Consider the following 144179-nt stretch of genomic DNA (forward strand, 5'->3'; position numbering starts at 1 on the left):
ATACGATTTACATTTCGAGCATATGCAACGCGCGTTACACGTCCATGAATAAGTTACTAACTCATTATCTTGTTAGGGAAGTGATACATTTACACTGTACATGAGAGTGTGTGTGTAAGGATCAGAGAGCGCCCAGGTCTTAGTGGAGACAAAAGACTGTTGCCAGATGTTAGAAGAATCTAGGATAGTCGGTTGGCGACAAGCGTGCGTGCAAGACGTTCTTCAGAGTGTAATATAGATGTATAGCTGTTGTGTGTGAAATATAGTCAATTATTTGTATTTCCAAATCCTCGAATTTCCTTATCATATCTACGTCAGCATATTGTGTTTAAACGAAGAGAATGTTGCGTGTGTTATGAGAAGTTTGACACGTCGGCATTGTTGAAACGACACATGATTTTGCACTGTTTGAAGACCATAAGATCAAAAAAGGACGCTTCACCGGTTGATGTTGAAATAAATTGCAATGCATTCAAGAAACAACACAAATGCAAAGGTTGTCGCAAACGATTTTGGCTATACTCATGTTTGAAACAACACGAGAATGTATGTCGTCGAATGAAAGTCTTACAAAATAAACAACGTGTACCTTATGTAAACCACTTGTCTCGGTCCTTGAAAGAACCAAGTGACATGGAACTCGGCATAGCACAGTCGCCTGATTTGGAACAAATGTCGGACGTTTCGGGAGGGACGACAAGATCTTTGGAAAATTATTTGATTACGAGTACACTTATTACGGATGATACTTTCTCTTCGTCATTCGATACAGGTGCAAAGCGCAGAATGTTACTTAATAGGATTGCATGTGTAAAGGGTCACCGAGCGGACAAGATGAACAGAACAAAGTTTCCTTGCATTGCTTGTGAAACACAATTCTGAACATTTAAAAATTTGTGCATACACGAGCGCGCCTATCGCCAAACGGCCACAGAAAAGTGTAACGTTTGTAACACGATGTTTTCCACTAAAAGATTCTTACAGTTTCACATGCTTGCTACTCATGCGCCTTCGTGTTCGGTGAACTACAAATTCTTTTGTAAGTTCTGCGATCAAGGATTTGTCAAGAAACAGAGTCTTCAAATTCACAAACGACACTTACATATTGAGCAAGATTCTAGGCTGGTGCTGAATTCCGATTGCGCTGTGGAAGATAAACCAATCTGTAATATGTCATTTGTTATTCGAATCCTACGAACGTTTAGTCGAGCATGACACGTATTATTACAAGGGCAATGATTTTTTATGCGTAATATGTGGTAAATCGTTTCAAGGAATGTACAAGTTGGAGCATTATCCGGACGAACCATGGAAATTGTACCCTTACAAATGCGATACTTGTAACGAAAGCTTCAGCTACACGAGCTTCATTCGCACGATTCGCCCGCTGACGAGGCGCGCGACCGCGATATATCGGGTCGGACTTTTCGCATGTGTTCATGATTCTTTGGATAAATTAAGATAATCATAAAATAAAGCATAGAGAATATTTAATTCTTTGATTTATAGGTCGTTTCAAAATCAATTTTCACGCTACTATAATGAAGAATCGACCTAGATTGAGACGTACAATAAACACGCCAAGTACACACACACACATACGAAGCAAATGATTTCAAAGTGTTCTATAAGTCACGTATTCGCATTTTTCATGACACGCATGAAACGTATCGATATTTGTTGAAATATACTTTACAAGACAAATCAACGCTTCTGACCTAGTACGAACTGCGCTCGACTCAAACATCGAGCATAGAGTGAAGTTTGGTTGTCAGCCTTAGGCGCTTCCTCTTCGTTGTTTGCGATGGTCTCAGTTTGTTGAAGCAGAATATGTCAAGCATTCTTGGCTAGACGACTAGCCAGAAAACGAGTAAACTAGATATTCCATACTGTCTCTAACTTTATTTAATATACATCGTCTTGTTCACATAAGAGATAAAGAGATCTAATCGCGTTATCGTATCGTTTACTAAGTGCCGCTTGAAACAGCTTAATGAAAATTATGATAGATCGACTAATAAATTTGTCTACTTTTCTTTGAACGCGTTATATTTATGTGCTTTCATATACGTATATGTTTCTGTGTGTGTGTGTGCGCGCGTGCATGCGTGCGTGCGTGTGTACTTTATCAAGTACGTTGATCACTATCTTATTTCATTATTGTACAATTTTTTGTTAAAGGGAGTTTTTCGTTCGACGTGCGCGTTTGCGGACCTTCATATTTTATAAATTGTTTTTGGTCAGCGTAAATGTTTGAAGAAGTTAGAAAATAAATGAAGTGAGGGTAAGTAAATGTTGCAATTTATTTTCTTAATTGATCTGATATTGGTCATTTTTCTTCTATTGCAATGTTTATTCGCTATGATTATTCGTTTAAACGTCCGCTCGATATAATAATTACAACATCCGTTAAAAAATGGATAAACCTATTATTGAATTTGATATTGAGATTTAAAAAAAATTCATTTCGTTTATCACGCGTGGAATGATTATATAATAAGTTTCATATTTGACAGATGGCTAATTTAAATATGAATCGTAATTACAATTTTCATTATGAGATGATGTATTTACTTACCCAGCTATCGATTAATGACGTCGAATGATAATTGTACGGGAACGATAATGCTTTGTAATGTGCAATTAAACTATTACGTTAAATATTCAGTTAATAAATGTTACAATTTCCATTACAGTGCCGGTCGTACAATACGATAATCGAGAGGAACATGAGACGAAGAACGATATGTATCGCTATGAAAGCGCGAATGAAAATTGTCGTATTAGAATTTCTATAAAGAAATAAGAATTGACTTTTATATCACAGAATAGTTGCAGCGCGTAATCGAACAAATTGGTTGTTTCACACCGGGAAAATGAACTATTTTTACGAGCTTTTACCGGTTCTGCAGTACAACGAAATGAACAGTTGTCCAGTTATAAGAGCTAACGTTTCTATTTTCTAAAAATTAGAAAGCTGGTAAACTTCATAGATTGCTCGGGAAATTTGTAGATTTTAGTAGTACGATATGTACTGTTTTTAAAAGTGTAGGTATTCTTTAATAAATTATATATATATATATATATATATATATATATATATATATATATATATATATTCCTGGCGTTTCAATTATTTCACCCTTTTGTAGTTATTCTTATTTCCTGTTTTATTTAGAATTGTTTGTATTATGTATTTTATTTATTGGTTGAATCTGTTAATCGCCCTCGTTTGTTAATCCTTCCTTTCGTTTCGTGATGCCGCGTGTTCGTTTGTGCATTCAAATCCATACTCGCGTGTTTTGTATAGAATGGTTTCCTGTTCTTGTTACGGCGCGTGCGGAGCGCGGGTCGTGACACAGTTTAAGCGTTGAAACAAGCAAAATAGCTCGCAAATCGAGAAGATTTCGTCGATTTTGATGAAATCTAGTCGTCATTTCCTTCCCGTTGGAGATATTTCGAAGTTTAAGCGCTCGTTGAACTCCATTTCACAGTGCAAATGCAATGCACTACCGTTTAAGTGTCGAAACCAGCAAAACAGCTCGCAAATCGCGAAGATTTCGTCGATTTCGATAAAATCTAACTGTTAAGACCGTTCGCGGAGAGACGCGGTCGCTAGGAGAACGCGTCAGCGAGAGTTGTAAGTTCCCGCTACGATTATGTTAATCGACGCCGCGAAATAGTCGTTCCCCTGTTTCGGTTAGGATAACAGAGGTGGTTTAATGAATGTAACACTGTATTAACAGGTTAACATAGAACAATATATTTTACAATAATATGATGAAGATGTTGCAGAAATTTGACTCGACTTTGATCTCTAGATAAATTCGTTTGCTCGTCAGATTTGTCGAAGTGTCACGTTTGACTCGTCAGAAGGAACTGCACGCCCTTCGATTATTTTCGTCTTTTCTGGAAGGCGACCCCCACTACGTTCGGATCACGCCACATTCTTTTACGCGAGGTAAAACAACGGCCACGAGTCGACGTTTCTGGAGGTCGTCCCGCTTAATGAACCATGCGCTGGCCACTACAATGTTCGTTTGCCGGGCAGCCGCGACGATCCGTCTGCGACGTTGTAGGACCGCGAGCGACGGTTAGAAAACACAGCCTGTGGCAAGCCTCGTGGCGTAACACTAGCCGTCATTTCCTTCCCGTTGGAGATATTTCGACGTTTAAACGCTCTTTGAACTCCATTTTACACTGCAAATGTAATGTGTCACGTCCCGCGCTCCGGACGCGCCGTAACAAGAACAAGAAAACCATTCTATACAAAACACGCGAATAAGGATTTGAATGCACAAACGAACACACGGCACTACGAAACGAAGGGAAGGATTAACAAAACGAGGGCGATTAACGGACCCAACCAATAAACAAAATACATATACACACAATTCTAAATAAACCAGGAAATAAGAATAACTACAAAGGGGAAAATAATTGAAACGCCAGGAATACATATGTCGGATCACGATTCGAATTTTGGGCGCGCGACGACTCTTCATGTGGACTAGCCATCGTTTCACAAAGCCGAGATTTTATTTACACGTATATACAGGTCTATCACTAAGCTTAACAAATAATAAGTACAGCTAATAATAAGTCTAACAAACACTAAGCCTAATGAATAATACGATCTACGAATAATTAAATTAAATAACACTATTAGCAATGTTTGAGTTCAAACGAATCCACGGTCACCGGGATAACTCCTTACTAAGCGAAACTAACTTAGACGCAAATGCGATCGTCGAAAATGCTCGATGTATCACTCTCCAAGGCAATCGCAAGAATGCCAGCCTCGTGGAGATTTTTCTCCCTGTACGATTGCATTTTGTTTTCTATACCCGTTTGGAAGCATCGAGAAGGTTCCAAACGCCGTTGCTAGGCACACTCGTTGGAAGCATCGAGAAAGTTCCAAACGCCGTTGCTAGGCAGTTTCTGCCTGGAGTTTTGATTACTAATACAATGTATGTCCCATTGCATCGGCACCTCCGAGGCAACATCACACGTGGCTCGGCCCGCTCTCGAGGCCGCATGCCGCCACAACCACATTTCTCGGAAAACACATACAACCACTCCAGACATCCGTTAGATAAAACATCCATCCCGTGACCGTGGCTACGTTCAGCGACCGATTGTCACCTCGAACCCAATCTCGCTTATTACAAATCTTAAGCAATTACAACTATAATAAAATCTAGGCTAAGGTACTAGGGGATGTTCCCAAAATTTCCAAGGAAAGGCTTCGGCTTTCCTTTAATCTCCGACATATATATATATATATATATATATATATATATATATATATATATATATATATATATATATATATTTCAATCAATCAATTTGGAGAGTTACATATAAGTATAAACATATATGCCGAACATGTAATAACCTAATAAATATTAGAGACAGTGCTTCCAATACTATGCAATAAATACAATATTATCAATTTATGAAATATAAGTATACATGAAGTCAAAAAACTAATAGTTTAACGAATACATAAAACATACAATATTGAAGGTTACATTGTCAGAAATATATATATGTGTGCGAATTCTATCAAACCGATAATCTAAGATACATACTTAAAACTAGCCTACATTCCGGTAAAGGATTATAAAATAAGAAATACATTACGAAACATGCATGTCTCTATATAAACATATAAATAATCTATTTTCTAAACTAAAACTACTACCAATAATCTACAGAAAGAAATAGAACACACAACGCAACACTTGGGACTAAGCGACAACCTGTCGATATGCCAAACGCTCAAAATAATTAACACCGCAACAACTTGAGAAATTGCGTACAGAAATTCTACCATCAAACACAAATATGTAAAAACACATTAAACACACAATAATCTAGAAACAAAACCTTCAATACTATGTTGTCACAATACAAGATATATATGTATATATGAAATCAAATGATTGACACATAACCTCAAATGCACAACATTATGTCACGACCGGCATACTTCAAATCCGACGGACTGACGATAGAGATAAAGATATGGCGGCACTCGGCGACAATGTATATCGCTGAAGTGTCTAATGAACCATCAACATCCCAACGGTCCTTCCACCGAAGGTTCTAGAAGAAAGAGCACGTGGCAACCATCGCGGACGCCTAGCAAATGCATGGACGGTGGGGATGTTGAGGGATGACAAAAGAAAGTAATCGGATCCGATCGAAAGTAAAATCATAAGAGTCAGTCTTAGAAAGTCACGCCTAGAGTTCGGAAGTAGATTGTAAAGTGTATTGATGTTAGAAAAAAAATAAATTTTTCTTTTTTTATTTTTTACCTCAAATTCCTTTTTTTATTTTGTTATTTTACGTGACAATTACATCGCTAAAGAATCTAAATGAAAATCACATTACCAGAAATATATACATATATACGTGTGCGTGTGCGTGTTCTATCTCATTAAATGAAGTTAATATAAAATAAATAATTGACATTTCATTTCGTATGAATACTACACTGCCAGGAGAAATATGCATATGAATACGTATATATATATATACGCCGAACGTGGCCGCGGTCACGGGATGAACGCTTTGCCTAGCAAAGGTATGGAGTAATTCTATAGCTCTCCTTAAAGGAAATATTCGTGGCGACACGCGACAGTAAACATTCCAACGGTTTCTGTCCCGTGGCTCGCCACACGCAGACCCTATTCTTCGAGTAAGATGATTGCCAGATGTCGATGCGTCTCCGCAGTACATGTTCGGCTAGCCCGAGGGCCCGTTATAAATCTTAAGGTTTAGTTAACTAAAGTCCTTCAAACAGACAAACAGTCTTTGTCCCAACTAAGGGAAGATAGAGGAGACATATTTTTCAACGAGCGGCGTCTCCCACTAGCAACTTTCCCTCGAGGGCGGCTAGCATCTTTTTCTAACCACCGATATGGAGATTGACCAATTAGCAGCAACGTCAATTTCCCTTACTTTCTGAACGAAGGCTTTTCTTGTTGAGAAATGTTAAGTTGGTATGATCGCTGCTTGCTACAAGCTAAGTTGGTACGACTTCTAATGACGCTCTTTTGTCTTAGAAGTCGACCACGTTGTTCTATTGACTTGGAGATTCCTGTGTGGTAAGACGTGTTATAAGACTGAAATATATTGGAGAAAACGAATCTAAGTGAATCGTTATTTTATAAACCCAAAACCTTATTAAATAACAGGTTATGGGCCCAGGGCAGTAAACTGCGGGGAAAAGCGGTATTATTTTTTTGAGTTTTGGTGTTTTCTAAGATAATCCGAGAAGAGACCACGCCATGGCCGATCACGACAAAGTAAGTGATGTGGACAGCGATATGAAGCCGGTCCTAAGAAAGGGGAATTACGAGTATTGGAAGACAATGACGGAAGCCTCGCTAATTTTCCTGGGTTGCTGGGAGGCAATAGAACCAGGATTTACGGAAGCGCAAAGGCTGGACCCAGAATGCATGAGGAAGGATAACATGGCACGTGCATATCTTTTCCGACATATTCGCCCCGAATACATCGGAGAAATTAAATCCTTGAAGACAGCGAGGGATTGTTGGAAGGCGCTAGAGGACGTCCATGGAAGGTCCACGTCGATGGACACTGTCCTATGCATACGGGAACTGGGTACCATAGAAAAAACCCCCGATATGGACGTCGTAAAATACTGCGGAAAGATATACGATCTGTGCGAAAAAATTTCCAACGCAGGTTTAAGAATCGAAGACCACATGATGGCGTGTTTCATCTTAGCCGGCCTCATGGCGGACCCAAACTACACGACATATCTTAGGACGGTAAGACTCGATAAGAATCTAACCTCGAGGGTCGTGAAATCCGATCTCCTACTTGAGGAAAGGAGAATGGAAGCGGCTATGGGTCCCTCCGAGAAGAACAGTGCAATGGCGGCTTGCAAACAATCGAAGACCAAGCCCCAACATAATCAAGATGGCGCTAAGAAAAAACACAAGGACCCAAAGGATAAAAAATGCTATAAATGTGGAAAACGAGGCCACATATCGTACAACTGCCATGAGGGAAAAGAAGACAAGGAAGAGAAAGACCCAGAAAACAAAGTGGAGAAAGGATCGGAAGATAAACCGAGATCCAAGGGACTTATCTCCACACTGGCTTTATCGACTATCAACCACGTGGAAAGGGACAGGATCAGCTATCTTGACTCGGGAGCCTCAAACCATATGACCCCGGATAGGTATCGGTTCGTGGACTTCGTGCCTGCGACTGGACAGATCCGGATTGATAAGGGGTACCTGGAAGTCAAGGGAAAAGGCACGATCGTCGTGAAGATGACCAAAGCCTGTGGCGGGTGGAGTCTATCCTTGTCGAACGCCCTGTGGGTGCCTGAATTAGATGTAAATCTAATCTCGATCAGGCAATTGGCAGTGAAAGGCGTCACCACAGTGTGTGCGAAGGATGAGGCCGTCGGCACACATGATGATGGGGATGTGGTATTTAACTCAAAGGTAGGAGACAACGTGTACTACCTAGAGACAATACCACCTGAGAGGCATGTAGCAAACATTTCCATGGAGAACGATCAAGAAGAACCTGGAAATCCGCAATAATGAACAATAATGAGCGCTGCTCTATGTTGCTTCGCTTATTTATAATGCCATCCCCACGGGGTGGTGGTCCGCTGGGGGTACGCTTATGATTGTTTTTGCGATTTTGATGCTTTTCCCTTTTTTTTGTTGTTGTTGTTTCCCTAGGTTTCGGTGATCGACGTTCGAACAATGTTTGCGGAGGCATTTCCATCAGAGGTTCCTTATTATTATTATTTTTTTTAAATGTCTTTTGTTTTTATGTACGATATATATGTCGGTCCTATGTCCTATCACGATTCGAATTTTGGGCGCGCGACGACTCTTCATGTGGACTAGCCATCGTTTCACAAAGCCGAGATTTTATTTACACGTATATACAGGTCTATCACTAAGCTTAACAAATAATAAGTACAACTAATAATAAGTCTAACAAACACTAAGCCTAATGAATTAAATAATACTATTAGCAATGTTTGAGTTCAAACGAATCCACGGTCACCGGGATAACTCCTTACTAAGCGAAACTAACTTAGACGCAAATGCGATCGTCGAAAATGCTCGATGTATCACTCTCCAAGGCAATCGCAAGAATGCCAGCCTCGTAGAGATTTTTCTCCCTGTACGATTGCATTTTGTTTTCTATACCCGTTTGGAAGCATCGAGAAGGTTCCAAACGCCGTTGCTAGGCACACTCGTTGGAAGCATCGAGAAAGTTCCAAACGCCGTTGCTAGGCAGTTTCTGCCTGGAGTTTTGATTACTAATACAATGTATGTCCCATTGCATCGGCACCTCCGAGGCAACATCACACGTGGCTAGGCCCGCTCTCGAGGCCGCATGCCGCCACAACCACATTTCTCGGAAAACACATACAACCACTCCAGACCTCCGTTAGATAAAACATCCATCCCGTGACCGTGGCTACGTTCAGCGACCGATTGTCACCTCGAACCCAATCTCGCTTATTACAAATCTTAAGCAATTACAACTATAATAAAATCTAGGCTAAGGTACTAGGGGATGTTCCCAAAATTTCCAAGGAAAGGCTTCGGCTTTCCTTTCATCTCCGACACGGCCATCCTGACTATCACACGTCCTCGGGTGTACCTTCGTCAACAAAACAAAAGGAAACAGGATTAGTATCATTGTGATTAGCATTCAAAGTGCCAGTTGCATTCTGCGTGCTTTCAGTCGGGTCGTAATGACATGACGGACCATTTTCGATTTCACACCCAAATGGGTCTCATCCTTCGAATCGCACATACTCTCAAAGTTCGTTACATAACCAGCTTCGTAACACGATCGCTGTCAACACTAGACCGCCTCCAGCCTCGTGACATTGTCACTGTCGGTACTAGACCAGCTCCAGCTTCGTGACATCGTCGCTGTCGGTACTAGACCAGCTCCAAATCCGTGACATTGTCGCTGTCGGTACTAGACCAGCTCCAGCTTCGTGACATCGTCGCTGTCGGTACTAGACCAGCTCCAAATCCGTGACATTGTCGCTGTCGGTACTAGACCAGCTCCAACCTCGTGACATTGTCGCTGTCGGTACTAAACCGGCTCCCAGCTTCGTGACATCGTCACTTCCAGTGCCTGACCGCACTGAACTCCATCCCATGGCCGCACCTGGGCTCATATAATTCTACGATCCTCTGGGATCGGGGTACTCACATCGCCATGGTCACTGTTCTCGTCATCACAACAGACATCCAACTCCGCAGGAATGCAACTATCCGGCATTTTCCTTAACCTGTCATGACTGCACTTGTATGACCTTTTCCCATCCAGTGTTTTCAAGGTATATCGGTCTCCTTCCAGGACCTCCGATATTACAAACGGACCCCTGAATTTTGGATCCAATTTTGTCTGGTTCCTTTCTTCATTTTGGCGTAGTACCAAATCACCGGGATTAAACCTAACTACTTTAGCTTTGGTTTTATCGAATCTCTCTTTGTCATACCTAGCACTAGTTTCCATCTCTTTTATTGCCTGTTGTCTTACACTGGAGATATCTATTTCTTTTTCCTCGATGTTATCAGGTAGTAATAAGTCATACGGTCTTGCTGCTCTACCAATCAATAACTCTAAAGGACTCGATTTGGTTACGCGGTTGATGGTGCAATTCAAAGCCAATTGCATCTCCCCGATCGCGTCTTGCCATGAACGCCCGGTCGTTTCTACCGTTGTGAACATATTTTTTAACGTGCTCATAACACGTTCTACTTGCCCATTGGCCCTACTTGCACCGGTCGCGATCAAATGAACTTTGATTTGTTTGCTTGCACAGAATTCTCGAAATTCCCGGCCCGTGAAACATCTACCCTGATCTGCTATTACCCGACAGGGACTACCGAACAAAAACACGGCGGACTTAAGTGCCTTGATAACGCTAAGCGAATCCAATTTGCGTGTGTGATGTAAGTGCACGAATTTCGTAAAGGCATCGATCAAGACGACGACATACTCTTTCGAGTCATTCTTGCCACTCAGCTTGCCCGTTATGTCCATGTGCACCGAATGCCACGGTATGCCGGTCTTAGGTATAGGATGCAGTTCAGCCTGTAGTTTACCTGAACTAGCCTTCGAAACTCTACAAGCATGGCAGTTCTCGACAAATTTGCGAACATACTTCGCCATTCCCTCGAACCAATAATACTCATAGAGCTTCTCGAGCGTTTTATCCCATCCTAAGTGCATAATTGACTGATGCACATGGTTGATGACGGACCATCTAAAACCTCTCGGAAAAATGGGTAAGCAAAGGGTTCTGCCCTTTCGTTGTATTTTACGGTAAAGTGTACCGGATCGCAGTTCGTAGGTATTCGCGATATCTTCCGCGAGCTCTTCGTTCTGCAATTTATTAACGATTTCGGAGATTTGCGGATCGCGACGTTGTTCCGCTAATAGCCAATCTTCGGAGATCTCGGCCAGATTAATCTCTTTCTCTGCGACCTTGTCTATCATACGGCGATTCAAGTCTACGGGGTTTCGCGAAAAGAAATCTACGTGGGCCATTCGTTTACCCTCTCGATACATGATGTCAAAATCGAATGTTTGCAAATAAGCCCACCACCTATAAACCCGGTCGTTTAAGTTTACTTTGTTGCTGGAGGCTTTCAAAGAATTACAGTCGGTAACTACTAAGAATTTCCGTCCATGTAAGTAGTGTCGGAAATGCTTGACGGCGCTTACTACTGCTAGTGTCTCCAGTTCGTACGAATGATACCTAGATTCCGCGGGACTGGTCCTTTTACTATAATATTCGATAACTCTGTTTTCCTTTTCGACTTTGTGCATTAAAATAGCTCCATACCCCTCCGAACTAGCGTCGGTATGTAGCTCTATGGGGCGATTGGGATCAAATATCATTAACACCGGCGCGTCGGTCAGAACGGAAATTATCTGTTGTCTTATCTTTTCGTGCCTGTCCGTCCAAGTTATGTGCTTGTTACTAGAAGTGAGTGCGTACAAGGGTTTCATCACTTGTGAAAATTTAGGAATAAATTTTCGGAAGTAAGAGGCCAAACCTATGAACTGCCTAAGCTGTGTGACGGTCGACGGTGCAGGTAAAGAATTCAAAGCTCGTATTTTTCCCGGGTTTGGACGAACTTCTCCGTTACGAATTACATATCCCAAATAAAGTACCGACGTTTTCAGAAAAGAACATTTAGCGAAATTGAAAGAAAATCCGGCGTTTACGAGAGTGTTTAGTACAGTGTGCAACCTTTCTAGAGCTTGATCTATCGAGTCGGCGATTATTAGAACGTCGTCCAAATAAACAACGACATACGAATATGCGAGGTCGCCTAAGGCCTTGAAAATGGCTCTCTGGAAATCGGCTGATGCATTTTTCAACCCAAACGGCATCGTCACGTATTCGTATTGACCGTCGGGGGTAACGAACGCAGTATATTCCGTCGAGTTAGGATGAATGGGAATCTGGTGAAATCCGCTAGCCATGTCCAGGCTAATGAAGTATCTCGCACTCTGCAATCTCGCGATTTGGTCAGCAATAAGGGGTAAGGGATACCGATCCGCGACCGTATTTTTATTCAGCGCTCGAAAGTCTACACGCAATCTGTCTGAGCCGTCCTTCTTCTTCACGAGTATCATAGGGCTCGCGAACGGCGAATTACTAGGTTTTACAATTTGTGCTTTCATTAATTCGTCTATTCTCTCGCGTACTATTCTTCGCTCTTCCTCGCTAAGCCTGTAAGGGCTTCTCTGCACGGTGACGTTGGGATCAATTAGCCGTATTTCCAACTGGCCCGTACTGACGCGAGTACGCGGGAAACCCGTAATGAATGATTCTTTAAATTTTTCGAGAACAGAGATTAATCGATCTATATCGTTACCGATCACATCAGTGTCAACCTCGTTAATGTTGACCGCATCTTCCGCGACTTTACCACAAGCGTTAACGACCTTTGTTTTACAAATAACGAGGCTATTTTGCGACGAGTGATATTTACGTCGAATCCCTGGCTCAAAATCTCGCGACCAATCATGATGTCGTATTTTAGGTAATCGTCAGCAAGGACATGAAAAACTATCTCCAATGTAAGACCGTTAATACAAACAGTGGACAAAATCTGAAATGTACTCTTAATACAATCCCGATCCCCCACATCACTACCACATCGGTTATTCTTTTACCCGAAAATTTCGAGGCTAGGGACTCTTTGATTAACGAACACTCGGCCCCAGAATCAAAGTAAAATGGATACGACTCACCCAGATGGCTTAATCTACCAGCCGGAGCTTCCACTACACATAAGTCGATCCGGCGTTCGTCAATGGAATCGTAGTTTCTTTTCCGCGATGATGGGCAATTAGGCGCGATATGTTCCTCCTCGTGGCATTTGAAGCAGGTCACCTTCGACGATGCGGCTGGTCGTTTTTCCTTCGGGTTTCGTATATCCTGCTCCTTCCCCGTTTGTGTTTGCAGGCGACACTCCGTTCTCCTATGTCCGAGAGCACCACAGCGGTAGCACTTAATCCGAGGAACTGATAGCCTGCTTCGTTTAGCTTCAGGTTCCGTTAGTGAATTTCTTGGCGAAAATGTCGGCTGATCGTTGTAAGGGAGAATCCTCATTTCATCATGAAATTGGTCCTCCGTCCTGATATTATTCGCGAGCGTTAGTCGCCGAAAGCGTCGATCTTGTGAACTCAGTATATAAAGGGCGAGGACATTGATCACTTCGGGCATCGTTAGATCTTGCAACTTCATCTGCAGCATGGAGCGGAGGCGACTACCGTACGCTCCCGGGGATTCAGTCTCCGACGGTCGTTCTCTGGATATCCTTATTAACGCCGAAGCGGCTGTCTCTCTGCCACCAAAACGCGAAAGAAATTGTTCCTTAAACGTTGCCCAGGTAAGCTTTCCACCGCGCACCATTTGTGAAAGCCAATGCGCAGCAGGACCCCTTAGGGCGCGATTTAGAGCGGAAAGTAACGCACTATCTTGCATCGGGTGGTCTTTCAAAATCAGATCAGCATGAGAGCACCACGCGGATGGATCGGCGCCCGTGTCGTGTAAAATTAAGGTAAAAATAAGGAACTTGTTAATTTCCGAAAAGGAGATTAAGTTCTTTTTATTTTTTTACTCAATTTATACAATTTTTTCGGTTCGCGATGATACACTTTCGATACTTGGATTAGTTAAGAATTTTTTTATTAGACTGACTGGATGATTTTGAAGGGAGCATTTATATTCTTCCATTCGTTGGAGTGGGAGAAGGTTTTGTTTATACTTAGTGTAAAATTCGGAGAACGGCTGGAGTGATCGAATGCCACTCAGGCGGCTGAGAACGGGTGCTGACCGGACGGTCACACGCGATAAGGCGTTCGGAATTTCGGTTTGTTATATACAGTTGCTCGAATTTCGTCTGTGACACCCGCGCCTTCGGGGTCACAACGTGGTAACGTTGCATCCTTAGATTCCGTACTCGGTCTTTGCTCCCCCGGTTTGTGCGCTAGCGTCTGAATTAACTCGCGCATAAGGACCATTTGCTCTTGTAGCACTTTAAACGGTTCTAATCCCACTTCTGATGTCGGGTCACGATTCGAATTTTGGGCGCGCGACGACTCTTCATGTGGACTAGCCATCGTTTCACAAAGCCGAGATTTTATTTACACGTATATACAGGTCTATCACTAAGCTTAACAAATAATAAGTACAGCTAATAATAAGTCTAACAAACACTAAGCCTAATGAATAATACGATCTACGAATAATTAAATTAAATAATACTATTAGCAATGTTTGAGTTCAAACGAATCCACGGTCACCGGGATAACTCCTTACTAAGCGAAACTAACTTAGACGCAAATGCGATCGTCGAAAATGCTCGATGTATCACTCTCCAAGGCAATCGCAAGAATGCCAGCCTCGTGGAGATTTTTCTCCCTGTACGATTGCATTTTGTTTTCTATACCCGTTTGGAAGCATCGAGAAGGTTCCAAACGGCGTTGCTAGGCACACTCGTTGGAAGCATCGAGAAAGTTCCAAACGCCGTTGCTAGGCAGTTTCTGCCTGGAGTTTTGATTACTAATACAATGTATGTCCCATTGCATCGGCACCTCCGAGGCAACATCACACGTGGCTCGGCCCGCTCTCGAGGCCGCATGCCGCCACAACCACATTTCTCGGAAAACACATACAACCACTCCAGACCTCCGTTAGATAAAACATCCATCCCGTGACCGTGGCTACGTTCAGCGACCGATTGTCACCTCGAACCCAATCTCGCTTATTACAAATCTTAAGCAATTACAACTATAATAAAATCTAGGCTAAGGTACTAGAGGATGTTCCCAAAATTTTCAAGGAAAGGCTTCGGCTTTCCTTTCATCTCCGACATATATATATATATATATATTTTAAATGTGTTATCTATTTTATGTTTGTTAAATATATGTATTTTTAATTTTATATTTCCCCCTTTTTTTAATTAATTATATATATATATGTCGGGTTTACATTAGAATTAGGGTTAGGGGCGTAAAGCGAATCTTCGTTTGGATTACACGTCGTCGCTATGCAATAGAGAAGACATTGGCTAGTGCAAATACGATTACCATAGAACCGGACAAGTAACCGTGGTTATTAGATACTCGAGAGACTAATGATAATGATCCTAGGTTCAATAACGAATCCGCGGACAACGGGACGGTAGTCGTACGCACTCGCAAAAAATCTAAGTCGGATTCTGTGTTAATATTCGCTGACCGTAAGGAGTTAATCCTTTTTTGTCGATGAGACCGCAAGAGAGAATGACTTTCCGTCCCGGTGATACCCCAGAGGAAAACTATAACGGGATGTGTCTAAGGACACGAGATCATCGGATTCGTCCGGGACATCCTACGTTCGGAAAGTAAGGGAAATTGACGTTGCTGCTAATTGGCCAATCTCCATATCGGTAGTTAGAAAAGGATGCTAGCTGCCCTTGAGGGAGGGTTGCTAGTGGGAGACGTCCTTCGTGGAAAATAGGTCTCTCCTGTCTTCCCGTAACTGGGACAAAGACTGTGTATCTGTTGAAGGATTTTAGGTAACTAGATATTAGTGTTTATGACGGTCCTCGGGCTAGCCGATCACGTGCTGTGGAGACGCGTCGGCATCTGGTAAACATCCTGCCCGTAGAATAGGATCTGCGTGTGGCGAGCTACGGGACAGAAACCGTTGGAATGTTTCCTGTCACGTGTCGCTACAAATCTTTCTTTTAAGGAGAGCTATAGGGTTACTCAATGCCTTTGTTAGATGGAGAGTTCGTCCCGTTGACCGCGGCCACGTTCGGCGACTAATTGTCGCTTTGAGCCCAAGCTCATTGTCACAAGTCTCAAACGAATACAATTGGGTAGAGTGACGGTAAATCGTTTAATTACAACTGTGGATTTTAATTACAATGTTTCTATGGATTTACCCGAGGTTTCAGAGGGAAGGCATCGGTGTCCTCTTATCTCCGACACGGCCATCCTGACTATCACACGTCCTCGGGTGTAGCTAAAATATTGGGTTTTCCCTATTATTAGATTTGGTACAATCAACATTATTTACAACTTAATCAAATGTCAAATAAACCAAGGGTCCAGTTCGACAGCAGGATTTTGCTAGAGGTTTCGGTAACAAAAATAAAAGGACAGAATTATTAACATTATGATTCGTGTTCGAAATATTAGTTGCATCCTGTGGTTTATCAGTTGGGTCGTAGTGGCGTGACAGACTATTTGCGATTTCGTACCCAGAAGAATCTTGATTTTGTAGATCGCACGACCGCACGGAGTTTCACTGGCGGTGCGTGGGAACATACGACCGATTGAGGTTCGTAACATTGCAGCTGGGTGTGCGTGCGAGTACACGACCGCTTCAGCTTCATGGCGTTGCCGCTAGCAGTGCATGTGAATACACGACCGCTTCGGCCTCCTGGCGTTGCCGCTAGCAGTGCATGTGAATACACGACCGCTTCGGCCTCCTGGCGTTGCCGCTAGCGGTGCATGTGAATACACGACCGCTTCGGCTTCCTGGCGTTGCGTTAATGACCCTCGGGGGTCGGGGTACTCATATCGCTAGGGTCACTGTCCTCGCCACCACTAACAACGTCCAAATCCGCAGGAATGCAACTATCTGGCATCCTTCTCAACCTGTCATGACTATACTTGTAAGAGCGTTTGCCGTCTAACGTTTTTAGAATATATCGGTCCCCCTCCAAAATCTCCGCTATCCTAAATGGACCCTTAAATTTCGGATCTAGTTTACATTGGTTTCTCTCTTCAATTTTCCGTAGCACAAAATCGCCGAGGTTGAACCTAACCACTTTCGCCTTAGTTTTATCAAATCTGTCTTTGTCGTACTTGGCACTAGCCTCTATATTTTTTATGGCTTGGCGCCTTACATCGGAGATATCTATTGTCTTTTCCTCTATATTGTCGGGTAGCGTCAAGCCGTATGGCCTTGCTGCTTTCCCGATCAGCAGTTCCAACGGGCTTGATTTAGTTACACGGTTGGTGGTGCAATTTAATGCCAATTGTATTTCCCCGATCGCGTCTTGCCAAGACCGCCCGGTGGTTTCTACCGTCGTGAACATATTTTTTAGCGTACTCATGGTACGCTCTACCTGTCCATTGGCTCTGCTAGCACCGGTTGCTATTAAGTGGAGTTTGATGTTCCTATCTTGGCAAAAATCTCGGAACTCTTTGCCCGTAAAGCATCTTCCTTGATCCGCTATTATCCGGCAGGGACAGCCGAATAAAAATATGGCGGACTTTAATGCTTTAATGGTATTTAAGGAATCTATCTTACGGGTATGGTACAAGTATACGAATTTGGTGAAGGCGTCGACTAACACAACGACATACTCCTTAGAGTCGTTTTTGCCGCTTAGTTTGCCCGTTATATCCACATGAATCGTATGCCAAGGTATGCTGGTCTTAGGTATAGGATGTAATTCCGCTTGTATTTTTCCTGAGCTTGCCTTTGAAACTCGACAAGCATGACAGTTCTCCACGAATTTGCGAACGTACTTCGCCATTCCTTCGAACCAGTAATACTCGTAGAGCTTCTCCAGCGTTTTATCCCACCCTAAGTGCATAATGGACTGGTGCACGTGGCTTATAACGGACCACCTAAGGCCTCGCGGGACAATGGGCAAGCAGAGAGTTCTGCCCTTTCTTTGTATTCTACGATGAAGGGTACCGGACCGTATTTCGTACGTGTTCGCGACGTCTTCCGCGAGCTCTTCGTTCCGTAATTTATTGGCGATCTCAGAAATCTGTGGGTCGCGACGTTGTTCCGCTAGTAGCTAGTCGCCGGAGATTTCGGCCAGGTTAATTTCCTTCTCGACAATTTTGCTGGTCACACGGTAATCTAAGTTTACGGGGTTCCGCGAGAAGAAATCTACGTGGGCCAGTCGTTTACCTTCCCGATACATAATGTCAAAGGTAAAATTTTGCAGGTAAGCCCACCACCTGCAGACCCTGTCATTTAAATGTACCTTATTACAGGATGCTTTCAAGGAATTGCAATCGGTGATAACAAGGAATTCTCGTCCGTGTAGATAGTGACGGAAATGCTTGACGGCGTTTACAACTGCTAAAGTTTCTAATTCGTACGAATGGTACCTAGATTCCGCGGGGCTCGTGCTTTTGCTGTAATACTCCACCACTCTATTTTTACCTTCGACCCTGTGCATTAAGATAGCCCCGTATCCCTCCGAACTGGCATCCGTATGTAATTCGATGGGGTAATTGGAGTCAAATATCATTAGCACCGGCGCGTCAGTCAGGACGGAGATTACCTTTTGTCTTATTTGTTCGTGCCTATCTGTCCAAGTTATATTCTTGCTACTAGACGTAAGTGCGTACAGGGGTTTCATTACTTGTGAAAATCTAGGAATGAATTTTCGGAAGTACGAGGCCAAACCTATGAACTGCCTAAGCTGTGTGACGGTCGACGGTGCAGATAAAGAACTCAGGGCTTGTATTTTACCCGGGTTTGGGCGGACTTTTCCATTATGAATTACATATCCCAAATAGAGTGTCGATGTCTTTAGGAAGGAACATTTCGAAAAGTTAAAGGAGAATCCGGCTTTTACGAGAGTATCTAACACGGTGTGCAATCTCTCTAGTGCTTGATCTATCGAGTCGGCAATAATTAAGACGTCGTCCAGGTAAACAACAACGTACGAATAAGCAAGGTCGCCTAAGGCCTTGAGAATGGCCCTCTGGAAAACGGAGGGTGCGTTTTTCAATCCAAACGGCATCGTTACGTATTCGTATTGACCGTCGGGGGTGACGAACGCGGTATACTCTGTCGAGTTCGGGTGGATGGGAATTTGATGAAACCCGCTGGCCATGTCCAGGCTAATGAAGTATCTCGCGTTTTGTAATCTCGCGATCTGATCTGCTATGAGGGGTAAGGGATATCGATCCGCGACGGTGTTTTTTATTTAGTGCTCGGAAATCTACGCATAATCTATCCGTGCCGTCCTTCTTTTTCACGAGTATCATGGGGCTCGCGAACGGCGAATTGCTAGGCCTTACGATCTTTGCTCTAATTAATTCGCCTATCCTCTCACGTACTATCCTGCGCTCTTCCTCGCTAAACCTGTAAGGGCTTCTTTGCACGGTGACGTTAGGATCAATTAGCCGTATTTCCAACTGGCCCGTACTTACGCGAGTACGCGGGAAGCCCGTAATGAATGATTCTTTGAAACCTTCGAGAACGGAAATCAATCGATCTTTATTGTTGCCAATCACGTCGGTGTCGACCTCGTTAATGTCGACCGCAACCTCCGCGACTTTACTACAAACGTTAACCGCCTTGCTCTTGCAAATATCAACGCTGTTTCGTGTAATGTTTACGTCGAAACCCTGGCTTAAAATTTCACGACCAATCATGATATCGTATCTTAGGTTGCTGTCCGCAAGGACGTGAAAAGTTATCTCCAATGTAAAACCGTTAATACCTACGGTGGACAGAATCTGAGACGTGCTTTTAATACAAGTGTTTCCTATTCCTCGCAGTGTTACTACGTGCGTCGTTCTTTTGCCGGACAATTTCGAGGCTGCGGACTCTTTAATTAGCGAACACTCGGCTCCAGAATCGAAATAGAATGGGAACGACTCACCCTGCTGACTTAATCTACCGGTAGGGGCTTCCACCACGCAGGTGTCACAGACGAAATTCGAGCAACTGTATATAACAAACCGAAATTCCGAACGCCTTATCGCGTGTGACCGTCCGGTCAGCACCCGTTCTCAGCCGCCTGAGTGGCATTCGATCACTCCAGCCGTTCTCCGAATTTTACACTAAGTATAAACAAAACCTTCTCCCACTCCAACGAATGGAAGAATATAAATGCTCCCTTCAAAATCATCCAGTCAGTCTAATAAAAAAATTCTTAACTAATCCAAGTATCGAAAGTGTATCATCGCGAACCGAAAAAATTGTATAAATTGAGTAAAAAAATAAAAAGAACTTAATCTCCTTTTCGGAAATTAACAAGTTCCTTATTTTTACCTTAATTTTACACGACACGGGCGCCGATCCATCCGCGTGGTGCTCTCATGCTGATCTGATTTTGAAAGACCACCCGATGCAAGATAGTGCGTTACTTTCCGCTCTAAATCGCGCCCTAAGGGGTCCTGCTGCGCATTGGCTTTCACAAATGGTGCGCGGTGGAAAGCTTACCTGGGCAACGTTTAAGGAACAATTTCTTTCGCGTTTTGGTGGCAGAGAGACAGCCGCTTCGGCGTTAATAAGGATATCCAGAGAACGACCGTCGGAGACTGAATCCCCGGGAGCGTACGGTAGTCGCCTCCGCTCCATGCTGCAGATGAAGTTGCAAGATCTAACGATGCCCGAAGTGATCAATGTCCTCGCCCTTTATATACTGAGTTCACAAGATCGACGCTTTCGGCGACTAACGCTCGCGAATAATATCAGGACGGAGGACCAATTTCATGATGAAATGAGGATTCTCCCTTACAACGATCAGCCGACATTTTCGCCAAGAAATTCACTAACGGAACCTGAAGCTAAACGAAGCAGGCTATCAGTTCCTCGGATTAAGTGCTACCGCTGTGGTGCTCTCGGACATAGGAGAACGGAGTGTCGCCTGCAAACACAAACGGGGAAGGAGCAGGATATACGAAACCCGAAGGAAAAACGACCAGCCGCATCGTCGAAGGTGACCTGCTTCAAATGCCACGAGGAGGAACATATCGCGCCTAATTGCCCATCATCGCGGAAAAGAAACTACGATTCCATTGACGAACGCCGGATCGACTTATGTGTAGTGGAAGCTCCGGCTGGTAGATTAAGCCATCTGGGTGAGTCGTATCCATTTTACTTTGATTCTGGGGCCGAGTGTTCGTTAATCAAAGAGTCCCTAGCCTCGAAATTTTCGGGTAAAAGAATAACCGATGTGGTAGTGATGTGGGGGATCGGGATTGTATTAAGAGTACATTTCAGATTTTGTCCACTGTTTGTATTAACGGTCTTACATTGGAGATAGTTTTTCATGTCCTTGCTGACGATTACCTAAAATACGACATCATGATTGGTCGCGAGATTTTGAGCCAGGGATTCGACGTAAATATCACTCGTCGCAAAATAGCCTCGTTATTTGTAAAACAAAGGTCGTTAACGCTTGTGGTAAAGTCGCGGAAGATGCGGTCAACATTAACGAGGTTGACACTGATGTGATCGGTAACGATATAGATCGATTAATCTCTGTTCTCGAAAAATTTAAAGAATCATTCATTACGGGTTTCCCGCGTACTCGCGTCAGTACGGGCCAGTTGGAAATACGGCTAATTGATCCCAACGTCACCGTGCAGAGAAGCCCTTACAGGCTTAGCGAGGAAGAGCGAAGAATAGTACGCGAGAGAATAGACGAATTAATGAAAGCACAAATTGTAAAACCTAGTAATTCGCCGTTCGCGAGCCCTATGATACTCGTGAAGAAGAAGGACGGCTCAGACAGATTGCGTGTAGACTTTCGAGCGCTGAATAAAAATACGGTCGCGGATCGGTATCCCTTACCCCTTATTGCTGACCAAATCGCGAGATTGCAGAGTGCGAGATACTTCATTAGCCTGGACATGGCTAGCGGATTTCACCAGATTCCCATTCATCCTAACTCGACGGAATATACTGCGTTCGTTACCCCCGACGGTCAATACGAATACGTGACGATGCCGTTTGGGTTGAAAAATGCATCAGCCGATTTCCAGAGAGCCATTTTCAAGGCCTTAGGCGACCTCGCATATAAATGCTCCCTTCAAAATCATCCAGTCAGTCTAATAAAAAAATTCTTAACTAATCCAAGTATCGAAAGTGTATCATCGCGAACCGAAAAAATTGTATAAATTGAGTAAAAAAATAAAAAGAACTTAATCTCCTTTTCGGAAATTAACAAGTTCCTTATTTTTTACCTTAATTTTACACGACATTTTTAGCGATCCTGCCAGGATCTATTCACTTCAGTGCAAACGAAATTACGATTTCGGCGTACGCGCATCATTGAAGATCGAAGGATCAACGGACCCAGTGCGAATCTTTGCTACTACGAAGCCCTGCAGCAACTTTCAACGTTCCACTACGGTGAAACTAGACGAGAGGACTACGGACAGCGCAGAGCAAGCCTACGAATAAGATTCGGAATCTAGAACCAGCCAGAGAGGAAACATCCCTGAGACTCCTCAACGGTCATAGCTACTACGGTAAGCTGAAAAATCTGGATTCATTTTCACGATACCGTGTGAGAAAACCCAGTTTCTCAAGCGCTTCGAGTCCAAATAGCAACAGTAGTTCAGACTCAATAAGCTCAATTAGAATCATGCCCACATCACGAAAAGACAAAGTCGAAACTATTGAAACCGTTTCTACAAACGGAGGTACGGACAATTCGATTCGTGCCATACTCGACGTGATACAAAAACAAATTGAAATTCTTGCGCAACGTGTAGAAGAGACACAACGGACGGCCGACAGTGAAAATAAGAAGCGTGCAGCGGAAATAGAACTATTAGGCAAAAATATCTCTAAAATAAAAATAGGACGCGACGCTACTACAGAACTAGGCTCCCTTATTACTATGGACGAATCTGTTGCCGCGAGAGATAGAACTTCCCCACCATGCGTTCCAATTCGAACAGAAGAAGGCAACCATCCCTCCTACGAAGACCGTCCACCGCAATTCGCCCCTCCGAGCTTACGGGCCAAAGACGCGATAGTATGTATTCCGCAATTAAACGGCGAAGACAATATCGGAGTAGAAGAATTCATACGCGAAGTACGCGAATTACGAGCCATGTGTAGCGAACCCACGCTACTATTAAAAATGATCAAAATCGGGAAAATCGCGGGTAAAGCCGCAATGGCCATCTGCAATATACCGATATACGAATACGGACACCTGTACGATGCCCTAAGACGAAACGTAGCCACCCAAGACTCTGTTAGAGAACATCAAGACCAGCTACGCGAAACGAGACAGCGTCACGACGAAAGTGTGCAAAATTATATCATCAGGTTCCGCAGAGCGCTCAATAAGTTACAATACAGTATAACGAACGAATACCGTGACGAAATTACTAGACGAGCTATGAACGACAGGATTTTAAAAGACTCCGTGATCGATTTTATCCGAGGCCTGAAAGGCGAAATAGGACAATTACTACTCGCCAATCCACCATACAATATCCTTGAAGCCGAAAAGAAAGCCACCGACATCGAGCGATTCTTCAGGGAAGATCGAAATCGACGACCAAAACCAATAGAACGATTACGACTTCCTGAGCAGCAACGACTAACAACCAATAATCCTAATCCGATCACTAAAAAACCAACTCCAACACCCAATCCAATGCCAAGAAGCTTCCGACAAACCGAACAAATACCACTTGCCCAAAGGACACAATTAAAATGCTTCAAATGCAACCAAATCGGACATGTCTCCAGTCAATGTAAAAATTTTCGAACACCCAGCCAATTTCCGAGACCACCAGCAGTCCACAATCTCGAGACACACAAGGAAGAAATAGAGGAACCAATAGACCAGACCTACGAATTAACGCCACAACAGGAAGACTACCCACAGTACTTTTACGATCCGACGGACAGCGACATAAATTCCTCATTGACAGCGGAGCAGGAATTAATATACTCAAGCGAAGATGCGTATTACGACCAAGAATAACAAAAGAACGGAAATTCTCGATGGGACACTCTAAATTTAAAACCAACAAACACGCTTTGATAAAACTATTTGGCAAAACTCTAGAATTTTTTGTGGTAGAAGACAACTTTCCAATTATAGAAGACGGCATACTCGGTTTGCCAGCCCTATCTAAATTCAAATTTGAACTCTCGAATCAACAATTAAAACTTGACAATAATATACTTTTATTGCAACAGGAAAACGACGTACCTCCAAAACAAGCAGTGTCAAAAACAGTCTACCTGGAAGGAAAACCGACAACGATATGCTTTATCAATGGTGGTGAGTGCCCAGCCAAAATGACTAATTTTATCGAAAATTCAAATACGTATGATCAAGTCTCCACGTTTAAAGGTTTAGTTAGACTTTCGCATATAGAGAAAACCCTCCGTGAACCAATCGAAAAGATATTGCTGTTCTACCTCGACGTATTCAATCTAGAGACCGACTTATTACCATGCACTAATCTTGCTAAACACACAATAACGTTAAAAGAAAATAAAATCATTAACACAAAATCTTACCGACCGCCTGAATGCCATAAAGAAGAAATCAAACGACAAATGGACGAAATGCTACAAAAGAACATTATAGAACCATCTGATTCTCCTTACAATTCACCAGTCTGGGTAGTACCAAAAAAGGCAGACGCCTCAGGGAAACAGAAATGGCGAATTGTAATAGACTTCAGAAAAATAAACGAACTAACTGACCAGGACGCATATCCATTACCTGACATAGACGACATACTATCCCAACTAGGCAACGCAAAATTCTTCTCAGCCCTCGATTTATCCTCCGGATTCCACCAAATCCCAATGGACATAGACTCTAAAAAGTACACAGCATTCTCCACACCACAAGGACACTATCATTACAATAGGATGCCATTCGGTTTAAAGAATGCACCTGCAACATTTCAACGCATGATGGATACCGCGCTAAGAGGACTCATAAATAAACATTGCTTCGTATATTTAGACGACATTATAATATTCGGACAGTCGATTGAAGAGCACAATAGCAACCTCGCGATAGTATTGCAACGCCTACGCGAACTCGGACTCAAAATACAGCCGGACAAATGCGAATTTCTCAAACCAGAATTAGAATATCTTGGACATATAGTAACCGCCGAAGGTGTAAAGCCAAATCCCAAAAAATTAGAAGCCGTTAGCAATTTCAAACAGCCACGTAATCCCACAGACATCAAATCGTTCTTAGGACTAGCAGGTTATTACCGTAAGTTCATCAGAAACTTTTCTAAGATCGCGAAACCATTGACCGAACTTACAAAAAAGGAGACACCATTTCATTGGACAGATAAAACCCAGGAAGCATTCCAGACATTAAAAAACAAACTCTGTTCATCACCCGTACTAAAATTCCCAGACTTTGCGAAACCATTCACATTAACGACTGACGCCAGTAACGAAGGTATAGGTGCAATCTTATCACAGGACGGACATCCATGTTGTTATATCTCGCGAACTCTAAACCCACCGGAACGAAACTATTCCACTACAGAAAAAGAACTTTTAGCAATAGTATGGGCCGTGAAACGCCTCCGACAATATCTGTTAGGACGGAAATTCCTCATCCGAACCGATCACCAAGCACTAAAATGGTTACAGAATTGCAAAGACCCCTCATCACGCTTGATGAGATGGCGATTAAAACTAGAAGAATACGAATACGACATAGAATACACGAAAGGAAAAGATAATACTGCAGCCGACGCACTATCTAGAATACATGTTCTGACCAGACGACGCGAAAATTTGAACATAGAACTCGATAAAAAAATATCACGATTGGGAAAAATCTACCGACGCGTTACCCAAAATTCTCAAAATGACTCCGAACCGTAAATCTTTCTATCAATTATCCAAAACAGAGCTAAGAAATTACGACAGAATCGAATGGTTAACTAAATTAAACGAAATTATTCATATAAACGAAAAGATAGGTATAGGCGACGACAGTTTCACAGAGACCGAAAAGAACGCGATTTTACTATTCCTGAACGACACCGTAAAAGAATTAAATTTTGCATGGGAACCAATTCAAACATATAGCGACGAAGAAATAGACGAATTATTGAAAGAAAATCACGATTTAGTAGGACACCCCGGTATACAAAAGACATACGACCGCATTCGTGAACGGCACAGAGTACCAGATTTGATGAAACGTATACAACAACATATAGAATCATGCGACACCTGCCAAACATCTAAAACTACACGTATCAGACCGCGCGAAGAACCTTGTATCACCGACACACCCCTCGAACCAAACGATAAAATTGCTATGGACTTATTAGGCCCACTGAAAAAGACGAAAAAAGGCAATCAGTACATTCTATCCATACATGACGAATTGACAAAATACTTAATACTCGTACCACTAAAAACTCAGCAAACGGAAACAATTTGGAACGCACTCTTGAATCATTACATTTACATCTTTTCCGCTCCAAAAAAGATATTAACTGACCGCGGACAGAATTTTATATCTAGTTTAATGCAACAGTACGAAGACGCGTTCAAAATCAAACATATCAAAACGACATCCTTCCACCCACAAAGTAACGGATCGTTAGAACGGACACACGCAGTAATAACAGACATGTTAAAATCGATACAGCGAAATTCGGATGAAGAATGGGACGATCAACTTAACTTTGTATGCCTTGCATATAACACAATGATACACGACTCTACTGGTTACACGCCATTCGAACTCACATTCGGACACCAAGCCAATCTTCCCTCCACAATATCCAAGAATCCCCAACGCACGTACGCAGACGAAGTCACGTTCCGCAAAAAGGAATGGGACTCTAGACTCCGACACGCTCGCGAAACATTGATCAAAAGTAAACAGCGATATCAGCGCGATCAAAAACGTAAAATTATAAAACCTCAATCAGTTTTCAAAGAAGGAGACTCTGTTTTAATACATAACGATCATAAAAGGCATAAACTTGATGTGGAATGGTTAGGACCGTACACGATTGATAAAGTATGTACTCCATACTATCTGATTCAAGACAAAAAGATACACGGTAATCGTTTAAAACCTTACTTTCCAGGTCGACGCTCCTCTTTGCCGGAATAGTATCCGCGCAAATAAATATTACACCATTAGAAGGAAACTCTGTATTCGTAGAAAACATAGGAAAAGGATATTTATACAGCGACACTGCCAATGTAATAGTAGGATTAGACACTAGCGACATATACGAACAGATAAGCGCAATAGAATCATATAAATTAACAATAGACTCACGTGCAATCAGCAAACAATACGTCGAAGAGTTAGGCGGATTACAAAATCGCATCAATAACCTAAAACAACTCGCAAAACACTTGAAAGCGTTAACACATACCCGGAGCACACGAGGTTTGCTTAACATCATAGGTTCCGTATCGAAAAGTCTGTTCGGGACTCTCGACGATGATGATCTTACGCTCATAAACAAAAATATGGACAAACTATTCGATGATAATAATAAAATCAAGACCATAATAGCTAATCAAACATCACTTATTAGAAAAATTGTAAACTCAGAAAACCTAAACCACTTAGAGAGATCATATAGTGATATATTAAAATTACAACAGCAGGCAAATATCAATAGATCTATGCTTAAGATGATCATGAAAGTCGACACCGCGATGCAAACTTTACACTTCCAATTAGATGAAATACTTAACGTCATGATATTAGGCAAACAAGGAATAATTAGTCCACAAATACTTGACCCCAATGAATTCATAGAAAATTACGCCAAGACAATAGGTAGCCAGATGTACAACACCGCGATTTCTGCCAAAACCGAACATTTTCAATTCATACTCGACATCAGTGATCTTAAAATCTTCACAATAGATGACAAAATATTTTTCAAGATCATAGTACCTTTAGTCTCTAACACAGAATGGAACATATTACAAGTATATCCTATCCCGAGTAAAAGAAATGGAGTATTTTTGGCTCCAGTAGTCGAACATCAGATATATTTAACTTCAGGTCTTTCATTTATAAACGCTGATATCGAGTATTTCAACAAACTTTGTAAGAATCGAGCCGGAACCACTATATGCAAACAAACACTACCAATCCATGACAGAAATTCAAGAACCGATTGTCGCAGCGAAATAATAAATTTCAAACCACACATTGAACATTGTCAAATAACTGTACTTAAGATTGAAGACATTAGCTTTATACCGCTCAAAACTAGCAACTGTTACATTGCGATACCAGCAAATCCGATAGAAATAGACACAATTTGCCAAACGAAACATACCTTACAAAAACTTGACAAGCCTTCCATCATAAGAGATAACACTTCTTGCGATATATTGTACAAAGACGAACACATGCGTATAGGCGAAACAAAAAACGAAGTCATATACGAAATCAAAACAAAAACCCTAGCGCTCAAAACAAACGATAGTTTCACTCATCTATTAGATAAACTCGAGCGAGCACCGAAAATAATAGATAATTTACAAGGCTATAAAACAACGATCGATAAAATAGGCGACGAGATAGAAACTCTTAATTTCGAACACAGAATTAAAAATATACAGTATTGGGGACTAACCACGCTCCAGATATTAGGGTACATAGCATTAGGCATACTAGGTATATATGGATTAAACAAAATAGGGGTATTCAAATGCATCAGGAAATGTATACCGAACAAATTATGTATCAATTTATTTTGCTGCCGAAATGAAACTGTAATCAACAGCCACAATGCGACAGCCCCACCAGTGCCACTCACCCTGGGCTCAACACCCAACATCTATATTCCAACCAACACATACCACTCAGATGAAGAGGAGGAATCAGCTGTAATTTTCAAGCCACGTCAAGTCCGATTTCACAAAAGTCTTCTGAAGAAAACTTGAGGGATCAAGTTCAATCTAAGAAGGGGGGAATATCACAGACGAAATTCGAGCAACTGTATATAACAAACCGAAATTTCGAACGCCTTATCGCGTGTGACCGTCCGGTCAGCACCCGTTCTCAGCCGCCTGAGTGGCATTCGATCACTCCAGCCGTTCTCCGAATTTTACACTAAGTATAAACAAAACCTTCTCCCACTCCAACGAATGGAAGAATATAAATGCTCCCTTCAAAATCATCCAGTCAGTCTAATAAAAAAATTCTTAACTAATCCAAGTATCGAAAGTGTATCATCGCGAACCGAAAAAATTGTATAAATTGAGTAAAAAAATAAAAAGAACTTAATCTCCTTTTCGGAAATTAACAAGTTCCTTATTTTTTACCTTAATTTTACACGACACAGGCATCGACACGATGCTCTTCCTCGGGACGGCGTTTCCCTTCTCGCAGCAGCGGGCAATACGGCGCGATGTGTCCTGGCTTATGGCATTTGAAGCACGATGTTTTTGGCGATGCGGCCGGTCGGCTCTTCTCCAGGCGTCGGGGGTCCTTCTTCGACTCCAACCTCATCTTTTTGCGGCATTCAGATATCGTATGTCCATATGCACCGCAGTGGTGGCATTTTTCCCGGGGGGTGGGTGACCCGCTTCGTTTATTTCCGGGGCCCGATGATGGTCTCCGTGGCGGAGATGTCCGCCTCTCCTCGTAGAGGAAAGGCTTCATTTCTTTTTGAAATTGTTTCACCGACTTGATATATCGCCCGTGAGTGCTAGTCGTCTAAAGCGTCTATCGCGTAAGCCCATTAGATAGAGAACGGTGGCGGTAGCTACTTCCTCCATTGTCGAATTTCGCCACTTCGAATACAGGAGGGAGATAAGACGGTTTCCGTACGCCCATGATGATTCGTTCTCCCGCTGTAGTTCCTTGGATACTTTGATTAACGATGAAGCTGCTGTTTCTTGGCCACCGAATTGCGCGGTGAATTGTTCTTTAAAAGCTGGCCATGTGATCTCTTCGCCATCCATTATCTGCGTAAGCCAATACGCTGCCGGACCCTCCAGGGCGCGGTTCAACGCAGAATATAGCGCAGTGTTCTTCAGAGGGTGATCTCTCATAAGAAGGCTAACGGCTGCGCACCAGGCGACTGGATCTGCGTTCTCGGCTTCGGGGTTAAAGCGTGGTAACGTTACCCTGGCTACTAAGTGTCCCTTCTTCCCCGTTAGCGATCGGATTAGCTCACGTACGATGCTCTTATGATCCCGCATCGACAACGTATGTTCGGATCCCACTTCTGATGTCGTGTCGAATACCGAGTCTGGGCCCGAGTCGTCCTCGTGGCGGGGGCTTGGGACAGGTAAGGATTCCTCACTGAAGCTATCCATGTTTCCTTTTACACTGAGGTTATTTTTATTAACACACACAAAATTGTTACAGAGTTGACACAAACTCACAATGACCATACACTCGCGATGCTAGTGACAATGGTCTTAGGTTCGATAACGAGTCAGCGGACAACGGGACGGTAATCGTACGCACTCGCACAAATCTAAGTCGGATTCTGTATTGATATTCACTGGCCGTAAGGCGTTAGACTTTTCTGTCGGTGAGGTCGCAAGAGAGAATGACTTTCCGTCCCGGTGATACCCCAGAGGAAAACTATGACGGGGTGTGTCTAAGGACACGAGATCATCGGATTCGTCCGGGACATCCTACGTTCGGAAAGTAAGGGAAATTGACGTTGCTGCTAATTGGCCAATCTCCATATCGGTAGTTAGAAAAGGATGCTAGCTGCCCTTGAGGGAGGGTTGCTAGTGGGAGACGTCCTTCGTGGAAAATAGGTCTCTCCTGTCTTCCCGTAACTGGGACAAAAACTGTGTATCTGTTGAAGGATTTTAGGTAACTAGATATTAGTGTTTATGACGGTCCTCGGGCTAGCCGATCACGTGCTGTGGAGACGCGTCGGCATCTGGTAAACATCCTGCCCGGAGAATAGGATCTGCGTGTGGCGAGCTACGGGACAGAAACCGTTGGAATGTTTCCTCTCACGTGTCGCTACAAATCTTTCTTTTAAGGAGAGCTATAGGGTTACTCAATGCCTTTGTTAGATGGAGAGTTCGTCCCGTTGACCGCGGCCACGTTCGGCGACTAATTGTCGCCTTGAGCCCAAGCTCATTGTCACAAGTCTCAAACGAATACAATTGGGTAGAGTGACGGGTAAATCGTTTAATTACAACTGTGGATTTTAATTACAATGTTTCTATGGATTTACCCGAGGTTTCAGAGGGAAGGCATCGGTGTCCTCTTATCTCCGACATATATATAAAGGTAATAATCTAGGCAATTCCACATTCAAATAAAAATCCGTTCAACGAGGACAAATATTTATTGTTCCCAGCTTTAATCCTCTCCCGTGCCAGTATCCCTGCACATAGCAGGTTAGCCGAAAAGTGGAATTCGTTTACCAGTTGCATTAAGCGTCAGTTAACGCTACCCATTAAACGTAAAAAATAATAAAAATAAAATATTTTGAAATGGTCCTTAGACTATTTCTGGTGGCAGCAACTACCGTATTAATTAGAATTCTAAATCAGTATTACATACACAATAATATCATTTCAATTTATTTCCCTTCAGATTAAATTCAAACTCAAACACAAAAAAAAATTTTCAGTAAAATTTAAATTTAAAATTTGATTGATTTAAACAAACAAATACGTAACACGAGCTGTTGGGCTTGTTTCGACGCTGAAACGGTAGTGCATTACACATGTAGTGTAAAATGGAGTTCAACGAGCGCTTAAACGTCGAAATAACTCCAACGGGAAGTAAATGACAGTTAGTTTTCGTCAAAATCGACGAAATCATCGCGATTTGCGAGCTATTTTGCTTGTTTCGACGCTTAAACGGGAGTGCATTACATTTGCAGTGTAAAATGGTGTGAAACGAGCGCTTAAACGTCGAAATATCTCCAACGGGAGGGAAATGACGGCTAGTTTTCGTGAAAATTGACGAAATCATCGCGATTTGCGAGCTGTTGGGCTTGCTTGGTCGCTGATACGCGCCTGCATTACATTTGGCTTGTAAAATGGAGTGAATAGAGCGCTTAAACGTCGAAATATTTCCAACGGTAAGGAAATAACTACTAGTTTTCGTCAAAATCGACGAAATCATCGCGATTTGCGAGCTGTAGGGCTTGTTTCGTCGCTAAAACGCCCGCGTATTACATTTAGTGTGTAAAATGGAGTGAAATGAGCGCTTAAACGCCGAACTATCTCCATCGGGAAGGGAATATCTACTAGTCTTCATCAAAATCAACAAAATATTTGCGATTTGTGAGCTGTTGGACTTGTTCCGACGCTGAAACCGGCGTGCATTACATTTGGCGTGTAAAATGGTGTGAAATGAGCACTTAAACGTCGAAATATTTCCAACGGTAAGGAAATAACTACTGGTTTTCGTCAAAATCGACAAAATCATCGCGATTTGCGAGCTGTCGGGCCTGTTTCGACGCCGAAACTGGTGTGCGTTACATTTGGCGTGTCAAATGGAGAAAAATGAGCGCTTAAACGTCGAAATATCTCCACCGGGAAGGGAATATCGACTAGGTTTCGTCAAAATCGACAAAATCATTGCGATTTGCGAGCTGTTGGGCTTGTTTCGACGCTGATACCGCCGAGCAGTACATTTGGCGTGTCAAATGGAGTGAATGGAGCGCTTGAACGTCGAAATATCTCCACCGGGAAGGAAATGACTGGTAGTTTTCGTCTAAATCGGCGGAATCATCGCGATTTGCGAGCTGTTGGGCTTGTTTCGACTGTTACGTATTTATTGAAATCAATCAAATTTTAAATTTATATTTTATTAAATTTATTTTCTGTTTGATTTTGAATTTAATTGGAAGGGAGATATTGAAATGGTATTATTGTATATGATATGCTGATTTAGATTTCCGATTAATACGGTAGTTGCTGCCACCAGAAATAGTCTAAGGACTATTTCGAAAAATTTTTTTTTATTATTATTATTATTTTCTTTAAGCTAAGAGTGTTAGTGTGTGATGGGTATTGTTCGTCGATCGTGTCTTTTGGTAACTACTAGATTGAATTCCCAGTCTGGAAGTACATCTGTAACACGTTCTTGGCTGTAGGAAAACAAATCTTTGTACCTTCGTCTGTCGTGTATTTTCGGTAACTATTATATTGAATTCCCAGTCTGGAAGTGCCTCTGTAAGCACCTTCTTGGCTGTAGGAAAACAATCCTTGTACCTTCGTCTGTCGGGGTTTTTGTTACTTCGTAAGTGCTTATCCAATAATTTACGTTTAATGGGTAGCGTTAACTAACGTTTAATGCAACTGGCAAACGAATTCCACTTTTCGGCTAACCTGCTATGCGCAGGAGTACTGGCACGGGAGAGGATTAAAGTTATTCGGAATAGACAATTGATATTGACAAATATATTTATTTCGTCCGATTGAGTTATATTAATGTAAATATGTTATAATTTATTCGATTTTAGTCGATTAAATGTATTACAATGGCGGTTATAAGTATCGTCGGATACAAATGTAGATGTATTATACGGTAGTATGTAGTAAATATGTATGTAGATATGGTGAATGTTCGAGCTACTGGTCGGATAGGGTTTCAGAAATGTTCGATAAGATTTACTTATTGTGATAGAATTAATGGCGAAAACTAATTTCTACTCGTTCGGGTGATTAACATAATACGGTTTATGACAAACGCTATCGTAAGATGTAGGCGATGGCGATCGAGATTGGAAGGAATGCGTCTCGCAATGTTGGGAAATAAGTGAACTCGAGGGCGAAAAACTCGGTACAAAATCTTCGCGATGTAATCCTAACTCTTCTCGGCGCCTCTTTTCTTCCCTTTCAACTTCTGTAGCAATTAATCGTTTGTACCAACGGCTCGCTTCTTGTTAAGGTGACTTTTATCTTTTCGATTCTTTCTGGATTTCGTCATTTAATGTGATCATGGTGAAGTTAATATCACTCTCTGTGTGCGACTTGTGCGATTTCGCAAGCCTTGCCCAAAGACGGGCAATATTTGCCACCAATGGGGGAGGAATGCGAAAATCGATAAGTGTTTTCGATAATTGAAAACACCGTTAACACAGGTTTAACACAGCGAATAATCAGTTACATTTGACAATTTAGAAAATATAAGTCGTTCTTGGCAACTAGTGGAGTCGTAAGCGAAAAATGATTATTTTAATTGGTAACTGGGTTCACTGTGGACAATCAGTGTGGCCTCTTAGGCCTCGCCCAAGGATGAGCAATCTGCTAACGATGGGAAGAGGAAAACGAAAAACCATAGATGTTCTCTGCGTTGAAAACACCGTAATCACTGGTTGATACAGCGAACAATTGTAAACGAAATAGATCGAAATTTGATAAAGTTGTTTTATTCCAGACAATTTATTAAATCTTGAGCAAGAACGTTTATTTCAATTTTATATCGTGAATTCAAGACGTTCGGGTGAAATCTACGTGAATTGTGTGCTTGATAGTTTCATCTGTCAACTAGAGCTGCCGACGGGTGCTTTTGTTCAGAGATAACTTTGTTCGACTGCAAGTTAAAAGAGAAGAGGATATACAATTTCAAATTTCCTACCTTGATTATATGTAAAGTCGATCGGCGGTATGTATGGCTTGGTGATGAGCCGAATTTTGACAATTAACTGTGATTCCGCAGATGAAGTGACAATACGAATGCTTAATTCGAATGATGATTTTTGAAACCCTTTTTAATATTCGACTTCGACGAACAGAGTGACGATGTGAACGATTTGAATTTTGGATGAAGACTCTTTGAAACCATTTAACTTTTCTAATATTCGATTTCGACGGACAGAGAGACGATGTGAATGGTCTGAATTTTAAATAAGGACTCTGCTACTCTATGTTATTCTCGCTTATTTATAATTTCCTAATTGTCACGTGATGGATCATCTCTATGGGAATCACAGCATTGCTACGTGACAAATTAGGAATATTGTAACTGCCTACTTTCGCGGATTGTGCTCAAGTTTCGTCTTCTTGATTATCTTATTTACGCTATTCCTAATTTCTCATATTTCGTTGGGTATTAGGGACATGCAAGGTGCTTGATAAAATGTAGGTATCGTAGTAGCCCGTATTTTGCTAATGTTGCGTCTGCGATGTTTCCCAGAACTTCTCTACTGATACCAGTGGAACGTGGCAGACGCGTGCCAACTTGTCCTTGCTGAAGTTGCATCTGCGATGTATCTGCTAACTTCCTTGCTGATGCCAGTGAAACGTTCTAGGCGCGTGGCAACTTAGTATTTGCCGAGTCTTCTTATGCGTTATTTCCTGTTTCTTTCAATAAAATATCATTTTTTTTTATAATAGTAAGTTTAATATATTATTTCATGGTTTGTTTCTCACGGCTGGTTTCTATTAATTTCTAATATTCTTGCGTTACGTTGTATTGACCATTATTTATTCTTTCTTTGTTACGATCTTCCATTTCTATTATCATTTATTAAATATTTATTCCTTCGCTGAAAATGTAATTTATTTTGTAACGCATAAAGGTTACTATACGCGCGTGTTGATTATCCAAAATGGCCGCCTGTGAATGTTCCTAGTATATAGTGACATTTTATTAATGTGAAATTTATTATTTATCCGTTAATTATTTGTGACTTTATTTTAATAGTTGACGTATAATTGCAGTGGGAATAATATTATTTTGCATTTATTTAATGTGTGTAATTATTGCATGTATTCCAATGCGCACGTGTAAAAGCTATCCTATGTTTATGACAATCCAAGATGGCCGCTCGTGAATGTCTCTGGTAAAAGTATAGTGACGCGTTCTTTGTTTAATACTGAAATAATTATTCGTCCGTTGCTTATTTCCCTCTATTTTAGCACAGTTAGAATTTTTAAATGACAATAGTATTGTTTGTGTAATCATTATAATGTGTATATGTGCTATGTGTTATTTTAATATAATAACATGTGGATTGTGTTATTGTTAAATTTTATAATTTATCAATAGCACTGTTTTATTGTTGTGTTTCGAGTGTTTTATTTTTATAGAGTGTTCGCTTAATTAATTTAGTACTAATATGTGCATAGTGTGTTATAACCAGTTCTACTGCGTAACATAACTTTATTTCTCTACGCCAGACTTAATACAATTATGCTATATTAACTTAGTACAATATAATAATTTCTTATCTTAATCGCGTTTGTCGTTGATACTCGGTTAATCGGTCTTGATTAATTCCTAACATATTCCTATATTATTGGCTATTTTCTGTTTCTTTGTTGTGAAGTTGTCGTTACCTTGTGCGTGTAATTTGCCGTCTTTACATAGAATTTTGGAGCTAATCTATACATTGTTAGTTAAAATCTTTATTGTTTATAGGTTCTACAGTTCTAATCCTTCAACGCTGAGTCCTTTACTTGGAATGGTTACATGGTGCGCGTTTGGTATCTCCTGGTTCTTCGTTACATGTCTAACACTTATCAAGACTACCTTTACTTATCCTAGAATTGTAAGTATATATATAGATATATATAAAATACTATATTTTGTAAATATCTGTATAGTAAAATAGTCCGTCCACTATCTTGTTTGCTAAGACCGCTTCGCTAACATCGAGTTGTTTTGTTATAATGTCGGAATATTTCCTTGGTTTTCCAGTTTCTTGTTGCCGTCTTGACTGTTTCGGTAGTATCTGGTTCAGTATTCCATAAGTATTCACTTAAGTTTGGTAGTAGGCTTCTTGTAACTGCATCGGCTTTAATGTATATCTTCCGATGTGAGTAACGAGCTTCTTATTATTATCAATTTCTATTCCAAGATGGTTTACAACATTCTTGCCCTTTTTAGGTTATGATTTGCTACCTCGGTATTTATTACCTTCGATATCTTCATACCGTCGTATATTATGTTTTGCAAAGTTGGATCCGTAGCCAATTCTCGTGGAATTCCTGCATGCACACTTCCTTCTACGATGATTGGTTGCATACAAATCTCGTTAACTTATAAGGTACCTTTTCTTGTTTGCTAAGACCATTCCGTCGGTGTTGAATCGTTTGTTATAATGTCACTAATTTTTGACTTTCCAATTTTATCACGTCTTCTTGATCATTCCAGTAGTATCAACTTCGATTCTTCGTACACATTTAATCCAATTTGGTAGTTGGTTTCTCATAACTGTGTTGACCCTTGTATAAACTTCTTCGATGTGAGTAGTAAATTATCGTTGTCACTCACTTAACCTATCTTAGTTATTTCTTAACTCTTCCTGCGCTTATTAATTAATTTTATTTCTTCTTAGTAAAGACCGCTGTGTCAACGCGGAGTAATTTCGTTATAATGTCATTAATTTTCTTGATTTTTTTGGTTTTATTTTCCATTAGCGAACTGTAAGTTTGTTGTCGAGCATCAATTATTGATTGTTGTGCTTCGTTTAGTTTAATTGAAATATTATTGCAAGTCTTTAATAGTATTATTCTCTTCCATATATATTAAGGCAATTGAGGTTAGTTCATTCATTCGTTTCTGCTGACAGTCGTATACTATGTTCTACGGAGTGGGTCCACAACTTGTTTCTGCGAAATTCCAGCATGTATGCTTCCTTCTACGATGATTAACTGTGCACTAGGTGCTTTTAACTTTCACTGCTTTTAATCATTTTATTGAATTAACATGTTGTGTATTTAAATGATGGTTAGAACACACACATAGTAATTTTCCTTTTTCTTTTACGTTTCTACTATCTGCATGATTCGATAAGCTGTGTCACACTTCCTTTGCTTTAGGCACAATATTGTTATAAACATTTAGTAGTATTATGTTTTGTATCGAAACAATTAAAGTTAATTCCTACATTTGTTTCAGCTGGCTGTCGTAGATTATGTTCTACGGATATGGACACATAACCTGTCTTCGCACATACACTTCCTTCCACGATGAGTAATTGTTCACAAGGTAATTTTCACTTCCACTGTTTTGTAATTATTTTATTGAATAACACATTTTATATTAAAGTAATAGTTAGAACACGCATAATAATTTTCCTTTTTCCTTTTAGGTTATCACTATCTGCAGTATTCGACAAGCAGTGTTGTTCTATATACCACCGTACTACGTTGTCTCTTGAAATCGTTCTGGTGGTCTGTTTTGATTATGTGTTAGTTTTAACTTGACCAAGTGTATTGTTCGTGGAATCCCTTTCACCTCAATCTTGACGTGTCGTGTGTGGATTTTGACAATAGTGCCTGGTTTATTGAAGTGTGTTAATATGCCTAGGTGTTTTATATATTTTATATCTAGTTGCATATAAGATATATTTTGTTTATTGTGGTTTTGTATGTCCATATTTGCTCTATATTAAATTGTTTGATATCTCATATTTGTTATAAAGCTGTGTATTCCTATCGTTCCATTCCATTTTCCTTTCCTTTGAATTATTCATGATGTTATTGCGAGATTTGATTAAATTGTCAAATTGTAGGTTATCTTGATTGAACATAGTATTATGTCGTGATTTATTAATTAATTTGCGATTAATTGGTTCTTTATAGTTTATCCTTAGTCGAATTATGAAATTATAGGATATGTTGTACTCTTTATATTTACTATTTCGTTAGAGTACCTATTTTTACTTTATTATCTGTTTTTTGCCCTCGTATACTAATTCTCTATATATGACTACATTTAATTAATCTTTTATTAAAAAATTCCCAGTTTCGTTGTATCGTTCGTTCGTTTTGAATATTCGAATTGTCACTCGCGTTATTTGTATATTGCGGTTTTCCGTTTTTTCGTTACGGCACGTGCGTAGCGCGGGACGTGACACTGGGACGTGACACTATATAACGTTAAGGTTATAACGTAATTGTCACGTCCCGCGCTCCGCACGTGCCGTAACGAAGAAACTAAAACTACTATATGCAAATTAGCGCGAGTAAGGATTCGAATACACAAAATCAACACACACTACTACGAAACCAAAATAAAAGATAAACCATTGATTTTGAACTTTAAACAAAAGGTTATTCGCTGTGTAGGCTTGTGCAAGCGGTGTTTTCGATTATCGAAAACACCTATTGATTTTCGCATTCCTTCTCCCATTGTTGCCAAAATATTGCCCGTCTTTGGACAAGGCTTGCGAAATCACACAAACCTCGCACAGAGAGGATCATTAAGTCATTTTCTTGATTATTAAATTTTGAAGGCAAGAAAATCGTAACGGTAAAAAACCACCCTAACAATTGAACTGAGCTTCAGTTCAAACGACTGATCCACGAGCGAAATTAAAAGAGAAGAAGAAGGAAACGTAGGGATAAATTTATATCGAACCACGAGAGTCCAAAACCCTATCCAATCCATCAACGCGGAAAATTTCATGTTCTACTGTTTCTAACACTAATATATATGTCGGGTTTACATTAGAATTAGAGTTAGGGGCGTGAAACGAATCTTCGTTCGGACTACACGTTGCCATTATGCAATAGAGAAGACATTGACTAGTGCAAATACGATTATTATAGAATTAGACAACTAACCGTGGCAATTAGATACTCGAGAAACTAATGACAACGATCCTAGGTTGAATAACGAATCCGCGGTCAACGGGATGATAGATAAACATGCTCACAATATCTAAGTCGAACTCCTTGTTAAAACGTGGAATATCCACCGAGCGTACAGACACAAAGTAACTCGCTAATACGACCTCACGAGAGAATGACTTTCCCGTCCCGATGATGCCAGAGAGGAAAACTATAATGGGGTATGTCTAAGAACACGAGATCATCGGATTCGTCGAGAAAAGCCTTCGTTCAGAAAGTAAGGGAAATTGGCGTTGCTGCTAATTGGTCAATCTCCATATCGGTGGTTAGAAAAAGATGCTAGCCGCCCTCGAGGGAAAGTTGCTAGTGGGAGACGCCGCTCGTTGAAAAATAGGTCTCCCCTATTTTCTCGTGGTTGGGACACAGACTGTTTGTCTGTTGGAAGGAATTTAGTTAGCTAAATCTTAAGATTTATAACGGGCCCTCGGACTAGCAGAACTTGTACTGCGGTGACGCATCGACATCTGGCAGTCATCTTACTAGAAGAATAGGGTCTGCGTGTGGCGAGCTACGGGACAGAGACCGTTGGAATGTTTACTGTAGAACGTTACAACTATTTCCTTTTTAAGGAGAGCTATAGAATTACTCCATGCCTTTGTTAGACAAAGCGTTCATCCCTTGACTGCGGCTACGTTGGGCGACAGACTGTCGTCTCGAGCCAAAGCTCACTATCACCAATCTCGAACAATTACAATCGGATCGAATAACTACAATTGTTTAATTACAGCTATAGTAGACTCTAGGTTACAATGTTGCGGGATTATCCAAAATTCCAAAGGCTCCGGTGTTCTTTCATCTCCGACATATATATATACAGTTGCTCTATATTTGTTGGTTCGCTGTTTAATAATTTTGGTTTCTTATTTTTACGGCAACTACCGCATTAATCGGAAATCTAAATCAACATTTCATATAAAATAATATCATTTCAATTTTTCCCTTCCCATTAAATTCAAACTAAACAGAATATAAATTAAACAAAATTTTAATTTTAATTCGATTAAATTAAACAAAGACTGCACATTAAGAACGTAACAAGCACATAATAGTCGAAGTATCTCAAACGGCAGCAAAATAACAGTTTACGACAAAGTCGACCAAAGATTGCGATTTAAGAGCTGCTGGGCTTGTTTCGACGCTCAAAAGGGTCGTCCACTACACTCAGCGTGTAAAATGGTGCGAAAAGAGCGTTTGAACGTCGAAATATCTCAAACAGGAAAGATATTACTCTTAGTTTTCGTCAAAATCGACGAAAGATTGTGATTTGGGAGCTGTTGGACTTGTTTCGACGCTAAAACGGGCGCTCTTTACATTTAGCGCGTAAAATGGAGCGAAAAGAGCGTTTAAACGTCGAAATATCTCAAACGAGCGGGAAATGACGGCTAGTTTTCGTGAAAATCGACGAAGTCATCGCGAGTTGTGAGCTGTTGAGTTCGTTTTGAAGCTGAAACGGGCGTGCATTACAGTTGGCGTGTAAAATAGAGTGAAAAGAGAGCTTGAACGTCGAAATATCTCAAACGGGTGGGAAATGACGGCTAGTTTTCCTCGGAATCGACGAAATCATCGCGATTTGCGAGCTGTTGGGTTTGTTTCGACGCTGAAACCGGCGTGCATTACATTTGGCTTGTAAAATGGAGTGCAAGGAGCGCTTAAACGTCGAAATTTCTCCAACGGGAGGGAAATGACGGTTAGTTTTCGTCAAAATCGACGACATCATCGCGATTTGCGAGCTGTTGGAGTCATGTCCCGCGCTACACACGTGCCGTAATGAAAGAAGGAGAACCGCAATATACATGTCAGAGAGGGGTCAGGAATAAGGTTGTGGACGTTTGATGAATCTTCATCGGAATCGGCCATCGTTGTGTTATAAAGAAGGTACGGTCTGTTAATACGAGTATGGATGCTACCGACTCGACAATCAACCGCGGCGGTTGGACACTCGCGATACTAGTGATGTTGGTCTTAGGTTCAATAACGAATCCGCGGTCAACGAAATGATAGATGTACCTGCTCACAAAAATCTAAGTCGGACTCTTTGCGAAAACGTGGAATATCCACCGAGCGTACAGACTTTAAGTAACTCGCTAATACGACCTCACGAGAGAATGACTCTCCGTCCCGATGATGCCACAGAGGAAAATTATATGGGGTTCGTCTAAGTACACGAGATCCTCGGATTCGTCGAGGAAAGCCTTCGTTCGGAAGGTGAGGGAAATTGACGTCGCTGCTAATTGGTCAATCTCTATATCGGTGGTTAAAAAAGGATGCTAGCCGTCTGTTATGACCGTTCGCGGAGAGACGCGGTCGCGAGGAAAACGCGTCAGCGAGAGGCGTAAATTCTCGCTACGATTCTGTTAATCGACGCCGCGAAATAGTCGTTCTCCTGTTTCGATTAAGATAACAGAGGTGGTTCAATGAATTTAACATTGTATTAACAGGTTAACATAAAATAGTATATTTGACAATAATATGATGGACACGCCACAAATTGTTTAACAATGAATACTGTAAATATGTTACAGAAAGTTGACCCGACTTTACAATAACTCTCAATGAATTCGTTATTCTATACGATCTTGATTTTATTCGTCAGACCTCTCGATGTATAGCGTTTGGTTCGTCAGATGGGACTGATTGCCTTTCGATCATTTCATCGTCTTCTTTGGAAGACGACCCCCACTATGCTCGGATCATGCCACCGTTCGCGTCTATAATCACGTATGCCTCCTTCTTGTGTGGAAAAAGTAACGGATAAAAATTGACGGTTCTAGATCTCGCTGCTTGGTGACAACTATGCGCCCGTCGATATATTGTATATGATCCAGCGGGCAGATAAGACGATCTGCCTGCGACATTGTAGGACCGTGAGCGACGGTTAGAAATACAGCCTGTGATATGCCTCGTGGCTTAACATACTCCCCACATTGAGAGGGTACCGATCAAGTGATATGATGTGATGTTGTGAGGTGGATCTCTTATCAGACTTCGGTGCTGGTTGGTCGCAGGTAGTCTTCGGGTGATTGGCCACAAAATATGAGATCTGCAGGGTTATCGGTAATGGGAATCTGACGCCAATCTGAGGTGTGAGTCTTCTGTTGAATTTCTGCCACACGATTAGCGACAAAGGTTTTCAGCGTATGGGGTGATGTATTAATCCAATGAAGAACGATTGTAGAATCAGTCCAATAAACGGTCCGAGGAATGCTGCTTGGTAAGGCTTGAAGGACTGTAGTGGCCAATGATGTGAGAAGAAGTGCTCCACTCAGTTCCAGCCTTGGAATGGTTTGTGATTTGAGCGGAGCCACCTTTGACTTTGCAGTGAGGAGTTGTGTCCAGACATGACCATCCGGAGTGATGGTGCGAAGATAAACGCATGCCCCATACGCCCTTTCGCTGGCATCACAGAACCCGTGTAACTCAATTTCCGCTGCAGTCTTGATTATAGTTTTACGTGGAAACTTTACGTTATTTAGCAATGGTAGCTGTGCATAGTATTTGCTCCATTCTGTATGTAAGTCACCTTGTGATATTCGTGCCAATCTATTTTTAATGTCCAAAATCGTTGGAGCAGCATCGTAGCTCGAACGATCACTGGTGCCAGTAATCCAAGAGGGTTGTAGATCTTGGCGATTTCGGAGCTGATTGTTCTTTTCGTAATTCGAGAGGCGGTAGGATTGATTTTGACGGAATATAGGATCGAATCGTCAAAGGAATTCCAAACAACACCCAGAGTTTTGAAGGTTTGCGATTCGCCTAGTAACAGCTTATCGTTTATGTCCTGCTCGGAAAGTCCTCGTAGCAGTTCCCGGTCGTTCGATACCCATTTTAGAATGTTTAAGCCGGCTAGTTTAAGCAATTCTGTGATCTCCCTTCTCAATGATCGTGCCTCGACCTTTGTATCAACTCCTGTAAGAACATCGTCGACGTAGAAGTCTCGCTGTAAGACCATCGCCGCTCGTGGGTACCGAAGTCCCTCGGCGTCCGCCAGTTGTTTGAGGCACCGAATGGCTAGATAAGGGGCCGCTGACAGCCCGAATGTCACTGTGTTAAGTTGATAGTTGTCAACATCTTCATCAGAGTTGCGCCACAAAATTTGTTGGAATTTCCGATCCTCTGGGCGCACAAGAAATTGTCGATACATTTTTTCAACATCGCCTGTAATGCCGTATTGATGAGAACGAAATCCTAGAAGAATGAAAAATGCGTCATCTTGTAGTTTCGGTCTCGTATGAAATACGTTGTTTAATGAAACTCCGGCGGTGGTTGGTGCAGATCCGTCAAACACAACTCTGTGTTTTGTAGTTTGGCTGGACTCTTTGATCACGCCGTGATGTGGCAGAAAATATCCGTCGTCCGTGCAGTGGTCCGTGGTAATCTTCGTCATGTGTCCTAATTCCAAGTATTCTTGTATTACGGCGTGATAGTCAACTTCGAATCGTTTGTCTCGTTGGATTCGACGGCAGAGGAATGTGAGTCGCTTCATCGCCATGGATTTAGAGCATCCAAGCGAAGGAGTTGTTTCGTTAAATGGGAGAGCGACAATGTATCGTCCTTCGTTGGTGCGTTGAACGTGATTTCGAAAGTGCTCCTCGCATTGTCGTTCCGCTTCCGAAATGTGTGCAGCGGGCGGTCCTTCGTCGATTTCCCAAAAACGGGCGAGGTCCGCCTGTAAAGCCGCCGTGGAGGCGTGAAATGCGTATGATGATGATTGCGAGGTTGGGCTCACCCCGATGACCCATCCAAATCGCGTTTTTTGCAGACGCAAGTCGGGCCCGTTTGATTGACTGATATCCAGTTGGCCGACACAGAGTGATACTAGTGTTGGTCCGGCGCTCAATAAGATTTCAATCGAAGCAGATCTATGGAATCTTGGATCGGCTAGTTGGAGATTCCTAGGTATTTGTATCGTTGAGCGATCTACGGGTTGATATGGGACCCAAGTCGATATTGTCGGTATGATTAGGAACGTCACCGTGCGTTCGTATGTGCCGTCAATGGGGGTGATCGTGGCCGTGATGTAACGTTTCGAGGTCGTCGGCAACGTGTTGAGCGTTCCGATTGGGACCGAACATTTCCGTTGGTTGAGTTTTAATGAATTGGCGCCTTTTAATAGGTGGTTTATCCGTAATCGTATATTTAAATATTGGTCCGACATGTCGGTACCGCGTGCGTTTTCCTCCTCGGTTAATTCTTCTAACTCGAGTTGGATGGCGTAGAACTCAGTCCCATATTGGTCCAGATGTTTCTGGAGGAATAATAAATCGCACTCTTCCTGACGACCGAATTGTTCGTATTCGTCCAGTTGATTTGACATAAGCGTGAATTAGCGGAGATAATGACCTCGTCTCCGACGCAAGGAGGTAATTTTATCTGCGGTTGCCATTGTTGCCGCGGATAGTGGATTGGCAAAGGAAGGAACGAGCTTACCTTGTTGTTGTGAAAACGTAACTGATTCGACGATTCAGCTAGCCCGAGGGTCGTCATAAACACAAAGATCTAGTTACCTAAAGTCCTTCAAACAGACAAACAGTCTTTGTCCCACCTACGGGAAGATAGGGAAGATCTATTTTTTTCAACGAACGACGTCATTAGCAGCAATTAGCAGCAATTAGCAGCAATTAGCAGCAACGTCAATGTCCCTTACTTTCCGAACGAAGTAAGTAATAACGAATCCGCGGTCAACGGGATGATAGATATACGTGCTCACAAAAATCTAAGTCGGACTCTTTACGAAAACGTGGAATACCCACCGAGCGTACAGACACTAAGTAACGCGCTAATACGATCTCACGAGAGAATGACTCTCCGTCGCGGTGATGCTGCAGAGGAAAGCTATGATGAGGCGTGTCTGAGGACACGAGATCATCGGATTCGTCGAGGATAGCCTTCGTTCAGAAGGTGAGGGGATTTGGCGTTGCTGCTAATTGGTCAATCTCCATATCGGTGGTTAGAAAAAGATACTAGCTGCCCTAGAGGGAAAGTTGCTAACGGGAAGCGTCGTTCGCGAAAAAAATAGATTTTCCCTATCTTCCCGTAGCTGGGACAAAGACTGTTTGTTTGAAGGACTTTAGTCAACTAAATCCTAAGATTTATAACGGCCCTCAGGCTAGCTGAACACGTACTGCGGAGACGCACCGACATCTGGCAATCATCTTGCTCGAAGAATAGGGTCAACGTGTGGCGAGCCACGGGACAGAAACCGTTGGAATGTTTACTGTCGCGTGCCGCCACAAATATTTCTTTTAAGAAGAACTATAGAATTACTCCATACCTTTGTTAGACAAAGCGTTCATCCCGTGACCGCGGCTACGTTCGGCGACTGGCTGCCGCCTCGAGCCCAAGCTCATTATCACAACTCGCGAACAATTACAATCGGATTAGATAACTATAATTGTTTAATTACAGCTATAGTAGACTCTAGATTACAATGTTGCGGGATTATTCAAAATTCCAAAGGCTCCGGTGTTCTTTCATCTCCGACATATATGTGTATGTGTGTATATATTATCCATAGGCGCAGGTATTACGAGTGCAATTGTTTAAGAGAGTACATATATATGTATTATCGATTAACATGTTTGCCTTCGTTGTGTTAATACATAATTTCCTAGCGGGCAACGGCGCGAATTATAATTCCTTGTATCAGAAGATATCTTTCATGTTGAGTTAAGTCAAGATAAACATTCAAACATTTACCCATTAGGGACAAGATGTCGCAGGTTGGAGTCCTGCTACTTGTATATCACATAGTCTACAGGGCACTGTTTGAATTCGTCCGCATAAGAAGTGTGTTGGCTGGTCCTCGTATAGATCTTGATCGTCTGGATCTAGATAGTCGTAGCAATCCCGGCAAAAGTGATGACTGTTGAAAAGATAAGCAGTGTTAACTAGTTGAGCACAGTAACAGGATTGTATTTCTTCTGGGTCTTGTGGATTAGCCACAGGTGTGTCTACCTCATAAAGGCTGTAGAGTTGGTTTGCTTGGTTCGGGTCAAAATATCTGCGACCCATTCTGTGCATACACACAAAAAAAATAATTAACATATTTTCTTTTAGTTAATATTTAGTATTGTCTCTTAGCTTGTGTACCATAAATGGTTATTAATCTTCTTATTAACATATAATAGTGCATTATATTTTATTAATTATTATTTGTTATTTGTTAGTCTTCTTAGCTAGTTACTCATAAAAGTTATTAATCTTTTGTTACTACATAATAACGTATTATGCTGTATTAGTTATTATTTATTATTCCCCCATTTTTTTATCATGTTGCACGTGTTGGCTGGTGTCCCTAGTATGTAGTGACTTTTATTAATATCGAATTAATTGTCTATCTATTAATTATTTTTAACTTTATTTCAGTGTGTAGTATCGTGGACGAAAGGCCTAAGAAATGTCGGGCGAACTATGAACAATGTCCCGAGAGCCGAGGCGCCGTCGGGCCCATCAATGTGTCATCGGTCTTTTCAAGTGCATAGTTTCGTGGAAAAGACCTACGTGACTCTGGCCACGAGCGTCTGCAGAACACGTGTGCGGTGGGCCTAGGAAAAAGACAACAGAATGCGGCAACGACCAGAGAGTTAGTCGAAAAGCAGAGAGTGCGAGTCGAAAAGCAGAGTGCGAGTCGAGGAGCCGAGTGCGAGCTGAGCGGAGACAGAGGTTGCGAGTGGCGTTGCCGAGAGAGTGTGGATTGCGCTGTTTTCTGTGCGTTTGGCGTGAATAGTTCAGGTTGAACAACAATCGTCTTTTTCTGTCTGATTAACATCTCTATTGTCCACTCTTTGTAAACACATTATATCACGATATTACAAGTGGATGACGTGTAATTCGAATAGGATTAATATTATTGTATGTTTATAATAATGTATATAATTACCGAATGTATTTCATTGCGCATGCGTGAGAGCTGCTTCACGCTCGTGACGGATTTCCAAAATAGCTGTTTGTATACGTCTTGAATAAGAGTGTGGTGTCGTGCTATGTAACTTTTATTTAATACCGAAATAATTATTTATCTATTACGTATTTTCAACTCTATTTTAGTGAAGTGTTATTTTCAACTCTATTTTAGTGAAGTGTCAGCAATGTTGTTTTGTGTTCGTTGTGATGTGTATGTTTACAGTGTATTACTTCGTTCAACATTGTTTTGTGTTTGTTGTAATATATATATATATATATATATATGTCGGAGATGAAAGGAAAACCGGAGCCTTCCCTTTGCAATTTTGAGGAAGCCTTCTAATGCTTTAGTCTAGATTTTATCATAACTGTAATTAAGCAATTGTCATTTGTAATTGTTTGACATTTGTGAAAGCGAAAGTGGGTTCGAGGTCACAACTGATCGCCGAACGTAGCCACGGTCACGGGATAAACGTTTTGCCTGACGAAGGTGTGGATCGATTGTATTGTTCTCCCTAGAAATCACATAGAATTGTATTTTAGAGATGCTGATATAATGGGACTCGCGTTGTATTAGGAATCAATCTCCAGACAGAAACTGCCTAATATCGGCGTTCGGATCTTTCTCGATGTTTCCAAAGAGTATACAACAAACTTTTGACAGAAATTGCCTAGCAACAACGATTGGAACCTTCTCGATGTCTGCAGCGAGCATATAACAAACAAATGCAGTCGTACAGCGAAAAAGATTTTCATCAGATATTCATTCGTGTGATCGCCTTGGAAAGTGATACATCGAGCAATTTACCGAGTGTCTCAGCAATCGTATTTTTGTGTTTAAAATTATTCTACGCATAGCAAAGAGTTATCCCGTTGACCGTGGATTCGTTAGAACCCCGGAAACATTGTTAATAGTGTTAATTAAATTCATTATTCGTTAAACCTATCAATCGTTAATCTCATTATTCGTTAAATTTATTATTCGTAAAACATATTATTCGTACCTCTTATTGTTCGTTAAATTTATTATTCTTTAATCTAATTATTGGTTAAACTTAACGTCTGTTAATCTTATCATTCATTAAACTCAATACTCATAATATTTTGTAAAATCTTGTATATTCGCGTAAATATAATCTCTGTCTCGTAAAACGATGGCTAACTCAAACAAAGAATCGTTACGCGCCTTAAATCCTAATGATAATCCGACATATATATATACTGTGTGTTATTTTAATGTAATACCGTGTGGATATAAATCGTTGTCGAAATTATTAATTACTAATAGAATTATTTCACTGTTTGATTATAAGGTGGTTTGTATTTATGTAGCTTTTGTTTAATTGGTTTAATTTAATGTGTGCATAGTGTAATGTGTCACCAGTCACTATTGTATAATACAACCTTATTTCTTAATGCCAGATTTAATATAATAATACTATAGTAACTCAACACAATATGATAATTTCTAATTTCAATCATGTTTGGTCATTAATACTCAGTTAATCTATCTTGATTAATTTCTAGCCTATTTTAATATTTACTAGCTATTTCTATTTCTTTCCTATTAATCTGTCGTTACTTCGTACTTGTGATTTATTGTTATTTCATATTTGCATAGTATAATTTTTTAAGCTAATCTATGTATTATTAGTTAAAACCTGTTTATTGAATTATTATCGTTTGTAGTTTCTTGAATTGTTTTCCTTCGATGCTGCGTTGCTTACTTGGAACATTTACATAATGAGTATTTGACATTGTCTGGTTCTTCGTTATGCTCTAAACACTTATTATGGGTACTTTTATTTATCCTACGTTTGTATGTATAAAAATGTCATTTAATTAATTTAATTTAATACGTGGGTATTGTATTGTATCAACTATCGCTTTTGTGTATTATAAAATCTATTTCCATATGTCAGATACAATAATTTAACAATATTATATATGTTAATATAGTATAACACCTTCTTATTCTAGTTATATTTGTTATTGACATTCGGTTAACCTACCTTAATTATTCTATAACTTCTTTCTACACCTATTAACTGATTTTGTTTCTTCTTATCGAGGACTGCTGCGTCAATATTGATTTATTTGTAGTAATGTCATATTTTCTTGATTTTTCAGTTTTCTTTTCCATTGGGCAACTGTAAGTCTATTGTCGAACATCAATCATTGACTGTTATCGTGCTTCTTTTAGTTTAATTGTAATATTCTTGTAAATTTTTAATAATATTATTTTCTTTCATATATGTCAAAGGCAATTGAGGTTAGTTTATCCATTCGTTTCAGCTGACAGTCATATACTATGTTCTATGGAGTGGATCCATAATTTGTCTCTGCGGAATTCCTATATGTACACTTCCTTCTACGATGATGAATCGTGCACTAGGTAGTTTTCACTTTCACTGCCTTTTAATTATTTTATTGAATTAACACATTTTATATTTAAATAATGGTTAGAACACAAATAGTAATCTTCCTTTTGTCTTTTAGGTTTCCACTATCTGCACTATTCGACAAGCAGTGTCATACTTCCTTTGGTTTAATCATAATATTGTTATAAACATTTAGTAATATTATATTTTGTATTAAGACAATTGAGATTAATTTATCCATTTGTTTCAGCTGGCTGTCGTATGTTATGTTCTACGAATGTGGACCCATAACCTGTCTTTGCACATACACTTCCTTCTACGATGATTAATTGTTCACAAGGTACCCTTCACTTTCACTGTTTTTTTTTTATTGTATTGAATTAACACGTTTTATATTTGAATAATGGTTAGAGCACACATAATAATTTTTCTTTTTTCTTTTTCTTTTAGGTTTCCACTATCTGCATTATTCTTGCCTTCTGAAATCGTTTCATTTATTGATTATTTCGGTTATACGCTAATTTTAACTTGTTTAAGTGCACTGTTCGCCTAGTCCCTTTCACTTCAATCTTGACGTTTTGAGTTTCTAAAATTTCTAACACTTATGCGGTCCCGGATATTGATCGGAAAATTTTCCTCTGCTAGGTTCCTTTAATAGATATACTAGGTGTTCTATTTTGAAATTTTGCGGGCCGATTCATCTGTCGTAGTATTCTTTTGATTTTAACTTGGATTTCACCAAATTTTCTCTTGCCATCTGCTGCACGGTGTTGATTTTATCGAACAGATCTCTGAGGTATTCTGCGTATGTTAGTAGTATGTTAATCTTCTTCGATTATTATTTCACCAGTGGGTTCTCTGGCCAAGTGCCCTAGTTCGTGTGGGGAGAATTTCGTTCCTTCGTGTACAGAGGTATTATAAGAAAACATGGCTAATTTCACCCATTCGTCCCAATTTCTGGAATTTTCGATATATAACTTGAGATACACGTGGCGTGATCTTTCGATGAACCGTTGCTTTGTGGGTGATATGCTGTCGTGGTGCATCTTTTTATCCGAAACCTCTTTACTACCTTTTTTTTTTATTAAGGAAGATGTAAAGTTCGCTCCCTAATCGGTCAAGATCGCTCTTGGTGAACCGAATCGACAAATGAATTGCTTAATAAAAATGTCTGCTATTTCGGCCGAAGTGATTCCTTTGATCGGAATTCCGAGCGAGTTCTTTGTTAATAAATCTTGAATCGTTAATATATATTCGTTTTCCCTTTGTGTCTTTGGTAATGAACCGCCGATATCCATACTGATTTTGTCGAAAGCTTTGTCCGGTGCATCAGTGAGTACCATTGGTTGCTTCGTTTTTATTCTAGTTAAGTTCTTCAATTGACATTCTTTACATATTCTTACGTACTCCTGGATTTCCTTCTTCATGTTTTCCCAATAATAATGTTGCCGTATTCTTTGGTAGGTTTTCGTTACTCCTTTGTGTCCTGCTACGGACGATTCGTGTTTTTTCCCGAATTATGTTAGTTCGCGCTTCCACTGGTGGGATGGTTACTTCCCTGGTGCAAATGGTAATGTGTATTGTTTTTGCTAAGAATACTTCCTTCAATTTCTTGATTGTACGTGTCAATTTCTCATTTACCACGTCCAGCAAGGTTTTTAACGAGTACAACAAGTTTTCCGCTGTTATTGGGACGTTTCGGTTTTCTTTCATGGGTAAAGATATTATTTGTTTTCCTGAGTCTTGATATAATCTTGCTCTTTCAAACATTACATCTCCATAATGCGGTAATTTCCTTGCTTCTTTTATTTCTAAGGCTCCTCTGTCCACCGGATTTCCTTTTGTATCGATAAAAATCACTTTATGATCGTTTACTTTCACTATCGAATCTCTTGCTTCTGAGATCTTCAATTCTGTAAATACTGTGGGTTTGGTCCTTTCTTCCCGTTGTTGTGGCAACTCAGAGCACGATAGGGAAAACTCCTCTTCTCTTGATATTTCGGCATCGCTTATCTCATGATCAGATGCTTCTTCACCGGTGTTTTCGTCGGTGTCTTCCGCAGCCTGATCAAAATATTTTATGGGTGTTTCTTGTGTAGTAAGGTATTCTCGAATGACTGCTCTTCTCTGATTTCCTGGACCATGGGATTGAGGGAGGCGAGGCTTAGCTTCAAATATGGGAGAGTTCTCGGTTGACGTGATTAATTCAAATCTTTTAGAGGTGGACAACGAACCGGTGAATCTTCTTCTCATTTCCTGATTGGCAGACATACCTCCGGGGAATTTCTAGATAATCCGCTAATTAGTTAAAACGCTAGTAGCGTTTGCTTTGCCTTCTTCATATCGAATGTCAAATTCAAAGTTCGACAACTTTAATTTCCATTAAATTTTAATTAATTAACGAATATGGAATATATATAATACAAAAAATAAAATAAAATATCTATAACTAAACAAAATCGATTAATAAACTAAACTATCCGCGAATCGATCAAGAATAAGAAGGATTATGTATGACGAATTAGCAAAACATAATAAATGGAACAACAGAATGATATACTACAATCAGTTAACGAAGATGGAATATGTAAAATACAAAATAAAAATGAAATCATTAAATAAACCCAACTAATAAATCGAACGAACCACGAACCGACCAAATAAATTAAGAAATAAGAACGATAATATGCAACGTAATAGTAAAGGAGAATAAATGGAACAACAGGAGGACACACTTTGATTAATCAGCAAGTATAAAATATACAAAATGATTGAATAAAACTAATTAATAAACTGAACGAGCCGCGAACTGACCTGATAAATCAAAAATAAGAACGACTACATACGACATAATAGCGAAACAGCAGGAATACATATTTTAATTAATTAACAAACACAGAAATAAAATGGATAAAATCTGTACGACTAAAATAAACCTGTTAATAAACCAAGTGATTAAGAATAATTAATACCGCAATAAACTTGGAGAATTACATATGGAAATTTTACTATGAAATATATATACAGGGTGGTTGATAGCTGGTGGTACAAGTGGAAAGGGAGTGATTCTACGCGAAAAAAGAAGTTGAAAATATAGAATAAACATTTTTTTAAAATTTTTTGTTTTTAATTTTTTTAAAAATCTACAGCGAGATCCGTTATAACGAGACGTGATAAAGTGCACGAGCGAAAATTCAAAGTCGATTTTCTCGAAAACAAAGCCTCAAACGAAAAATTGGTCGCCGAACGTAGCCACGGTCACGAGATAAACGTTTTGCCTAACGGACGTCTGGAGTGGTTGTATGGGTTTTCCGAGAAGTGTGATTGTGGCGGCATGCGGCCTCGAGAGCGGGCCTAGCCACATGTGAGGTTGCCTCGGAGGTGCCGATACAATGGGACATACATTGTATCAATAATCAAACTCCAGGCAGAAACTGCCTAGAAACGGCGTTCGGAACTTTTCGATGCTTCTAACGAGTGCGTATCAAATTCCAGACGAGGCTGGTGTCACGACCGGCATACTTCAAATCCGACGGACTGACGATAGAGATAAAGATGTGGCGGCACTCGGCGACAATGTATATCGCTGAAGCGCCTAATGAACCATCAACATCCCAACGGTCCTTTCACCGAAGGTTCTAGAAGAAAAAGCACGTGACAACGATCGCGGACGCCTAGCAAATGCATGGACGGCGGGGATGTTGAGGGATGACAAAAGAAAGTAATCGGATCCGATCGAAAGGAAAATCATAAGTCAGTCTTAGAAAGTCACGCCTAGAGTTCGGAAGTAGATTGTAAAGAAAAAAATAAAGTTTTCTTTTTTTATTTTTCACCTCAAATTTCTTTTTTATTTTGTTATTTTACGTGACACTGGCATTCGTGCGATTGCCTTGGAGAGTGACACATCGAGCATTTTCGTCAATCGTATTTTGCGCCTAAGATTATTTCACGCTTAGTAAAGAGTTATCTCGCTGACCGTAGATTCGTTTGAACCCAAAAACATTGTTAATAGTGTTCATTAAATTTATTATTCGTAAATCATATTATTCATTAAACTTACTATTCGTTAAGCTTATTATTCATTAGACATATTATTTGTTAAGCTTTGTGATAGTCTTGTATATACGTGTAAATATAATGTCTGCTTTGTGAAACGATGGCTAGTCCACGCGAAGTGTTGTCACGCGCCCAAAATTCCGATCCTAACCCGACATATATATATGTCGGAGAAGGGTCAGGAATAAGGTTGTGGGTGTTTGATGAATCTTCATTGCAATCGGTCATCGTCGTGTTATAACCTTGTATATAAGGTACGGTCTGTTAATACGAGTATGGATGCTACCGACTCGACAATCAACCGCGGCGGTTGGACACTCGCGATACTAGTGATGTTGGTCTTAGGTTCAATAACGAATCCGCGGTCAACGAAATGATAGATGTACCTGCTCACAAAAATCTAAGTCGGACTCTTTGCGAAAACGTGGAATATCCACCGAGCGTACAGACTTTAAGTAACTCGCTAATACGACCTCACGAGAGAATGACTCTCCGTCCCGATGATGCCACAGAGGAAAATTATATGGGGTTCGTCTAAGTACACGAGATCCTCGGATTCGTCGAGGAAAGCCTTCGTTCGGAAGGTGAGGGAAATTGACGTCGCTGCTAATTGGTCAATCTCTATATCGGTGGTTAAAAAAGGATGCTAGCCGTCTGTTATGACCGTTCGCGGAGAGACGCGGTCGCGAGGAAAACGCGTCAGCGAGAGGCGTAAATTCTCGCTACGATTCTGTTAATCGACGCCGCGAAATAGTCGTTCTCCTGTTTCGATTAAGATAACAGAGGTGGTTCAATGAATTTAACATTGTATTAACAGGTTAACATAAAATAGTATATTTGACAATAATATGATGGACACGCCACAAATTGTTTAACAATGAATACTGTAAATATGTTACAGAAAGTTGACCCGACTTTACAATAACTCTCAATGAATTCGTTATTCTATACGATCTTGATTTTATTCGTCAGACCTCTCGATGTATAGCGTTTGGTTCGTCAGATGGGACTGATTGCCTTTCGATCATTTCATCGTCTTCTTTGGAAGACGACCCCCACTATGCTCGGATCATGCCACCGTTCGCGTCTATAATCACGTATGCCTCCTTCTTGTGTGGAAAAAGTAACGGATAAAAATTGACGGTTCTAGATCTCGCTGCTTGGTGACAACTATGCGCCCGTCGATATATTGTATATGATCCAGCGGGCAGATAAGACGATCTGCCTGCGACATTGTAGGACCGTGAGCGACGGTTAGAAATACAGCCTGTGATATGCCTCGTGGCTTAACATACTCCCCACATTGAGAGGGTACCGATCAAGTGATATGATGTGATGTTGTGAGGTGGATCTCTTATCAGACTTCGGTGCTGGTTGGTCGCAGGTAGTCTTCGGGTGATTGGCCACAAAATATGAGATCTGCAGGGTTATCGGTAATGGGAATCTGACGCCAATCTGAGGTGTGAGTCTTCTGTTGAATTTCTGCCACACGATTAGCGACAAAGGTTTTCAGCGTATGGGGTGATGTATTAATCCAATGAAGAACGATTGTAGAATCAGTCCAATAAACGGTCCGAGGAATGCTGCTTGGTAAGGCTTGAAGGACTGTAGTGGCCAATGATGTGAGAAGAAGTGCTCCACTCAGTTCCAGCCTTGGAATGGTTTGTGATTTGAGCGGAGCCACCTTTGACTTTGCAGTGAGGAGTTGTGTCCAGACATGACCATCCGGAGTGATGGTGCGAAGATAAACGCATGCCCCATACGCCCTTTCGCTGGCATCACAGAACCCGTGTAACTCAATTTCCGCTGCAGTCTTGATTATAGTTTTACGTGGAAACTTTACGTTATTTAGCAATGGTAGCTGTGCATAGTATTTGCTCCATTCTGTATGTAAGTCACCTTGTGATATTCGTGCCAATCTATTTTTAATGTCCAAAATCGTTGGAGCAGCATCGTAGCTCGAACGATCACTGGTGCCAGTAATCCAAGAGGGTTGTAGATCTTGGCGATTTCGGAGCTGATTGTTCTTTTCGTAATTCGAGAGGCGGTAGGATTGATTTTGACGGAATATAGGATCGAATCGTCAAAGGAATTCCAAACAACACCCAGAGTTTTGAAGGTTTGCGATTCGCCTAGTAACAGCTTATCGTTTATGTCCTGCTCGGAAAGTCCTCGTAGCAGTTCCCGGTCGTTCGATACCCATTTTAGAATGTTTAAGCCGGCTAGTTTAAGCAATTCTGTGATCTCCCTTCTCAATGATCGTGCCTCGACCTTTGTATCAACTCCTGTAAGAACATCGTCGACGTAGAAGTCTCGCTGTAAGACCATCGCCGCTCGTGGGTACCGAAGTCCCTCGGCGTCCGCCAGTTGTTTGAGGCACCGAATGGCTAGATAAGGGGCCGCTGACAGCCCGAATGTCACTGTGTTAAGTTGATAGTTGTCAACATCTTCATCAGAGTTGCGCCACAAAATTTGTTGGAATTTCCGATCCTCTGGGCGCACAAGAAATTGTCGATACATTTTTTCAACATCGCCTGTAATGCCGTATTGATGAGAACGAAATCCTAGAAGAATGAAAAATGCGTCATCTTGTAGTTTCGGTCTCGTATGAAATACGTTGTTTAATGAAACTCCGGCGGTGGTTGGTGCAGATCCGTCAAACACAACTCTGTGTTTTGTAGTTTGGCTGGACTCTTTGATCACGCCGTGATGTGGCAGAAAATATCCGTCGTCCGTGCAGTGGTCCGTGGTAATCTTCGTCATGTGTCCTAATTCCAAGTATTCTTGTATTACGGCGTGATAGTCAACTTCGAATCGTTTGTCTCGTTGGATTCGACGGCAGAGGAATGTGAGTCGCTTCATCGCCATGGATTTAGAGCATCCAAGCGAAGGAGTTGTTTCGTTAAATGGGAGAGCGACAATGTATCGTCCTTCGTTGGTGCGTTGAACGTGATTTCGAAAGTGCTCCTCGCATTGTCGTTCCGCTTCCGAAATGTGTGCAGCGGGCGGTCCTTCGTCGATTTCCCAAAAACGGGCGAGGTCCGCCTGTAAAGCCGCCGTGGAGGCGTGAAATGCGTATGATGATGATTGCGAGGTTGGGCTCACCCCGATGACCCATCCAAATCGCGTTTTTTGCAGACGCAAGTCGGGCCCGTTTGATTGACTGATATCCAGTTGGCCGACACAGAGTGATACTAGTGTTGGTCCGGCGCTCAATAAGATTTCAATCGAAGCAGATCTATGGAATCTTGGATCGGCTAGTTGGAGATTCCTAGGTATTTGTATCGTTGAGCGATCTACGGGTTGATATGGGACCCAAGTCGATATTGTCGGTATGATTAGGAACGTCACCGTGCGTTCGTATGTGCCGTCAATGGGGGTGATCGTGGCCGTGATGTAGCGTTTCGAGGTCGTCGGCAACGTGTTGAGCGTTCCGATTGGGACCGAACATTTCCGTTGGTTGAGTTTTAATGAATTGGCGCCTTTTAATAGGTGGTTTATCCGTAATCGTATATTTAAATATTGGTCCGACATGTCGGTACCGCGTGCGTTTTCCTCCTCGGTTAATTCTTCTAACTCGAGTTGGATGGCGTAGAACTCAGTCCCATATTGGTCCAGATGTTTCTGGAGGAATAATAAATCGCACTCTTCCTGACGACCGAATTGTTCGTATTCGTCCAGTTGATTTGACATAAGCGTGAATTAGCGGAGATAATGACCTCGTCTCCGACGCAAGGAGGTAATTTTATCTGCGGTTGCCATTGTTGCCGCGGATAGTGGATTGGCAAAGGAAGGAACGAGCTTACCTTGTTGTTGTGAAAACGTAACTGATTCGACGATTCAGCTAGCCCGAGGGTCGTCATAAACACAAAGATCTAGTTACCTAAAGTCCTTCAAACAGACAAACAGTCTTTGTCCCACCTACGGGAAGATAGGGAAGATCTATTTTTTTCAACGAACGACGTCATTAGCAGCAATTAGCAGCAATTAGCAGCAATTAGCAGCAACGTCAATGTCCCTTACTTTCCGAACGAAGTAAGTAATAACGAATCCGCGGTCAACGGGATGATAGATATACGTGCTCACAAAAATCTAAGTCGGACTCTTTACGAAAACGTGGAATACCCACCGAGCGTACAGACACTAAGTAACGCGCTAATACGATCTCACGAGAGAATGACTCTCCGTCGCGGTGATGCTGCAGAGGAAAGCTATGATGAGGCGTGTCTGAGGACACGAGATCATCGGATTCGTCGAGGATAGCCTTCGTTCAGAAGGTGAGGGGATTTGGCGTTGCTGCTAATTGGTCAATCTCCATATCGGTGGTTAGAAAAAGATACTAGCTGCCCTAGAGGGAAAGTTGCTAACGGGAAGCGTCGTTCGCGAAAAAAATAGATTTTCCCTATCTTCCCGTAGCTGGGACAAAGACTGTTTGTTTGAAGGACTTTAGTCAACTAAATCCTAAGATTTATAACGGCCCTCAGGCTAGCTGAACACGTACTGCGGAGACGCACCGACATCTGGCAATCATCTTGCTCGAAGAATAGGGTCAACGTGTGGCGAGCCACGGGACAGAAACCGTTGGAATGTTTACTGTCGCGTGCCGCCACAAATATTTCTTTTAAGAAGAACTATAGAATTACTCCATACCTTTGTTAGACAAAGCGTTCATCCCGTGACCGCGGCTACGTTCGGCGACTGGCTGCCGCCTCGAGCCCAAGCTCATTATCACAACTCGCGAACAATTACAATCGGATTAGATAACTATAATTGTTTAATTACAGCTATAGTAGACTCTAGATTACAATGTTGCGGGATTATTCAAAATTCCAAAGGCTCCGGTGTTCTTTCATCTCCGACATATATGTGTATGTGTGTATATATTATCCATAGGCGCAGGTATTACGAGTGCAATTGTTTAAGAGAGTACATATATATGTATTATCGATTAACATGTTTGCCTTCGTTGTGTTAATACATAATTTCCTAGCGGGCAACGGCGCGAATTATAATTCCTTGTATCAGAAGATATCTTTCATGTTGAGTTAAGTCAAGATAAACATTCAAACATTTACCCATTAGGGACAAGATGTCGCAGGTTGGAGTCCTGCTACTTGTATATCACATAGTCTACAGGGCACTGTTTGAATTCGTCCGCATAAGAAGTGTGTTGGCTGGTCCTCGTATAGATCTTGATCGTCTGGATCTAGATAGTCGTAGCAATCCCGGCAAAAGTGATGACTGTTGAAAAGATAAGCAGTGTTAACTAGTTGAGCACAGTAACAGGATTGTATTTCTTCTGGGTCTTGTGGATTAGCCACAGGTGTGTCTACCTCATAAAGGCTGTAGAGTTGGTTTGCTTGGTTCGGGTCAAAATATCTGCGACCCATTCTGTGCATACACACAAAAAAAATAATTAACATATTTTCTTTTAGTTAATATTTAGTATTGTCTCTTAGCTTGTGTACCATAAATGGTTATTAATCTTCTTATTAACATATAATAGTGCATTATATTTTATTAATTATTATTTGTTATTTGTTAGTCTTCTTAGCTAGTTACTCATAAAAGTTATTAATCTTTTGTTACTACATAATAACGTATTATGCTGTATTAGTTATTATTTATTATTCCCCCATTTTTTTATCATGTTGCACGTGTTGGCTGGTGTCCCTAGTATGTAGTGACTTTTATTAATATCGAATTAATTGTCTATCTATTAATTATTTTTAACTTTATTTCAGTGTGTAGTATCGTGGACGAAAGGCCTAAGAAATGTCGGGCGAACTATGAACAATGTCCCGAGAGCCGAGGCGCCGTCGGGCCCATCAATGTGTCATCGGTCTTTTCAAGTGCATAGTTTCGTGGAAAAGACCTACGTGACTCTGGCCACGAGCGTCTGCAGAACACGTGTGCGGTGGGCCTAGGAAAAAGACAACAGAATGCGGCAACGACCAGAGAGTTAGTCGAAAAGCAGAGAGTGCGAGTCGAAAAGCAGAGTGCGAGTCGAGGAGCCGAGTGCGAGCTGAGCGGAGACAGAGGTTGCGAGTGGCGTTGCCGAGAGAGTGTGGATTGCGCTGTTTTCTGTGCGTTTGGCGTGAATAGTTCAAGTTGAACAACAATCGTCTTTTTCTGTCTGATTAACATCTCTATTGTCCACTCTTTGTAAACACATTATATCACGATATTACAAGTGGATGACGTGTAATTCGAATAGGATTAATATTATTGTATGTTTATAATAATGTATATAATTACTGAATGTATTTCATTGCGCATGCGTGAGAGCTGCTTCACGCTCGTGACGGATTTCCAAAATAGCTGTTTGTATACGTCTTGAATAAGAGTGTGGTGTCGTGCTATGTAACTTTTATTTAATACCGAAATAATTATTTATCTATTACGTATTTTCAACTCTATTTTAGTGAAGTGTTATTTTCAACTCTATTTTAGTGAAGTGTCAGCAATGTTGTTTTGTGTTCGTTGTGATGTGTATGTTTACAGTGTATTACTTCGTTCAACATTGTTTTGTGTTTGTTGTAATATATATATATATATATGTCGGAGATGAAAGGAAAACCGGAGCCTTCCCTTTGCAATTTTGAGGAAGCCTTCTAATGCTTTAGTCTAGATTTTATCATAACTGTAATTAAGCAATTGTCATTTGTAATTGTTTGACATTTGTGAAAGCGAAAGTGGGTTCGAGGTCACAACTGATCGCCGAACGTAGCCACGGTCACGGGATAAACGTTTTGCCTGACGAAGGTGTGGATCGATTGTATTGTTCTCCCTAGAAATCACATAGAATTGTATTTTAGAGATGCTGATATAATGGGACTCGCGTTGTATTAGGAATCAATCTCCAGACAGAAACTGCCTAATATCGGCGTTCGGATCTTTCTCGATGTTTCCAAAGAGTATACAACAAACTTTTGACAGAAATTGCCTAGCAACAACGATTGGAACCTTCTCGATGTCTGCAGCGAGCATATAACAAACAAATGCAGTCGTACAGCGAAAAAGATTTTCATCAGATATTCATTCGTGTGATCGCCTTGGAAAGTGATACATCGAGCAATTTACCGAGTGTCTCAGCAATCGTATTTTTGTGTTTAAAATTATTCTACGCATAGCAAAGAGTTATCCCGTTGACCGTGGATTCGTTAGAACCCCGGAAACATTGTTAATAGTGTTAATTAAATTCATTATTCGTTAAACCTATCAATCGTTAATCTCATTATTCGTTAAATTTATTATTCGTAAAACATATTATTCGTACCTCTTATTGTTCGTTAAATTTATTATTCTTTAATCTAATTATTGGTTAAACTTAACGTCTGTTAATCTTATCATTCATTAAACTCAATACTCATAATATTTTGTAAAATCTTGTATATTCGCGTAAATATAATCTCTGTCTCGTAAAACGATGGCTAACTCAAACAAAGAATCGTTACGCGCCTTAAATCCTAATGATAATCCGACATATATATATACTGTGTGTTATTTTAATGTAATACCGTGTGGATATAAATCGTTGTCGAAATTATTAATTACTAATAGAATTATTTCACTGTTTGATTATAAGGTGGTTTGTATTTATGTAGCTTTTGTTTAATTGGTTTAATTTAATGTGTGCATAGTGTAATGTGTCACCAGTCACTATTGTATAATACAACCTTATTTCTTAATGCCAGATTTAATATAATAATACTATAGTAACTCAACACAATATGATAATTTCTAATTTCAATCATGTTTGGTCATTAATACTCAGTTAATCTATCTTGATTAATTTCTAGCCTATTTTAATATTTACTAGCTATTTCTATTTCTTTCCTATTAATCTGTCGTTACTTCGTACTTGTGATTTATTGTTATTTCATATTTGCATAGTATAATTTTTTAAGCTAATCTATGTATTATTAGTTAAAACCTGTTTATTGAATTATTATCGTTTGTAGTTTCTTGAATTGTTTTCCTTCGATGCTGCGTTGCTTACTTGGAACATTTACATAATGAGTATTTGACATTGTCTGGTTCTTCGTTATGCTCTAAACACTTATTATGGGTACTTTTATTTATCCTACGTTTGTATGTATAAAAATGTCATTTAATTAATTTAATTTAATACGTGGGTATTGTATTGTATCAACTATCGCTTTTGTGTATTATAAAATCTATTTCCATATGTCAGATACAATAATTTAACAATATTATATATGTTAATATAGTATAACACCTTCTTATTCTAGTTATATTTGTTATTGACATTCGGTTAACCTACCTTAATTATTCTATAACTTCTTTCTACACCTATTAACTGATTTTGTTTCTTCTTATCGAGGACTGCTGCGTCAATATTGATTTATTTGTAGTAATGTCATATTTTCTTGATTTTTCAGTTTTCTTTTCCATTGGGCAACTGTAAGTCTATTGTCGAACATCAATCATTGACTGTTATCGTGCTTCTTTTAGTTTAATTGTAATATTCTTGTAAATTTTTAATAATATTATTTTCTTTCATATATGTCAAAGGCAATTGAGGTTAGTTTATCCATTCGTTTCAGCTGACAGTCATATACTATGTTCTATGGAGTGGATCCATAATTTGTCTCTGCGGAATTCCTATATGTACACTTCCTTCTACGATGATGAATCGTGCACTAGGTAGTTTTCACTTTCACTGCCTTTTAATTATTTTATTGAATTAACACATTTTATATTTAAATAATGGTTAGAACACAAATAGTAATCTTCCTTTTGTCTTTTAGGTTTCCACTATCTGCACTATTCGACAAGCAGTGTCATACTTCCTTTGGTTTAACCATAATATTGTTATAAACATTTAGTAATATTATATTTTGTATTAAGACAATTGAGATTAATTTATCCATTTGTTTCAGCTGGCTGTCGTATGTTATGTTCTACGAATGTGGACCCATAACCTGTCTTTGCACATACACTTCCTTCTACGATGATTAATTGTTCACAAGGTACCCTTCACTTTCACTGTTTTTTTTTTATTGTATTGAATTAACACGTTTTATATTTGAATAATGGTTAGAGCACACATAATAATTTTTCTTTTTTCTTTTTCTTTTAGGTTTCCACTATCTGCATTATTCTTGCCTTCTGAAATCGTTTCATTTATTGATTATTTCGGTTATACGCTAATTTTAACTTGTTTAAGTGCACTGTTCGCCTAGTCCCTTTCACTTCAATCTTGACGTTTTGAGTTTCTAAAATTTCTAACACTTATGCGGTCCCGGATATTGATCGGAAAATTTTCCTCTGCTAGGTTCCTTTAATAGATATACTAGGTGTTCTATTTTGAAATTTTGCGGGCCGATTCATCTGTCGTAGTATTCTTTTGATTTTAACTTGGATTTCACCAAATTTTCTCTTGCCATCTGCTGCACGGTGTTGATTTTATCGAACAGATCTCTGAGGTATTCTGCGTATGTTAGTAGTATGTTAATCTTCTTCGATTATTATTTCACCAGTGGGTTCTCTGGCCAAGTGCCCTAGTTCGTGTGGGGAGAATTTCGTTCCTTCGTGTACAGAGGTATTATAAGAAAACATGGCTAATTTCACCCATTCGTCCCAATTTCTGGAATTTTCGATATATAACTTGAGATACACGTGGCGTGATCTTTCGATGAACCGTTGCTTTGTGGGTGATATGCTGTCGTGGTGCATCTTTTTATCCGAAACCTCTTTACTACCTTTTTTTTTTATTAAGGAAGATGTAAAGTTCGCTCCCTAATCGGTCAAGATCGCTCTTGGTGAACCGAATCGACAAATGAATTGCTTAATAAAAATGTCTGCTATTTCGGCCGAAGTGATTCCTTTGATCGGAATTCCGAGCGAGTTCTTTGTTAATAAATCTTGAATCGTTAATATATATTCGTTTTCCCTTTGTGTCTTTGGTAATGAACCGCCGATATCCATACTGATTTTGTCGAAAGCTTTGTCCGGTGCATCAGTGAGTACCATTGGTTGCTTCGTTTTTATTCTAGTTAAGTTCTTCAATTGACATTCTTTACATATTCTTACGTACTCCTGGATTTCCTTCTTCATGTTTTCCCAATAATAATGTTGCCGTATTCTTTGGTAGGTTTTCGTTACTCCTTTGTGTCCTGCTACGGACGATTCGTGTTTTTTCCCGAATTATGTTAGTTCGCGCTTCCACTGGTGGGATGGTTACTTCCCTGGTGCAAATGGTAATGTGTATTGTTTTTGCTAAGAATACTTCCTTCAATTTCTTGATTGTACGTGTCAATTTCTCATTTACCACGTCCAGCAAGGTTTTTAACGAGTACAACAAGTTTTCCGCTGTTATTGGGACGTTTCGGTTTTCTTTCATGGGTAAAGATATTATTTGTTTTCCTGAGTCTTGATATAATCTTGCTCTTTCAAACATTACATCTCCATAATGCGGTAATTTCCTTGCTTCTTTTATTTCTAAGGCTCCTCTGTCCACCGGATTTCCTTTTGTATCGATAAAAATCACTTTATGATCGTTTACTTTCACTATCGAATCTCTTGCTTCTGAGATCTTCAATTCTGTAAATACTGTGGGTTTGGTCCTTTCTTCCCGTTGTTGTGGCAACTCAGAGCACGATAGGGAAAACTCCTCTTCTCTTGATATTTCGGCATCGCTTATCTCATGATCAGATGTTTCTTCACCGGTGTTTTCGTCGGTGTCTTCCGCAGCCTGATCAAAATATTTTATGGGTGTTTCTTGTGTAGTAAGGTATTCTCGAATGACTGCTCTTCTCTGATTTCCTGGACCATGGGATTGAGGGAGGCGAGGCTTAGCTTCAAATATGGGAGAGTTCTCGGTTGACGTGATTAATTCAAATCTTTTAGAGGTGGACAACGAACCGGTGAATCTTCTTCTCATTTCCTGATTGGCAGACATACCTCCGGGGAATTTCTAGATAATCCGCTAATTAGTTAAAACGCTAGTAGCGTTTGCTTTGCCTTCTTCATATCGAATGTCAAATTCAAAGTTCGACAACTTTAATTTCCATTAAATTTTAATTAATTAACGAATATGGAATATATATAATACAAAAAATAAAATAAAATATCTATAACTAAACAAAATCGATTAATAAACTAAACTATCCGCGAATCGATCAAGAATAAGAAGGATTATGTATGACGAATTAGCAAAACATAATAAATGGAACAACAGAATGATATACTACAATCAGTTAACGAAGATGGAATATGTAAAATACAAAATAAAAATGAAATCATTAAATAAACCCAACTAATAAATCGAACGAACCACGAACCGACCAAATAAATTAAGAAATAAGAACGATAATATGCAACGTAATAGTAAAGGAGAATAAATGGAACAACAGGAGGACACACTTTGATTAATCAGCAAGTATAAAATATACAAAATGATTGAATAAAACTAATTAATAAACTGAACGAGCCGCGAACTGACCTGATAAATCAAAAATAAGAACGACTACATACGACATAATAGCGAAACAGCAGGAATACATATTTTAATTAATTAACAAACACAGAAATAAAATGGATAAAATCTGTACGACTAAAATAAACCTGTTAATAAACCAAGTGATTAAGAATAATTAATACCGCAATAAACTTGGAGAATTACATATGGAAATTTTACTATGAAATATATATACAGGGTGGTTGATAGCTGGTGGTACAAGTGGAAAGGGAGTGATTCTACGCGAAAAAAGAAGTTGAAAATATAGAATAAACATTTTTTTAAAATTTTTTGTTTTTAATTTTTTTAAAAATCTACAGCGAGATCCGTTATAACGAGACGTGATAAAGTGCACGAGCGAAAATTCAAAGTCGATTTTCTCGAAAACAAAGCCTCAAACGAAAAATTGGTCGCCGAACGTAGCCACGGTCACGAGATAAACGTTTTGCCTAACGGACGTCTGGAGTGGTTGTATGGGTTTTCCGAGAAGTGTGATTGTGGCGGCATGCGGCCTCGAGAGCGGGCCTAGCCACATGTGAGGTTGCCTCGGAGGTGCCGATACAATGGGACATACATTGTATCAATAATCAAACTCCAGGCAGAAACTGCCTAGAAACGGCGTTCGGAACTTTTCGATGCTTCTAACGAGTGCGTATCAAATTCCAGACGAGGCTGGTGTCACGACCGGCATACTTCAAATCCGACGGACTGACGATAGAGATAAAGATGTGGCGGCACTCGGCGACAATGTATATCGCTGAAGCGCCTAATGAACCATCAACATCCCAACGGTCCTTTCACCGAAGGTTCTAGAAGAAAAAGCACGTGACAACGATCGCGGACGCCTAGCAAATGCATGGACGGCGGGGATGTTGAGGGATGACAAAAGAAAGTAATCGGATCCGATCGAAAGGAAAATCATAAGTCAGTCTTAGAAAGTCACGCCTAGAGTTCGGAAGTAGATTGTAAAGTGTATTGTTGTTAGAAAAAAATAAAGTTTTCTTTTTTTATTTTTCACCTCAAATTTCTTTTTTATTTTGTTATTTTACGTGACACTGGCATTCGTGCGATTGCCTTGGAGAGTGACACATCGAGCATTTTCGTCAATCGTATTTTGCGCCTAAGATTATTTCACGCTTAGTAAAGAGTTATCTCGCTGACCGTAGATTCGTTTGAACCCAAAAACATTGTTAATAGTGTTCATTAAATTTATTATTCGTAAATCATATTATTCATTAAACTTACTATTCGTTAAGCTTATTATTCATTAGACATATTATTTGTTAAGCTTTGTGATAGTCTTGTATATACGTGTAAATATAATGTCTGCTTTGTGAAACGATGGCTAGTCCACGCGAAGTGTTGTCACGCGCCCAAAATTCCGATCCTAACCCGACATATATATATGTCGGAGAAGGGTCAGGAATAAGGTTGTGGGTGTTTGATGAATCTTCATTGCAATCGGTCATCGTCGTGTTATAACCTTGTATATAAGGTACGGTCTGTTAATACGAGTATGGATGCTACCGACTCGACAATCAACCGCGGCGGTTGGACACTCGCGATACTAGTGATGTTGGTCTTAGGTTCAATAACGAATCCGCGGTCAACGAAATGATAGATGTACCTGCTCACAAAAATCTAAGTCGGACTCTTTGCGAAAACGTGGAATATCCACCGAGCGTACAGACTTTAAGTAACTCGCTAATACGACCTCACGAGAGAATGACTCTCCGTCCCGATGATGCCACAGAGGAAAATTATATGGGGTTCGTCTAAGTACACGAGATCCTCGGATTCGTCGAGGAAAGCCTTCGTTCGGAAGGTGAGGGAAATTGACGTCGCTGCTAATTGGTCAATCTCTATATCGGTGGTTAAAAAAGGATGCTAGCCGTCTGTTATGACCGTTCGCGGAGAGACGCGGTCGCGAGGAAAACGCGTCAGCGAGAGGCGTAAATTCTCGCTACGATTCTGTTAATCGACGCCGCGAAATAGTCGTTCTCCTGTTTCGATTAAGATAACAGAGGTGGTTCAATGAATTTAACATTGTATTAACAGGTTAACATAAAATAGTATATTTGACAATAATATGATGGACACGCCACAAATTGTTTAACAATGAATACTGTAAATATGTTACAGAAAGTTGACCCGACTTTACAATAACTCTCAATGAATTCGTTATTCTATACGATCTTGATTTTATTCGTCAGACCTCTCGATGTATAGCGTTTGGTTCGTCAGATGGGACTGATTGCCTTTCGATCATTTCATCGTCTTCTTTGGAAGACGACCCCCACTATGCTCGGATCATGCCACCGTTCGCGTCTATAATCACGTATGCCTCCTTCTTGTGTGGAAAAAGTAACGGATAAAAATTGACGGTTCTAGATCTCGCTGCTTGGTGACAACTATGCGCCCGTCGATATATTGTATATGATCCAGCGGGCAGATAAGACGATCTGCCTGCGACATTGTAGGACCGTGAGCGACGGTTAGAAATACAGCCTGTGATATGCCTCGTGGCTTAACATACTCCCCACATTGAGAGGGTACCGATCAAGTGATATGATGTGATGTTGTGAGGTGGATCTCTTATCAGACTTCGGTGCTGGTTGGTCGCAGGTAGTCTTCGGGTGATTGGCCACAAAATATGAGATCTGCAGGGTTATCGGTAATGGGAATCTGACGCCAATCTGAGGTGTGAGTCTTCTGTTGAATTTCTGCCACACGATTAGCGACAAAGGTTTTCAGCGTATGGGGTGATGTATTAATCCAATGAAGAACGATTGTAGAATCAGTCCAATAAACGGTCCGAGGAATGCTGCTTGGTAAGGCTTGAAGGACTGTAGTGGCCAATGATGTGAGAAGAAGTGCTCCACTCAGTTCCAGCCTTGGAATGGTTTGTGATTTGAGCGGAGCCACCTTTGACTTTGCAGTGAGGAGTTGTGTCCAGACATGACCATCCGGAGTGATGGTGCGAAGATAAACGCATGCCCCATACGCCCTTTCGCTGGCATCACAGAACCCGTGTAACTCAATTTCCGCTGCAGTCTTGATTATAGTTTTACGTGGAAACTTTACGTTATTTAGCAATGGTAGCTGTGCATAGTATTTGCTCCATTCTGTATGTAAGTCACCTTGTGATATTCGTGCCAATCTATTTTTAATGTCCAAAATCGTTGGAGCAGCATCGTAGCTCGAACGATCACTGGTGCCAGTAATCCAAGAGGGTTGTAGATCTTGGCGATTTCGGAGCTGATTGTTCTTTTCGTAATTCGAGAGGCGGTAGGATTGATTTTGACGGAATATAGGATCGAATCGTCAAAGGAATTCCAAACAACACCCAGAGTTTTGAAGGTTTGCGATTCGCCTAGTAACAGCTTATCGTTTATGTCCTGCTCGGAAAGTCCTCGTAGCAGTTCCCGGTCGTTCGATACCCATTTTAGAATGTTTAAGCCGGCTAGTTTAAGCAATTCTGTGATCTCCCTTCTCAATGATCGTGCCTCGACCTTTGTATCAACTCCTGTAAGAACATCGTCGACGTAGAAGTCTCGCTGTAAGACCATCGCCGCTCGTGGGTACCGAAGTCCCTCGGCGTCCGCCAGTTGTTTGAGGCACCGAATGGCTAGATAAGGGGCCGCTGACAGCCCGAATGTCACTGTGTTAAGTTGATAGTTGTCAACATCTTCATCAGAGTTGCGCCACAAAATTTGTTGGAATTTCCGATCCTCTGGGCGCACAAGAAATTGTCGATACATTTTTTCAACATCGCCTGTAATGCCGTATTGATGAGAACGAAATCCTAGAAGAATGAAAAATGCGTCATCTTGTAGTTTCGGTCTCGTATGAAATACGTTGTTTAATGAAACTCCGGCGGTGGTTGGTGCAGATCCGTCAAACACAACTCTGTGTTTTGTAGTTTGGCTGGACTCTTTGATCACGCCGTGATGTGGCAGAAAATATCCGTCGTCCGTGCAGTGGTCCGTGGTAATCTTCGTCATGTGTCCTAATTCCAAGTATTCTTGTATTACGGCGTGATAGTCAACTTCGAATCGTTTGTCTCGTTGGATTCGACGGCAGAGGAATGTGAGTCGCTTCATCGCCATGGATTTAGAGCATCCAAGCGAAGGAGTTGTTTCGTTAAATGGGAGAGCGACAATGTATCGTCCTTCGTTGGTGCGTTGAACGTGATTTCGAAAGTGCTCCTCGCATTGTCGTTCCGCTTCCGAAATGTGTGCAGCGGGCGGTCCTTCGTCGATTTCCCAAAAACGGGCGAGGTCCGCCTGTAAAGCCGCCGTGGAGGCGTGAAATGCGTATGATGATGATTGCGAGGTTGGGCTCACCCCGATGACCCATCCAAATCGCGTTTTTTGCAGACGCAAGTCGGGCCCGTTTGATTGACTGATATCCAGTTGGCCGACACAGAGTGATACTAGTGTTGGTCCGGCGCTCAATAAGATTTCAATCGAAGCAGATCTATGGAATCTTGGATCGGCTAGTTGGAGATTCCTAGGTATTTGTATCGTTGAGCGATCTACGGGTTGATATGGGACCCAAGTCGATATTGTCGGTATGATTAGGAACGTCACCGTGCGTTCGTATGTGCCGTCAATGGGGGTGATCGTGGCCGTGATGTAGCGTTTCGAGGTCGTCGGCAACGTGTTGAGCGTTCCGATTGGGACCGAACATTTCCGTTGGTTGAGTTTTAATGAATTGGCGCCTTTTAATAGGTGGTTTATCCGTAATCGTATATTTAAATATTGGTCCGACATGTCGGTACCGCGTGCGTTTTCCTCCTCGGTTAATTCTTCTAACTCGAGTTGGATGGCGTAGAACTCAGTCCCATATTGGTCCAGATGTTTCTGGAGGAATAATAAATCGCACTCTTCCTGACGACCGAATTGTTCGTATTCGTCCAGTTGATTTGACATAAGCGTGAATTAGCGGAGATAATGACCTCGTCTCCGACGCAAGGAGGTAATTTTATCTGCGGTTGCCATTGTTGCCGCGGATAGTGGATTGGCAAAGGAAGGAACGAGCTTACCTTGTTGTTGTGAAAACGTAACTGATTCGACGATTCAGCTAGCCCGAGGGTCGTCATAAACACAAAGATCTAGTTACCTAAAGTCCTTCAAACAGACAAACAGTCTTTGTCCCAACTACGGGAAGATAGGGAAGATCTATTTTTTTCAACGAACGACGTCATTAGCAGCAATTAGCAGCAATTAGCAGCAATTAGCAGCAACGTCAATGTCCCTTACTTTCCGAACGAAGTAAGTAATAACGAATCCGCGGTCAACGGGATGATAGATATACGTGCTCACAAAAATCTAAGTCGGACTCTTTACGAAAACGTGGAATACCCACCGAGCGTACAGACACTAAGTAACGCGCTAATACGATCTCACGAGAGAATGACTCTCCGTCGCGGTGATGCTGCAGAGGAAAGCTATGATGAGGCGTGTCTGAGGACACGAGATCATCGGATTCGTCGAGGATAGCCTTCGTTCAGAAGGTGAGGGGATTTGGCGTTGCTGCTAATTGGTCAATCTCCATATCGGTGGTTAGAAAAAGATACTAGCTGCCCTAGAGGGAAAGTTGCTAACGGGAAGCGTCGTTCGCGAAAAAAATAGATTTTCCCTATCTTCCCGTAGCTGGGACAAAGACTGTTTGTTTGAAGGACTTTAGTCAACTAAATCCTAAGATTTATAACGGCCCTCAGGCTAGCTGAACACGTACTGCGGAGACGCACCGACATCTGGCAATCATCTTGCTCGAAGAATAGGGTCAACGTGTGGCGAGCCACGGGACAGAAACCGTTGGAATGTTTACTGTCGCGTGCCGCCACAAATATTTCTTTTAAGAAGAACTATAGAATTACTCCATACCTTTGTTAGACAAAGCGTTCATCCCGTGACCGCGGCTACGTTCGGCGACTGGCTGCCGCCTCGAGCCCAAGCTCATTATCACAACTCGCGAACAATTACAATCGGATTAGATAACTATAATTGTTTAATTACAGCTATAGTAGACTCTAGATTACAATGTTGCGGGATTATTCAAAATTCCAAAGGCTCCGGTGTTCTTTCATCTCCGACATATATGTGTATGTGTGTATATATTATCCATAGGCGCAGGTATTACGAGTGCAATTGTTTAAGAGAGTACATATATATGTATTATCGATTAACATGTTTGCCTTCGTTGTGTTAATACATAATTTCCTAGCGGGCAACGGCGCGAATTATAATTCCTTGTATCAGAAGATATCTTTCATGTTGAGTTAAGTCAAGATAAACATTCAAACATTTACCCATTAGGGACAAGATGTCGCAGGTTGGAGTCCTGCTACTTGTATATCACATAGTCTACAGGGCACTGTTTGAATTCGTCCGCATAAGAAGTGTGTTGGCTGGTCCTCGTATAGATCTTGATCGTCTGGATCTAGATAGTCGTAGCAATCCCGGCAAAAGTGATGACTGTTGAAAAGATAAGCAGTGTTAACTAGTTGAGCACAGTAACAGGATTGTATTTCTTCTGGGTCTTGTGGATTAGCCACAGGTGTGTCTACCTCATAAAGGCTGTAGAGTTGGTTTGCTTGGTTCGGGTCAAAATATCTGCGACCCATTCTGTGCATACACACAAAAAAAATAATTAACATATTTTCTTTTAGTTAATATTTAGTATTGTCTCTTAGCTTGTGTACCATAAATGGTTATTAATCTTCTTATTAACATATAATAGTGCATTATATTTTATTAATTATTATTTGTTATTTGTTAGTCTTCTTAGCTAGTTACTCATAAAAGTTATTAATCTTTTGTTACTACATAATAACGTATTATGCTGTATTAGTTATTATTTATTATTCCCCCATTTTTTTATCATGTTGCACGTGTTGGCTGGTGTCCCTAGTATGTAGTGACTTTTATTAATATCGAATTAATTGTCTATCTATTAATTATTTTTAACTTTATTTCAGTGTGTAGTATCGTGGACGAAAGGCCTAAGAAATGTCGGGCGAACTATGAACAATGTCCCGAGAGCCGAGGCGCCGTCGGGCCCATCAATGTGTCATCGGTCTTTTCAAGTGCATAGTTTCGTGGAAAAGACCTACGTGACTCTGGCCACGAGCGTCTGCAGAACACGTGTGCGGTGGGCCTAGGAAAAAGACAACAGAATGCGGCAACGACCAGAGAGTTAGTCGAAAAGCAGAGAGTGCGAGTCGAAAAGCAGAGTGCGAGTCGAGGAGCCGAGTGCGAGCTGAGCGGAGACAGAGGTTGCGAGTGGCGTTGCCGAGAGAGTGTGGATTGCGCTGTTTTCTGTGCGTTTGGCGTGAATAGTTCAAGTTGAACAACAATCGTCTTTTTCTGTCTGATTAACATCTCTATTGTCCACTCTTTGTAAACACATTATATCACGATATTACAAGTGGATGACGTGTAATTCGAATAGGATTAATATTATTGTATGTTTATAATAATGTATATAATTACCGAATGTATTTCATTGCGCATGCGTGAGAGCTGCTTCACGCTCGTGACGGATTTCCAAAATAGCTGTTTGTATACGTCTTGAATAAGAGTGTGGTGTCGTGCTATGTAACTTTTATTTAATACCGAAATAATTATTTATCTATTACGTATTTTCAACTCTATTTTAGTGAAGTGTTATTTTCAACTCTATTTTAGTGAAGTGTCAGCAATGTTGTTTTGTGTTCGTTGTGATGTGTATGTTTACAGTGTATTACTTCGTTCAACATTGTTTTGTGTTTGTTGTAATATATATATATATATATGTCGGAGATGAAAGGAAAACCGGAGCCTTCCCTTTGCAATTTTGAGGAAGCCTTCTAATGCTTTAGTCTAGATTTTATCATAACTGTAATTAAGCAATTGTCATTTGTAATTGTTTGACATTTGTGAAAGCGAAAGTGGGTTCGAGGTCACAACTGATCGCCGAACGTAGCCACGGTCACGGGATAAACGTTTTGCCTGACGAAGGTGTGGATCGATTGTATTGTTCTCCCTAGAAATCACATAGAATTGTATTTTAGAGATGCTGATATAATGGGACTCGCGTTGTATTAGGAATCAATCTCCAGACAGAAACTGCCTAATATCGGCGTTCGGATCTTTCTCGATGTTTCCAAAGAGTATACAACAAACTTTTGACAGAAATTGCCTAGCAACAACGATTGGAACCTTCTCGATGTCTGCAGCGAGCATATAACAAACAAATGCAGTCGTACAGCGAAAAAGATTTTCATCAGATATTCATTCGTGTGATCGCCTTGGAAAGTGATACATCGAGCAATTTACCGAGTGTCTCAGCAATCGTATTTTTGTGTTTAAAATTATTCTACGCATAGCAAAGAGTTATCCCGTTGACCGTGGATTCGTTAGAACCCCGGAAACATTGTTAATAGTGTTAATTAAATTCATTATTCGTTAAACCTATCAATCGTTAATCTCATTATTCGTTAAATTTATTATTCGTAAAACATATTATTCGTACCTCTTATTGTTCGTTAAATTTATTATTCTTTAATCTAATTATTGGTTAAACTTAACGTCTGTTAATCTTATCATTCATTAAACTCAATACTCATAATATTTTGTAAAATCTTGTATATTCGCGTAAATATAATCTCTGTCTCGTAAAACGATGGCTAACTCAAACAAAGAATCGTTACGCGCCTTAAATCCTAATGATAATCCGACATATATATATACTGTGTGTTATTTTAATGTAATACCGTGTGGATATAAATCGTTGTCGAAATTATTAATTACTAATAGAATTATTTCACTGTTTGATTATAAGGTGGTTTGTATTTATGTAGCTTTTGTTTAATTGGTTTAATTTAATGTGTGCATAGTGTAATGTGTCACCAGTCACTATTGTATAATACAACCTTATTTCTTAATGCCAGATTTAATATAATAATACTATAGTAACTCAACACAATATGATAATTTCTAATTTCAATCATGTTTGGTCATTAATACTCAGTTAATCTATCTTGATTAATTTCTAGCCTATTTTAATATTTACTAGCTATTTCTATTTCTTTCCTATTAATCTGTCGTTACTTCGTACTTGTGATTTATTGTTATTTCATATTTGCATAGTATAATTTTTTAAGCTAATCTATGTATTATTAGTTAAAACCTGTTTATTGAATTATTATCGTTTGTAGTTTCTTGAATTGTTTTCCTTCGATGCTGCGTTGCTTACTTGGAACATTTACATAATGAGTATTTGACATTGTCTGGTTCTTCGTTATGCTCTAAACACTTATTATGGGTACTTTTATTTATCCTACGTTTGTATGTATAAAAATGTCATTTAATTAATTTAATTTAATACGTGGGTATTGTATTGTATCAACTATCGCTTTTGTGTATTATAAAATCTATTTCCATATGTCAGATACAATAATTTAACAATATTATATATGTTAATATAGTATAACACCTTCTTATTCTAGTTATATTTGTTATTGACATTCGGTTAACCTACCTTAATTATTCTATAACTTCTTTCTACACCTATTAACTGATTTTGTTTCTTCTTATCGAGGACTGCTGCGTCAATATTGATTTATTTGTAGTAATGTCATATTTTCTTGATTTTTCAGTTTTCTTTTCCATTGGGCAACTGTAAGTCTATTGTCGAACATCAATCATTGACTGTTATCGTGCTTCTTTTAGTTTAATTGTAATATTCTTGTAAATTTTTAATAATATTATTTTCTTTCATATATGTCAAAGGCAATTGAGGTTAGTTTATCCATTCGTTTCAGCTGACAGTCATATACTATGTTCTATGGAGTGGATCCATAATTTGTCTCTGCGGAATTCCTATATGTACACTTCCTTCTACGATGATGAATCGTGCACTAGGTAGTTTTCACTTTCACTGCCTTTTAATTATTTTATTGAATTAACACATTTTATATTTAAATAATGGTTAGAACACAAATAGTAATCTTCCTTTTGTCTTTTAGGTTTCCACTATCTGCACTATTCGACAAGCAGTGTCATACTTCCTTTGGTTTAATCATAATATTGTTATAAACATTTAGTAATATTATATTTTGTATTAAGACAATTGAGATTAATTTATCCATTTGTTTCAGCTGGCTGTCGTATGTTATGTTCTACGAATGTGGACCCATAACCTGTCTTTGCACATACACTTCCTTCTACGATGATTAATTGTTCACAAGGTACCCTTCACTTTCACTGTTTTTTTTTTATTGTATTGAATTAACACGTTTTATATTTGAATAATGGTTAGAGCACACATAATAATTTTTCTTTTTTCTTTTTCTTTTAGGTTTCCACTATCTGCATTATTCTTGCCTTCTGAAATCGTTTCATTTATTGATTATTTCGATTATACGCTAATTTTAACTTGTTTAAGTGCACTGTTCGCCTAGTCCCTTTCACTTCAATCTTGACGTTTTGAGTTTCTAAAATTTCTAACACTTATGCGGTCCCGGATATTGATCGGAAAATTTTCCTCTGCTAGGTTCCTTTAATAGATATACTAGGTGTTCTATTTTGAAATTTTGCGGGCCGATTCATCTGTCGTAGTATTCTTTTGATTTTAACTTGGATTTCACCAAATTTTCTCTTGCCATCTGCTGCACGGTGTTGATTTTATCGAACAGATCTCTGAGGTATTCTGCGTATGTTAGTAGTATGTTAATCTTCTTCGATTATTATTTCACCAGTGGGTTCTCTGGCCAAGTGCCCTAGTTCGTGTGGGGAGAATTTCGTTCCTTCGTGTGCAGAGGTATTATAAGAAAACATGGCTAATTTCACCCATTCGTCCCAATTTCTGGAATTTTCGATATATAACTTGAGATACACGTGGCGTGATCTTTCGATGAACCGTTGCTTTGTGGGTGATATGCTGTCGTGGTGCATCTTTTTATCCGAAACCTCTTTACTACCTTTTTTTTTTATTAAGGAAGATGTAAAGTTCGCTCCCTAATCGGTCAAGATCGCTCTTGGTGAACCGAATCGACAAATGAATTGCTTAATAAAAATGTCTGCTATTTCGGCCGAAGTGATTCCTTTGATCGGAATTCCGAGCGAGTTCTTTGTTAATAAATCTTGAATCGTTAATATATATTCGTTTTCCCTTTGTGTCTTTGGTAATGAACCGCCGATATCCATACTGATTTTGTCGAAAGCTTTGTCCGGTGCATCAGTGAGTACCATTGGTTGCTTCGTTTTTATTCTAGTTAAGTTCTTCAATTGACATTCTTTACATATTCTTACGTACTCCTGGATTTCCTTCTTCATGTTTTCCCAATAATAATGTTGCCGTATTCTTTGGTAGGTTTTCGTTACTCCTTTGTGTCCTGCTACGGACGATTCGTGTTTTTTCCCGAATTATGTTAGTTCGCGCTTCCACTGGTGGGATGGTTACTTCCCTGGTGCAAATGGTAATGTGTATTGTTTTTGCTAAGAATACTTCCTTCAATTTCTTGATTGTACGTGTCAATTTCTCATTTACCACGTCCAGCAAGGTTTTTAACGAGTACAACAAGTTTTCCGCTGTTATTGGGACGTTTCGGTTTTCTTTCATGGGTAAAGATATTATTTGTTTTCCTGAGTCTTGATATAATCTTGCTCTTTCAAACATTACATCTCCATAATGCGGTAATTTCCTTGCTTCTTTTATTTCTAAGGCTCCTCTGTCCACCGGATTTCCTTTTGTATCGATAAAAATCACTTTATGATCGTTTACTTTCACTATCGAATCTCTTGCTTCTGAGATCTTCAATTCTGTAAATACTGTGGGTTTGGTCCTTTCTTCCCGTTGTTGTGGCAACTCAGAGCACGATAGGGAAAACTCCTCTTCTCTTGATATTTCGGCATCGCTTATCTCATGATCAGATGCTTCTTCACCGGTGTTTTCGTCGGTGTCTTCCGCAGCCTGATCAAAATATTTTATGGGTGTTTCTTGTGTAGTAAGGTATTCTCGAATGACTGCTCTTCTCTGATTTCCTGGACCATGGGATTGAGGGAGGCGAGGCTTAGCTTCAAATATGGGAGAGTTCTCGGTTGACGTGATTAATTCAAATCTTTTAGAGGTGGACAACGAACCGGTGAATCTTCTTCTCATTTCCTGATTGGCAGACATACCTCCGGGGAATTTCTAGATAATCCGCTAATTAGTTAAAACGCTAGTAGCGTTTGCTTTGCCTTCTTCATATCGAATGTCAAATTCAAAGTTCGACAACTTTAATTTCCATTAAATTTTAATTAATTAACGAATATGGAATATATATAATACAAAAAATAAAATAAAATATCTATAACTAAACAAAATCGATTAATAAACTAAACTATCCGCGAATCGATCAAGAATAAGAAGGATTATGTATGACGAATTAGCAAAACATAATAAATGGAACAACAGAATGATATACTACAATCAGTTAACGAAGATGGAATATGTAAAATACAAAATAAAAATGAAATCATTAAATAAACCCAACTAATAAATCGAACGAACCACGAACCGACCAAATAAATTAAGAAATAAGAACGATAATATGCAACGTAATAGTAAAGGAGAATAAATGGAACAACAGGAGGACACACTTTGATTAATCAGCAAGTATAAAATATACAAAATGATTGAATAAAACTAATTAATAAACTGAACGAGCCGCGAACTGACCTGATAAATCAAAAATAAGAACGACTACATACGACATAATAGCGAAACAGCAGGAATACATATTTTAATTAATTAACAAACACAGAAATAAAATGGATAAAATCTGTACGACTAAAATAAACCTGTTAATAAACCAAGTGATTAAGAATAATTAATACCGCAATAAACTTGGAGAATTACATATGGAAATTTTACTATGAAATATATATACAGGGTGGTTGATAGCTGGTGGTACAAGTGGAAAGGGAGTGATTCTACGCGAAAAAAGAAGTTGAAAATATAGAATAAACATTTTTTTAAAATTTTTTGTTTTTAATTTTTTTAAAAATCTACAGCGAGATCCGTTATAACGAGACGTGATAAAGTGCACGAGCGAAAATTCAAAGTCGATTTTCTCGAAAACAAAGCCTCAAACGAAAAATTGGTCGCCGAACGTAGCCACGGTCACGAGATAAACGTTTTGCCTAACGGACGTCTGGAGTGGTTGTATGGGTTTTCCGAGAAGTGTGATTGTGGCGGCATGCGGCCTCGAGAGCGGGCCTAGCCACATGTGAGGTTGCCTCGGAGGTGCCGATACAATGGGACATACATTGTATCAATAATCAAACTCCAGGCAGAAACTGCCTAGAAACGGCGTTCGGAACTTTTCGATGCTTCTAACGAGTGCGTATCAAATTCCAGACGAGGCTGGTGTCACGACCGGCATACTTCAAATCCGACGGACTGACGATAGAGATAAAGATGTGGCGGCACTCGGCGACAATGTATATCGCTGAAGCGCCTAATGAACCATCAACATCCCAACGGTCCTTTCACCGAAGGTTCTAGAAGAAAAAGCACGTGACAACGATCGCGGACGCCTAGCAAATGCATGGACGGCGGGGATGTTGAGGGATGACAAAAGAAAGTAATCGGATCCGATCGAAAGGAAAATCATAAGTCAGTCTTAGAAAGTCACGCCTAGAGTTCGGAAGTAGATTGTAAAGAAAAAAATAAAGTTTTCTTTTTTTATTTTTCACCTCAAATTTCTTTTTTATTTTGTTATTTTACGTGACACTGGCATTCGTGCGATTGCCTTGGAGAGTGACACATCGAGCATTTTCGTCAATCGTATTTTGCGCCTAAGATTATTTCACGCTTAGTAAAGAGTTATCTCGCTGACCGTAGATTCGTTTGAACCCAAAAACATTGTTAATAGTGTTCATTAAATTTATTATTCGTAAATCATATTATTCATTAAACTTACTATTCGTTAAGCTTATTATTCATTAGACATATTATTTGTTAAGCTTTGTGATAGTCTTGTATATACGTGTAAATATAATGTCTGCTTTGTGAAACGATGGCTAGTCCACGCGAAGTGTTGTCACGCGCCCAAAATTCCGATCCTAACCCGACATATATATATGTCGGAGAAGGGTCAGGAATAAGGTTGTGGGTGTTTGATGAATCTTCATTGCAATCGGTCATCGTCGTGTTATAACCTTGTATATAAGGTACGGTCTGTTAATACGAGTATGGATGCTACCGACTCGACAATCAACCGCGGCGGTTGGACACTCGCGATACTAGTGATGTTGGTCTTAGGTTCAATAACGAATCCGCGGTCAACGAAATGATAGATGTACCTGCTCACAAAAATCTAAGTCGGACTCTTTGCGAAAACGTGGAATATCCACCGAGCGTACAGACTTTAAGTAACTCGCTAATACGACCTCACGAGAGAATGACTCTCCGTCCCGATGATGCCACAGAGGAAAATTATATGGGGTTCGTCTAAGTACACGAGATCCTCGGATTCGTCGAGGAAAGCCTTCGTTCGGAAGGTGAGGGAAATTGACGTCGCTGCTAATTGGTCAATCTCTATATCGGTGGTTAAAAAAGGATGCTAGCCGTCTGTTATGACCGTTCGCGGAGAGACGCGGTCGCGAGGAAAACGCGTCAGCGAGAGGCGTAAATTCTCGCTACGATTCTGTTAATCGACGCCGCGAAATAGTCGTTCTCCTGTTTCGATTAAGATAACAGAGGTGGTTCAATGAATTTAACATTGTATTAACAGGTTAACATAAAATAGTATATTTGACAATAATATGATGGACACGCCACAAATTGTTTAACAATGAATACTGTAAATATGTTACAGAAAGTTGACCCGACTTTACAATAACTCTCAATGAATTCGTTATTCTATACGATCTTGATTTTATTCGTCAGACCTCTCGATGTATAGCGTTTGGTTCGTCAGATGGGACTGATTGCCTTTCGATCATTTCATCGTCTTCTTTGGAAGACGACCCCCACTATGCTCGGATCATGCCACCGTTCGCGTCTATAATCACGTATGCCTCCTTCTTGTGTGGAAAAAGTAACGGATAAAAATTGACGGTTCTAGATCTCGCTGCTTGGTGACAACTATGCGCCCGTCGATATATTGTATATGATCCAGCGGGCAGATAAGACGATCTGCCTGCGACATTGTAGGACCGTGAGCGACGGTTAGAAATACAGCCTGTGATATGCCTCGTGGCTTAACATACTCCCCACATTGAGAGGGTACCGATCAAGTGATATGATGTGATGTTGTGAGGTGGATCTCTTATCAGACTTCGGTGCTGGTTGGTCGCAGGTAGTCTTCGGGTGATTGGCCACAAAATATGAGATCTGCAGGGTTATCGGTAATGGGAATCTGACGCCAATCTGAGGTGTGAGTCTTCTGTTGAATTTCTGCCACACGATTAGCGACAAAGGTTTTCAGCGTATGGGGTGATGTATTAATCCAATGAAGAACGATTGTAGAATCAGTCCAATAAACGGTCCGAGGAATGCTGCTTGGTAAGGCTTGAAGGACTGTAGTGGCCAATGATGTGAGAAGAAGTGCTCCACTCAGTTCCAGCCTTGGAATGGTTTGTGATTTGAGCGGAGCCACCTTTGACTTTGCAGTGAGGAGTTGTGTCCAGACATGACCATCCGGAGTGATGGTGCGAAGATAAACGCATGCCCCATACGCCCTTTCGCTGGCATCACAGAACCCGTGTAACTCAATTTCCGCTGCAGTCTTGATTATAGTTTTACGTGGAAACTTTACGTTATTTAGCAATGGTAGCTGTGCATAGTATTTGCTCCATTCTGTATGTAAGTCACCTTGTGATATTCGTGCCAATCTATTTTTAATGTCCAAAATCGTTGGAGCAGCATCGTAGCTCGAACGATCACTGGTGCCAGTAATCCAAGAGGGTTGTAGATCTTGGCGATTTCGGAGCTGATTGTTCTTTTCGTAATTCGAGAGGCGGTAGGATTGATTTTGACGGAATATAGGATCGAATCGTCAAAGGAATTCCAAACAACACCCAGAGTTTTGAAGGTTTGCGATTCGCCTAGTAACAGCTTATCGTTTATGTCCTGCTCGGAAAGTCCTCGTAGCAGTTCCCGGTCGTTCGATACCCATTTTAGAATGTTTAAGCCGGCTAGTTTAAGCAATTCTGTGATCTCCCTTCTCAATGATCGTGCCTCGACCTTTGTATCAACTCCTGTAAGAACATCGTCGACGTAGAAGTCTCGCTGTAAGACCATCGCCGCTCGTGGGTACCGAAGTCCCTCGGCGTCCGCCAGTTGTTTGAGGCACCGAATGGCTAGATAAGGGGCCGCTGACAGCCCGAATGTCACTGTGTTAAGTTGATAGTTGTCAACATCTTCATCAGAGTTGCGCCACAAAATTTGTTGGAATTTCCGATCCTCTGGGCGCACAAGAAATTGTCGATACATTTTTTCAACATCGCCTGTAATGCCGTATTGATGAGAACGAAATCCTAGAAGAATGAAAAATGCGTCATCTTGTAGTTTCGGTCTCGTATGAAATACGTTGTTTAATGAAACTCCGGCGGTGGTTGGTGCAGATCCGTCAAACACAACTCTGTGTTTTGTAGTTTGGCTGGACTCTTTGATCACGCCGTGATGTGGCAGAAAATATCCGTCGTCCGTGCAGTGGTCCGTGGTAATCTTCGTCATGTGTCCTAATTCCAAGTATTCTTGTATTACGGCGTGATAGTCAACTTCGAATCGTTTGTCTCGTTGGATTCGACGGCAGAGGAATGTGAGTCGCTTCATCGCCATGGATTTAGAGCATCCAAGCGAAGGAGTTGTTTCGTTAAATGGGAGAGCGACAATGTATCGTCCTTCGTTGGTGCGTTGAACGTGATTTCGAAAGTGCTCCTCGCATTGTCGTTCCGCTTCCGAAATGTGTGCAGCGGGCGGTCCTTCGTCGATTTCCCAAAAACGGGCGAGGTCCGCCTGTAAAGCCGCCGTGGAGGCGTGAAATGCGTATGATGATGATTGCGAGGTTGGGCTCACCCCGATGACCCATCCAAATCGCGTTTTTTGCAGACGCAAGTCGGGCCCGTTTGATTGACTGATATCCAGTTGGCCGACACAGAGTGATACTAGTGTTGGTCCGGCGCTCAATAAGATTTCAATCGAAGCAGATCTATGGAATCTTGGATCGGCTAGTTGGAGATTCCTAGGTATTTGTATCGTTGAGCGATCTACGGGTTGATATGGGACCCAAGTCGATATTGTCGGTATGATTAGGAACGTCACCGTGCGTTCGTATGTGCCGTCAATGGGGGTGATCGTGGCCGTGATGTAGCGTTTCGAGGTCGTCGGCAACGTGTTGAGCGTTCCGATTGGGACCGAACATTTCCGTTGGTTGAGTTTTAATGAATTGGCGCCTTTTAATAGGTGGTTTATCCGTAATCGTATATTTAAATATTGGTCCGACATGTCGGTACCGCGTGCGTTTTCCTCCTCGGTTAATTCTTCTAACTCGAGTTGGATGGCGTAGAACTCAGTCCCATATTGGTCCAGATGTTTCTGGAGGAATAATAAATCGCACTCTTCCTGACGACCGAATTGTTCGTATTCGTCCAGTTGATTTGACATAAGCGTGAATTAGCGGAGATAATGACCTCGTCTCCGACGCAAGGAGGTAATTTTATCTGCGGTTGCCATTGTTGCCGCGGATAGTGGATTGGCAAAGGAAGGAACGAGCTTACCTTGTTGTTGTGAAAACGTAACTGATTCGACGATTCAGCTAGCCCGAGGGTCGTCATAAACACAAAGATCTAGTTACCTAAAGTCCTTCAAACAGACAAACAGTCTTTGTCCCACCTACGGGAAGATAGGGAAGATCTATTTTTTTCAACGAACGACGTCATTAGCAGCAATTAGCAGCAATTAGCAGCAATTAGCAGCAACGTCAATGTCCCTTACTTTCCGAACGAAGTAAGTAATAACGAATCCGCGGTCAACGGGATGATAGATATACGTGCTCACAAAAATCTAAGTCGGACTCTTTACGAAAACGTGGAATACCCACCGAGCGTACAGACACTAAGTAACGCGCTAATACGATCTCACGAGAGAATGACTCTCCGTCGCGGTGATGCTGCAGAGGAAAGCTATGATGAGGCGTGTCTGAGGACACGAGATCATCGGATTCGTCGAGGATAGCCTTCGTTCAGAAGGTGAGGGGATTTGGCGTTGCTGCTAATTGGTCAATCTCCATATCGGTGGTTAGAAAAAGATACTAGCTGCCCTAGAGGGAAAGTTGCTAACGGGAAGCGTCGTTCGCGAAAAAAATAGATTTTCCCTATCTTCCCGTAGCTGGGACAAAGACTGTTTGTTTGAAGGACTTTAGTCAACTAAATCCTAAGATTTATAACGGCCCTCAGGCTAGCTGAACACGTACTGCGGAGACGCACCGACATCTGGCAATCATCTTGCTCGAAGAATAGGGTCAACGTGTGGCGAGCCACGGGACAGAAACCGTTGGAATGTTTACTGTCGCGTGCCGCCACAAATATTTCTTTTAAGAAGAACTATAGAATTACTCCATACCTTTGTTAGACAAAGCGTTCATCCCGTGACCGCGGCTACGTTCGGCGACTGGCTGCCGCCTCGAGCCCAAGCTCATTATCACAACTCGCGAACAATTACAATCGGATTAGATAACTATAATTGTTTAATTACAGCTATAGTAGACTCTAGATTACAATGTTGCGGGATTATTCAAAATTCCAAAGGCTCCGGTGTTCTTTCATCTCCGACATATATGTGTATGTGTGTATATATTATCCATAGGCGCAGGTATTACGAGTGCAATTGTTTAAGAGAGTACATATATATGTATTATCGATTAACATGTTTGCCTTCGTTGTGTTAATACATAATTTCCTAGCGGGCAACGGCGCGAATTATAATTCCTTGTATCAGAAGATATCTTTCATGTTGAGTTAAGTCAAGATAAACATTCAAACATTTACCCATTAGGGACAAGATGTCGCAGGTTGGAGTCCTGCTACTTGTATATCACATAGTCTACAGGGCACTGTTTGAATTCGTCCGCATAAGAAGTGTGTTGGCTGGTCCTCGTATAGATCTTGATCGTCTGGATCTAGATAGTCGTAGCAATCCCGGCAAAAGTGATGACTGTTGAAAAGATAAGCAGTGTTAACTAGTTGAGCACAGTAACAGGATTGTATTTCTTCTGGGTCTTGTGGATTAGCCACAGGTGTGTCTACCTCATAAAGGCTGTAGAGTTGGTTTGCTTGGTTCGGGTCAAAATATCTGCGACCCATTCTGTGCATACACACAAAAAAAATAATTAACATATTTTCTTTTAGTTAATATTTAGTATTGTCTCTTAGCTTGTGTACCATAAATGGTTATTAATCTTCTTATTAACATATAATAGTGCATTATATTTTATTAATTATTATTTGTTATTTGTTAGTCTTCTTAGCTAGTTACTCATAAAAGTTATTAATCTTTTGTTACTACATAATAACGTATTATGCTGTATTAGTTATTATTTATTATTCCCCCATTTTTTTATCATGTTGCACGTGTTGGCTGGTGTCCCTAGTATGTAGTGACTTTTATTAATATCGAATTAATTGTCTATCTATTAATTATTTTTAACTTTATTTCAGTGTGTAGTATCGTGGACGAAAGGCCTAAGAAATGTCGGGCGAACTATGAACAATGTCCCGAGAGCCGAGGCGCCGTCGGGCCCATCAATGTGTCATCGGTCTTTTCAAGTGCATAGTTTCGTGGAAAAGACCTACGTGACTCTGGCCACGAGCGTCTGCAGAACACGTGTGCGGTGGGCCTAGGAAAAAGACAACAGAATGCGGCAACGACCAGAGAGTTAGTCGAAAAGCAGAGAGTGCGAGTCGAAAAGCAGAGTGCGAGTCGAGGAGCCGAGTGCGAGCTGAGCGGAGACAGAGGTTGCGAGTGGCGTTGCCGAGAGAGTGTGGATTGCGCTGTTTTCTGTGCGTTTGGCGTGAATAGTTCAAGTTGAACAACAATCGTCTTTTTCTGTCTGATTAACATCTCTATTGTCCACTCTTTGTAAACACATTATATCACGATATTACAAGTGGATGACGTGTAATTCGAATAGGATTAATATTATTGTATGTTTATAATAATGTATATAATTACCGAATGTATTTCATTGCGCATGCGTGAGAGCTGCTTCACGCTCGTGACGGATTTCCAAAATAGCTGTTTGTATACGTCTTGAATAAGAGTGTGGTGTCGTGCTATGTAACTTTTATTTAATACCGAAATAATTATTTATCTATTACGTATTTTCAACTCTATTTTAGTGAAGTGTTATTTTCAACTCTATTTTAGTGAAGTGTCAGCAATGTTGTTTTGTGTTCGTTGTGATGTGTATGTTTACAGTGTATTACTTCGTTCAACATTGTTTTGTGTTTGTTGTAATATATATATATATATATGTCGGAGATGAAAGGAAAACCGGAGCCTTCCCTTTGCAATTTTGAGGAAGCCTTCTAATGCTTTAGTCTAGATTTTATCATAACTGTAATTAAGCAATTGTCATTTGTAATTGTTTGACATTTGTGAAAGCGAAAGTGGGTTCGAGGTCACAACTGATCGCCGAACGTAGCCACGGTCACGGGATAAACGTTTTGCCTGACGAAGGTGTGGATCGATTGTATTGTTCTCCCTAGAAATCACATAGAATTGTATTTTAGAGATGCTGATATAATGGGACTCGCGTTGTATTAGGAATCAATCTCCAGACAGAAACTGCCTAATATCGGCGTTCGGATCTTTCTCGATGATTCCAAAGAGTATACAACAAACTTTTGACAGAAATTGCCTAGCAACAACGATTGGAACCTTCTCGATGTCTGCAGCGAGCATATAACAAACAAATGCAGTCGTACAGCGAAAAAGATTTTCATCAGATATTCATTCGTGTGATCGCCTTGGAAAGTGATACATCGAGCAATTTACCGAGTGTCTCAGCAATCGTATTTTTGTGTTTAAAATTATTCTACGCATAGCAAAGAGTTATCCCGTTGACCGTGGATTCGTTAGAACCCCGGAAACATTGTTAATAGTGTTAATTAAATTCATTATTCGTTAAACCTATCAATCGTTAATCTCATTATTCGTTAAATTTATTATTCGTAAAACATATTATTCGTACCTCTTATTGTTCGTTAAATTTATTATTCTTTAATCTAATTATTGGTTAAACTTAACGTCTGTTAATCTTATCATTCATTAAACTCAATACTCATAATATTTTGTAAAATCTTGTATATTCGCGTAAATATAATCTCTGTCTCGTAAAACGATGGCTAACTCAAACAAAGAATCGTTACGCGCCTTAAATCCTAATGATAATCCGACATATATATATACTGTGTGTTATTTTAATGTAATACCGTGTGGATATAAATCGTTGTCGAAATTATTAATTACTAATAGAATTATTTCACTGTTTGATTATAAGGTGGTTTGTATTTATGTAGCTTTTGTTTAATTGGTTTAATTTAATGTGTGCATAGTGTAATGTGTCACCAGTCACTATTGTATAATACAACCTTATTTCTTAATGCCAGATTTAATATAATAATACTATAGTAACTCAACACAATATGATAATTTCTAATTTCAATCATGTTTGGTCATTAATACTCAGTTAATCTATCTTGATTAATTTCTAGCCTATTTTAATATTTACTAGCTATTTCTATTTCTTTCCTATTAATCTGTCGTTACTTCGTACTTGTGATTTATTGTTATTTCATATTTGCATAGTATAATTTTTTAAGCTAATCTATGTATTATTAGTTAAAACCTGTTTATTGAATTATTATCGTTTGTAGTTTCTTGAATTGTTTTCCTTCGATGCTGCGTTGCTTACTTGGAACATTTACATAATGAGTATTTGACATTGTCTGGTTCTTCGTTATGCTCTAAACACTTATTATGGGTACTTTTATTTATCCTACGTTTGTATGTATAAAAATGTCATTTAATTAATTTAATTTAATACGTGGGTATTGTATTGTATCAACTATCGCTTTTGTGTATTATAAAATCTATTTCCATATGTCAGATACAATAATTTAACAATATTATATATGTTAATATAGTATAACACCTTCTTATTCTAGTTATATTTGTTATTGACATTCGGTTAACCTACCTTAATTATTCTATAACTTCTTTCTACACCTATTAACTGATTTTGTTTCTTCTTATCGAGGACTGCTGCGTCAATATTGATTTATTTGTAGTAATGTCATATTTTCTTGATTTTTCAGTTTTCTTTTCCATTGGGCAACTGTAAGTCTATTGTCGAACATCAATCATTGACTGTTATCGTGCTTCTTTTAGTTTAATTGTAATATTCTTGTAAATTTTTAATAATATTATTTTCTTTCATATATGTCAAAGGCAATTGAGGTTAGTTTATCCATTCGTTTCAGCTGACAGTCATATACTATGTTCTATGGAGTGGATCCATAATTTGTCTCTGCGGAATTCCTATATGTACACTTCCTTCTACGATGATGAATCGTGCACTAGGTAGTTTTCACTTTCACTGCCTTTTAATTATTTTATTGAATTAACACATTTTATATTTAAATAATGGTTAGAACACAAATAGTAATCTTCCTTTTGTCTTTTAGGTTTCCACTATCTGCACTATTCGACAAGCAGTGTCATACTTCCTTTGGTTTAACCATAATATTGTTATAAACATTTAGTAATATTATATTTTGTATTAAGACAATTGAGATTAATTTATCCATTTGTTTCAGCTGGCTGTCGTATGTTATGTTCTACGAATGTGGACCCATAACCTGTCTTTGCACATACACTTCCTTCTACGATGATTAATTGTTCACAAGGTACCCTTCACTTTCACTGTTTTTTTTTTATTGTATTGAATTAACACGTTTTATATTTGAATAATGGTTAGAGCACACATAATAATTTTTCTTTTTTCTTTTTCTTTTAGGTTTCCACTATCTGCATTATTCTTGCCTTCTGAAATCGTTTCATTTATTGATTATTTCGGTTATACGCTAATTTTAACTTGTTTAAGTGCACTGTTCGCCTAGTCCCTTTCACTTCAATCTTGACGTTTTGAGTTTCTAAAATTTCTAACACTTATGCGGTCCCGGATATTGATCGGAAAATTTTCCTCTGCTAGGTTCCTTTAATAGATATACTAGGTGTTCTATTTTGAAATTTTGCGGGCCGATTCATCTGTCGTAGTATTCTTTTGATTTTAACTTGGATTTCACCAAATTTTCTCTTGCCATCTGCTGCACGGTGTTGATTTTATCGAACAGATCTCTGAGGTATTCTGCGTATGTTAGTAGTATGTTAATCTTCTTCGATTATTATTTCACCAGTGGGTTCTCTGGCCAAGTGCCCTAGTTCGTGTGGGGAGAATTTCGTTCCTTCGTGTACAGAGGTATTATAAGAAAACATGGCTAATTTCACCCATTCGTCCCAATTTCTGGAATTTTCGATATATAACTTGAGATACACGTGGCGTGATCTTTCGATGAACCGTTGCTTTGTGGGTGATATGCTGTCGTGGTGCATCTTTTTATCCGAAACCTCTTTACTACCTTTTTTTTTTATTAAGGAAGATGTAAAGTTCGCTCCCTAATCGGTCAAGATCGCTCTTGGTGAACCGAATCGACAAATGAATTGCTTAATAAAAATGTCTGCTATTTCGGCCGAAGTGATTCCTTTGATCGGAATTCCGAGCGAGTTCTTTGTTAATAAATCTTGAATCGTTAATATATATTCGTTTTCCCTTTGTGTCTTTGGTAATGAACCGCCGATATCCATACTGATTTTGTCGAAAGCTTTGTCCGGTGCATCAGTGAGTACCATTGGTTGCTTCGTTTTTATTCTAGTTAAGTTCTTCAATTGACATTCTTTACATATTCTTACGTACTCCTGGATTTCCTTCTTCATGTTTTCCCAATAATAATGTTGCCGTATTCTTTGGTAGGTTTTCGTTACTCCTTTGTGTCCTGCTACGGACGATTCGTGTTTTTTCCCGAATTATGTTAGTTCGCGCTTCCACTGGTGGGATGGTTACTTCCCTGGTGCAAATGGTAATGTGTATTGTTTTTGCTAAGAATACTTCCTTCAATTTCTTGATTGTACGTGTCAATTTCTCATTTACCACGTCCAGCAAGGTTTTTAACGAGTACAACAAGTTTTCCGCTGTTATTGGGACGTTTCGGTTTTCTTTCATGGGTAAAGATATTATTTGTTTTCCTGAGTCTTGATATAATCTTGCTCTTTCAAACATTACATCTCCATAATGCGGTAATTTCCTTGCTTCTTTTATTTCTAAGGCTCCTCTGTCCACCGGATTTCCTTTTGTATCGATAAAAATCACTTTATGATCGTTTACTTTCACTATCGAATCTCTTGCTTCTGAGATCTTCAATTCTGTAAATACTGTGGGTTTGGTCCTTTCTTCCCGTTGTTGTGGCAACTCAGAGCACGATAGGGAAAACTCCTCTTCTCTTGATATTTCGGCATCGCTTATCTCATGATCAGATGTTTCTTCACCGGTGTTTTCGTCGGTGTCTTCCGCAGCCTGATCAAAATATTTTATGGGTGTTTCTTGTGTAGTAAGGTATTCTCGAATGACTGCTCTTCTCTGATTTCCTGGACCATGGGATTGAGGGAGGCGAGGCTTAGCTTCAAATATGGGAGAGTTCTCGGTTGACGTGATTAATTCAAATCTTTTAGAGGTGGACAACGAACCGGTGAATCTTCTTCTCATTTCCTGATTGGCAGACATACCTCCGGGGAATTTCTAGATAATCCGCTAATTAGTTAAAACGCTAGTAGCGTTTGCTTTGCCTTCTTCATATCGAATGTCAAATTCAAAGTTCGACAACTTTAATTTCCATTAAATTTTAATTAATTAACGAATATGGAATATATATAATACAAAAAATAAAATAAAATATCTATAACTAAACAAAATCGATTAATAAACTAAACTATCCGCGAATCGATCAAGAATAAGAAGGATTATGTATGACGAATTAGCAAAACATAATAAATGGAACAACAGAATGATATACTACAATCAGTTAACGAAGATGGAATATGTAAAATACAAAATAAAAATGAAATCATTAAATAAACCCAACTAATAAATCGAACGAACCACGAACCGACCAAATAAATTAAGAAATAAGAACGATAATATGCAACGTAATAGTAAAGGAGAATAAATGGAACAACAGGAGGACACACTTTGATTAATCAGCAAGTATAAAATATACAAAATGATTGAATAAAACTAATTAATAAACTGAACGAGCCGCGAACTGACCTGATAAATCAAAAATAAGAACGACTACATACGACATAATAGCGAAACAGCAGGAATACATATTTTAATTAATTAACAAACACAGAAATAAAATGGATAAAATCTGTACGACTAAAATAAACCTGTTAATAAACCAAGTGATTAAGAATAATTAATACCGCAATAAACTTGGAGAATTACATATGGAAATTTTACTATGAAATATATATACAGGGTGGTTGATAGCTGGTGGTACAAGTGGAAAGGGAGTGATTCTACGCGAAAAAAGAAGTTGAAAATATAGAATAAACATTTTTTTAAAATTTTTTGTTTTTAATTTTTTTAAAAATCTACAGCGAGATCCGTTATAACGAGACGTGATAAAGTGCACGAGCGAAAATTCAAAGTCGATTTTCTCGAAAACAAAGCCTCAAACGAAAAATTGGTCGCCGAACGTAGCCACGGTCACGAGATAAACGTTTTGCCTAACGGACGTCTGGAGTGGTTGTATGGGTTTTCCGAGAAGTGTGATTGTGGCGGCATGCGGCCTCGAGAGCGGGCCTAGCCACATGTGAGGTTGCCTCGGAGGTGCCGATACAATGGGACATACATTGTATCAATAATCAAACTCCAGGCAGAAACTGCCTAGAAACGGCGTTCGGAACTTTTCGATGCTTCTAACGAGTGCGTATCAAATTCCAGACGAGGCTGGTGTCACGACCGGCATACTTCAAATCCGACGGACTGACGATAGAGATAAAGATGTGGCGGCACTCGGCGACAATGTATATCGCTGAAGCGCCTAATGAACCATCAACATCCCAACGGTCCTTTCACCGAAGGTTCTAGAAGAAAAAGCACGTGACAACGATCGCGGACGCCTAGCAAATGCATGGACGGCGGGGATGTTGAGGGATGACAAAAGAAAGTAATCGGATCCGATCGAAAGGAAAATCATAAGTCAGTCTTAGAAAGTCACGCCTAGAGTTCGGAAGTAGATTGTAAAGTGTATTGTTGTTAGAAAAAAATAAAGTTTTCTTTTTTTATTTTTCACCTCAAATTTCTTTTTTATTTTGTTATTTTACGTGACACTGGCATTCGTGCGATTGCCTTGGAGAGTGACACATCGAGCATTTTCGTCAATCGTATTTTGCGCCTAAGATTATTTCACGCTTAGTAAAGAGTTATCTCGCTGACCGTAGATTCGTTTGAACCCAAAAACATTGTTAATAGTGTTCATTAAATTTATTATTCGTAAATCATATTATTCATTAAACTTACTATTCGTTAAGCTTATTATTCATTAGACATATTATTTGTTAAGCTTTGTGATAGTCTTGTATATACGTGTAAATATAATGTCTGCTTTGTGAAACGATGGCTAGTCCACGCGAAGTGTTGTCACGCGCCCAAAATTCCGATCCTAACCCGACATATATATATGTCGGAGAAGGGTCAGGAATAAGGTTGTGGGTGTTTGATGAATCTTCATTGCAATCGGTCATCGTCGTGTTATAACCTTGTATATAAGGTACGGTCTGTTAATACGAGTATGGATGCTACCGACTCGACAATCAACCGCGGCGGTTGGACACTCGCGATACTAGTGATGTTGGTCTTAGGTTCAATAACGAATCCGCGGTCAACGAAATGATAGATGTACCTGCTCACAAAAATCTAAGTCGGACTCTTTGCGAAAACGTGGAATATCCACCGAGCGTACAGACTTTAAGTAACTCGCTAATACGACCTCACGAGAGAATGACTCTCCGTCCCGATGATGCCACAGAGGAAAATTATATGGGGTTCGTCTAAGTACACGAGATCCTCGGATTCGTCGAGGAAAGCCTTCGTTCGGAAGGTGAGGGAAATTGACGTCGCTGCTAATTGGTCAATCTCTATATCGGTGGTTAAAAAAGGATGCTAGCCGTCTGTTATGACCGTTCGCGGAGAGACGCGGTCGCGAGGAAAACGCGTCAGCGAGAGGCGTAAATTCTCGCTACGATTCTGTTAATCGACGCCGCGAAATAGTCGTTCTCCTGTTTCGATTAAGATAACAGAGGTGGTTCAATGAATTTAACATTGTATTAACAGGTTAACATAAAATAGTATATTTGACAATAATATGATGGACACGCCACAAATTGTTTAACAATGAATACTGTAAATATGTTACAGAAAGTTGACCCGACTTTACAATAACTCTCAATGAATTCGTTATTCTATACGATCTTGATTTTATTCGTCAGACCTCTCGATGTATAGCGTTTGGTTCGTCAGATGGGACTGATTGCCTTTCGATCATTTCATCGTCTTCTTTGGAAGACGACCCCCACTATGCTCGGATCATGCCACCGTTCGCGTCTATAATCACGTATGCCTCCTTCTTGTGTGGAAAAAGTAACGGATAAAAATTGACGGTTCTAGATCTCGCTGCTTGGTGACAACTATGCGCCCGTCGATATATTGTATATGATCCAGCGGGCAGATAAGACGATCTGCCTGCGACATTGTAGGACCGTGAGCGACGGTTAGAAATACAGCCTGTGATATGCCTCGTGGCTTAACATACTCCCCACATTGAGAGGGTACCGATCAAGTGATATGATGTGATGTTGTGAGGTGGATCTCTTATCAGACTTCGGTGCTGGTTGGTCGCAGGTAGTCTTCGGGTGATTGGCCACAAAATATGAGATCTGCAGGGTTATCGGTAATGGGAATCTGACGCCAATCTGAGGTGTGAGTCTTCTGTTGAATTTCTGCCACACGATTAGCGACAAAGGTTTTCAGCGTATGGGGTGATGTATTAATCCAATGAAGAACGATTGTAGAATCAGTCCAATAAACGGTCCGAGGAATGCTGCTTGGTAAGGCTTGAAGGACTGTAGTGGCCAATGATGTGAGAAGAAGTGCTCCACTCAGTTCCAGCCTTGGAATGGTTTGTGATTTGAGCGGAGCCACCTTTGACTTTGCAGTGAGGAGTTGTGTCCAGACATGACCATCCGGAGTGATGGTGCGAAGATAAACGCATGCCCCATACGCCCTTTCGCTGGCATCACAGAACCCGTGTAACTCAATTTCCGCTGCAGTCTTGATTATAGTTTTACGTGGAAACTTTACGTTATTTAGCAATGGTAGCTGTGCATAGTATTTGCTCCATTCTGTATGTAAGTCACCTTGTGATATTCGTGCCAATCTATTTTTAATGTCCAAAATCGTTGGAGCAGCATCGTAGCTCGAACGATCACTGGTGCCAGTAATCCAAGAGGGTTGTAGATCTTGGCGATTTCGGAGCTGATTGTTCTTTTCGTAATTCGAGAGGCGGTAGGATTGATTTTGACGGAATATAGGATCGAATCGTCAAAGGAATTCCAAACAACACCCAGAGTTTTGAAGGTTTGCGATTCGCCTAGTAACAGCTTATCGTTTATGTCCTGCTCGGAAAGTCCTCGTAGCAGTTCCCGGTCGTTCGATACCCATTTTAGAATGTTTAAGCCGGCTAGTTTAAGCAATTCTGTGATCTCCCTTCTCAATGATCGTGCCTCGACCTTTGTATCAACTCCTGTAAGAACATCGTCGACGTAGAAGTCTCGCTGTAAGACCATCGCCGCTCGTGGGTACCGAAGTCCCTCGGCGTCCGCCAGTTGTTTGAGGCACCGAATGGCTAGATAAGGGGCCGCTGACAGCCCGAATGTCACTGTGTTAAGTTGATAGTTGTCAACATCTTCATCAGAGTTGCGCCACAAAATTTGTTGGAATTTCCGATCCTCTGGGCGCACAAGAAATTGTCGATACATTTTTTCAACATCGCCTGTAATGCCGTATTGATGAGAACGAAATCCTAGAAGAATGAAAAATGCGTCATCTTGTAGTTTCGGTCTCGTATGAAATACGTTGTTTAATGAAACTCCGGCGGTGGTTGGTGCAGATCCGTCAAACACAACTCTGTGTTTTGTAGTTTGGCTGGACTCTTTGATCACGCCGTGATGTGGCAGAAAATATCCGTCGTCCGTGCAGTGGTCCGTGGTAATCTTCGTCATGTGTCCTAATTCCAAGTATTCTTGTATTACGGCGTGATAGTCAACTTCGAATCGTTTGTCTCGTTGGATTCGACGGCAGAGGAATGTGAGTCGCTTCATCGCCATGGATTTAGAGCATCCAAGCGAAGGAGTTGTTTCGTTAAATGGGAGAGCGACAATGTATCGTCCTTCGTTGGTGCGTTGAACGTGATTTCGAAAGTGCTCCTCGCATTGTCGTTCCGCTTCCGAAATGTGTGCAGCGGGCGGTCCTTCGTCGATTTCCCAAAAACGGGCGAGGTCCGCCTGTAAAGCCGCCGTGGAGGCGTGAAATGCGTATGATGATGATTGCGAGGTTGGGCTCACCCCGATGACCCATCCAAATCGCGTTTTTTGCAGACGCAAGTCGGGCCCGTTTGATTGACTGATATCCAGTTGGCCGACACAGAGTGATACTAGTGTTGGTCCGGCGCTCAATAAGATTTCAATCGAAGCAGATCTATGGAATCTTGGATCGGCTAGTTGGAGATTCCTAGGTATTTGTATCGTTGAGCGATCTACGGGTTGATATGGGACCCAAGTCGATATTGTCGGTATGATTAGGAACGTCACCGTGCGTTCGTATGTGCCGTCAATGGGGGTGATCGTGGCCGTGATGTAGCGTTTCGAGGTCGTCGGCAACGTGTTGAGCGTTCCGATTGGGACCGAACATTTCCGTTGGTTGAGTTTTAATGAATTGGCGCCTTTTAATAGGTGGTTTATCCGTAATCGTATATTTAAATATTGGTCCGACATGTCGGTACCGCGTGCGTTTTCCTCCTCGGTTAATTCTTCTAACTCGAGTTGGATGGCGTAGAACTCAGTCCCATATTGGTCCAGATGTTTCTGGAGGAATAATAAATCGCACTCTTCCTGACGACCGAATTGTTCGTATTCGTCCAGTTGATTTGACATAAGCGTGAATTAGCGGAGATAATGACCTCGTCTCCGACGCAAGGAGGTAATTTTATCTGCGGTTGCCATTGTTGCCGCGGATAGTGGATTGGCAAAGGAAGGAACGAGCTTACCTTGTTGTTGTGAAAACGTAACTGATTCGACGATTCAGCTAGCCCGAGGGTCGTCATAAACACAAAGATCTAGTTACCTAAAGTCCTTCAAACAGACAAACAGTCTTTGTCCCAACTACGGGAAGATAGGGAAGATCTATTTTTTTCAACGAACGACGTCATTAGCAGCAATTAGCAGCAATTAGCAGCAATTAGCAGCAACGTCAATGTCCCTTACTTTCCGAACGAAGTAAGTAATAACGAATCCGCGGTCAACGGGATGATAGATATACGTGCTCACAAAAATCTAAGTCGGACTCTTTACGAAAACGTGGAATACCCACCGAGCGTACAGACACTAAGTAACGCGCTAATACGATCTCACGAGAGAATGACTCTCCGTCGCGGTGATGCTGCAGAGGAAAGCTATGATGAGGCGTGTCTGAGGACACGAGATCATCGGATTCGTCGAGGATAGCCTTCGTTCAGAAGGTGAGGGGATTTGGCGTTGCTGCTAATTGGTCAATCTCCATATCGGTGGTTAGAAAAAGATACTAGCTGCCCTAGAGGGAAAGTTGCTAACGGGAAGCGTCGTTCGCGAAAAAAATAGATTTTCCCTATCTTCCCGTAGCTGGGACAAAGACTGTTTGTTTGAAGGACTTTAGTCAACTAAATCCTAAGATTTATAACGGCCCTCAGGCTAGCTGAACACGTACTGCGGAGACGCACCGACATCTGGCAATCATCTTGCTCGAAGAATAGGGTCAACGTGTGGCGAGCCACGGGACAGAAACCGTTGGAATGTTTACTGTCGCGTGCCGCCACAAATATTTCTTTTAAGAAGAACTATAGAATTACTCCATACCTTTGTTAGACAAAGCGTTCATCCCGTGACCGCGGCTACGTTCGGCGACTGGCTGCCGCCTCGAGCCCAAGCTCATTATCACAACTCGCGAACAATTACAATCGGATTAGATAACTATAATTGTTTAATTACAGCTATAGTAGACTCTAGATTACAATGTTGCGGGATTATTCAAAATTCCAAAGGCTCCGGTGTTCTTTCATCTCCGACATATATGTGTATGTGTGTATATATTATCCATAGGCGCAGGTATTACGAGTGCAATTGTTTAAGAGAGTACATATATATGTATTATCGATTAACATGTTTGCCTTCGTTGTGTTAATACATAATTTCCTAGCGGGCAACGGCGCGAATTATAATTCCTTGTATCAGAAGATATCTTTCATGTTGAGTTAAGTCAAGATAAACATTCAAACATTTACCCATTAGGGACAAGATGTCGCAGGTTGGAGTCCTGCTACTTGTATATCACATAGTCTACAGGGCACTGTTTGAATTCGTCCGCATAAGAAGTGTGTTGGCTGGTCCTCGTATAGATCTTGATCGTCTGGATCTAGATAGTCGTAGCAATCCCGGCAAAAGTGATGACTGTTGAAAAGATAAGCAGTGTTAACTAGTTGAGCACAGTAACAGGATTGTATTTCTTCTGGGTCTTGTGGATTAGCCACAGGTGTGTCTACCTCATAAAGGCTGTAGAGTTGGTTTGCTTGGTTCGGGTCAAAATATCTGCGACCCATTCTGTGCATACACACAAAAAAAATAATTAACATATTTTCTTTTAGTTAATATTTAGTATTGTCTCTTAGCTTGTGTACCATAAATGGTTATTAATCTTCTTATTAACATATAATAGTGCATTATATTTTATTAATTATTATTTGTTATTTGTTAGTCTTCTTAGCTAGTTACTCATAAAAGTTATTAATCTTTTGTTACTACATAATAACGTATTATGCTGTATTAGTTATTATTTATTATTCCCCCATTTTTTTATCATGTTGCACGTGTTGGCTGGTGTCCCTAGTATGTAGTGACTTTTATTAATATCGAATTAATTGTCTATCTATTAATTATTTTTAACTTTATTTCAGTGTGTAGTATCGTGGACGAAAGGCCTAAGAAATGTCGGGCGAACTATGAACAATGTCCCGAGAGCCGAGGCGCCGTCGGGCCCATCAATGTGTCATCGGTCTTTTCAAGTGCATAGTTTCGTGGAAAAGACCTACGTGACTCTGGCCACGAGCGTCTGCAGAACACGTGTGCGGTGGGCCTAGGAAAAAGACAACAGAATGCGGCAACGACCAGAGAGTTAGTCGAAAAGCAGAGAGTGCGAGTCGAAAAGCAGAGTGCGAGTCGAGGAGCCGAGTGCGAGCTGAGCGGAGACAGAGGTTGCGAGTGGCGTTGCCGAGAGAGTGTGGATTGCGCTGTTTTCTGTGCGTTTGGCGTGAATAGTTCAAGTTGAACAACAATCGTCTTTTTCTGTCTGATTAACATCTCTATTGTCCACTCTTTGTAAACACATTATATCACGATATTACAAGTGGATGACGTGTAATTCGAATAGGATTAATATTATTGTATGTTTATAATAATGTATATAATTACCGAATGTATTTCATTGCGCATGCGTGAGAGCTGCTTCACGCTCGTGACGGATTTCCAAAATAGCTGTTTGTATACGTCTTGAATAAGAGTGTGGTGTCGTGCTATGTAACTTTTATTTAATACCGAAATAATTATTTATCTATTACGTATTTTCAACTCTATTTTAGTGAAGTGTTATTTTCAACTCTATTTTAGTGAAGTGTCAGCAATGTTGTTTTGTGTTCGTTGTGATGTGTATGTTTACAGTGTATTACTTCGTTCAACATTGTTTTGTGTTTGTTGTAATATATATATATATATATGTCGGAGATGAAAGGAAAACCGGAGCCTTCCCTTTGCAATTTTGAGGAAGCCTTCTAATGCTTTAGTCTAGATTTTATCATAACTGTAATTAAGCAATTGTCATTTGTAATTGTTTGACATTTGTGAAAGCGAAAGTGGGTTCGAGGTCACAACTGATCGCCGAACGTAGCCACGGTCACGGGATAAACGTTTTGCCTGACGAAGGTGTGGATCGATTGTATTGTTCTCCCTAGAAATCACATAGAATTGTATTTTAGAGATGCTGATATAATGGGACTCGCGTTGTATTAGGAATCAATCTCCAGACAGAAACTGCCTAATATCGGCGTTCGGATCTTTCTCGATGATTCCAAAGAGTATACAACAAACTTTTGACAGAAATTGCCTAGCAACAACGATTGGAACCTTCTCGATGTCTGCAGCGAGCATATAACAAACAAATGCAGTCGTACAGCGAAAAAGATTTTCATCAGATATTCATTCGTGTGATCGCCTTGGAAAGTGATACATCGAGCAATTTACCGAGTGTCTCAGCAATCGTATTTTTGTGTTTAAAATTATTCTACGCATAGCAAAGAGTTATCCCGTTGACCGTGGATTCGTTAGAACCCCGGAAACATTGTTAATAGTGTTAATTAAATTCATTATTCGTTAAACCTATCAATCGTTAATCTCATTATTCGTTAAATTTATTATTCGTAAAACATATTATTCGTACCTCTTATTGTTCGTTAAATTTATTATTCTTTAATCTAATTATTGGTTAAACTTAACGTCTGTTAATCTTATCATTCATTAAACTCAATACTCATAATATTTTGTAAAATCTTGTATATTCGCGTAAATATAATCTCTGTCTCGTAAAACGATGGCTAACTCAAACAAAGAATCGTTACGCGCCTTAAATCCTAATGATAATCCGACATATATATATACTGTGTGTTATTTTAATGTAATACCGTGTGGATATAAATCGTTGTCGAAATTATTAATTACTAATAGAATTATTTCACTGTTTGATTATAAGGTGGTTTGTATTTATGTAGCTTTTGTTTAATTGGTTTAATTTAATGTGTGCATAGTGTAATGTGTCACCAGTCACTATTGTATAATACAACCTTATTTCTTAATGCCAGATTTAATATAATAATACTATAGTAACTCAACACAATATGATAATTTCTAATTTCAATCATGTTTGGTCATTAATACTCAGTTAATCTATCTTGATTAATTTCTAGCCTATTTTAATATTTACTAGCTATTTCTATTTCTTTCCTATTAATCTGTCGTTACTTCGTACTTGTGATTTATTGTTATTTCATATTTGCATAGTATAATTTTTTAAGCTAATCTATGTATTATTAGTTAAAACCTGTTTATTGAATTATTATCGTTTGTAGTTTCTTGAATTGTTTTCCTTCGATGCTGCGTTGCTTACTTGGAACATTTACATAATGAGTATTTGACATTGTCTGGTTCTTCGTTATGCTCTAAACACTTATTATGGGTACTTTTATTTATCCTACGTTTGTATGTATAAAAATGTCATTTAATTAATTTAATTTAATACGTGGGTATTGTATTGTATCAACTATCGCTTTTGTGTATTATAAAATCTATTTCCATATGTCAGATACAATAATTTAACAATATTATATATGTTAATATAGTATAACACCTTCTTATTCTAGTTATATTTGTTATTGACATTCGGTTAACCTACCTTAATTATTCTATAACTTCTTTCTACACCTATTAACTGATTTTGTTTCTTCTTATCGAGGACTGCTGCGTCAATATTGATTTATTTGTAGTAATGTCATATTTTCTTGATTTTTCAGTTTTCTTTTCCATTGGGCAACTGTAAGTCTATTGTCGAACATCAATCATTGACTGTTATCGTGCTTCTTTTAGTTTAATTGTAATATTCTTGTAAATTTTTAATAATATTATTTTCTTTCATATATGTCAAAGGCAATTGAGGTTAGTTTATCCATTCGTTTCAGCTGACAGTCATATACTATGTTCTATGGAGTGGATCCATAATTTGTCTCTGCGGAATTCCTATATGTACACTTCCTTCTACGATGATGAATCGTGCACTAGGTAGTTTTCACTTTCACTGCCTTTTAATTATTTTATTGAATTAACACATTTTATATTTAAATAATGGTTAGAACACAAATAGTAATCTTCCTTTTGTCTTTTAGGTTTCCACTATCTGCACTATTCGACAAGCAGTGTCATACTTCCTTTGGTTTAACCATAATATTGTTATAAACATTTAGTAATATTATATTTTGTATTAAGACAATTGAGATTAATTTATCCATTTGTTTCAGCTGGCTGTCGTATGTTATGTTCTACGAATGTGGACCCATAACCTGTCTTTGCACATACACTTCCTTCTACGATGATTAATTGTTCACAAGGTACCCTTCACTTTCACTGTTTTTTTTTTATTGTATTGAATTAACACGTTTTATATTTGAATAATGGTTAGAGCACACATAATAATTTTTCTTTTTTCTTTTTCTTTTAGGTTTCCACTATCTGCATTATTCTTGCCTTCTGAAATCGTTTCATTTATTGATTATTTCGGTTATACGCTAATTTTAACTTGTTTAAGTGCACTGTTCGCCTAGTCCCTTTCACTTCAATCTTGACGTTTTGAGTTTCTAAAATTTCTAACACTTATGCGGTCCCGGATATTGATCGGAAAATTTTCCTCTGCTAGGTTCCTTTAATAGATATACTAGGTGTTCTATTTTGAAATTTTGCGGGCCGATTCATCTGTCGTAGTATTCTTTTGATTTTAACTTGGATTTCACCAAATTTTCTCTTGCCATCTGCTGCACGGTGTTGATTTTATCGAACAGATCTCTGAGGTATTCTGCGTATGTTAGTAGTATGTTAATCTTCTTCGATTATTATTTCACCAGTGGGTTCTCTGGCCAAGTGCCCTAGTTCGTGTGGGGAGAATTTCGTTCCTTCGTGTGCAGAGGTATTATAAGAAAACATGGCTAATTTCACCCATTCGTCCCAATTTCTGGAATTTTCGATATATAACTTGAGATACACGTGGCGTGATCTTTCGATGAACCGTTGCTTTGTGGGTGATATGCTGTCGTGGTGCATCTTTTTATCCGAAACCTCTTTACTACCTTTTTTTTTTATTAAGGAAGATGTAAAGTTCGCTCCCTAATCGGTCAAGATCGCTCTTGGTGAACCGAATCGACAAATGAATTGCTTAATAAAAATGTCTGCTATTTCGGCCGAAGTGATTCCTTTGATCGGAATTCCGAGCGAGTTCTTTGTTAATAAATCTTGAATCGTTAATATATATTCGTTTTCCCTTTGTGTCTTTGGTAATGAACCGCCGATATCCATACTGATTTTGTCGAAAGCTTTGTCCGGTGCATCAGTGAGTACCATTGGTTGCTTCGTTTTTATTCTAGTTAAGTTCTTCAATTGACATTCTTTACATATTCTTACGTACTCCTGGATTTCCTTCTTCATGTTTTCCCAATAATAATGTTGCCGTATTCTTTGGTAGGTTTTCGTTACTCCTTTGTGTCCTGCTACGGACGATTCGTGTTTTTTCCCGAATTATGTTAGTTCGCGCTTCCACTGGTGGGATGGTTACTTCCCTGGTGCAAATGGTAATGTGTATTGTTTTTGCTAAGAATACTTCCTTCAATTTCTTGATTGTACGTGTCAATTTCTCATTTACCACGTCCAGCAAGGTTTTTAACGAGTACAACAAGTTTTCCGCTGTTATTGGGACGTTTCGGTTTTCTTTCATGGGTAAAGATATTATTTGTTTTCCTGAGTCTTGATATAATCTTGCTCTTTCAAACATTACATCTCCATAATGCGGTAATTTCCTTGCTTCTTTTATTTCTAAGGCTCCTCTGTCCACCGGATTTCCTTTTGTATCGATAAAAATCACTTTATGATCGTTTACTTTCACTATCGAATCTCTTGCTTCTGAGATCTTCAATTCTGTAAATACTGTGGGTTTGGTCCTTTCTTCCCGTTGTTGTGGCAACTCAGAGCACGATAGGGAAAACTCCTCTTCTCTTGATATTTCGGCATCGCTTATCTCATGATCAGATGCTTCTTCACCGGTGTTTTCGTCGGTGTCTTCCGCAGCCTGATCAAAATATTTTATGGGTGTTTCTTGTGTAGTAAGGTATTCTCGAATGACTGCTCTTCTCTGATTTCCTGGACCATGGGATTGAGGGAGGCGAGGCTTAGCTTCAAATATGGGAGAGTTCTCGGTTGACGTGATTAATTCAAATCTTTTAGAGGTGGACAACGAACCGGTGAATCTTCTTCTCATTTCCTGATTGGCAGACATACCTCCGGGGAATTTCTAGATAATCCGCTAATTAGTTAAAACGCTAGTAGCGTTTGCTTTGCCTTCTTCATATCGAATGTCAAATTCAAAGTTCGACAACTTTAATTTCCATTAAATTTTAATTAATTAACGAATATGGAATATATATAATACAAAAAATAAAATAAAATATCTATAACTAAACAAAATCGATTAATAAACTAAACTATCCGCGAATCGATCAAGAATAAGAAGGATTATGTATGACGAATTAGCAAAACATAATAAATGGAACAACAGAATGATATACTACAATCAGTTAACGAAGATGGAATATGTAAAATACAAAATAAAAATGAAATCATTAAATAAACCCAACTAATAAATCGAACGAACCACGAACCGACCAAATAAATTAAGAAATAAGAACGATAATATGCAACGTAATAGTAAAGGAGAATAAATGGAACAACAGGAGGACACACTTTGATTAATCAGCAAGTATAAAATATACAAAATGATTGAATAAAACTAATTAATAAACTGAACGAGCCGCGAACTGACCTGATAAATCAAAAATAAGAACGACTACATACGACATAATAGCGAAACAGCAGGAATACATATTTTAATTAATTAACAAACACAGAAATAAAATGGATAAAATCTGTACGACTAAAATAAACCTGTTAATAAACCAAGTGATTAAGAATAATTAATACCGCAATAAACTTGGAGAATTACATATGGAAATTTTACTATGAAATATATATACAGGGTGGTTGATAGCTGGTGGTACAAGTGGAAAGGGAGTGATTCTACGCGAAAAAAGAAGTTGAAAATATAGAATAAACATTTTTTTAAAATTTTTTGTTTTTAATTTTTTTAAAAATCTACAGCGAGATCCGTTATAACGAGACGTGATAAAGTGCACGAGCGAAAATTCAAAGTCGATTTTCTCGAAAACAAAGCCTCAAACGAAAAATTGGTCGCCGAACGTAGCCACGGTCACGAGATAAACGTTTTGCCTAACGGACGTCTGGAGTGGTTGTATGGGTTTTCCGAGAAGTGTGATTGTGGCGGCATGCGGCCTCGAGAGCGGGCCTAGCCACATGTGAGGTTGCCTCGGAGGTGCCGATACAATGGGACATACATTGTATCAATAATCAAACTCCAGGCAGAAACTGCCTAGAAACGGCGTTCGGAACTTTTCGATGCTTCTAACGAGTGCGTATCAAATTCCAGACGAGGCTGGTGTCACGACCGGCATACTTCAAATCCGACGGACTGACGATAGAGATAAAGATGTGGCGGCACTCGGCGACAATGTATATCGCTGAAGCGCCTAATGAACCATCAACATCCCAACGGTCCTTTCACCGAAGGTTCTAGAAGAAAAAGCACGTGACAACGATCGCGGACGCCTAGCAAATGCATGGACGGCGGGGATGTTGAGGGATGACAAAAGAAAGTAATCGGATCCGATCGAAAGGAAAATCATAAGTCAGTCTTAGAAAGTCACGCCTAGAGTTCGGAAGTAGATTGTAAAGTGTATTGTTGTTAGAAAAAAATAAAGTTTTCTTTTTTTATTTTTCACCTCAAATTTCTTTTTTATTTTGTTATTTTACGTGACACTGGCATTCGTGCGATTGCCTTGGAGAGTGACACATCGAGCATTTTCGTCAATCGTATTTTGCGCCTAAGATTATTTCACGCTTAGTAAAGAGTTATCTCGCTGACCGTAGATTCGTTTGAACCCAAAAACATTGTTAATAGTGTTCATTAAATTTATTATTCGTAAATCATATTATTCATTAAACTTACTATTCGTTAAGCTTATTATTCATTAGACATATTATTTGTTAAGCTTTGTGATAGTCTTGTATATACGTGTAAATATAATGTCTGCTTTGTGAAACGATGGCTAGTCCACGCGAAGTGTTGTCACGCGCCCAAAATTCCGATCCTAACCCGACATATATATATGTCGGAGAAGGGTCAGGAATAAGGTTGTGGGTGTTTGATGAATCTTCATTGCAATCGGTCATCGTCGTGTTATAACCTTGTATATAAGGTACGGTCTGTTAATACGAGTATGGATGCTACCGACTCGACAATCAACCGCGGCGGTTGGACATTCGCGATACTAGTGATGTTGGTCTTAGGTTCAATAACGAATCCGCGGTTAACAAGATGATAGATGTACGTGCTCACAAAATCTAAGTCGGATGCGTAATGTTCACTGGTCGTAAGGGGTTACTCTTTTCGTCGATGAGATTGTCACGTAATTTTTAGGGTTGGTTGATGAAAATAAAATATAGTAACACAACTATTAACTTTGTTTTAATTAAACTTTATTATGAATTCAGCAATCACAATGTAACACACACTGAATTAACATAAATCACAATTCACTCCAACCACGTTATGTAAGACTTAGTTACAACAATACGTTAAGTACGCGACTGTTATAAGGGTAGAGACCGGTATAGATATGTTGACTATTCTAAGGATACAGAATAAGTGAGTCTTTCTGGCGATACCATGTCTGAGGAAGGCTAGGGGTGGGTGTGTCTAAGGATACGGGACTATCGGATTTGTTGATGACAATTTTGGTTAAGGAAGTGAGGGCAGCAGACATCGTCTCCGATTGGATAATAAGACGGTTGGTGGACCAGGAAGGGTTTTAGCCGCCCTCACGAGAAAGTTGCGAAAGATGTGAAGAAAACCAACTTTCTAAGCTAACACGTGGTAGACAATAAACGTAAAGGGAAATCTAAGACAGGAAATACTCGCTTGGTTCGAAGGACCTTAACTATGAAAATGCCAAGACCCCTGGTGGGTACTTATGACTATTGAGGGTGTGCACCAAGAATGTGCAGACATCTGGGTGCCATCCTGTCCGCGGTGTGTGGCCTGGTCTCTGATGTGAATTGACGTTACAATAGTGTCACGTAAAAATAGTAGGAAAATAATAATAAAAAGAAATGTTGGGTTCTTGAACCAGAGTTCGAGATACCTTTATTCTATAATAAGATTACAAGTGTGCGATTAGACCGTTAGCGAAAGACTAAAGCCTCGATCAAGACCCAGCCCTTCTAGATGTTCGTTTATCTTATACCTGCGTGCCGAATTCATATTCCTTTGTTTTGAGTTGAGTTGAGTTGTGCCAGGCGGTTCGGGTTTCCTGAGTCGGTTGGAGATATTTGTCGACGTTACAATAGTGTCACGACCAGCTCAGTTCAAGACCGGAGATAAAGATGTGACGGCACTCGGCAACAATATATATGGCTGAAGCGGAGTGCCCAATGAACCATCAATATTCCAATGGTGCTTCCGTCGAATGTTCGAGAGGAAGGCGTGCGTGGCAACCGTCGCGGACGCCTAACAAACTCTAGGATAGTGGAGATATAGAGTGGTAACAAAAGAAAAATAACCGAATCCGATCGGAAATCGAGTCGTAAGAGTCAATCTTGAAAAGTCACGCCTAGAGCTCGGAAGTAAATTGTAAACCAGGTGTTAGAAAAAAACCAAGTGTTTTTATTTTTTCATCTTAAATTTCTTTTGTTATTTTTTTGTTATTTTACGTGACAATAGCTTGAATAAGTTAGGAAAATTATTGTAAGTAAAATGATGTTATGAATAAGATTTGGAGAAGGGACAGTTTGGAAAAAAAATGTTATTTTAGGCTGGAATTTGAATTTACAGATAATTATTTATAGTTCAGGACTGTAATTTAGAAAAATACGCGAAACTTTTAGTAAATATATATAATTCTTTACTTTGTATTAAATTTTTCTATGTACTTTACTGCAGTCTGCTACAGGTAGTATACCAATAACTAATTTTTTCTACGTTCGTTTTACTCATATTCTTAAGAATGATGTAAATAAAATGATAAGAAGAGCGTATCACAAGAAACGTTCGAACGTGTACGCGAATGAATGGTCAATAGCATGAAAATTCTTAATTAACCTCTTTACATTAAATACTTTCACGTGTCATTTCTTTTCTATGAGAAAAATTTGAATTGATCCTAAATAAATAAGGTTTTAGCGTGGATAATGATTCTGATGTAACTATTTTCATTCATATAACTCATATGTCATTTGTAATTGTTTCTAAAATGATTTCAAAAGTTAATAGAAAGTTGTATACTTTTTTATTTTATTTTCTGATTTGAATTTCTATAAAATTTGTTAAGAGAATTATCTTCTTTGTCGAAACTGAAAAATTAAAATATAGCGCCTGTTCATTTCTTAAAAATTAGTTTATATACAAAATGTTACTCAAACATACATGCCTGTATTTATCATATTTCTTAATTATTTAACTATTACGTTATATTATATTTCAATTTTTGTATTAGACATCTTTAAATTAATCAAACATCTAGTTGTTTTAATTATTATACGTTTGTTGCAATTAGTTCATGTTTAATAACCATTGTTTTCTGTTTAATTAACATCTGTTTAATTCATTTATCATTAATAAACTAATCATAATTATTTACAATACTACATTATAATAAATAAATAATCATCGATTTTCTGTTTAATCCATTGTAATAAATCCATCTATCAATAAATTGTTGCATAGGATAGAAACCATTGGAAATCCTAATTTCTAACATTTCTGAATAAAGAAATTCTATAATATTGGGTTGCCAACCCAATACATTCATCCACACGTTTGCTCTTTCTATTCCGAGATAAAACCTCAACAATATGGAAAGCCAAATTAACGAAGGTAATACAGAGAGCAGAGAATACTAACCAGAAGCAGAAGAGTTTCAAGAAAACATAAAACGCGGACACAAACTAGGATGGCTGAATAAAGTTACACGAGAAAGGCATGACACGTTGCTAATTTTTTTTTTTTAAGTTTGTATTTATTTATTTACATTTTACAATTTGTCCAGTAGGACATTTGGTAAAATATTATAGTGGTATACTAATATAACATGTGGGTGGCTACCCCCAGCGGAGTACCATCATCGTGTTTGTTAGGTTATGTCCTTTGTGAGATCTGTTGGGTGTTTCCTTTTTAATCTTCTTTTTATGCTTGATGTGTCGACCGTTTCCGCTGCCAGCCGGTTTGGGTGCGTTGCTATTCTTTCTCCGTGCCTTCTTGCATTTTTGTTAATCTCCTCCTTGACTGTTGGTATTCCCAGGTCTTTCCGAATGTCCTCGTTCCTAATGTACAATGGCACGTTTACTATTGTTTTGAGTATTTTCGATTGCGTTGCCTCTATTTTGGTTATATGGCTCATTGCTGCTGTTCCCCATAGTGCTATTCCGTACGTCCAGATTGGTTTTATGACCATTTTATATATTTTTAGTTTGTTTTCTATGCTTAGTTTGGATTTTCGACTTGTTAGCCAGTACATTTGTCTCTTTGCCACCTGTATTTTGTCTATTGTTGCCTTAATATGCTGTTCCACGTGAGTCGTGAATGTAAGTGGAGTTCTAGGTATTTGACTTGCCTTGTTTGTATTATGTGTGTGCCGTTTAGTACAATGTTTGGTGGTTTCTGTTTTCGCAGTGTGAATGTGATGTGTTTGCATTTTTCGGGGTTTGCTTTGATTTGTTTTGCTTGAAGCCACTTTTCTATTTTTGTGATATGTTCTTGTAGTAATGTAACTGCTGTTGCAGGGTTAGTGTGCCTGACTAGTACAGCTGTGTCATTCGCGAATGTCAGTACTTTGCTATTGTTAGTTGTTGGTATGTTGGCCGTGTATAATGTGTATATAATTGGTCCTAGGACGCTTCCTTGCGGAACTCCTGCCTTGATTTCTTTAGCTTCCGGGTGTGTGTTTTTGATTTTTACTATGAAGCTGCTACTTCTGCTGCTTAGGTATGATTTGATTAGTTGGTATATCTGCCCCGGGAACTGTTTCCTGATTGATTGTAGTAGGCTAGTGTGGTTTATTTTATCGAATGCTTTTTCGATGTCCATAAAGAGTGCCGTGCAGTATTGTTTTGTTTCCAGCGCCTGTAGGATTTCATTGACGAGTCTGTGCGTTTGTTCTATTGTGGAGTGTTTGTTTCTGAATCCGAATTGGTGGTCCGGTATTAGATGGTTCTTCTCTATTATTAGTTTTATCCGGTTGTAGATTATTTTTTCTAGTATCTTAGAGAACACCGGAAGTAGAGAGATTGGTCGGTAGGACTGGACCAGACCAGATGGATTGGACCAGACAAGGGTCTGGTTTGGGTATCATTATGATTTGTGCCAGTTTCCAAGCTTTTGGAAAGTATTGTGTGGCGGATGAAGAGAGAGTTGTGCGTTTCGTCCCGGAACTACCGGTGGACTCGTCAGTAAGGCTATGCCCGGTAGTCCCTGCCTTAGACGTAGATGGAGTCTCGCTAGGTGTGGTATTTGTATCAATCGCTCGTATATTCGACCGCTAGCGAGTTAGACAGACTCGTTGTCGTCGTAGCCCTCTAGTGTTGGCGGTTGGTACCAGCGGATCGCCCGGGAGGTGTTGCGCAGCGTTGATGCCTCGACCTGTCTGCGTCCTATTGATACCGATCCGCCACAATTGTATTCTTAGTATTGCGTTTACTATTATTGTGATTTGTCTTATCGCTTTTGACGGTTTTTCAAGATTTTGCCGTTAATTAGGTCGATCCCTGGTGCTTTATTGTTTTTTGTTTTCTCAATTCTCTTGTGCTGTTGCTTTGGGTATGGTGTAGTGATTGTCAGTTGGTGCACTAGTAGTTAGCGCATCCTCGTCCGTATGACTATTGTGATTGCTGTTGTTGATATTATGTGGTGTAAATGTGTTGTAAAGGTGGTTGGAAAATTCTTTAGCTTGCTCTTCGTTGCTTCTTACCCATGTGTTATCTGCTCTTCTGATTGCTGGGACCAGTTTTATTGTCTTCTTTATTTTTTTCGTGGCTTTCCATAGGGAGTAGTTGGAGTTCTCGTGCGCAGATAGGATGACCATCCTACGCGTGCGACGGGGGTGCTCCAGGAACCTCAATGAATTAACTTCTGTTGCACCCTCTTCTCGCGTCCTCTTGTTCGAGCCAGTACTAGTATCTCCCGTCTATTGAGTTGGCGTTAGGGGGGTTCTTGCCCTTAGCGCTGCGCTTCTTCAGGCGTGGTCTGTTGGGACGGCGGTGGGGCGGCTCTAGGTCGCCTGACTGCCATCCTTCTCCATCATCTTATCCTGCAGGGGTGAGAGTTTTTCTTCCTCTCTCTTTCCGCTCGCTCCTTCGCGAGCATAACTCGCTCGCAGAAGTGGCGGACGGCCTCGTATTCCTGTGGCCCTCTCAGCATCGCCTCTATAATCGCTGGGAGGGTCAGTGTTCCTTCTGTGGCGTGCCGCAGGAAGTGTCGCGGCAGCTCCCACGCCGGGCAGAGCTCCAGGGTGTGCTGCGCCGTGTCCCTGTCCTCTCCGCAGTGGTGGCAGATGTCTGTCGTCTCCCGTCCAATTCTCTTCAGGAACTCGCCGAACATGCCGTGTCCGGTGAGCATCTGGGTCATTCTGAATGTGAGCGGGAGACTGTGGCGGCTTCTCCATGCCGCCCAGTGTTTGGGAGGACCGCCTCCGCGTCCCGATGTTCACCTCCCTCGTTGATCAGCTGGGATCGCCACCGGTCCCACGTGTCCTCCTCAGCGGTTCCTATGTCGTTCGGAGCCGCTTGCTCGGTCGGATCTTCTCCCGGATGCCATGCTCTCCGGTGGGCGTATCTCTTTTTGAGCGCTAGTGCCCGGAGCTCCCACGGAGGGGACGCAGCTAGGGCGGTCGCCGACGCGTGAGACACTGTCCGGTATCCCCTAATGATTCTGATGGCGGTTACCCTGTGTAGCCTCCTCTGGAGCAGGATGCTGCGGCGGCTCGCCATCAGGTCGTCCGCCCATACCGGGGCCCCGTACATCACTCGGGACAGAATGACGCCCTCGTAAAGTCGGCGCACCGCGTCTCCCGCCCCGCCGATGTTCGGTAGCAGGCCGCACACCTAAAACACAACTCACATGGAAACAGCATACTGATTCAATAATAGACAAAATACAAACAACAAGGAGACAAATGCATTGGCTAACAAGTCGAAAATCCAAATTAAGCATAGAAAATAAATTAAAAATATACAAAACGATCATAAAACCAATCTGGACGTACGGAATAGCACTATGGAGGACAGCAGCATTGAGCCATATAAACAAAATAGAGACAATACAAGCTAAAATTCTTAGAGCAATAGTAAATGCCCCATGGTACGTCAGAAACGAGGATATACGGAAGAATACCAACGGTCAAGGAGGAGATTACCTGATGTGCAAGAAGGTACAGAGAAAGAACAGGGTCTTTGTGTAGCGAGCCACGGGACAGATACCGTTGGAAGGTTGCTGTCCAGTGCCGCTACTGTAGTATAACGTTATAACGTATTACATTATACAGTATTACGCTTATATAGTATAACGTTATATAGTATTGCGTTATATATATGTCGGAGATGAAAGGACATCGGAGCCTTCCTTTTGGTACTTGGAGAAAATCCCTTATCACCGTAATCTAGATTCTATCATAGGCGCAACTAAACAATTGTCGTCATTCTATCCCATTGTATTTGTTCGAGATTTGTGATAATGAGCTTGGATCGCCGAACGTAGCCACGGTCACGGGATGAGCGTTTTTACCTAATAGAAGAAGTACCAATATTGAGGGACACACGCTGTCTTAGCACACAAGCCCCGGGAAGGAGCAATGTCGGCTCTACGCGGGTCTGCCTAGTAACGGCGCCTGGAATTTTGTTGATGTCCCCGGTCAATATGCAATTGACAAATGTGATCATATCAGTCTTTTATTCTTGTGATCACCTTGGAGAGTTTACTCACATCGTTTTGTCAGTCTGTTAGAACGATACCGAATGTCACTTTGAATATCAAAATATATTCCATTGAACAAAGAGTTTTCCCCATTGCCTGTGGATTCGTTATTGAACCTAAGAACATTGGCTTTAACATCTAGAGTGCCTAATCACCAAGGTTAATTGTCAAACTCAGTAAAATCAACATTTGTACATATAATTATAAATATAATCTCCATTGAACAACAACGATGACTTGTCCTAATAAAAATACGTTACACGCCCCTAAGTCTAGCGACCACACGACATCAGAAGTGGGATCAGTGCCGTTTATAACTATGCAAGAGAATATAACTATCATGCGTGAGTTAATTCAGACGCTAGTGCAAAAACCGAGTACTGAACCTAAAAATTTATTGCTTCCGCGTTTTAACCCTGAAATCGCGGGTTCCGACCCAGTTGCAGTTGTTAATCTGATCATGAAAGAAAATCCATTACAAGGCAGTGCGTTATTTTCTGCTTTAAGTTGTGCTCTAGAAGGTTCTGCAGCACAATGGCTTACGCAAGTACTGGTTGGTAGAGATGTTACCTGGTCAGAATTTAAAGACCTTATTACTGTGCGTTTTGGTGGCAAAGAAACAGCAACCTCAACGCTAATGAAGATTAACGAAAAACCACTGAAGGACGAAACCATGGGAACTTTTGGCATTCCTTCCTGCTCCATTCCTTCCTGAAGGTGGGAAAATTCAATTATGGCTGAGGTAATCAACGCTTCCGTCCTTTTTCAATTGGCCTCACAATATCAGCGTATTGAACGGGTAGCACTTACCAGTGATATCAAGACTGAGGATCAATTTCTAAATGAAATGAGAGCTCTCTCTTACGCGAAGAAGAGGCCGGCATCTTCGTCAGACAACTCATCAGCGAGTTCTGAAGCTAAACGACATAAGCCTCCTGATTACCGGAATAAGTGCCTCCAATGTAGTTACTACGGACATAACATAGCGGAGTGCCATAAAAGAATAAAATTTGGGAAGCAGAAGAACATACGAAACCCGGAGGAAATTCGACCAGCCGCATTATCAAAGGTGACATGTTTCAAGTGTCGAGAGTGCCATATTGCGCCTAGTTGTCCGTTGTTGCGGAAAGGGGAAAATAACAGCAGCACACCGAAAGGAAGCTATAATTCCAATAACGAGCGTCGGGCCGACTTCTGCGTAACGGAAGCTTCAATTGGTAGATTAACTCATCTGGGTGAGTCGTTTCCATTTTACTTCGATTCTGGAGCTGAGTGTTCGCTGATTAAAGAATCTGTGGCCATGAAATTTTCCGGTAAAAGAATGACTAATACAGTAGTAATGCGAAGAATAGAAGATACTTGTATTAAATGCACATCACAAATTTTGTCCGTATTAATGGATTTACATTGGAGATAATTTTTCATGTCCATGCTGATAGTTATTTAAAATATGACATAATGATTGGTCGCGAAATTTTGAACCAAGCGTTTGACGTAAATATCACTCAAAACAGCATCGCTATTAGTAGAACAAAAATAATTAATGCATATAATAAAGCCACTGAAAACGAGATCAATATTAATGAGGTCGACACCGATGTTATTGGAGATGATAAAAGCCGATTGATTTCTGTTCTTGAAAAATTCAAAGATTCATTCATTACGGGTTTCCCACGTGCTCGCGTAAATACAGGTCAGTTAGAGATACGGTTAATTGATCCTAACGTCACTGTACAAAGGAGTCCTTATAGACTTAGCGAGGAAGAGCAAGAACTCGTATGTGAGAGGATAAACAAATTAATTGAAGCAAAAATTATACGGCCCGATAATTCTCCATTCGCGAGCCCCATATTACTCGTAAAAAAGAAAGATGGCTCAGAAAGACTATGCGTAGATTGCCGAGAGTTAAATAAAAATACGGTCGCGGATCGGTATCCTCTACCTCTTATTGCGGATCAAATCGCGAGATTACAAAAAGCGAGGTACTTTATTTGTCTGGACATGGTCAGCGGGTTTCACCAAATTCTTATTCATCCAACTTCTACGAAGTATACAGCGTTTGTTACCCCCGACGTGCAATACGAGTATGTAACGATGCCGTTTGGGTTGAAAAATGCACCATCCGTCTTTCAGAGAGCCATTCTCAAGGCCTTAGGCGACCTCGCTTATTCGTACGTTGTTGTTTATTTGGACGATGTTCTAATTATTGCCAACTCCATAGACCAGGCTCTGGAAGGGTTACACATTGTATTGAACACCCTCGTAAACGCCGGATTTTCTTACAATTTCGCTAAATGTTCCTTCTTGAAGACGTCGGCACTCTATCTGGCATGTGTGCTTCATAACGGAGAAGTCCGTCCAAACCCGGGTAAAATACAAGCCTTGAGTTCTTTACCCGCACCGACGACTGTCACACAGCTAAGTCCTGCGGAATCCAGCTACCATTTGTATGAATTAGAGACGTTGGCAGTTGTAAACGCTGCTAAACATTTTCGTCACTATTATAGTCGTCCAGTAATAAAGTAAATTTAAATGACAGGGTTCACAGGTGGTGGGCTTACTTACAAACTTTTACTTTTGACATTCTGTACCGGGAGGGTAAACGAATGGCCCACGTAGATTTCTTCTCGCGAAATCCCGTAGGCTTGGATCACCGTACGATTAACGAAGTCATAGAGAAGGAAATCAATCTGACCGAAATCTCCGAAGATTGGCTATTAGCGGAATAACGTCGCGATCCCCAAATTTCTGAGATCGTTAACAGATTGCAGAACGAACAGCTTGCGGAAGACGTCGCGAATACGTATAAGTTGCGGTCCGGCACCATCCATCTTAAAATACAGAGAAAAGGAAGAACTCTCTGCTTGCCCATTGTCCCGCGAGGTCTTAGGTGGTCCGTTATAAGCCACGTGCACCAGTCCATTATGCACTTAGGATGGGATAAAACGCTGGAGAAGCTGTACGAGTATCACTGGTTCGAAGGAATGGCGAAATATGTTCGTAAATTCGTAGAGAACTGTCATGCTAGTCAGGTTTTCAAGACACATTCAGATAAAATACAAGCTGAATTACATCCTATACCTAAGACCAGCATACCTTGGCATACAGTTCACATGGACGAAACGGGCAAACTAAGCGGTAAAAGTGGTTCGAAAGAATATGTCATTGTTTTGGTCGACGTCTTCACTAAATTCGCATATCTGCATCATACTCGTAAAGTAGATTTCCTTAGTACCGTTAAAGCACTTAAGTACTATATTTTTATTCGGCAGTCCTTGCCGGATAATAGCGGATCAAAGAGGTGTCCTACGGGTAACGAGTTTCAAGATTTCTGTCATGAAAAACAAATTAAACTCCACTTGATAGCAACCGGTGCGAGTAGGGCCCACGGACAGGTAAAGCGTATTATGGGTACGTTGAAAATTATGTTCACAATCATAGAAACGACCGGGCGATCGTAGCTAGACGCGATTGGCGAAATACGATTGGCTTTGAATTGCTCCACCAACCGCGTGACTAAATCGAGTCCATTGGAACTATGAATCGGTAGAACAGCAAAGACCTTACGACTCGTTGATACTCGATAATATCGAAGAAAGAGAAGTAGATATCTCCGATGCAAGACAGCAGGCAATAAAGAATATAGAGACTAGCGCTAAATATAATAAAGATATCTTAGTGATTTTATATTACGTAAGAATGAGGAAAGAAATCAAACAAAATTAGATCCAAAATTCAGGGATCCATTTGTAATAGCAGAGATTTTGGAAGGAGATAGGTATGTTTTTAAAAAACATTGGATGGTAAACGATCATACAAATACAGCCATGATAAATTGAGGAAAATGCCAGATAGTATCATTCCTGCTGAGTTGGATGTCTGTAGTGTGATGACAATGGTAATGCCAATGACGATATGAGTACACCGATCTCAGAGGATCATTAACATTATGGCCATAAGATTAAACATAGTGCCTTCACACACGCTTGGTGCGACAATGTTCTAACATTCAGTGTCTTCGCAACGCAATAACATCCGGCACTTTCGCAATATGCCCGGCGTGACTTCCAGCGCTTTCGCAATACGTCCAGTGTGGCATTCAGCGTTTGCACGACACGTCCAGTGTGGTAATACGATTCCACAAATTGAGATTCATCCATGTACGAAATTGAAAATCATCTGTCATGTCATTACAGTCTGACTGATAATTCACAGAATGCAACTGGCACTTTGAATACTAATCATAACGTTACTGATTTTTGTTTTCTTTTACTTTGTTATTGAGCATACGATCGAAATTTTTGTTGTTGAATGGGACCCTTGGCTGATTTGGACATTTGGTTAAATTTTAAATAATGTCAGTTATATTGAGTCTAATGTTGGGAAAACCCAATATTTTAAATACACCGGAGGACGTGTGATAGTCAGGATGGCCGTGTCGGAAATAAAAGGACACCGAAACCTTCCCTTTGGAACTTTGGGAAAATCCCCTAACATTATAATCTAGATTCTAATCATAGCCGTCATTAAGCAATTGCCGTCATACAATCCGATTGTATTTGTTCGAGATTTGTGATATTGAGCTTAGGCTCGAGGCGACAACCAGTCGCCGAACGTAGCCGCGATCACGGGATAAACGTTTTGTCTAACAAAGGTATGGGGTAATAGTATAGCTCTCTTTAAAAAGAAATAGCTGTAGCGGCACTCGATAGTAAACATTTCAAAGGTTTCTGTCCCGTGGTTCGCCATACGCAGACCCTATTCTTCGGGTAAGACGATCAGCAGATATCAACGCATCTCCACGGCACACGTTCAGCTAGCCCGAGGACCCGTTATAAATCTCCAAAAAGATTTAGTTCTCTAAAGTCTCTCAAACAGACAAACAGTCTTTGCCCCACTACGGGAAGATAGGGAAGATATATTTTTTCAACGAATGACGCTCCCCGCTAGCAACCTTCCCTCAAGGACGGCCAGCATCCTTTTCTAACCACCAACATGGAAATTGACCAATTAACAGCAACGTCAATTTTCCTCACTTTCCGAACGGGGGCATCTCTCCACGAATCCGATGATCGCGTGTCCTTAGACACACCCCATCATAGTTTTCCTCTGCATCTTCATCGCGGCGGAAAGTCATTCTCTCGTGAGGTCTCATTAGCGAGCTACATAGTGTCTTTACGCTCGGTGGATATTCCACGTTTTAACAAAGAGTTAGTTTAGTTATACTTCCACCGTAGCCAAGCAAGTCGAGTACGATTTGGGTTTTGGAAGAAAGCGCATCCTGTTATCCCGTTGACCGCGGATTCGTTATTGAACCTAGGATCATTATCATTAGCTTCTCGAGTATCTAAGTACCGCGGTTACTTGTCAAGTCCTGTAATAATCGTATTTGCACCAGTCAATGTCTTCTCTATTGCATAACGACAATGTGTAATCCAAATGAAAATTCGTTTCACGCCGCCAACCCTATTTCTAATGTAAACCCGACATATATATGTCGGAGATATAGCAACATCGGGGCCTTTCTTTTGGAATTTTTGGGAAGATCCCCAATACTTTAGTATAGACTATTTATTATAGCTGTACTTAAATAATAAAACTTAGAAGTAGTTTTATTATTAGATAGATAGTAGATTACGTTTGTCCGAGATTTGTGACAGTGGGCTTAGGCTCGAGGTGACACAATTGGTCGCTGAACGTGGCCACGGTCACGGGATGAACGTTTTTACCTAACAGAGAAGTGCCAATATTGTGGGACACACGTTGTATTAACAATCAAACCCCGGGTAGAAGCAATGTCAGCTCTACGCGGATCTGCCTAGCAACAGCGGCTGGAATGTTGTTGGTATCCCCGGCCAATATGCTACGAACAAACGCAATCTTAAGGAGAGGACAGAATCCATCAGTCATTTATTCTTGCGATCACCTTGGAGACTTTTCACACCGTTTTTACGTGCAGTATTATACCGAGCGTCACAGCAAACGTTACTTTGTGCATCAAAATATATTCTACGTTTAAAAGAGTTACACCGTTGACCGTGGATTCGTTATTGAACCTAAGAACATTGTCTGTAACATCTCGAGTGTCTAATCACCACGGCTATTTGTCAAACTCTGTAAAAATCTTATTTATATCAGTAAATATAATCTCTGTGGTACAACAACGATGGCTAGTCCGAATAGGATTCGTTACACGCCCCTAAACCTAACGATAACACGACATATACATGTCGGAGATGAAAGAACACCGGAGTCTTTGGAATTTTGATTAATCCCGCAACATTGTAACCTAGAGTCTACTATAACTGTAATTAAACAATTGCAGTTATTCAATCCGATTGTAATTGTTCGAGAATTGTGATAATGAGCTTGGGCTCGAGACGACAGCCAGTTGCCGAACGTAGCCGCGGTCACGGGATGAACGCTTTGTCTAACAAAGGCATGGAATAATTCTATAGCTCTCCTTAAAAAGGAAATAGTTGTAACACTCGACAGTAAACATTCCAACGGTCTCTGTCCCGTAGCTCGCCACACGCAGACCCTATTCTTCGAGCAAGATGATTGTCAGATGTCGATGCGTCTCCGCAGTACATGTTCAGCTAGCTCGAGGGCCCGTTATAAATCTTAAGATTTAGCCAACTAAAGTCCTACCAACAGACAAACAGTCTTTGTCCCAACCACGAGAAAATAGGGGAGACCTATTTTTCAACGCGCGGCGTCTCCCACTAGCAACTTTCCCTCGAGGGCGGCTAGCATCTTTTTCTAACCACCGATATGGAGATTGACCAATTAGCAGCAACGCCAATTTCCCTTACTTTCTGAACGAAGGCTTTTCTCGACGAATCCGATGATCTCGTGTCCTTAGACACACCCCAATATAGTTTTCCTCTGTGGCATCATCGGGACGGGAAAATCATTCTCGCTCGCGATCTCATCGATGAAAGGAGTAACCCTTTACGACCAGTGAATATTACGCGTCCGACTTAGATTTTGTGAGTACGTTCATCTATCATCCCGTCGACCGCGGATTCGTTATTGAACCTAGGATCATTGTCATTAGTTTCTCGAGTACCTAACTATCACGGTTACTTGTCCGGTTCTATAATAATCGTATTTGCACTAGTCAATGTCTTCTCTATTGCATAACGACAACGCGTAACCCAAACGAAGATTCGTGTCACGCCCCTAACCCCAATTCTAATGTAAACCCGACATCAGAAGTGGGATACAGTGCCGGTTACAACAGTGCAAGAGCTTACGACCATCGTGCGCGAGTTAATTCCGTCGCTAGTGCAAAAATCGAGTGTGGAACCTAACAATTTTTCGACTCCGCTGCATGGTGCGCAGCTACCAATCTGATTATGGAGGAAAATCCTTTACAAAGCAGTGCCCTGAATATAATTTCAATACCGAGTGTCGAATCGACTTCTACGTAGTGGAGGCGCTAACTGGTAGATCAAGCCATCCGGGTGAGTCGTTTCCATCTTACCCCGATTTCGGAGCCGAGTGTTCGCTAATTAAAGAATCCGCAGTCTTGAGAATTTCTGGCAAAAGAACGATTGATATGGTAGTAATGCGAGGAATAAGAGATATTGGTACTAAACGTATCGCTCAAATCTTGTCCGTTGCAGGGTTAGTGGTTAGAGATAAATTTTTCATGTCCTCGCTGATAGTTATTTAGAAATACGATATCGCGATTGCTCGTCAAATTTTAAGCCAAGATTTTGACGTTATTACACAAACTGGCCTCGCTATGTGTAAAACAAAAATAATTCATGCCCGTAATAAAACCGCTGAAAACGAGATCGATGTTAATGAAGTTGACAATGAGGTACGTGGTAGTGATAAAAGTCGATTAATCTTTCTTTACGAAAGTTCAGAGATTCATCCGTTACGGGTTTCCTACGTACTCGCGTAAATACAGGCCAGTCAGAAATATAATTAATTGATCCTAACATCACCGTACAAAGGAGTTCTAATAGACTTCGCGAGGAAGAACGGAGAATAGTACGTGAGAGAATAAGCGAGTTGATTAGAGTCAAAAATTATAAGGTCTAGTAATTCACAGTTCGCGAGCCCTTTGTTACTCGTGAAGACGAACGATGGTTCAGATAGATGATTGGTAGATTTTCGAGGACTAAGTGAAAATACGGTCGCGGATCGGTATCCTTTACCCCTTATTGCGGATCGAGTCGCGAGATTGCAAAAGCGAGATATTTTATTAGTTTGGACACGGCAAGCAGGTTTCTCCAAATCCCTATACATCCTAATTCTAGGAAATATACAGCATTGGTTACCCTCGATGAGCAATTTGGACAATAAGTTGTTGTTTTCTTCAAATTCTTTTGTGCCTTTGTTCGACCCATTCGATGTCCTTTATTTGTGTAACATAAGTGCGTGCGCGTTTAATGTTTCTTCTGGAAGTCATTTTCCGGACTGCGATACTATGCTGACTCCGTCGAAAATGGGGATTCTTATATTTTCGGACAACCCTAATAATTTTGCAACTCATACTTGTCTAAATATTCTAATATTTATATTCTTCCTTGCTACAATTTTGTAAACCATCAAAGCGTTTACTACGGAAATCCTCAGGAGTAGTCGCACGCCAAGTCTTCTGTAGCATTTGACCCTTTTTAATTGTGGTGACATAAGAAATTATTTGGTCGGAGTGATCTGTACTACTCTTTCCTTCGTTGTATTCAGCAGCGGCTGCTGATTTCGATGTTGCGAACAAACGAAACGAGAGATCTTTCTTGAGATTCCTTTAACGTATAACAGCCAACGTGCCATTCGTACGTTGTCGTCTATTTCGATGATGTCCTAATTATTGCCGACTCGATAGATCAAGCTCTAAAAGGATTGCACACCGTACTAGATACCCTTGTAAAAGCCGGATTCTCCTTTAACTTTTCAAAATGATCTTTTCTAAAGGCATCGGTACTCTATTTGGAATATGTAATTTACGACGGAGAAGTTCGTCCCAATCCGGGTAAAATGCACGCCTTGAGTTCTTTACCTGCGTCAACGACCGTCACACAGCTGAGGCAGTTCATAGGTTTAGCCCTTTATTTCCGAAAATTCGTCCCTAAATTTTCACGGGTAATGAAACCCTTGTATGCGCTTACTTCCGATAATAAAACCATGACTTGGACGGATAGGCATGGAAAAATAAGGCAAAAGGTAATTTCCGCCCTGATCGACGCGCCGGTGTTAATGGTATTTGACCCGAACTATCCAATAGAACTTTATATCGACGCTAGTTCGGATGGATATGAGGTTATTTTAATGCACAAGATTGAAGGTAAAAATAGAGTAATAGAATGTTACAGTGTAGGAGGTAGCCCTGCGGAGTCTAGGTATCATTCTTACGAACTAGAAAGGTTAGCAGTTGTGAACGCCGTCAAGCATTTCCGTCATTACCTCCACGGACGAGAATTTCTTGTTGTCACTGATTGCAACTCCTTGAAAGCATCCAGTAATAAGGTACACTTGAATGACAGGGTTTACAGGTGGTGGGCTTACCTGCAAACTTTTACCTTTGACATTATGTACCGGGTAAAGGTAAACGAATGGCCCACGTAGATTCCTTTTCGCGAAATCCCGTAGACTTGGATCGCAGTACGTTCAGCAAAATTGTAGAGAAAGAAATTAACCTAACCGAAATCTCCGACGATTGGCTACTAGCGGAACAATGTCGCGACCAACAAATTTCTGAGATCGTCAATAAATTACAGACCGAAGAGCTCGCGGAAGACGCCGAGAATACGTATGAGTTACGGTTCGGCACCCTCCATCGTAAAATACAGAGAAAAGGTAGAACTCTCTGCTTGCCCATCGTTCCAAGAGGGCTTAGGTGATCCGTTATTAACCATGTGCAACAGTCAATTATGCACTTAGGTTGGGATAAAACGCTTGAGAAACTGTGCGAGTGTCACTGGTTCGAAGGAATGGCGGAGTATGTTCGCGAATTCGTAGAGAACTGTCACGCTTGTCAAGTTTCGAAAATACGAGCTGAATTACATCCTATACCTAAGACCAGCATACCTTGGCATACAGTTCGCGTGGACATAACGGGCAAACTAAGCGGTAAAAGTGGTTCGAAAGAATATGTCATTGTTTTGGTCGACGTCTTCACTAAATTCGCATATCTGCATCATACTCGTAAAGTAGATTTCCTTAGTACGGTTAAAGCACTATATCTTTATTCGGCAGTCCTTGCCGGATAATAGCGGATCAAGAGAGGTGTCCTAACGGGTAAAGAATTCCAAGATTTCTGGCAACGTAAACACTAAAACTCCACTTAATCTCAACCGGTGCGAGTAGGGCCAACGGTCAGGTAGAGCGTATTACGGGTACGTTGAAAATTATGTTCACGATCATAGAAACGACCGGGCGATCGTGGCTAGACGCGGTTGGCAAAACACATCTGGCTTATTATTATATCGACGACAAAACCCATTGGTAATCAAAAAAAGGAAAGGTACGCGAGCAAGTGATTAATAATTATAATAATTACTAGGAATTTAATAGCTAAAACTAATTCTGACTAATACATAATTGACAAAAAATAAGTACCTGAAGGAGTCGAAATACTAAGAACTACCAAATGATAGAATAAGGATAAAAATAACGAGACATTCAATATCTAAAGCGATATACGGGATCGCAGGAGATTAATTAAGCGTGACGATTGTAAAGAGAGCAGTGGATGTATGGTGCGTGCTATTGGCATGTAGAGTTATACGTATAGATCGACATAGATACGTCACAAATATCCATACGCCGTGTTGCCCTATGAGGCTTACTATAGGCCGTATTTCTAACCGTCGCTCGCGGTCCTACAGTGTCGTAGACGGATCGTCTTATCTGCCCGACGGAAGATATATAATGTATCGACGAGCGCATAGTTGTCACCAAGCAGCGAGTTCTGGAAACGTCGATTTTGGTCCGTTATGTCATACACATAAAGAAGGTGGTATATGTGATCATAGGCGCGAACGGTGGCGTGACCCGAGTGTGTGGGAGTCGTCTCCCAGAGAAGACAAAGAAATGATCGAAGAGCAATCAGTTCCTTCTGAAGAGTCAAACGTTATACGTCGAGAGGTTCAGACGAAGAAAATCCAGATCACTTAGTCTAACGCACACATCGAGAGATATCGTAAAGTCGGGTCGAAATTCTGTAACATATTAACTGTATTCATCGCCAAATAATTTGTGACGTTTATATTATTACTTATTGTTAAATGTACAAGCTATATTAACCTGTTAATACAGTGTTAAATTCATTGGACTACCTCTGTTATCTTAATCGAAACAGGGGAACGACTATTTCGCGGCGTCGATTAGCAGAATCGTAGCGAGAATTTACGCCTCTCGCTGACGCGTTTTCCGCGCGTCAAGCTAATTGCTAATTTTAATATTATGAAAATAGTTCTTCAATGATCTCCACTTTCCAAATATATTCTTCCGATTTTAAATAGTCTTTTCTCATTAACTTATTGATTTCCTCTCGTAGCTCCAAAACATTCTGTTTAAATCAAGAGATCATGTATGAGCAGTTTATAAATTCTGCAATAACTTCTTTAAATTGTAGATATTTTTCATGCAAAATGAAATCATAACGTTTTACACGTCATCCTATCACTACACTTAAAACACACAAACCCCTATCTATCTTTTTCTATTTTCTGTGAGCTTTTTTTTATATTTTATGTGGAGGAAATCCGCACGGACGCCAGGCCGCTTCTGGGGAAAGCGGCGTGGTAGTGTCGGACTCCAACCGACTAAAACCTCTACGATAACTGTCCCGACTGCGATCGAGAGAGGCCCGGGAACCGCTGTGAGTGTCGCAACGGGGCCTCCCCCGTGCGCTTAATACCACCGCTGATGGAGCGGTGCCGGGGTCGCCGTGCCAGGCAGCCCGGTTCCCCTACCGGACTGCTTGGTGGCCCCGAGGCGCTGAGCCGCCAAGCGCCCAAGCCCGAACCCAAGGGGGGGGGGGGGGGCGGGCACGGCGGACCCAGCGCGCTTCGCCAACGCCACACGGAGTTCCAGGCGATCACCCATCCAAGTACTATCCGTGCCCGGCGCTGCTTAACTTTCGTGATCTGACGGGAACGAGTGCACTCAGCGCGGTCAGGGCGTTGGCTGTTTTCTGTGACCTGCAATATATTTATGTATTTACGGGTTATCATTAGAGTTAGGGGCGTATACTGAACCTTTCCGCGAATTGGCCATCGTTGTGATGTACTAGAGATGATATTTACTGGTACAAATGTGATTATTACAGAGTGTGACAAGTAATAACGGCGGTTGGATGATCGAGATGTCGATGAATGAGATGAATTTAGCTTCAATAACGAATCCACGGCCGACGAGATGACGAATGCGATGTGATACACGATCCGGGTATGACTCGTCGGTATGAATCGCAGTCCAAGTGGAACTGCCCTTATATACTACTCCCCGTACCTCTCGGGTCAATCTCTGTTTTTAAGGGGGTATTCTAATCTAGAGGAATGCATTTCGGGCGATTTTTGAAGCTCTGTACAAACGAAACGAAAAATATTTTTACTATTTATTTTTTAGCATTTGTTTATTGATACTTTAAGAGTAGATAAAAAATTAACTGAAAAAATCTCAAAATTCAAGTTATGAACTGGCAAAGTGAGGGGTCTAAAAAAAGGGAGTCCTGGCGTGCATGATTGCAACCCTCCTGGCCATCTGAAGCAAAAAAGCCGAACGGATTCTTAATTAGTATAGATGCGGCTATAGCATGAACCTTGAAAAAGTCAAAATAATATTTTTTTACAAAATGGCGGCTATTTGAAAAAAATTTTCCTTTTTGGTATGTTTTTTGGACAATTCCGAATTTTTAAAAAATAGTAAAATTAAAAATTTTGATCTGAGCGTGGTTGAGTCGATAGAGGAATGTATGAAAAACATTCACACCAAATTTCAAATAAATCGGTTCATTAGAACTTGAAATATCGTGCAGGCCAACTCGAAAAAAGTAGTTTCGAGAAAAACCTCGGACACCCATACTCGGATTAGAACATAAACAACTATTCCGCAGTTTTATTATTTAAGTGCAGCTATAATAAAAAGTCTGGACCAAAGTATTGGGGACCTTCCCAAACGTTCCAAAAAAAGGCCCCGATGTCCTTTCATCTCCGGCATACATATATAAAATCTCCTCGCAAGATAGTACAACGTGAACTAAATTCACTAGATCGTTTAACAAGGGGTTCGCCACAATACAACGTTCCATTGTTGCCAAAGATGATGCAAATTAGAAGATAAAGCCTAGGCCTGTTTAATCGTCAAGTAAATGGAGTTTCCAGGTCAAAGAATGGGCTTTTTGACAGTGTCTCTGCAACACGGAGAGGTCGAAAACCACCACCAGCAACGTGGTTTACGACAGCATTAGATGACTATTCCGCTGCATAAATAGAATATGAAAAGCAAAATATTTCCAGTGCGATCCTATAGCGACGACACTCCTTCATTTCCTTTGACATCGGCAATAGGCCTCTACGCTGTTGCACTTCAATCACCGCCCCGTTCTCTCATCGATTGGAACGTATCGCAACATGATTTCCCATATGAAATAGTTTCCTCCATTTTTCTCTGTGCCGCATCAACCGCTTCCCACCGATCGCTCGTTCCCGCGCGCAAAACAAAGCGACAGATATTAGCACCGTTTCAACGGTACCTCTCATTTTTCTTCCGTTACTTTTTCACATCCATTCCCCACTTTGCTAGGTTCCACTGCTTCCGATTATTATATATGTCGGGTTTACATTAGAATTAGGGTTAGGGGCGTGAAATGAATCTTCGTTTGGATTACACGTTGTCGCTATGCTATAGAGAAGACATTGACTAGTGCAAATATGATTATCATAGAACTGGACAAGTAACCATGGTAATTACATACTCGAAAAACTAATGACAATGATCCTAGGTTCAATAACGAATCCGCGGTCGACGGGATGATAGATGAACGTGCTCACAAAATCTAAGTCGGACGCGTAATATTCACTGATCGTAAGGTGTTACTCTATTCGTCAATTTGAAGACTTGGGAATGGGAATCGCAAGAAAGAATGACTTTCCGTCCCGACGATGCCACAGAGGAAAACTATGATGGGGTGTGTCTAAGGACACGAGATCATCGGATTTGTCGGGGATAGCCTTCGTTCGGAAAGTAAGGGAAATTGGCGTTGCTGCTAATTGATCAATCTCCATATCGGTAGTTAGAAAAAGATGCTAGCTGCCCTCGAGGGAAAGTTGCTAGTGGGAGACGTCGTTCGTTGAAAAAATAGATCTTCCCTATCTTCCCATAGTTGGGACAAAGACTGTTTGTCTGTTTGTGAGACTTTAGATAACTAAATCTTAAGATTTATAACGGGTCCTCGGGCTAGCTGAACGTGTACCGTGGAGATGCGTTGACATCTGGTGATCGTCTTGTCCGAAGAATAGGATCTGCGTGTGGCGAGCTACGGGTCAGAAACCGTTGGAATGTTTACTGTCGCGTGCCGCTACAAATATTTCTTTTAAGGAGAGCTATAGAATTACTCCGTATCTTTGTTAGACAAAGCGTTCATCCCGTGACCGCGGCTACATTCGGCGACTGGCTGTCGTCTCGAGCCCAAGCTCATTATTACAAATCTCGAACAAATACAATCGGATCGAAAGACGACAATTGTTTAACTACGCCTATGATAGAATCTAAATTACGGTGTTAGGGGATTATCCCGAAGTTCCAATGGGGAGGCTTCAATGTCCTTTCATCTCCGATATATATTATACATCATCACTTGTGGTGCACGTTATTCTCACGAGTTTTGCTAATTTAGTACTTTATCCTTTTTCATAACTCTCTTTTTGTTATAGGATGTACTTCACTGTTTACTATGATAGGTATATTATGTTGATTTAGTTTGCTTTAATTATATTTTAGCAAATACAATTGTAGTTTCGGCCAATCGCGGGGAGACGCAATCGCGAGGAGAGACGTCAACGGGGGTCGTAAATTCCTGTTACGATTATAGCAATCGACACCACGAATTGATCGATCCCCTGATTTCCGTTGAGATAATAGGGGTGATTCAGTTTGTATAACACTGTGATTCACAGAATTATAAGTTATGTATTTCCAACACTTAGATTACACCGTTGAGTAGATATAAATAGATAACAACTTATCGCGCGAAGATAAGATGGATATGCACGCTAGAGCAGGGCTCTTATAATTGAATTTAGTGTATTAGTGGACGTAGCACTATAGTATACTTAGTAGAGGAGATGTACGTTCGACAATATCGAGAACCGACTTAACTAGTTTACGTGAATTACTCTCCTCTAGCGTTGTGCTTAGACTTAAACGTTAGGCGTTAGAGTTAGACTTAGTAGTTGACTTGACTCTCCTGATGTCGTAGGAGCAGTGAGGTACAGTGACGATGCTGTGTCGTAGGAAAGCTAGTGATGGGTGTGTCTAGCGCACGGGACCATCGGATTTGTTCATGACATTTTGGTCAGGAAAGTGAGGGCAGTATACATTGCTCCTGATTGGATAAACGAAGGTTGGTGGACTAGGAAGGTCTTAGCCGCCCTCGATAGAAGGTTGCTAGTAGGAAGCATCGTACGCGAAAAAAACTAACTTTCCCTTGTCAAGCCGTAGTAGACCATAGTCTTTAGAAATGATTCGGAAAAAAAGATATTTGTTGGGTCTGAAGGACCTTAGCTAGCAAATTATGGGAATTTATGATGGGCCCTTAGGACTATTGAGGGCACGTCGTAAGGATGAGCGGACATCTGATGTCCGTCTGGCCCGCGGTGTATGGCCGGGTCCAGGTAGACGGTCGCCCGACGTAACAAGAATAGAAATTTCAGGCATTTCTAACTATTCAAACAGTTTCACGAATCGCTGTATAATAGTGAAATACCACATCTTCCACCCAGAAGCATTTCTAATCCAATTCCACGTAAACTATTTTAATTTTGCTCCATACTTTCTCTTTAAACAAAATCCAGCCTGTACGATCCTTGCATGGGCTAGTGAAATAAATTCACCCAGTTCCACTCGTTCGAGTCACCGTGTTCCCATTGTCAACGATCTTCATCATCTCTGTATCTCCATATTGCATTTAAGGATATCACGCGGGCAAATGGTCAGACATACTCGTGCTGTACGATCGCGGTTTATAATTTCAAAAACGCGTCAATAATACCGCTATTCGGTAGTCGCTGTATCTATCGTTTCGGGCAGCACACTGGCCTCGTAAGCTCCGTTATCCGACAAAACCATTTTGAGAATGAAGGTACTCATATCGGCGAATGTCATTTTTGCCATGTGACAGGATCAGCCCGGTGTAACGAATGAACCTGTACGATACATGATAATGCCCCGTTAAAATATTGCTACGAACGTAGGCGTTGATGCTATTCAGTCCTGTATTAACAAACGCGCTCGTTAACCAGAGCTAACCGACGCCGATTCCTGGAATGATTATTCGAATGTCGCGCGAGCTTGCTTCGAGTCAGCAGGTGACCAGGTCGCGTGCACCATGCAAAAACACGTCTTGTTGAGCAGGAAATGTCGCAGTCGTTATATGAAATATTAGCTACTTGTTATTTGTTCACGTTATACTACGGTAAGCACTGTGATATTTTTCCTTCATTTCTCATCTGTTTATTTTCGTTCTTATTATTCTTTGTGGTAGTTTCGCTTGATTTATATATAGATGGGAGTTTCACGATAGGAATAAATTATTCCGTTTGTAAATATTCATGATATATTTCTGATGTTCGGATGATTTTTTGTGTTTGATGTAAAATCGGTGCGCAAACTTGTGTTTCATAACTCACTTTAGTGCGTTAGCTATCAGAATCGTTGAACAAAAAAAATTGCAACGATAAGAAACATACATGGACCAGAATCAAAAGCTTCGTAAAAATATTTGACACGCAATGATTTATCTACGTTCATACTGAGTTCTATCTGTGATCGTTCACATTAGAAATATACGTTTTAGAATATTCAGGAAACTTCAGAAGCTATTTCATTTGTTTCAATAATGTTAATTCATGTAGGTTCGGGGTTGATAATTAATCGATTCACACAGATTCGATTTTCCTCTCTATATTTATATTTATATTTTTAATTTATATTTTTCTTTATATTTTTTTTCCGCCTCGTACAATATGTCTTAACACACAGGATACACTTTGTCAATTAACACGCGGTCGACTTCTAAGAGAAAAAATCTTCGTTAGAAGTCATACCAACTTAGCTTGTAGTAACTAGCGATCATGCTAATTTAACTTTTCTCAACAAATAAAACAGATACATATGTATATGGAAACTTGAATATCAATTTAGAATTTTTCTTGTAATTTCATAAAAATTCGCGTATACGCGTGCAATTAGTAACGATGAATATTATATCGAAGACTAACTATGTAATATAAATTATAGTTCAAACAATTGAATTCCCTTTCTTTTTAAAGACCGAAACGATAGAACGTACAGGTCAACTCTTTGTACCAATATAATCAATCGAAAGTTAAGCTATTTTAATCCTCGGCAGTATGATGCTGTCCGTTCTCGTCGAATGCGAACTTGGAGATTACGAAGCGATCGTGAGTACAGACACATCGATCGTAATCTGATGACTAACTTCTGTGTTCGCCGCATAAATCTAGCTTATCTACCAAGCCGCGGTAATCTAAACTATCCTTCTCGTATCTCGGAAGCATCGGCAAACTTGTTATTGTTATTAGACTCTCGAAACTCATCATGATCTCGCGCCGACGTAATTTTCACGACACATCGAGTAAATACCCGCAATTTTGGTCGCTTGTACCGCTATCATCGCGCATCTACTTTCGAAATAGCTATTTCCGTATGGTTAAACAGCACCCTCTCTTTATCTTGTAACCAGCCTCCCGGAGTCCTATTTTCTTAAACGTCTACGATCTCAATTTTCTCACCACGATCAGAGATATCGCAGCTTTATGTACGGAATCTGCAATTTTTTTGAAATCAAAATTATCCATAGGTCCCCAGCTATTGGCCCCTTCTTCGTGTCCTTTAGATTTTAATGGCATAGATAAACTTTCATTATGTTTGAAAACTGATAAAGATGAAGATCGATGTCGAAACACTGTTTTTGTTTTTATTAAAAATTTTCACTTTTGGCATTTACCTTCATTCCCTCGTAACTTCAATTTCTCAATTATTTTCAAAACTGGCTGAACATATACGAAGCAGAAAAAGAAGCGAATCATTGTATAGCAGCTCCTAAAGCTGGGGAGGCGAGGGAAGCAATCGAGTCCAATTCCACGTTCACCGTCTCCGTTTCCATAGAGATCAAAGTTCGAGATGTTTCGCGCGCGCGCGGCAAAATGAATGTTACGATGCTCAAACTTCTGTTCCTTTCACCAACTAGAAAGGGTGTCAGGCAGGGAGAGAGGGAAAAAGGGAGGGGTTGAGACGGTGTCGTAACTACGGTGGCTAAAGGAAACTACGCGATTGCACCGCTCTTTAAGTTCCACAAACCGCGAACATAGGACAAAATAGTATTGCAATGACTGTAGCAGGGTCGAACAAGGAGAACGTGAACAAGAGCGGTTGTAGCGGTTTCTTTAACCGTTTCCACTTCCTCATGCAAATTTTAGTGAAATTGTCGTGCACTCGAGGCTCTTCTCTTTGAGATGGGCGATTCTATTCGGCGACCACTCGAAGAACATTCGAGTGCCCATTGTACGAGTACGTCCGTCTGTTCAGGATGATTTACCTCTTTGATGCACATCCCCTATACTCCTTTACAACCTGGTAAATATCCGGGTAAAATTACTCACTCCAAGTATCGTGTTAATAGAGGATGTAAGACTTCAATCAGATTTCAGATGAATTTTATTCTATATACTTTTGATGCCAAATGAAAATTCGTATGTATTTACTACATTCGTGCATGTCGTTCTTTATGATAGTTTCTTTCGTTCGATTAGGGAGTCGATATTAAAAATTAATCCCAACTTGATATTTCTAATCTTCCTTTTTACAGCCAAAGTGCTCGAGATTCGCCGAATTTAAAGGGACAACACACATTGCACCACATATGTTAACCATGATGTGTTATAGAATAAATTTATAAAATCTACTATTCTGTGAATAAAGCTAGCCTACTTTGTTGTTAGATAAATAATCCTATCGATAACTTATTTTATCTCACTTAAAACACTCCTGAAACAATGCACGTCTAAACTTCATGGTTGCGACACATGATTCTTTACAGTCTTTAATTAAATTTGTCAAATAGTTTCGTTTTTGTTGGAATACAACGATATTAATCGCATGCAGATGAGGTCAAATCGAATTATTTACAAATATTTACAAATATTTACAAATATTTACAGTGTTTACATTTTACACCTGTGTTATGCGGTGTCAGAATTGAGTTCTGTCGGTTTAACGTTCTCTCTTATTTTGTTATAGGTTCTGCATCCACTAGTATTTTTTTGTGTTTTTTCTGTGTTTGTCTTTGGTGTCTTTCCGGGGGAGGGCCATGTTGTATCTCCATCTGGTGTCGGCGGTCTGTCCATTTATGTTTTCTTCGTAAAGTATGGTTTTGATCCCTATTTTTCTTTTTATGTGATATATTATTGGGATGTTGTTTTGGTCCTGGAGGTAGTTTTTTTCGTCTAGGCATAGGAAAGCTTCTGGGGAGATGTGGCCTGTTGTCAGAGTGTTTTTGTAATATGCGTTGTTAGGAAATAGGCAGCTGAAAATTAAGCTGTTTTCTTTTATTTTTGCTGCTTGCGCGAAGTGGTTTCTTATTAGCTTTGGGATGTGACAGGCAATGCGGTGAATGTTGGCTAGGTCGTATATTGTTTTGTTTTTTACATATTTTTTGAATCCGCTGTGTTCGGATCTGTATGTACTCAGGCAAGCCCTGATGCATTTTCCTTCGAATATGCGGATTTTTCCATCTGGGAGGCTAATATGTTGTACCAGATTGGGCAGTCGTAGGTAATGATCGGTCCGATTAGTGCTTGGTAGCATAGTATTTTTACTTTGCTGTCGAGATGTTTGGAGTAGAATAGTATTTTTATGCTCCAGAATGCTTTATTGGCCTTAGCAAGTTGGGTTTCGGTGTGCTGCTTGTAGTTTAATTTGTAGTCTATGTTTACTCCTAGGTATTTTACGCAGTTTTTGTGTGGTATGAGTGCCCCTTTGTTTGCTTTTTCCCTTAGTTGGAATTTTCTGCAGTGTTCTCTTTCTGTTGGACCGATTTCACTTAACTTGGGTCTGAACAGTATGGTTTCGCATTTGCTTGTGTTGATTTTTAGCTTCCATGCGTGGTAATAGTCGTATATTTTTTCGAAAAGTTCTTGCAGTTCAGTTTTTATTGTCTTAGTTTTTCGGCCTGTTACGTAGATGATTAGGTCATCTGCGAAGGCTATGGAGCGTTTGTGGGTGGATGTATTGAGATTAAAGAGGTTTAGTAAGTCACTGTTGTAAATACTGTAAAGTAGCGGGGAATTTACTGTACCTTGTTGCAGACCGTTTGTTATGGAGAATTCTTTGCTTAATGTGTTTGAACCTTCGGTGATTACGAATGTTCTGCATGTGATCATGTCCCAGACTATTTTAATTAGGTGTTCAGGAAGGTTTTCTTGATCAATTTGTACATGAGACCTGGGATCCAGACTGTGTCGAAAGCTTTTTCGAGGTCTATTAAGCAGGCGGCTACTCGTTGTTTTGCGTTTAGGGCCCAGCAGATGTCCGACGTAAGTTTGTTTATTGCGCGAATTGTGGTGTGTTTGTGCCTGAAGCCAAATTGATTTTCTGGGATTATGTCATTTTTTGTGCAGAAGGAGGTTAGGGGGTTGTTTATGATTATTTCAAATACTTTGCTTATGTTGGGGAGGAGACTTATGGGTCGTAGATTTGCGGGCGATGAGCCGTCTTTATCTTTTTTTGTAATAGCTATCAGTTTGGCTTTTTTCCATTTTCTAGGGAAATATGTGTTGTTTAGAGCATTGTTGAAGAGTACTGTGTAGTACCATTTTATTTTGTTCGGTAGGCGCTTGAGTAAAATGTTTGGGATGCCGTCGAAGCCGGAGGATTTTTTGTTGTTTAGTTTGGAGAAGATTGTGTTTAGTTGATTGTAATTTGTGAAGTAGTTTATTTCTGGATCTGGTTGTTTGGGGTTGTCTGCGGTGTTTTCGTTTGAGAATGTGCAGACTATTTTGTTTAGCGTTTTGTCTTGTTCCATTTCATTTTTGAGTTTGTTTGTTTCGGCGATGATAATTCTGTTTAGTTGTTCTCGGCCCATGTGTTCGTTTTGCGTATGTATTATGGAAAAGTGGGTGCCGATGATGTCTAGTTTTTCTGTTGTTTTAGTTATTACGAAGTTACCCTCGGTGTCTTTGATGGTGTTGTGTATCGTTATAACTGCTTCTTGGATGAGGGATGCTTTTTCTGGGGACAATTTGAGAGGTGAGATGGGGTTTTGTTCTTTTGGTCTGAAGATTTGATTTATTTGAGGGAACATGTTGGCTGAGTCGTTTTTGGAGATGTCTTTTATTTTATTTGTCCAGTAATGGTTTATAGAGTTTGCGAATTCTTGTTTCATTTGCGCTTTTATTTTGTATAGTAGGTGCTTTGGGAATTCTAATTCTTCTCTTTTGTCGTAAGAATAGTTAAGTTTTATGTTGTTTATCTTGGAGATTATGTAGCTTTTGTCTCGATGTAGCTCTTTTATTTTGTTGTTGATATAGGGCTCGCATGAATTTTTTTGTTTTATATTTGGCACAGATTTTTGGAGAGCAATTTGTGTATGTTTTTCTATTTCGTCTATGAATGAGTCGATTTGTCTGTTTGTTAGGTTGACGTTGTTGTAGATCTTTAGGTCGCAGTTTTGTTCGAGTATGTTTTGGAATTTTTTCCAGACTGTCTTTTTGTAGTTGTACCTGGGTATCTCGGTCTGTGTTTCGAGTGTTGGGAGGTCAGATGTGTTCTTGTTTACGTGAAATATTAGGGCGGTATGGTCACTGTCATAGGCTGAGGTTTTGAGGGTGTTATTTGGACGTAGGTTTTGAAATTTTAGTCGTGCATCTGCTAGGCATATGTCCAGGTATGAGCGTCCTTTTGGTTGTATAAGGTTGTTTTGTAGTGAATGCTTTTATTGTCTAGCCAGTTTCTAATGAAGTTGCTTCTCCTGTTGTTTGTTTCGTTTTTCTGGCTTGTATGTTTTGCGTTCAGGTCGCCTGCTATTATATAGTAGTTTTCCGTTTTATTGAGCTGTAAGAGTTCGAAAAGTTTATTGAATTCGTCGCTAAATTCCTTCTGGTTTCCGAGGGTTGCGTAGGCTGCAGTAATAAACAAGTTTTCCGTATTGCTTATTTTTATTTTTATGATCGTTGTTTCTAGGATTTTGAAACTTGTTATTTTGTCATTTAGAATTGTTTTGTGTTTTATGGAGTTTTTTTTATGAGGATTGCTGTTCTTCCTCCTTGGCTGGCGTTCGGTCTGTCGTGTCTTATCATGGAGTAGTTTTTGAAGTGTACTTTGTGTTTTTTATTTAGTTTTGTGTCTGAGACGAGTACGATGTCGGGGGCTTCTTTATTTATTAGGGTTAGCATACTGTATCTTTTTTGGTTTGAAATTAGAGAGTTGGCATTTATTTCTATTATTTTCAGGTGTTTTAAGTTTAATTTATGTGGTTTTTGCTGTAATTGTTGGTTTAGTGGATTTTGGCTATTCATCTTCTGCGCTGCAGTTCGCTGTTGAGTGCCGAAGCGTGCAGACGTGTTTCTAGTGCCCAGTGTAGTCCGAAAACAACACGTGTCGCCCAACCGTCGAAAGTGAACACAGCCAAGTGTTTCCTACCCTTTAGGGAGAAGAAAATCCCACGCACCTAACCCCAACCCGAATACTATCCTCACAGCCTCACGACTAGTTATTCATTTTGAATTGACTAGCTCGATGATGGCCCAGCAATCGCGGCCAGGCTCTCCTGAGCAAACTCGCAACTATCCCGCGCTACCTCCTCCTTGGCAGAAGTGTATTAGAACTCTCCGCACCAACGACGCTAATATTACAAAGAAACGGAAAATAGAAACATCAAAACCAGACACGATCGACACCCGGAACGAACAATCAACGATACAAATAAACACCCACAACAGGTCCGTCGTATTGCAATCCACTAACGACGCCATGGAAATCGCAGATCCGCCGCCAAACCAACAAGCACAGAGAATCCCCCCTCCCCCACTAATACTTGTGGATGATGTCATCGACATACAAACAATGATCAAGTCCTTCGAGAGAGATATCTCCAAGGACGACTACAACCTGAAGATTAACAACAACAAAGTAAAAATTCTGCCGACAATCCCTGACGCATACAGAAAAATCACCAAACTGCTTAAGACCTTGAGCGCCAACTTTCACACGTACCAACTGTTAGGGAAGTGATACATTTACACTGTACATGAGAGTGTGTGTGTAAGGGTTAGAGGGCGTCAAGGTCTTAGTGGAGACAAAAGACTGTTGCCAGATGTTAGAAGAATCTAGGATAGTCGGTTGGCGACCAGCGTGCGTGCAAGACGTTCTACAGAGAGTAATATAGATGTATAACTATAGTGTGGGAAATATAGTCAATAATTTGTATTCCCAAATCCTCGAATTTCCTTAACATGGTAGCAAAGCGTGGTTACTAGTTTTGCAAGATATTTAGTGCGTGGTTACGATCTTGCGAGTGAGTTTTCAGTAAAGAAAAAAAAAACTTTCAGAGGAAAAAATATACTTCGAGCACGTAGGAACGCTTGAGTAAGAAAAGAAAAAAAGAAGAATCAATTAAAATGGAGAGATCGGAAATCATGATACCTATATTCGATGGTGAGGATTATGGAATGTGGAAGCAAAGAATCACGATGTTTCTCAAATATAAGGAATGCGAGGTTGTTACAACTAGAATGAAGAACGAAAGAGACGATGAAGACTGGGACAAAAAGGATTTGAAGGCGATAAATATAATTTATAGTGCAATATCGAACAGACAATTGGAGTATGTTAGGGAAGGAAAAACGGCGTATGATATAATAAAAAGGTACGATGAAATGTACTTGAAAGAGTCGACGGCACTGCAGATCGTATGCAGAAGGAGATTGGAAAACATAAGACTGGAGAACTACAGTGATTCAGCATCATTCTTTAACGATTTCGAAAAATTAATAAATGAATTAAAAAGTGCGGACGCACAAGTAAGTGAGAGGGAAAAGCTGAATTACATGCTGAATACGTTACCCGAAGAATACAGCTACATAGCGGACATAATAGACGCATTGAAAGAAGAGGATCAAACGGTAGCGTATGTAAAAAATAAAATAGAGATAGCAGAGAAGAAAAATAAATCCAATCGAGGAGAAAGGCAAACCAACGCTTTTTCTGCAAAAAAGGAAGGATGCTTCAGATGTGGAAGATTAGGACACTTTGCGAGAGAGTGTCAAAATGGCGTCCAAGCGGGAAGTAGTAACGGCTATTGGCATGGGCCAACACGTGGTCGAAACAGAGGAAGAGGGAACAAAGGCAATACGAGCAGAGGACGTGGAAACTTTCATCGTCAATCAACAACCGGCACGGGCGAGCATGGAAACTCAAGAGCAGGCATATGGACAGCAACGGCGCATGCAGCAAACAGCAGTGAGACGAATGAAATAAGTAAGAACGAAATAGTGTGGCTATTAGATAGCGGTTGTACCGATCACATAATTAATAATATAAATTATTTCGATAAATCTATCGACCTAAAAGAACCGGTAAATATATATTTAGGCGATAATAGACCGATAAAAGCGACAAAAGTTGGGAATGTTATAAGTTATTTTGAAGCATTCGGAAAACAAAATGAAATAAATATGAGGAAAGTATTTTACGCGAAAGAAATGTCCGCAAATTTGATTAGTTTAGGTAAACTAACAGACAATAAGAATACGGTTATTTCCAAAGGAAATATTGCGAAAGTAATAGATGAGGATAATAAACTTACAGCTGTAGCGTTCAAAGAGAATGGGACATATAGAATAAAAAGTATATTGAAAGGGAAGAAGCACTTAGTAAACAGCGCCGAACGTAGTGGTATGAGTAAAAAGGAAAGATGGCATAGGATGCTAGGACACGTAAATTTTAAATATTTAGAGATTTTGGGTAAAGAGCAGCTAGTGACTGGCATACCGAATGAATTTGAAAAGGAACTTTTGAAATGTAGGGTGTGTATAGAAAGCAAAATGCATAACTTACCTTTCAAAAATAATCGAACTAAGGCTAGGGAAATAATGGAAATTATTCATACGGACGTATGTGGTCCCTTTAAGACCACCGGATTCAATGGAGAAAAATATTTCATTTCATTTATCGATGATTATAGTAAAATAGCTAGGATCTATTGTATAAAATCAAAAGATGAGGTCTTTGATTCTTTCGTACAGTTCGTAAATGAAGCCGAAAATTTAACGGGCAAGAGGTTAAAAATATTAAGATGCGATAATGGTAAAGAATATTTAAATAATCGAATTTATAAATTTGCTAGGGATAAAGGTATAAGAATAAATAATTGCCCAACATACGTACATGAATTAAACGGGACAGCGGAAAGGTATAATAGAACAGTGATGGATATGGCGCGTTGTTTGTTAGCGGAAGCGAAAGTACATAAAAGGTACTGGCCGGAAATAGTTTGTACAGCGGCATACTTGAAAAATCGAATATTAGCGAATACTATAGAAAGAAAGACACCTTTTGAAATATTCTTCGGGAAAAAACCAAGTGTTAAAAATCTACATCTATATGGAAGTAAAGTTTTTGTAAGAAGGCCAGAACAAAAAAGAGTTTCCAAATGGGACAAGAAGGCAGATATGGGAATTCTATTAGGATATAGTGAAGTAGGATACAGAGTCTTATTAGGTGGGAAAATAACAATAGCTAGACATGTAGAGGTCATAGAGACAGACACTAAATGTATCGGTTTTGAGGAAAATTCATCAGAAGCAGATAGAAATGATAGCGAAGATAACTATTCATTGGATGGTATGGATAAGGAAGATATGGGTAGGAAAGATGAAAATAATAGTAGTATTGAAAGCTCAAACACTCCTAGGAGATCTACACGTATTAAGAAAACTCCAGTAAGGTATCCAGAAAAGGAAAATATTTGCGAGATGCATGCAAATTATTGTAAAGTAGATATCCCTCGTACATTTGAGGAGGCGATTTGTTGCGAAAATAATGAAGTTTGGAAACAGGCTATGGATAAGGAAATAGAATGTCTCTATAAGAATAAAACTTGGAAATTGGTAGAAAGGGTAAAAGGCAAAGAAATATTAGATGTAAAATGGGTTTACACGAAAAAATCAGAGGACAGGTATAAGGCTAGATTAGTGGTAAGGGGATTTCAACAAAGAAACGTAGCCGATGACATATATTCTCCAGTGGCGAGTAATCAGACCTTTAAGATATTGCTATCATATTGTTGTCAAAATGGATTAATAATTGAGCAAATGGATGTAGAAACTGCCTTTTTAAATGGTGAAGTAAGCTCGGAGGTATATGTAAATCAACCAAAGGGATATGCGGACGGAACGAATAGAGTTTGTAAATTATCGAAAGCGCTTTATGGGTTAAAAGAAAGTCCGAGGGACTGGTATGAGTGTTTTGATAAGTATGTGACGAGATTAGGTTTTAAGAAGAACAATATAGAGCTGTGCCTATATACTTATGGAGAGGGAGAAAATGTTGTTTATTTGTTAATATACGTAGACGATTTGTTGATTTGTAGTAAAAACAAAGGGAAGATACAAAGTGTAAAAAAAAAGAAAAAAAATTATTAACTGATAAATTTGAAATGAAAGATTTAGGTGAAGTAAAAGAATATCTTGGAATAAATATAGAGTATGATTATTTAAAAAATGAAATGAGATTAAGCCAAAAGAAATACATAGAATCATTAGCAAACAAATATAAATTACATAATAGCAAATTGTACTGTACACCTATGGAGACCAACTTAAAAATTGAAAAAGCTGAGATAAATAGAGAGGACATTGGATACAAGAATTTAATTGGCGCATTGCTGTATATTAGTGTAAATACCAGACCCGATATAAGTTATAGTGTGAATTATCTGAGTAGATTTCAAGATTGTTGTAACGAGACACATTTTAAATATGCCTTGCGAATATTGAAATATTTGTACCGGACTAGAGATTTAGGGCTACATTATAAAAGAAATGAAAAGTGCGAAACGATAGATTGTTATGTGGACGCTGATTGGGCAGGAGATCATATAGATAGGAAATCGACTTCTGGGTATGTAATTAGATTGTATGGAAATGTAATTGGATAGAAGTCTAAAAAACAAAGGTGTGTGACAAAAGCCTCGACGTATGCAGAGTATGTTGCTCTATCGGAAGCGGTGAGCGAAGTAATGACTATCAGAGAACTAATGAAAATCTTCGATGTAAATGTAGACGATAACCCTGTAAAAATCTATGAGGATAACTCTGGAGTAATGAGTATAGCAAAATACGGAACTTTTACAAAAAATTCTAAACACATCGAAGTTCATTACCACTACGTTCACGAGTACGTAAAGGAAAATAAGATAAACATAATAAAAGTAAGTACAGAAGAAAACAATGCGGATATTTTTACGAAGGCACTGTGTAGAGAGAAATTTGAAAGGTTTAGGTCATGGATGAATGTAAAATAAGAGAAATGTAAATAAAGCGATAAATGTTAAATATTTTGTTAATTCGACAAGTATGTAAATAAAATTAAGTGTACAGTATAAATGTAAGGAGGCGTGTTAGGGAAGTGATACATTTACACTGTACATGAGAGTGTGTGTGTAAGGGTTAGAGGGCGTCAAGGTCTTAGTGGAGACAAAAGACTGTTGCCAGATGTTAGAAGAATCTAGGATAGTCGGTTGGCGACCAGCGTGCGTGCAAGACGTTCTTCAGAGAGTAATATAGATGTATAACTATAGTGTGGGAAATATAGTCAATAATTTGTATTCCCAAATCCTCGAATTTCCTTAACACCAACTCAAACAAGAAAGACCCTTTCGAGTGGTTCTACGCAACATCCACTACTCAGCAGACATAGACGAACTCAAATACGAACTCTCAAAACTCGGCCACGAAGTCATCAACGTAAGCAATATAAGGCATAGAGTCTCGAAAGACCCGTTATCCTTATTTTTTATAAACATAAAACAAAAGCCTAACAATAAGGAAATTTACAAAATCAGTCGCCTAATGAACGCAATAGTAAAATTCGAACCACCGCTTGTGAAAAAAGAAATAGTGCAACGCAAAAGGTGCCAAAGGTACGGTCACACGCAGAAATACTGCAACCATACCTTCCGCTGCGTTAAATGTGCAGGCACTCACTCCACTGACCAGTGCGCTAAATCACCGGAAACCCCAGCGAAATGCATCCACTGTCAAGGTGACCATCCTGCCAACTATAAAGCCTGCTCAGCCTATAAAACCCGATACATAAACAGGTACCCTAAACTCAGAGCAAAAGAGGTAACCAACCAAACACCCAGTCCTACTAAATTCATCACTACCTCAACTTCCTATGCCCAAGCAGTACAAGGCATCCAAAATAACCCGAATAGCCAAAGGGGTCTTTCCCAAAATAGTGTCCCAACTCACCTAACACAGACAACTTCTCTAGGCTTGAAAAGCTAATAGAAAAACAATCAGAGCAAATAAATAATTTGCTATCGCTACTAACACTCATCATGGATAAATTAATACGCCCCGACGCAAAATAAAACCAAGGCGCATAGATCTTTGGAACGCCAACGGTCTACCGCAACACAAGCTTGAACTAAAACTCTTCCTAAAACACCAGCAAATCGACGTAATGCTCGTATCGGAAACCCACTTCACCGACAAGAACTATCTGAAAATAAATGGTTACAAATTCTACCATATCCAACACCCCAGCGGAAAGGCCCACGGTGGCACCGGAATCATAATTAAAACAAGTATTAAGCACTACGAACTTCCATCATTCCAGACTACCTCCAAGCAACAAACGTAGCAATAGAAGACTGTCATGGTACAATCACCACTTCAACAGTATACTACCCTCCCAGACACTCCATCGCCAAAGAAGACTTTGATAACTTCCTGGACACCCTGGGTAATAGATTCATAGCTGGAGGAGACTATAACGCCAAGCACACCCAATGGGGCAGCAGACTGGTTACAGCAAGAGGCAAAAACCTCTTAAACAGCATAATAACTAACAACCTCAACTACCTCATCACATACGAACCCACATACTGGCCCACTGACACTAACAAAATACCCGACCTTCTCGACTTCTTCATAACTAAAAATATCTCTTCAAGACACGCCCAAATCAACTCCTCGGCTGATCTCTCCTCTGATCATTCCCCCGTGATAGCAACAGTCAGTTCAACAATTATCGAGAATACACCTAATGGCTCCATTCACAACCAACACACCAACTGGCAGCTTTTTAGAGAAGTCTTTACACACTCAACTTCGGCCTTAACTTCACTAAAAACTAAGGAAGAAATCGAAGCAGCCACGGAATACTTAAACACGAGCATAATAAACGCCATCCGCCTCTCCACACCGACAAAGACGTCCATCAGCAAACATACTAAAAAAATATACATAAATATTTATATATATTTAAATATATATATAATATAAATATATATAATACATACTAAAAAAATAGCAGAAAAACGTAGACTAAGAAGAGTATGGCAGACCCATAGAACACCGGATGATAAACGCAAACTAAACAACGCAACTAGAAAGCTATCCAAAACTATAAAAAATTATAAAAACGACTGTTTCCAAAAATACCTCGCCAGCTTATCCCCCACAGTCGACTCCAACTACTCACTATGGAAGGCCTCCAGGAAACTCACACGCCCCCCCCCCCCCCACAAATAATCCCACCAATCCGCCGTCCGCAAGGTGGATGGGCGCGTAGCCCTATAGAAAAAGTCGACCTGTTTGCTAAAAACTTGTCTAAAGTATTCAAACCCCATTCTCCCAAAGCTGCCGCGGACGTTACTGAATACTTGCACACCCCCTTCCAAATGTCCCCTCCTATCGAGCCCTTCACTTCTGCAGAGACTATAGAAACAATCAGTCGCCTAAACCCCAATAAAGCAGCAGGGCATGACCTAATAGGCAATAAAGCAATCAAGGAACTTCCCATAAAAGGGATCGCACTCATCACATCGATTTTTAATGCTATCCTTCGCCTTGAACACCTAAGGCCTGGAAAATCTCATTGATTACCCTCATCCCTGAACCCGGTAAACCGATATACGAAACCAGCTCCTATCGCCCAATCAGTCTTTTACCTACCCTGTCTAAACTATTCGAGAAGATGCTCACGAATCGACTCCTTCCACTCCTAGAGAACTTGAAAACACTCCCAGATTACCAATTCGGCTTCCGAAAACAACATTCAACAGTAGAGCAAATCCACCGCATAACCCATGCGATCAGCCAAACACTCGAAAAGAAAAAATATTGCTCAGCGGTTTTCCTAGACATCCAACAGGCATTCGACAAAGTATGGCATGAAGGGCTACTATACAAGCTTAAAAAGATCCTACCTCACCCCTACTACTCCATCCTAAAATCCTACCGAACCAACAGACAATTCATGGTTAAATGCCTAGACGCCACTTCCGCAACATTCCCAATAGAATCCGGCATACCCCAAGGTAGTGTCCTCGGCCCCCTACTGTACTCCATCTACACTGCCGACCTACCTATATCAAACGATATAACAATAGCGACATTTGCAGACGACACAGCGCTATTAGCTACCCACGCAGACTCGGTAATAGCCTCATCCACTCTCCAGCGAAGTCTCGACTCCATGGAAAAGTGGTTTCATAAATGGGGCTTCAAAATTAACGAAAAGAAATCTTCACATGTAACCTTCACGCTCCGAAAACAAACCTGCCCCCAGGTCACCATCAACAATGCAACAGTTCCTAGCAGGGACTCAGTCCGATACCTAGGCATGACCCTGGACAGGAGACTAACGTGGAAGAAACACATCTCAGATAAAACGAAGCAACCAAAGGACAAACTAAAAAAATTCTATTGGCTCACGGGCCGACGCTCCAAACTAAACATACAGAATAAAATTACCCTCTACAAGACCGTAATAAAACCTGTCTGGACCTACGGAATCCAACTATGGGGAACTGCAAGTAACTCCAACATTGAAATACTCCAACGCTGCCAATCGAAAACGCTAAGATCCTTAATAGACGCACCTTGGTATGTTACCAACGAAACCATCCATCGCGACCTCAAGATACCCACAGTCAAAGAGGAAATAGCAAAATATAGCGACAGATATAGCAAAAGAGTCAACAAACACCGAAACCCCCTAATCACTGGACTACTTGATACGACGGACCAGATTTGTAGGCTGAAGAGGCACTACCCGCTAGACCTAAACGCTAGATTCATTTAGTTATCTAAATTAAGCATATTCACTTACTTATAATACTTACTTATAAATTATACTTATCTATAATAAGTATTAACTTATTATAAACAATCAGCCATGTCACTGCGCCACGCCAGAAAAATTACTGAAAATTCTCAACGCGAGAATTGATTGTAATTTCAACAAATAAATAAAAAAAAATCTTCTGCACTGTTAAAAGTGCTGAAGATAGCGTCGATCCTTTCTTTGTGTGTTGATAGTGGTTTTTTATTTCATTTCATTGCGTTTGTTGTTCTTTTAACGCTTGTAGTATACTTTCTCTGAAGTCTTCGATAACGTTTATAATGCTTTGTTGGGGGGTGTTATCGGTTGTGGTTGCGCTTTGGCTTGATGGCGGATTTAAGTTTGTTATTTGTGTTGTGTTTTCGACTATTTCGTTTAGTTTTGTTTGTTGTTTCATTACGCCAGAGAACTTTATTTCTGGGACGTATTTACGGCTTATTTGGACAATTCGTTTTA

General features: G+C 40.1%; 7 protein-coding genes and 2 pseudogenes across 11 annotated transcripts; 2 read left to right on the forward strand and 7 right to left on the reverse strand.

Moving 5' to 3' along the window:
* LOC126875555 (zinc finger protein 26-like) overlaps positions 1-1363 on the forward strand; it is a 3305-nt pseudogene extending 1942 nt beyond the window's left edge.
* A 32089-nt stretch (positions 1364-33452) lies between these two features.
* On the forward strand, positions 33453-38635 carry LOC126875453 (uncharacterized). 5 transcript variants are annotated; one of them, XR_007693427.1, is made up of 4 exons: positions 35852-36063; positions 36642-37467; positions 38124-38213; positions 38317-38635. XR_007693427.1 is itself a non-coding variant. In XM_050638383.1 (4 exons), the coding sequence occupies exons 1-4, from the start codon at positions 36041-36043 to the stop codon at positions 37190-37192; spliced, it is 354 nt and encodes a 117-aa protein (XP_050494340.1). In that variant the 5' UTR covers positions 35852-36040; the 3' UTR covers positions 37193-37965. The 5 variants fall into 5 exon arrangements, 2 of the variants coding, with proteins under 2 accessions (XP_050494340.1, XP_050494338.1); XM_050638383.1 differs by lacking the exons at positions 38124-38213; positions 38317-38635 and having other exon boundaries at positions 36642-36771; positions 36921-37038; positions 37110-37965; XM_050638381.1 differs by lacking the exons at positions 38124-38213; positions 38317-38635 and having other exon boundaries at positions 35852-36050; positions 36642-36771; positions 36921-37038; positions 37110-37965.
* A 4202-nt stretch (positions 38636-42837) lies between these two features.
* LOC126875556 (uncharacterized) lies at positions 42838-45173 on the reverse strand. The gene is made up of 2 exons (XM_050638506.1): positions 43581-45173; positions 42838-43506 (listed from the first exon to the last, which is right to left on the reverse strand). Exons 1-2 carry the CDS (start codon positions 45171-45173, stop codon positions 42838-42840), a joined length of 2262 nt encoding a protein of 753 aa, XP_050494463.1.
* Positions 45174-55555: 10382 nt separating this feature from the next.
* Positions 55556-57891, reverse strand: LOC126875557 (uncharacterized). The gene is made up of 2 exons (XM_050638507.1): positions 56299-57891; positions 55556-56224 (listed from the first exon to the last, which is right to left on the reverse strand). Exons 1-2 carry the CDS (start codon positions 57889-57891, stop codon positions 55556-55558), a joined length of 2262 nt encoding a protein of 753 aa, XP_050494464.1.
* A 10390-nt stretch (positions 57892-68281) lies between these two features.
* On the reverse strand, positions 68282-70617 carry LOC126875558 (uncharacterized). Its single transcript, XM_050638508.1, has 2 exons — positions 69025-70617; positions 68282-68950 (listed from the first exon to the last, which is right to left on the reverse strand). The coding sequence occupies exons 1-2, from the start codon at positions 70615-70617 to the stop codon at positions 68282-68284; spliced, it is 2262 nt and encodes a 753-aa protein (XP_050494465.1).
* A 10376-nt stretch (positions 70618-80993) lies between these two features.
* Positions 80994-83329, reverse strand: LOC126875559 (uncharacterized). Its single transcript, XM_050638509.1, has 2 exons — positions 81737-83329; positions 80994-81662 (listed from the first exon to the last, which is right to left on the reverse strand). Exons 1-2 carry the CDS (start codon positions 83327-83329, stop codon positions 80994-80996), a joined length of 2262 nt encoding a protein of 753 aa, XP_050494466.1.
* A 10390-nt stretch (positions 83330-93719) lies between these two features.
* On the reverse strand, positions 93720-96055 carry LOC126875560 (uncharacterized). Its single transcript, XM_050638511.1, has 2 exons — positions 94463-96055; positions 93720-94388 (listed from the first exon to the last, which is right to left on the reverse strand). Exons 1-2 carry the CDS (start codon positions 96053-96055, stop codon positions 93720-93722), a joined length of 2262 nt encoding a protein of 753 aa, XP_050494468.1.
* A 14703-nt stretch (positions 96056-110758) lies between these two features.
* LOC126875561 (uncharacterized) lies at positions 110759-111427 on the reverse strand. Its single transcript, XM_050638512.1, has 2 exons — positions 111386-111427; positions 110759-111238 (listed from the first exon to the last, which is right to left on the reverse strand). Exons 1-2 carry the CDS (start codon positions 111425-111427, stop codon positions 110759-110761), a joined length of 522 nt encoding a protein of 173 aa, XP_050494469.1.
* Positions 111428-124139: 12712 nt separating this feature from the next.
* Positions 124140-124257, reverse strand: LOC126875615 (5S ribosomal RNA; annotated as a pseudogene).
* Positions 124258-144179: the final 19922 nt, after the last annotated feature.

This window comes from Bombus huntii, chromosome 18 (genome assembly GCF_024542735.1).
Source record: "Bombus huntii isolate Logan2020A chromosome 18, iyBomHunt1.1, whole genome shotgun sequence".
Classification (NCBI taxonomy): Eukaryota; Metazoa; Arthropoda; class Insecta; order Hymenoptera; family Apidae; genus Bombus; species Bombus huntii.

Bases quoted from the DNA above. Each gene is read 5' to 3' on its own strand.
- LOC126875453 (XM_050638381.1), top strand. From the start codon at position 35,971: ATGTGTGTAATTATTGCATGTATTCCAATGCGCACGTGTAAAAGCTAT. The intron at 36,051-36,641 runs GTGAATGTCTCT...TATTGTTTATAG, and splicing joins ACAATCCAAGATGGCCGCTC to GTTCTACAGTTCTAATCCTT. The intron at 37,039-37,109 runs GTGAGTAACGAG...TGCCCTTTTTAG, and splicing joins TTTAATGTATATCTTCCGAT to GTTATGATTTGCTACCTCGG.
- LOC126875559 (XM_050638509.1), bottom strand. From the start codon at position 83,329: ATGTCAAATCAACTGGACGAATACGAACAATTCGGTCGTCAGGAAGAG. The intron at 81,663-81,736 runs GTTTGGAATTCC...AATTACGAAAAG, and splicing joins CCTTCAAAACTCTGGGTGTT to AACAATCAGCTCCGAAATCG.
- LOC126875558 (XM_050638508.1), bottom strand. From the start codon at position 70,617: ATGTCAAATCAACTGGACGAATACGAACAATTCGGTCGTCAGGAAGAG. The intron at 68,951-69,024 runs GTTTGGAATTCC...AATTACGAAAAG, and splicing joins CCTTCAAAACTCTGGGTGTT to AACAATCAGCTCCGAAATCG.
- LOC126875556 (XM_050638506.1), bottom strand. From the start codon at position 45,173: ATGTCAAATCAACTGGACGAATACGAACAATTCGGTCGTCAGGAAGAG. The intron at 43,507-43,580 runs GTTTGGAATTCC...AATTACGAAAAG, and splicing joins CCTTCAAAACTCTGGGTGTT to AACAATCAGCTCCGAAATCG.
- LOC126875560 (XM_050638511.1), bottom strand. From the start codon at position 96,055: ATGTCAAATCAACTGGACGAATACGAACAATTCGGTCGTCAGGAAGAG. The intron at 94,389-94,462 runs GTTTGGAATTCC...AATTACGAAAAG, and splicing joins CCTTCAAAACTCTGGGTGTT to AACAATCAGCTCCGAAATCG.
- LOC126875561 (XM_050638512.1), bottom strand. From the start codon at position 111,427: ATGCTGCTGTCCTCCATAGTGCTATTCCGTACGTCCAGATTG. The intron at 111,239-111,385 runs GTTTTATGATCG...GTTGTGTTTTAG, and splicing joins TATTCCGTACGTCCAGATTG to GTGTGCGGCCTGCTACCGAA.
- LOC126875557 (XM_050638507.1), bottom strand. From the start codon at position 57,891: ATGTCAAATCAACTGGACGAATACGAACAATTCGGTCGTCAGGAAGAG. The intron at 56,225-56,298 runs GTTTGGAATTCC...AATTACGAAAAG, and splicing joins CCTTCAAAACTCTGGGTGTT to AACAATCAGCTCCGAAATCG.